This window comes from Microtus oregoni, unplaced genomic scaffold (genome assembly GCF_018167655.1).
Source record: "Microtus oregoni isolate MIOR12 unplaced genomic scaffold, Mior012 000168F_ref0000490, whole genome shotgun sequence".
Lineage (NCBI taxonomy): Eukaryota > Metazoa > Chordata > Mammalia > Rodentia > Cricetidae > Microtus > Microtus oregoni.
Window position 1 is genome coordinate 10,896 of NW_024544824.1, and position 105,733 is coordinate 116,628.

Genomic DNA, 105,733 nt, shown 5'->3' on the forward strand with positions numbered 1-105,733 from the left:
AAGAAATACATAGCAGAATGTGGCACCACCATGCACGGAATATTGCTCAGCTACAAAAGGCATGAAGTACCAATAAATGTTCAAGATGAAGGACTCCCAGGCTGGCAAGATGACTCACCTGGTAAAGGTGCTTGCCACAAAGTTGGGTCCCGAGGACCCACATGATAGAAGGAGAGGGCAGACTCCTGGGAGCTGTCCTTTGATCCCTCTGCATTCAAATGTGCTCTCTCTCTCTCTCTCTCTCTCTCTCTCTCTCTCTCTCTTCCTCTCTCAATAAATAACTTAAAAAGTAATGATTAAATATTGAAAATACAGAGCCGAGTAAAAGAAGCCAGACATAAAATGCAGTGTATGACATAACCCCATTCATCTGAAACACTCAGAATAAATAAGTCCATAAAGACAGGCAGCCAACTGGTGGTTGCCAGGGGCCGCAGAGAGAAATGGGCAGTGGCCACTGAGTTGGTGTGAGGGGTGAAAAGGCCTTGGAACCATGTGGAAATGCTAGACCTAAAGTGACCACTTAGGAACAAAACGAACAAGAAGATCTTAGACAAAAGCTGACTGTGGTTATTGCCAAGCTCACAACCGCACGGTGGCGGTCGTGGTGGGGAGCCCCTCAAGTGAAAGACTGGGATACAAACCAGAAACTAATAATATAATAAGAGAAGCTCAAAGCACAACTACTGTTTAATTGCTCTAAAGACAATTATCTTAAGCAAACCTTGGAGCCTTTTACGTCTTCTGGCCATAAAAGCCTTCTCACAGCTACTTCGCCACGGTGGCCTCTTGGCCCATGCATGGCACAGATGATGCGTAAACCATTGAGAGTAACTGACAACTGTTTTCAAAACCAAAAAACGGGAAGCAGTCTCCATTTGGTCCAAAGGCCACTGCATGCCAATGTCTGTTAGTGCAAAACCAGCAATCACAGTGCTGGGCTTTTCTGCCCAGGCAAAGGGAAATGAATGACAGCAGCGTCCCAAAGGGTGGAGGGGGCACACTGCAGAGTGGTCTTCGGGGCTGGGTTTAATTCAACATAATATTATTCAGGTAGACATTCTGAACTAAAGTCATACGCTTGTCTTAACCCTAAGACAAACACTGAAAACTGCCAATGTTGTAGCCAATGTTGAGGCGAAACTAAAACACAGTCAATACAAACGGAGACAAAAGACATCTAGAGAGGGCCAGAGAGATCTGAGAAGGTGGCAGATTTAAATCCATTGTATTAATTACTACTACAAGTGTAAGTAGTCTGAATAGATTCATCGAAAGGCACAGGTACTCTTTGGGTAAGAAAATAAAAATCAAACCATTTTTTTGGTCTACAAGAAATTCACTTTAGAGCCCCCCCCCCGCCCCCCTGGGTGTTGCCAAGGCTTCTGTAAACAACCCTAATCACACTCACCAGTTCAAACCAAAGACAATAGCTCCTGTCCACTCGTCTACTCCTGATCTTTAAAATCTCTCATAAGATAGACATGCTGGCTCACACCTGTAATCCCAGCACTTGAGAGCTGAGGCAGGAGGATTATAAGATTTAAAGGCCAGCTACACACTGCTCCCCCCCCCCGCACACACTCTATCTGAAAAAGAAAATCAAACCAAATGGTGACAGAATGAATACTTTACTCCTAAAATAAGAAACAAGATGTCTATTCTCTTTTTAAATACTAGACACCTCAGACACTGCAGTGAGGCCAAATAAATAAATAAATAAATAAATGGCACACACATTTGAAAAGAAGAAATAAAATATCTCTATACGAAAATAAAATGTCCTTACAAAAAAAATTTAAACCTACTAAAACTAATAAGGAAGGTTAATAAAATTAAGGGTACAGAAGCAAAACGAATGCACAAACATCAATTGCATTAAACCCCCCGGTATAGCAAGAACTAGGCCAACAGGGGTTGTAGAGACAGAGAAAAATAAAAACCCTAATACTTATTTTTTAGAAAAATACTGTTTTACTTATGTATGAATATATTCATTTATTTTTTTTTTAGAAACAAGCTTGCTGAGTGTACACTGCAAGGGACAGAAGCTTGAGGAAAGTAACAGGGGCACCTACTTCCAGCCAAAGCTGCCATTTCTAACAGAGACATAGTCAAACTTAACTATGTAGAAGTCTGCAGATCAAATACAAAACACTGAAGAAGACGTAACCACACACTGAGATGCATAACATGTCCGTGGATTGCAAGTTTAGTTTTGCTAAGCATGTCAGTTCTATCCCACTTGAAGCCTTAAAATGTATATAGACACAAAGGAGGGCTGGGGACATGGCCTAGCAGGTGCAGGGCTAGCTGTGCAGGTGTGAGCAGCAGTGTTCAGGTTTCTAGCGCTCACATAGATGCTGAGTGGGCATGGTGGCTCATCTGTTAATTCAGCATAGGTAAGGTGGAGACAAGCTATCCCTGCTAGATTCGTTAAGTCAGCAATCCCCGTGTCATTGTGAAGAGACCATTCCTCCATATATAAGGTACAGAGTGATCTAGTAAAGCCCTGATGTCAACTTAATTTCACACACACACACACACACACACACACACTCACACTCACACTACACACAGAGACATGTAAAAAGAGAGAAAGAAAGTGGTGGCACATGCTTTTAATCCCATTACTCAGGAAGCAACGGTGGGTAGGCAGATCTTTGTGAGTTCAAGGCCAACCTGGTCTACAGGGCTAGTTCCAGGACAGCCAAGGCTACACAAAGAAACCCTGTCTTGAAAACGAAAATCAAATAAAAAAAAAAAAGGAAGAAAGGAAGGGAGAGAAGGGAAAGGAAGGGGAGGGAAGACAGGGAAAGACAAGAGAAGACAAAAAAAGAAAAATGAAGGAGCAAGGAAGAAACTCCTGTCTTGGGCAGCAAGAAGTAAGCCAGGTCCGTGTGGGGGATGGGAGGAGGATGACTCTTTTTGTTCTCCCTGCCCTCCTCACTTTTCCCTAATTTCTCTCCTGCCTCAATATCACTCTGTTTCTAGACTCCCAGAAAGCTGCCCTGTGGCACTTTCAAAGGAACAGACAGAAACGTGTAGGAACTCATCATAATAGAACCCAGAATCAAACACACACACAACAATCAACAACACATCTTAGAAATCTTTCCATGCCATTATGTGGAAAATGTGGAGGAAAATGTCCTGTCTTTTCTATCAAAGGGCTTCATTTAAAAAGGGATCGTAAAATGATGCTAGGCAGAAGCTCCAATTCCTCCAAGGTCAGTGTCTTAGGCTCCTTTTGCTGCGACGAAACACCATGACCAAAGGCAACTTGGGGAGGAAGGGGCTTTTATTTTGCTTACACTGCCAGTCAGGGAAGGAACTCAAGGCAGGAACCTGGAGGTGCAAAGATTATGGAGGAACACTGATTACTGACTTGTTCCCCATGGCTTGTCCAACCTACTTTCTTACAGCACCCAGGACTACCACCCCAGGGTGACACCACCCACGTGAGCTGATTATTAATTATTAATGGATTATTAATCAAGAAAAGGCACCACAGGCCAGTCTGGCAGGGATATACTCTCCACTGAGGTTCCCTCTTCAGAAATGACTCTAGCTTGTGTCAAGTTTAGTAACGTCAACTAGCCAGCAGTCGGGAGGTCTTGAAATCAAACGCATGTTCAAGATTACACTCAGTGCTCAGAATGCATTCTGCCTGTCACTTGTTGCATATTTAATCACCGAATCATGTAATAATTGGAGGCTGATCTCTGATCACTCACAGGGCACAGGACCCCTTTGTGTTAGGAATAAAAACTCATCAGGACCCTCTTGCCTTCTTGATTTGGCACAGCTAGACAACCTTCTACAGAAGTCAAGCTTTTGCATTGCCAAAGTACTCTGGATGTGATGGTCATTTTCTTGAGACACGGGACCCATTTCTTAAGAGTACAGAGATTTACCTTGCTGTTCTTATTGCTTCAGTTTGGGTTTTATTCCTTGAGAAAGTTTTCTGCTAGATAGCCAGGCTGGTTAAACCCGTGATCATTCTGCCTCTGTCTCTGGCATTCTGGAATTATGGGAACACACCACCGCACACTCAGGGTACTAGTTTCTTTACATTGCTGCATTTGAGATCTCTCTAACCAATGGGCACTTTCATTCCTTCTGGTTTTTCTCTATTGTAAACAATACCACAGTGAACACATGAACCTCTGGGCACAAATGCAATTATTTGAGCTGGATCCAGTTCTAGAAAAGTGATGTCTGGTCAGCATAGATACTTGAGATGTGGAAATACTGTCCTCTGAAAGAGGCAGTACGCTTGTATACTTCCACAGCCATGTGGGAAACCAGCATCACTGTGTTCTTGCTGACACTGAACATTACTGGTCTTTACATTTTTTTCCCAGGCCTGGGGGTGCTGATAATTGTTAGAGAATCTGCCTAGTATGTGTGAGATCCTAGGTTCCATCCCCAGCACTACACACACACACACACACACACACACACACACACACACACACCAATCTCCTAGAAACAAGCATTAATTTACTAGTGTTTTAATATTGTTTTTCTGGATTTGTGATGAAATAAACACTTGATTCCATGTGCTCACCATCCATCCTTCTACAGAGATCTTTTGTCTACTTTTCTATTTTCCCCTTTTGTCTTTTATTGATTTGCTGGGACTGTTTGTAAGCCAGACTATTAACCCTGTGGCCGCAGATGTTGAAAACGTTTTCTCGCAGTCTGCCACATCTTTCGTGTTCTTTGGACAGTGTCACGCACGCAGGACTTTCTACGCTGTAGTCAAACCTCCCCATCTTTTCATCTGTGCTGAGCTTGCGTTGTTTATGAGACACTTTCATTTCCATTTTTCCATGCAGGCTGGGGTCACAGGGGATCGCTGTCCTGCTTTTTATCCGCTGTATAGATAAGAGAGGGAATGATGGGAGGGCAGGCATCTTATCCGGGGTTCCACAACTGCTTTGGGAAGACTTGGGTGTAGAATTGAGTCTCAGACCCAGGTAAGGGGTTGTTGTCCCTGCTACCCAGGTGAGATAGCTGGTACATTTCTCCTACACAACTTCTACTGCTGGAAAGCTGTGGGCCTGCACGTCCTTAGTGAGGGCACACTACCTCCCCAGGGCACCCACCCGTCCTGCTGCTGTCCTGTGGATCCCCAGAAATACTGTTTCCTGTTCTGAGACAGCTCTGCAGTGTTGGAAAGACAGACCCTGCGGCTGTCCTGGCTGTGTCCTTAGACCCTTTGGAACAGGCTCTCCAGCACATCCGGTCTCCGCACCCCTCATCACATCTCCAGTAATATGCGTCCGTGCCACGCTCCCTTCTTAGTCTGACAAGCTTGGAGGCCAGCAAGTGTGGCTGTGACAGAGACAGGAGATTCTGTGGAGGTTTCCAGAGCAGCGGTGCCCGAGCTGACCTTAAGGAGGAAAGGGGTCCTCTGTTCCAGAGGACTGTCTCAGAGAAGGGATCGTGTTGGGACAGAGGCTAGTCAGAGTAGGAGTAATAAGAGGAAGAGGAGGGTGAGGCCCGTGTGCAAAGACTTCTGACCCAGCTAGGAGATCAGGCCTAATCACATAAGTGATGGCATCTCAATGGCCCAGAGGTTTCCAAGAGCAATGTGGGAACACGAATTCAAAAGTCGCAGGCACATACAGCAGACACTGGGACCAGCCAGCTCTGCTACCTTAGAAGTGAATGGGGAGGATGATAACATGCACAGCCAAATCTCTAGGTGTTCTTATTGCTGAGGCCACTGCCCACCCACATCTATGGGCACTTGGCACACTCACTAGTTCAAAGACCCCAGGTCACTGTGTTTTCTGGTGTTTATCAGCACAGGCTGGCTGCCTGGTTTCAGTTAACTCTGCCATCCCCAGGAATTTGGGTAAGGAACCACACCTCTCTGGGTCTGGATTTCATTATTCACAAAATGCTGATTGTGAAAAGAATGAGCCTTGTGGGCTGAGACCACTGTGTGAGATAATTACACAGAGGGCCTTGCACGGGGCCTGGCACAAAGTCTCAGTGGGTGGCCCCGGGTGAGGAGGTCTCAATGATGCTGTCGGGAGGACGACAGACAAGGACCGAACGGTTCTTCCTGAGGTAGAGTTGAATCTGAGTCCAAGGATTAGGAAAACCTGCTGAGAGTAAAGGGACACACAGTGCTTCTGCACCTGTGGAGAGACCAGCCTTCATCTCTCCGTTTGGTTCCTGGAATCTCTAGATGCCATGCGCCCCATACTCTGGAACCCTCTGGGCTAGAAACCAGACAACCAACATCAGGGTGGCTTGGCAGCTGGTTTGTATCAGCTCCAGGCCAGAGAGGGCTAACCACACCTGGCTCTGGGGGTGAGTGTTAAGTGGGTTCCACCTGACAATCTGGAAGGGGTCTCACAAGCACCTTTATGCCCTACCCCCTGCTGAATGGCCTCTTCCTCTCCGTCCCCCCTACGCACAGTCCTGAGTAGTGTTTTGCAGCTTCTTCCTGTGCCACTGTGCCTTCCTCCTGTCTCTGTCTTGACTGTGGATACCCCTCTTTCTTTCTATCTTCTAGCTCTGTGTCCATCTTTGACATCCTCAAGGCTTTTCAGCTCTCATCCAGCGTGAACACAGTTGTGAGGGTGGTCATTGATATCCTGCGAAGGTGACACACACCTGCCAAGCAGGAGCTCCCTGGTTGGAGCTGCAACAGCTTTTGTTTTTGGTCATGCCTGGCAAAGGAGAACTCAGTCCCCGCCAGATTGCATGAGTAAATGCATCAAGGGTGAACAAGCCAAGTAGAACAAGGCTTCCTCATTTCCAATAACCAATTCACTTAATGAATACCTCATATGTTAGGCTTTGCTTGGGGCTTGGGGAGCCCAGGGTTCAGCACTGGTCCCTGCATATAGAGCCTTTACCGGCCTGGGAGATGGAAGAGCAAGTGGCTAGGGTGGGGGCAGTTACGATAATAAGCTGGTACCAATAAGCATCTAGAAATAGACTCCCTGCCATGAAGTCTGAAGGTTCCAAGAACCAAAGGGAGTAAATATGGCTGGGCTCCCTACGTGTGTTAACACATCTAGCGACAGATGCATCTTACCTAAATGAAGATCTCGGAGACCGAAAGGGTGACGCGAACGTTGCGCCGATGCAGGAAGAAAGAGTTCTGAGACTATGCAACGGTGCCAGTCTCTCGACTAAGCTCATTCATGGTCTCTGTCTTCTGGAACTCACAGCCATGGAACTGGAATGGAGGCATGGGTGTGGTGCAGGAGGTCCTGAGGGCACCAGAAACTGTGCTGGGGAAGGGCTAATCAAAGCTAAGCAGGCGGTGAGAGTGAGCAGGAGCGTGGAATGTTCTAGCAAAGAGAAAAAGCGTGACAGAGGCTTGGTAGTAAGAGTGCTGAGGACATCAGAGGTCAAAGTCACTGAAAACCAAAACAAAAACCAAAACAAACCACCACCAACAACAAAAACAGCCCTCAGAAGGTCCACACTCAGCACAAAGACAGGAAAGTTTGTGGAAGAGGCAGCCTCTGCTGCCTTAGGACTTAAGCAAGATGACCCTTTACCACAGAGGCTAGGAATGCCAGGTGGTAGGTGACATGCAGAGGTCAGCAAGTGTGTGTCTCACATAGCAAGAATAGGCTTTGAAAGGACAGAGGTGGGAGAGGGAACAGCAGGGGGTGGGCTCATGGCCAGGATGGATACCACATGCCTACTGGGTCAGGCTGTGAGGAGCCACTGAAGGTGTCTGAAGAAGAAGAGTAGGTGTTACTTGTGAGTCACAGGTAGACAACAAGGAAGCGGAGAAACACAGCCCTAGGAGCTCCCTCTGGCCTCTGAGGAGGGGAGGGGACGCTGACAAGCTGAAGATCTTCCACAAGCTGTGTTACTCCCCTGTGTGTGACTTTTCGGATGTGTTGCAGTGACAGCCCACAAAACCCAACCCTGGAATCTGTGGAGCTGCAACGATAGAACCAGGGAAGTTAACAAGGGGCAGCCTGCTCTACGCCTGCCAGGAAAACAGCAGGCTCTCAAGTGGACACCGAGGAGGAACTGGAGGGTACGGACCTGCATGTTGTCGGACACAGAGAGAAAAATGACACTGGAAGACTGTATGGCTTCCAACTCCCCTACCCCTAAATCCCTGACCAGAGCAGGGACCCCGATCAGGCTCTGAAGCACCCAGAAAATTATACTCTCAGTTGTTAACACACCCTCATAGCCCAGAGTGGGCCGAGAACTCTGTCTCATAGAGGAACCCCCCTCCCAGCTTCATCCCAGTCGGCACTATAACCCTAGGCTCCACCCACTGTCTTTAAGGAGTTTTGGCCTGAGCCAGGAAGGCAATGACAAAGAAAGACATGGGCAACCTACCCAGGCCCTAAGGTTCCAGGTCATTTGAGCGTCTTTCTTCAGTTTCTTTCCTCAGCTCATGATGAGGACTGAGTATCCCCAGAACTTTAAAGTCTGAGATGGGGTACCCCCTGAAACCTGGGAGGGAGGCCCAGCCTGGGGAGCATCAGATGCAGCATGGGGCCATCTGCCTGGTCAGTGGCCCTGGGGCTTTGGTCTGTGAGATCTTGATCTGTGTTCCCTGCTTGCTTCTGGCTGTTTACAGTAAAGCTGACAGATTCCAGACTTCCAGTAAGGCCAGGACACCTTGCTAGATCCAGTATTGTTCTTGTTCTCATGTTGAATTTTATTTTATTTTATTTGGTTTTTTGAGGCAGGGTTTCTCTGTGTAACAGCCCTGGGTGTTCTGGAACTCACTCTGTAGACCAGGCTGGCCTCAAACTCACAGAAATCTACCTGCCTCTGCCTCTCAAGAATTGGGATTAAAGGTGTGCACCACCATGTCTAGTGGACTTTTTTCCTTATGCTTCCTAGAGGCCCTATGACTTTGCACATTTTAATTCTTTTTTTAAAAAATATGCTTATTTATTTTCCACTTTACATGTACGCATGTCTTGTTGCATGTGTACCATGTGCATTGCGATGCTCTGTGGGTGCCAAAAGAGAATGTTGGATCCCCTGGACCTGGAGTTACACATGGCTGTGAGCCCTCATGTGGGTGCTGGAAGCCAAAACGGGGTCCTCTCTCTGTAAGAGCAAAAAGAATTCTTAACTTCAGAGCCGCTCCTGGAGCTCTAACTTTGTGTGTTTTAAAGGGAACTGATGTGGAGTGTGGTGTTTCGTGCAGCAGAAGAATCAGAAGTTCAAGGTCATTCTCAGCTACATTGAAAGTTGTAGGCCAGCCTGAGCTACTTTGGGACCCTAACTCAAAAGCCCAGGTGCTAGGAAGGCAGACTTTGGGTTCCAGTAACTCTTTGATGTTGTTGTTTACTGGAAGACGGAGTCTTTCTATGAAGCTCAGCCTAGTCTAGAATTTGCTATCCTGTTCTCACTTCCTGCATGCTGGAATTACAGGTGTGCGCTACCATACCCAATGCCAGGAGAGAGAGACAGAGAGACAGAGAGATGAGGAGAGAGAGAGACAGAGAGAAAGAGACAGAGGCAGACAGACAAAGACATGGGCTTACTATGATGGTCCTCCTGCCTCCACTTCCTGAGTTCTGGGATTATTGGTGTGTGCCTCCTCTCCTATATTTTTAAATAGGTTATCCTCTACTCAGTAATTCTGGCTGGAGATATATCCTACAGAAACACAGATGTGTAAACGCAGCGTGTTTCAAGTCAGGGTTGTTGCAGTGTAATTTATAGGTGGAAAATCGGAAATGACGTAAGTGTTCATCAGTAGCTACTTGAGGGCCCAGGGATACTTTAAACCGCATGCAGCTCTAAGGATGGATGAATTTATGTCTGTATGTTTCCCTGAGTTAAAATACTGTAAAGAAAAAACTAAAAAGGTGCAAAATGCTAGTAATAGCTTTAAAAATGATTATAACTTAATTATTTACAAAGCAAAAATGTTAACATAAATACAAAGAAGGAAAAATCCTAGATAAATGTAACTAAATTTTGCAACGAGAAAAAAAGAATTCTCGTAAGCTAATTTCCTATCCCCTGGGTAAGCAGAGAGAGTAAGCATTTACAGTGTTATCAGAATTTCAACCATGAGAACACATAAGAAGTTTCGAGGGTGGTGGTGTAAATTATATAATAATTATAAACTTGAAACACATCCACAAAATGAATGAATTGATGCAAACCTAAATAACATACTCAGATAAACAAGGCCTTATGGGGAAAGGGCCTTAACCTGGAGAAGGGGTGCTGATAGGGGCTGGAAACACTTAATCGGGGCACACAGGGCCCCACAGCCACAGCGTGTTTCAGTATTTCCATCTTTTTTCCAGGAAAAAAGGACTCCTGGCTGAGAGTGGAATCTGGAAGAATTGAATAGCCCAGGTGGCTCATTTGTCTGGAAGGAAAATTCCAGCTCATTTATTTTCCCTGTGTGACGAGGCTAAGAAGCAGGAACCCAAACAGGCCTCGGAGATTCAAGCCGGTCTCCAAACATTTTTCATTAATTTCACGCAACCTCAGTGGCACTGGATAGAAACACGGAAAAAGGCAAAGCGTACACAAGGAAGAGTCGCGCCCACCCCCACTTTGACCTTTTGTGGCCTGAGTCAGGAGTTTCTACATACAGACTAGAAACTTCCCTACACAGAAACCATATGCAGAACTGTACTCTCTTCCTAAGAATACCACAAACAAGGCTATAAACACAGCTGACAGAACATGCTTGGGATAAAAACACAGGTCTTCATCTATTGGTGGAATCTGTGTAAAGCAAAACTCCTTTATTTTTTTAAATTTTGATCTACGTGGCTGGAGAAAGTGGTTAAGAGCACTAGCTGCTCTTGCAGAGGACCTGAGTTCAGTTCCCAGCACCCACATGGTAACTCACAACCGTCTGTCACTTCAGGTCCAGGGGAACCTCATGCCCTCTTCTGGCCTCTGCAGGCACTGCACGCACAGGCAAGCCAAACACCCATACTCATAAAATGAAAAAGTAAATCGTGGGGAGCAGAGGAAGCCCTGAGTATATGAAGGTCTGAGTGAATGTGTGTTGTTGACATGGACATAGCCATGTCAAAGGCCCTATAGCTTCAGACCTGGCAAAGCCTTCTTTAGTTCCTGTGTGAATGTTGACCATGTATGCAGAAAAGGACCACCGTTCTTCCATGGATGTTTACCACCTGCAGACAGTTCCATCCAGAGACTGCTCCTACTGAAATTAGCTTAGACCACCTGATCCCAGGTATTTCTGCACGTCTGTCTGTCTTTTCTTCATTCCCTTGCCTCTCCAGTCAGGTCACTCCTGGGAGCCTTGCAAGGATGAGGCAGTGTGTGTGTGTGTGTGTGTGTGTGTGTGTGTGTGTGTGTGTGTGTGTGTACATATATATATGAGAGAGAGAGACAGAGAGACAGAGAGAGAATTTCTACTTTTTCCCAGCATCCACAGAACAGCTCAAGATGGTCCATTATTCCAGTTATTGAAGGGGGAAGGGGATTTCTGATGCCATCTTCTGGTCTCTATAGGTATTGCATGCAAATAATAGCCATACTCTGTACCCTGTCTACATAAATCTTTTTTTTTAAGTTAAAAAAAAAAAGTAGGCGTTGTGGTACCTGCCTTTGATCCCAGTAGAGGCAGAAGTAGGTGAATTTAAGTCTTTGTCTTAGCTGAAGTTCTTCCTGGAGTGGATGCCTGACGAAGTGACTGCATGAGCCACCCTGCGATTCCATTCGTTAATATAAAGACGTTTCCAGTAAAGATGTGACGAGGACAGCACACTTTTCTTCCCCCTCGCCTCAATTATGGGCTACCTGCCTTAAACAGTGTAACTCTAAGAGCTCGGATCCCTTCCATAGCTGCTGCTGGAGCCTTTATGTGTGTTCTTCTGACGCTCACACGGCTCTTCAAGGGTCTGCCCTTCTGCCTAGCCAGGGCACTCTGATTTTGTTGCATTTTGACTTGTCCTGAAACCCCATTGCTCTCTGGAAGTCAAGAATCCATTCTGTGTAGAGGCCCCTGGGGCTCTGATGGGCACTCCCAAGCTGTGTTTAGTTGGGTTCCCCTTGGATGCTGGTGGCACTAAAGGTCATTCACCTCCCCCCTTTTCTACCCAGCACTTTTAACTCATTCTTTTAGGGGACACACAGATCCAGAAAGACCTGGAGTCAGGAGACAAGGATTGGGTCCCCAGCTGTCAGATATCTGCTTCCTTTCCCATCTAAGTTGAGGTGGAAGACAATCAGATCACAGTTTCTTGTCAGCCTGGCACAGCAACCACACCGGAAAAGTCGCTTGGGATTCTCGTCTCACTTGGACTAAGTTCGGTGTCCATGGGACTGAGATAGGGGCGAGAAGATAACGCACATGCTACAGCCAGCCAGCGTTGGCATACCTGCTGTTGGGTGAATGGCAGCCAAGGCTCTAGCGTACTTCACTCTCAGTGACCTTGACAGTTCCATACACCATGGAGAAACTAAGGTCTGAGGGGTGTCTTGCACCTCCGGTCTGTAAGAATCAGTCTGAGACGGGCGGCTGGGGCTCCTGACTTCCAAGACCAGGGTAAGGGCATCCCAGACACAGAAAGTCTTGTCTGAAATGTGAGTTTTGCTTTTTGCAAGGCAGATTGGGATATTGCTTTATTCCATGCCTACCACAGCCAGGGCAGAAGGGTGTCACCGCCTTGGGGTGCCCTCTAAAGCTAGGGGTCCCGAGAGAGGTAGCAGTGTTTAAGCTAGGTTCTCTTGTCAGGTGGTTTCCCCTGCTGTGTCTCAGCTGCCTCTGAGCCAGCAGCTGTCTGTGAGTCAGGGCTATCGCATGGCATAACTCCACTCTTACTCACCCTGGGAGCCATGGCCTGAAGCTCCTGAATCCAGAGATGCCCTCCCCTCAGTTCACATAGAGTAAGGGGAGGCCGGACAGACAACAAGGAATGACAGGCCTCAGGCAAAACTTGCTCCCATCTCAAGTGGCCCCGCCAAACAGCTGAGGTGGGAGGGTCTGGGAATCCCAGCCTGAGTTGGAACCCTTTCCCCATTGCCTGTCCTGAAAGCTCTAATGTCCCTGGTTCTGAGCTGCTGTCAGTGTCCCACAGGCCAGTGTACTGTAGGCTGCGATCAGAATAACCTAAAGCCAGGACCCAGCGAGAACCAGATTGCTTATCTGATGCAATAGATATGCTGACCCCATAATCTCTGGGATGCTGAAACCACCTGGGTCTGCACCCCTCTGTCCTCAGCCAGCGTGGTTTTCCCCCTCCTGCGGCCCTACTCCACCACACTGCCCCTCAGCACTTCATCTCTCCCCCACCCCTAATCCTTCCTTTCTCTCTCTTGCTCTCTGGCCCTCCTGAGTATTCGGTCTGAGCTGCTCCTACCTGGGTTCCAGGGACGACTCTCAAGGACCTAGGATTCGGACTCTGGTAGGCACCTCTCCTTAAGCTACCCCAGCTCAAATCTGGCTGTGGGCAGCAAGAAGTGGGACAGGGAGGGTGACTCAGCTTAGTGGCCAAAGCCAGAGCACATGGTGAGGTGGGCAGGGTGGAGAAGGCTTTGGCATCTCTGTAAGCCCACGCTCTCCTTCCAGATACCACGATCAGAAAAGTCTCGCTTCACACCTGGAAACCCAAGCACAAGGCCTAGGTGGTCACCCAACCACTTCCCAGGATGGGAGGAAATGAAACTCGCTTTTTAAAAAAGGTAACTGTGAGTCGGAGCCAAAGGGACGGACCTGTCTGGAACAAACTGTCTCCTCAATCCTGGACACATAGACCGAAACCCAAGAGAACAGTCTCTCAGTGAGAAGCACCAAGTTTAATATTACATTTTTTTTCCTTAAAAAAAAAAGTACAGATAGAAAAACTTAACAGCATATAAAATAGCACTTCCGGTGTCTAAATGTGGGTTATTGTGAGTCCTACAAGTACTTGTAAACCTAGGTGATTACATCTTTGGTACCGTTGTGAGCAGTGCTCTCCATCCTCCAGCAACCTCTGCTGCTCCGGGCAGGGAGCTGCCAGCCAGCAACCCAGCATGGGAGGGCCCCCAGAAGGGCTGACTTCTGCTACACTGTCCCATCCCACCCCTCACTCCCCAGGGCCCTACAGTGTCCATTGGTTCAGGGTTAGTGAGAAGCCAGTGACGGAAACATTCCCATGTGGTGCTGCCTGAGGCCTGGGACAGCTGCCAGTCAAGATGGCAGCCCCCATAGCGTCTACTTCTCATGCCCACCTCAAGCCTCCCTCTGTCCTCACTCACTCTCCATCACATCTGTCCACACTCCTGGTGACAGTGGCCTGAGGTGACCTGGTTTGCCTTCTCTGCCACTCTTGCTGACTCCAGAGTTTACCATGGCATAAGTAGGGTCTCGTGGTCCTTCTGTGTCCTCAGGATAGCTGTAAGGGGTTTTCCTAGGACGCTGACTGTTAGGCCAAGTCAAGGCCTGGGCAGTTACACTTGGGGACCTGAAGAAGAGGCTCAGTTCCTGAATCCCCAGATGTGGTGTTTCTTGAGTCTTTCCAGAGTTCAGCTGACTCCCAGAGAGGTGGCTTAGGGACTTGACCCCACTTTGCCCGGATAACGGCAAATCCCTGGGGCACTCTGGAATTATAGTATTGACAGGGCACTCAGAGTCAATGAGTACAACTTGTTCATTTTTCAAAGGGGAAAGAAAACTGGTACCCAGAGAGAACAAGGCACCCTCCAAGGTCTCACTGCAAGTCTAGTGCAGTCAGGGCTCCCAGTGAGGCACACTTCAGGGAGATACAGCTCACTTCAGTGAGGCATATCCTAGGCGTGGATTAGAGGGCCTGCAGACTCTGGTGGGCAGGTCAGCTGAGAGTGAGGAGGGACACGCTCCAGCATTGAGGAGGACGAAGGGCATGGGTACTTCTTGTGGCCAGCTGTGCCCTGAGGGATGCAGGCCAGAGCATCCTGTACTCAGCTCTGCCTTCACCCCTAACCATGTTCATTAAGCATGGCTGGCCCCAGACCAGCTTGGGCCTAGGATACCTAAGATTGGCACCAGGGCAGGACCTTGACCGAGGCTGGCCTCTGTTTGACCAGGAGCCAGGCACCAGGTTCTTGCCCCGTTCTTGTGAAGATCGAAGTGGAGTGATCCAGCTGGCTACACAGGAGGAAATCATGAACACACCGCCTTACACCCAGCACTCTCTCCAGGAATCCAGGCTCCATACCTGTCTGAGAGCCAAGCCCAACGCTTCCTCTTATATCTGGGGAAACTGAATCCCTTGGAGGAGCTCTGGCTCAGAGTCTCATGGCCTTCCAGAGGCAGAGACTCGATCCCCACAGTTCTCTTGCCTCCTAAGCTAAATTGGTCCCGGACCTTGGGTCCGCACACCAGGGTCCTTCTTCAAGCAGCTGGTGGCAGTGCAACAGCTTGGTGGCCAGGCCAGGCCAGGAGGGTTGGGTGCTGGGAGGCATACGGGAGTTTTGGACAGGGTGGGGTGGGTCCAGTCCCTACAGGAAGCTGTCCTCTGCTTCAGCCAGGGGTTCCTGGCAGCCCGAACCCTGTGGTTGCTCTGGGTCTGCCTCAGGCTCTGCCTGTGGCTCTTCTTGAAGCTCCAGGGGACTGTCACAGGAGATGGTCGAGGAAGTGTTGACTTCGTTCAAGGTGGAGCTGGAGGAAGGAAACAAGTCAGAAAGGAGCTGGGGAGAGCCCGGGAAGAACTAACAGTATTGTCTAAGAGCTTTCTGTGTATTGACTTTCCACACTGAGAGGCTGCACCACTGGGAAGCACAGCTTTGAGAGTTTATATCATCGTTCCCCAATACACAGTGATGGAGTACAGAAGCCGGAACTTGAGGGCAGGACCACTAAGCTCTCAAGATCCTTTCTCATCCTCACCTGCCTTCAAGGCCTGCTAAGGCCTACACGTACTGCGAGTTCCTATGGAGAAACGGAGGCTCACAGAGGCAAGGCCTGTCCACCTTTCCTAACGACAGGCTAGATATGAAAACCAGCATGTCTCCTTCCACTCCTCCATGGGCTGAATTTTGATTTGGGGAGTCCCCACTCCAGCTTGACATCAGTCTAGGAAGCATTAAGGCTGCCCTAGAGCCCACCCCACAATGGACTTGCCACAACCCAAGGCAGACCGTGGGTCTTTTCCCCTGTCTGAATTCTAAGCTGAATTTGCAACACCTCCATCTCCTACAACCAAGTTCTCTAGAGCCCTCTGGACATGGTGTGAAGAGAAGCCATGACCCACACTAGCAGCTAGGAAGTGTTAAATGTTTCCTCTCTGTGCTCAGGACTAACATAGTACCTGAGAAGAGTCCGCTGGGTGCACCTTTAAAAGGAAGAGCTATCTGGCAAATGGGTTCTTGAACATCTTATTTCATTCTAGAATGCCCTTCCCACCTGTGGCTTCAAGGCCTGAATAAACTCCAGCTTCTGCTGGCCACTGGGCAGGAGTTAGTCCTTTCTCTAGCTAGCTGTCAGTTTTTCTGTGGTGAGTGTAGTAAGCGTGTGCACATGCTCGTGCACACACACACGCATGCTCGTGCACACACATACGCATGCTCGTGCACACACACACACGCATGCTCGTGCACACACGCATGCTCGTGCACATGCGCACACACAGACAGAGAAACACAAGCACTATTCGCATGATGTCTGGGAACAAAGGGTTAGGGTGGCTACCTGGCAAGGCTGGGGGAACCTTCCAGGAGGCCCTCATCAGCAGCATCAGGCTTGGGGTCAGGCAAGGGGATGATGTAGTCATTGTCACCCTCGTTGGGCTGCACGGCCGTGTAGAGGACAGAGCTGGTGTCCAGGGGAGATCGGAGGCTGTGGAACCCTGGCAAGCGGGCTTGAGACCTCAGGATGGCTGGGTGGTCACTTCTCAGAAACTCCTCATCCACCTGCTGGTATTTCTGCTCCACAGGACAGGGAGAGAAGGAAAAAACTGGGTGAGAGACAGGCAACATCCTAGAGACCCTCTCCCCCAGTACACATGAAAAGGGGTTCTGCTCAAAGCCACACCGATGAGCTGCCTTCCTGCTTGGTATCCCAAGACCAAGCACAAGCTCAGAGTCCCCTAGGGAGGGGAGGGCAGGTAGTCAGGCAGCACCATGACCCTTGCTCCTACCCCACTTCAGAGTAACTAATATGGAATCTTTTTTTTTTATTGAAAAAAAAATTTCCGCCTCCTCCCAGCCTCCCATTTCCCTCCCCTTCCTCCCCCTCCTCTCCCCCTCCCCCCACTCCTCTCCCCCTCCCCCCACTCCTCTCCCCCTCCCTCTCCAGTCTGAAGAGCAGTCAGGGTTCCCTGCCCTGTGGAAAGTCCAAAGTCCTCCCCCCTCCATCCTGCTGATATGGAATCTTATCCTGTTGTGGTCTCCCATAGCCGTCTGTTGGGGTTGGGGGTCAGCGTCCCTTGCTATGAGATAGTGGTGAGTCTGTTCTGCTTTGATCTCCCCAGATGGGAAGAAGTAAGAAGCCAAGGTCAGGGCAGACTCGCTCCACTGGCCTCGTATAAACCTGGGACAAGGTTTAAGTGGTTGGTGTGAGGACTCAGGAGAGCCTAGGGTTGCTCACACTTCTGAAGGAGCACCCTGGGTTGTCATGGTGCGCAGGTTTGACAGGATTATCAACTGTCTGCACCTCTCTGGGTCAAATTCATCGGCTTCCACATCTTGGTTCTACTAAAATAAACTCCTGGTTCTGACATGACTCTTTCTAGAACCAGCAAGGAAACTGAGGCCAAGTGTGTGCGAAGACTATTTCCTCCCAAACACCAGCGCATCACTCCAGGCCCAGCGTACAGGGTTGAGACCAGAACTCTGTCTCCCACCCACCTTGTCTCCATACCTTTTTATAACCCTCGCCCAGCAGCCTCTCCAGGAGCAGCACCAGCTGGGAGAAGGGGGGTCGAGTCTCAAACTTCTCTTCCCAGCACTTCTGCATGATCTCATAGCTGGGGGAGGCAGAGAGAGGGTCAGAGTCTCTGCCTTAGAGGCAGGACCATGCAGTAGGGTTCAGAGCAAGGTGGAGGCAGAAGATGCTGGGAAGGAGCCGCATCAATATTGTTAACACCATCACTGCTTCTCACCAATCCCTTGGGAAGTCTTCCCAGCTTCCCTCACCCATGTGATTCTGTGTGGTCCAAGATGCCATGGTGAGCACGTGACCTGAATTTGTCTAATAGGGATTTTCATCTTCCCAGCACAGGCCTGGATCTGATGGCATGTGACCAAACTGAGCTCTTAAAGTTCACCTCTGGGTCGGGTTGGAGATATGGCTCAATGGTTAAGAGCACTCGTTGCTCTTACAGAGTAGTTGGGTTCGATTCCAAGCACCCACATGTTGCTCACAGTCTCAGAGGATCTGACACTGTCTTCTGATCTCCAAGGGCATCAGACATGGATGCCATGCCCACACAGGCATGCAGGCAAAACACTCATACACTTAAAAAAAAAAAAGGGTCAGCTTTGAGTCTTTTCCTGGAGCAGTGCAAGCAGTAAGATGTTAGGGCAGTACTAACGGCAGTCACATGAACAGGACAGGCTTGAATTTGAAACCAGCCTTGAGAAAGTGGAGACCTGGGCTGGGATAGAACTTTCTGATGGCTCCATTTCGAACAGCTTGATCCAGTTCTAACAGGATGTGTCTAGCCTCTGAGTTGGAGATGCACACCCTCTGAACCCTCAGATCCTTCCCAAGTGCGCAAGGTTCCACTCACATCTCGTCAGAGGCATGAGCGGGCTGGGCCATGCGGTAGCCCCTCTTGATGGCATTGTAGAACTGGTCGTTCATAGGCAGCTCTGGATAAGGGGTGCCACCTGTCATGGAACAGAGACAGGGACATTAGTGTCTCAGCATGTGGGAAGTGGCAGGGCACACTGTCCTGATGTATACGAGAACACAATTCCCTTGGCATTGGAGACAGAGATGGAACTAGAGAAGCAATGATACCCAAGCAGGATCTGTGTCTGTGCTTTTGGAGTCTCAGTGTAGCCCAAGCTGGCCTGAAACTTTCCATCTTCTTGACTTCCAAATATTGGGATTACAGATGTACACCATTATAGCTGGCTTCAAGCATGCCTTTTGATATGTCTAACTCCTTTGATGCTTAGATGGGAAGATAGAAACCCAGAATAGGCCAAGAACTTGCCAAACCCATGCAATGGAAAGAGAGGCACAGCCTGGACTTGCTCCTGAGTCCCGCTCATGTTCCAGTGTCTGCCCCACAGTCCCCTGCTTCCAGCCTGAGGAGCAGTCAGGAGGGAGGTAGGAGCAAGAGGGTAGCTGCTCTGGGGTATAACTTGGGGCTGGGAGAAGAAGCGGCTCACCCAGCGTGAAGATTTCCCACAGTAGGATCCCGAAAGACCACACGTCACTCAGCGTGGTGTAGAGGCTGTTGAAGATGCTCTCTGGGGCCATCCACTTTAGAGGCAGAAAGGTCTGCAAGGGCAAGGCAGGTACTGAGTGCATGGAGGGTCCTCGTGGCCAGTCTCTCAACCCCACCTCACCTGGGAAGGAGGAGGCCCAGCATCTCCCACACCAATTTCATCTCACTCCACTCCACGGCTCTCAGCACATTCCTGGCTAGGGTGCTGCGAAGTTGTTTCCTAACTCACTAGCTAAAGACATGGCAGCCTGTGTTCCTGGGGGAAGCCTCTAGGGTGTGCTTCGCATAAACGTGAGCAGCCATGGTCATGGCCAGGAGTTCTCTTTGGTCTCTGAAGTCTGTAGCCCTTCTACCCCTGGGCTTCAAGACAACCTATCTTACCACATCTTCTGGGCTCCTTTCTATGCTCCTCGACCTTACATCTCCTAAAACAGGGGTGTCTATACTCCCTTCCTATTTACCCCAAGCCCACTGTAGCTGGTTCCTTGGCCCCTGCTGTGACAGTCCTGACCCTCTCCCAGTCTCTCTCCACTGTTCACAAAGCTAGGCTCCTTGTCCTGTCCCTGCTCATAGGTAGGGAGCATTGACATCTCTGCTGGTAGGGTAAGCTACCAGTGGCCCCCTACCAAGCTGAGGCCACATGAATCAGGAGAAAACCATGTCTAGGGAGAGAGGCACCTGGGACAACCCCATGGATGATGAAGGCACTCACACTGCCTTTGGAGATGTAGTTTGAGTCACGCATGATGTCTCGAGCCAGGCCAAAGTCACAGATCTTGACCAGCTTGCCCTCACAGATAAGCACGTTCCTGGCCGCCAGGTCTCGATGGACACACTGGGTCAGGGAAAAGGGGGGCTGAGGCTAAAGGGCAACTGTGGAGAAGATCCTCTGGGACAGAGATTTAGGAAAAATCAGTGCCTGCCCGGGTGTGGGGTTTCTCAATGTCCTGCCCACCAGAGGGCTGGGAGCTATCTCACCCATAGATGTGGGAGAGTCTAGTTGGCTAGATGACCCCTCTCCCCATAATTCTGCCTTCCCCATCAGGACCACACTTACGTTTTTAGATGCCAAGAACTCCATGCCATTGGCCACCTGGTAGCTGAAGCCCACGAGGTCTGTGTAACTAAGCACTGGAGACTCATTGATCAAGGTGGCCCGATAGGTCCTTTCAGGGGCTAGAGAGCGCAGAGAATTATGGGTTACTTTGTGTACACCACAGGCCTAGAAGACTCCTGTCTTTAGGCTTGTAGGTGACTGAGAGTTCAATACAAATGGCTACTGATTTTCTAAGTGTTCCCTTAGGAGAATGAATTTTGTTTTTGTTTGTTTGGTTGGTTGATTGGTTGGCTTTGTCTTGAGAGGCAGGGTTTCATTATAGCTTTGAGGCCTATCCTGGAACTCACTCTTGTAGACCAGGCTAGCCTTGAACTCACAGAGATCGGCCTGCTTCTGCCTCCCGAGTGCCGGGATTAAAGGCGTGCACCACCACCACCTGGCAAGAACGAGTTTTTAAGTGTCTAACCTAAACCTCTTCTGCTTTCACTGTCCTTACTGGCAAGAAAAGCCCTAGTCCCGAAACCACCAGCTAAGGCTTGCCTGCCTGTTTCTCAGGACATTAGATGATCACATGGCCAACCCAGAGCACATGTGTCTTCCTCCAGGCCCTAGAAGGCCACCTCTACCCGCTCTTCCCCTCTTACCAGAGTGTGCATGCTTCTAGAGCCAGTTACAGGACTCTGGTCAGGGCTCCACTGCACAGAAGCACTGGGCAGGCAGCTGGCCTCAGTTTCCACATGCATGAAATGAGCTCTCTGCCTTCCAGGGTTGTCACAAGACTGAGCACATGAGGGACTTTGAAAGGAAAGCGTCACTGTGCACACGGGGTGAGCCTGCACACGTGTGCCAGCACCACATTCACTTACCAGATGGGACATAGTTGTCATAAGGAGCCATGTAGTTGGAGGGCTCGATGTCCGCATATTTGATGTCTCCTTTCATGTCCAGCATAGGCACGTAGTCTACAGATTCATCCTTGCTCATGTCCATGTAGCCACCATCGCTCTCCCCAGTCAGGGACAAATGGCTGTAGGTGAGAGGATGGAGTCAGGAGAAGCCATGGATTTCTCTTCCCTCCTGCTCCTGACCCTTGCTCAGCCTGAGACCATATGGCCTGGTCATCTGTAGATCTCCTCAGCCACTGTACCCACTGTCCTATGGTCTGCCGCCACAATACACTTGACTGAATCAACCCTTCCAACTAATCTGTGTGGCCCTGAGCTGGACCCTGGGGCTGCAGGGATGATATGAGACCCAGCGCGTGTTCCAGAGGTCCTGAGTTCAATTCCCAGCAAGCACATGGTGGCGCCCAACCATCTTTAATGATATCTGGTGCCCTCTTGAGGAAGAGACCTGGTCAGTCATCATCATCAACTTAGACCAATATGGACAAATTCAACAGAACTGCCATATACGGGCTGCCCATGCATGCTTCAGCATTGCCAGGGCACAAATGTCAAACTTCAATTTCACGTGTTCTCAGCGTTCACACCCAGGAGTAATTACAGCAGCCAGGGAAAGGGTCATACATGGGTCTGCAGAGCAGTTCCTTTCTGGGCCTTTCCAGTACCTATCTACGCCTACAGAGCGGCGAGGTGCATGGTCTAGGGTGGCAACGAGGCCTCACCTGGACCCATTGGGTCCAGCCTCAGTTCCCCAGGGAATAGTGGAACCAAACACACATGTGCGGGAACACGTCACAGTGTTAGGACCAGGTGCATTTTCATATCCCTGAGTACACTTTTGCAAAGTTATTATCTTTGTTTTTTTAAATTAACAAACAACAACAACAACAACAAAACAAAGTAAGCGGGGCTGAAAATATGGCTCAGTGGTTAAGAGCACTGACTGCTCTTCCAGAGGACCCAGGTTCAATTCCCAGCACCCACATGGTGGCTCACAGCTATCTGTAATTCCAGAATCCAACACCCTCACACAGACATACATACAGGCAGAACACCAATAAAATGAAAATAAATAAATTAAAAAACAAAAAACTAAACAAACAAATGAAAAACAAAACAAGAAATGTTCTTTATGAAATAATCAGAAGACAGAGCTGTGTTGCCTGTAGAGAACTGGGGAGGCTGGCTTGTGGAGGGTAGGGAGCTAAGGCCCAGAGCCTAGTATGTAGCATCTTAGAGTCTGGCTCTCAGTTTATCACTGCCTCTGCCCCTAGGTCCCTAAGGCAAGAAAAAAGGACACCCATGACACGAGAATGGCATGTGGGTTCAAAGAATCACATCTTCAGAAAGGTTAGGAAGGAGCCTGCCTCACTGAGATGACATGGAGTAACAATTGATCCCTCTCTCCTTCCCACCATCATCGTCTGCCTGGTTCCGACCCTGTCTCTGGGAAGTGACTCTGCCCCAATGCTCACACCCTCATCTTTGGGCTTCTGAACACGAGTGCCCATATGCTTGGCAGGTCCTCACTCGGGGCTCCCTCCCTCATACCTGGGTGGGGAGAGCCCCACTGGCAGGGCATTGCTGTAGAGCTCAGCACTGGGTGGGCATGGCTTGTTGGAATGGCGCTGCAAGAAGGTGTGCTTGTTGCGGTGCAGGTAGTCCACCAGGTCCCCGTAGCGGCAGTATTCGGTGATGAGGTAGATGGGCCCTGCAGAAGGACAGGCTCAGGGATGGATTCTGGGAGAGGCCTCATTCTTCCCAGCATGGCCACAAGGCCAATCAAGAGTCTTGGGTGTGGAGACACCGATGGCAAGATGGCAAAGAGAGCTGGCACCTTGCAAACCTGGATCCTCTCTCTGCCTTCTGTGACTGTAAGCTGTTACTCTCTAAGGGCCTTCTTTTGCCCTTCTAGCCAGGGGCTAACAGCACCCACCCTTGGGGTTGACATGAAGACCCCTGAGATGATGTCTTTGAGGGCTCGGCACGGGGCAAGCCTATGACATCAGTTGCTGCTGCTCTTCTCAGACTCTTGGATTCTGATCTACATGAAGTAGGTAAACGTCTCTGTCAGCACCATTTACCAGTTACACTTAAGTTCAACGCACTTAAAGCCACCCAAAAGATGAAGACACTTTTGAAATATGCCCAGTACAGGCACAGACAACGCTCTGTGTGCAATGTACTTCTGTATTTAGACAGATTACACAATACCGAGGAAAATCCCAGATCTCACAACAGGCAGCTGCGAATGGCAACAACTTCACTATTATTACTGTGTCCACAGCCCAAGGGTAACCAAACCCTCAAGTAAACACGATGGCCAAAGTGACTTTCAACACCCATGTGAACAAAAGCCAGCTCCCGGTTTGCCCGCTGATGGGCTCTGCTGTCTCCAAGCCGTAGAGGCTGTTACTTTCCCACGGTTTCCAAAATGTATTGTGAAAATACAAAAATGGAGGTTGAAGAGATGGTCAGTAGTTAGGAGCCTTGTTAAGAGCTCTCACAGAGGACCCTGGTTCCATATCCCACACCTACGTGATGGCTCACAACCATCTGTAACTCCAGTTCCAGAGGGTCTGATGCCCTCTTCTGGCTGCCTCAGGCACCTGGCACACACATAGTGCACAGACATACAGGCAAGCATGTACTCACATAAAACTTCAGAATCTGAAGAAAATAATGTCTGGAGAGACTTGGGTTTGGAAGCTGCTGGAACTAGTGACCCCAAGAATCTCTCTGCCCTGAAGGTATCATGATTCTGAGTTTCTAAAACCAAACCCAGTGGCTGGAGAGATGGATCAGTGGTTAAGAGCACTGGCTGCTTTTCCAGAGGTCCTGGGTTCAATTTCCAGCAACCACATGGTGGCTCACAGTCACCTATAATGAGATCTAGTGCCCTCTTTTGGCCTGTAAGCATACAGGACAGCAGAACACTGTATGCATAATAAATAAATAAATAAATTTCTAAAAACAAAAACTAAACTCATCTTGTATTGGGACTAATGAGTCCTGGCCTTCAGCTGCTCTTCCCTGCTAGAGCCTTCTAATTGAAGTTACTAGAAGCTATGCCTAGCCTAGAGGATCAGAGGATGGGATTTTCACCTGTTGGCCATTAACCGCAGGGTATTTAAGCCTACATGGTGCTAATAAAGAGGTGCTTTGCTATCAGTGTTTAAAGGTCTGCATGTCGGTCTGTCTCTGCGTGTGTGTTCTCAACCTCCAGTTCCTTCCTTTTCCGAAGCTCGCGAACTGGGGTCTAGCGCATAGAGCGCAGACCAGGGTCGTGGTGCGCGGCAATCTGGGATAGTGAAGTAAAACAACACCACTATCATCACTGTCAGCAGCCCAGCGGGTCACCAGCTGGTGTGCTGGGCAGCAGGTGTGTGGACACTCCCACGAGAGTGTCCTGTTGGTGGCGGACTGAGAACAGGAAAGAGAGGAGCCTCAGAGTCCTTTGGGGCATGGCTTGAGTACCTCCTTTGGTACAGGCTCCCAGCAGGTTGACCACATTCAGGTGGGGTCCGAGGTGACTCATGATCTTCAGCTCTGACATGAGGGCTTGCTTCTCACTGCTTCGGGCTGTAGCTGAGGAGAGAAAGGGGCTCAGTCTGGGTGGGCCCCACCAGGGCCTACTCTGTCCCACTCTGATGTAGGACTAGTGTCCCAGGGGGGTGAGGACTTCACTGGAGCAGGAAGAAGGTGGAAGAAGGGGAGAGAAAAAAGAGGAATCCAAAGAGGAAACGGTGAGGAGCCTTTCTGTCTCACAAATCCAGGACCAGGGCCCTTCAGAAGAAACCAAATGTACAGGGAAGGGTAAGGCAGAGTGGGACCCTAGGTGTGAGGAAGGGGGCTGGCTCATGTTTCAAGACTCACATTTCAGCATCTTGACAGCCACTTTCATGGTGGCGTGTGAATGGCTCAGACCATGAGCTGTGGCCTCCACCACTTGTCCGAAGGCCCCAGAGCCTAGCGTGCGTCCTGGGATGGAAAGAAACTCTCAGCTCTTGGGAACTAGGATCCTTACCTCATCTTCCCACTCAGAACAGGGGACTATTCTCTTAGGTCATCCTTCCAACCACCTCATTGTGCTCCCTCTCACGAAGCTTCCCATCCTTTGGGTCTCCTCTAGATCCTGTTTGCCTCCCCTAGAGTCCCTAGAAGACCTCCTGCCTCCTCAGGAAATCACAGCTCCCCTGCAACTGCCTCAGACTCCCCAGCCTATCTCTGGTACTTCCTCTCTGGCCTGGAGGGGCCCCATATCAATCTCAGGTTCCTAGGACTTCCGTGCTATCAGGGATCATCTTGTCTTCACCAAATAGAGAGGATACTGAGAGCCAGAGAAGACAAGATATCAGCTCTGGGCCTCAGCTAGTCGTAACCATGCTGGGAGCAGATCTCAGGGTCTCCTTTGCCACCAAAGACTTCTTAGGACTGACCAAGCACGAGCTGGTCCCGTGGCAGCTCCCAGGTGGAGTCATAAGGCAACTGTACAGGGTCCACGTAGATGTATTCGTGGCCATCAGAGCTCACAGACTCAATCACCTTCCATCGGATCTCATAGCGTGGTTTCTGCAGGACAAGACCAACAGATGAGCTGGTTGGTCAGAGGGTATCTTTGGCCTTGAGCCTATCAGGTCCAGCTCTTAGATGGCAGATGGGACAGGAGACTCTGAGACCAAGAGAGGGCGGGAATTTATTTAAAGGGATACAGCGAGTGACCAGCAAAACCAAGGTCTCCATGAGTTCAGAGGCAACTGGCACTAAGGTGCCCCAGAAGGTGGAAAGTGTGGCTGAGATACCCTGAGGACGCTGCCTCTGGAGAGCAGCTGACAGGGTGGCCCTCATTCACTAGAACGGCTTTATCAGCTTCTCCCAGAGGCCCAGTTACTCCTCAGATGTCAAATGTGGGGGGCCCTCCCCATGTCGGGTCTGTCTCTGTGGGATCTCAAAAGGATGCAGCCTTTGAATGTGGAAATCTTAGATGCTGGAGTCACAGGATTGGAATCTTATAATGACAGGATGAAGGGCACTAAAGTCCCAATTCAGGAATTGTAAGCGTTTGGAGCTACAGAACGGGAAAATGTCAGAACAGAGCATTGCAACTTTAGATTCGTGGGGTCAGATTGCATTCTAGTGACTCATGGGTAAGAGCTGGAAGAATCATGGGGCCAGGGTAGTCCACCCACAAAGTGCCATTTGTCCCGCGACTGGATTGAACAGGAAAGACCTAGGCAGAGGAAAGAGCAGGGGTCTGGAGTCAGTCCTGGACCACTTGCAGCAGGCCTGGGGTCAGCACAGCTCGCTGGGGATGGAGGGAGATGGGGACCCAGTGCTGCTCTGAGTCAGCTGAGCTCCATGCTAGGTCCTTCATATGTGACAGACTGTGTGACATTCAGGGCAGACCTCGAGGAAATAGGGGTACCACTGTGCACCTACAGGCTAGAGGCGCTTACCTTCTGCCACAGCATGATGAGAATGATGAGCGAGATGACGGTGAGGACCACCAAGGCCAGGATGGCTGAGATCACCACCACTTTGAAAGGCAGGGCTAAAGACAGAGACCAGAGTAGCCGTAAGCAAACAGCGGCTGGTAGTTGCTCTCCCCACCACGCTGTGGGCATCACAGATCCACTGGACTTGCTCTGCCTAGCACAGAAGACCTTACTCTCTAGATAGCTGGCCTCAGGACCCTCGCTCTGGCCTTACCTGCAAACCCCAGTGCCCCTCAATAATCCCCCTTCTCGGATCATGGCCGGGCTCAGACTGGCCTTTGCATCATCCTGCTAGGCTACTGAAAACCCTCTTCCGGTTCCTGGTCATTCTCTGTGCCTCTCACAGCATTAGGCACCCTGAGGACCAGGCCATGCCCTCCTTTCTTCCAGGCTGATGCCCTGGTGGGTTGTCATGCCTGGGTCATAGATTTAGGTGCCATTTCTAACCAAATGGTTGAGGCATTCACTAAGTGACTGCTCGAAAGAGCCAACCCTGAACTTTAGCAGCCTGAAGAATCCACACCCTGAAGAGTCTGTTCCTCCCAGCCCCTCCTTGGGGAACAGCTGGTGTGTGTGACAGAGCGGTCAGAGAGTGCACTATCTAGGGCACTGAGGTGAACACACAGCTCTGCCTGGGTCCCCTGAGCCCTGAGTCTTCTCTAGCCCAAGGTTTCAGCTTTGCTGCTACCCGGTCACCCTGGTTGAACCTCTGTCCTTCCCCACTTAGCAATAGCTGTTGTCTTCTGGGAACGTGCTTCTTCCTCCTTATGTCCCCTTCCTGCCCTCCTCTGTTCCCCAAGGAGCCTTCCTCTGGCTCATCCACACCCTTTCCTTCTGAGGGTCACTGGCTGACATCTTTGTCCTCTCTTCCCGACAGCCCCAAGTCCTAGTCTTGCAAAGGGAGCCTGCACCCTCCAGGGATCCATCAGAGTCATCCTCCGTGTGATAGTACACGGTGTCCTGTCCAGGCGTCACACAATGACTTTCCTCCTGTCTTTACTCAGGCCTAGAGTGGGTCTATATGTCAGGCTGTGCACACTCTGCTCTGCCCACTTGCTCAAGGATCCACGTGCACCTACAAGAGTGTGGAGAAAATAATTGTGTTTTATTTTTATGTACGTGTATATGTGTGCATTTGTGTGCCTGAATGCCACGTGTGTGGATGCTGATGGAAGAAAGCATTAAATCCATGGGCGCTGGAGCCACAGGTGGTCGTGAGCCCCCTGGTATGGCACCGGGAATGCAACTGAGGTCCTTTAGAAGAGCAGCCAGTACACTTAAGCCCTGAACATCTCTCCAACTCAATAGGATATTTACAAAGCTCACTCATCTTCTAGGGCAGGTGACAGGGATGTACATAGACAAACTTGCACAAGGCTGTGGAGCAGCCTGTGTGTGTGCATGTGTGTGTGTGTGTGTGCGCGCGCACGCGTGCATGCGTGTGTATGTGCGTGTGTGTGTGTGAAGCTCTGATTTTTCTGACTTCTGTATCCTGTATCCCCACTCCTTACCACTTCCTTCCCTATTACTTCCCCTGCCTCAGATCCACATACAGCTTGCCTTCCAGACGGTCTTGTTTCCTTGAACTTCTCAGAAACTAATCTACCGCTAGGCTTTTCCACAGGCCTCCCTGACTGCAACACCACCCCTCCCAGGCTAACCATCGTTCAGCATTTGATGTAAAGCTTCTTTTTCCTGGGGTACTTCCCCAACCCAACGGTTAGCATAGAGCTTCTTCTCTCTTGGGGCTGCTTCCTGGAGCCTGGTTTACTCCTTTGTCGGCCTCCTGTGTACTATGAGTTTGGGTCCCCATAACTTACTGAGCAGGAAATAGGTGAGTGATGAAGCATGCACACACGTGTGTGGGCAGGGATGAGTGGACACACACATCTGGACTCTGGCAAACACCGTTTATATATGCAATAACCATACACATATGTGAACCTGCTGTACACATTTTCTGGAGGTGTGTATCTACAGACTTGTGCTCAATGCTTTTTTATGTTTTATATGTTGCAACTATGTGAGTGCAGATATGTACCATGCCAATTTTCACACATGCACAAGGTTTGTACATGCATGGTTTATACACATGTATGGGGATTGTACTCCCACATGTACCTGTGTGTAGATATTCATTTCATGGATTACATACAAGTCTTAGATTTGGGCAGGCTTATATACACAGCTTACAAAAGTATACCCTGCAGTTTTATATACACGGACAGTATTGTGCTTGCAGGAGCACATGCTAACATATGTGTTCTCTAGGGATTAAGCATCCTCAGCACAGATTGCATGTGCACATGAAGGGTGTATGCCCAAGTCCCAAGATCAGCTCACTCATGTTTACATCATGCTTACATCATGCTTACATCATGTATCATGCATACCAGTTCATTTCCTACGCATGAATCAATGCTTTTCATGTCTGTGCTGTATAGACTTGTGTTTGTGCACTTGTGCCCACATAATATGTTGTGATGTGTGTAGGAACATACTCTGGTGGCTTTTGTTATGTTCCTATGGGCTTTGTGAGCATGCTGACTTGACCCACTTTGGGCATGCAGGCTCGGCATAGCAGGATCAAGGAAAGGGTGAAAGGTCATCAGAGCAACCCAAAGCTGGGACACTCACAATGTGGTACCACGGTGACCTCCTGCGAATCTCTGCCCATCGAGTTCTGCAGCATGCAGCGTACTGACAGTGGCTGATCCACGTGACGCAGGCGCAGCGTGCTCACCACCTCATATACCCGTTCCTCCTCCCAGAAAGTCACGTTAGTCTCTAGCTGGTTCTCCTCCTTGGAACCGTTCCCCAAGGGTATGGGTGACAGCTTTCGTGGACACCTGCTAGGAGACACAGGGGCAATAGCTTGCATCCTCTCTTAGTTCCCCTCTGCAGATAGGGGAACCGAGGCTCAAAGCAGGCTGTACACTGAGTGGTGTATAGAGAAGGATGTTTCATTTCTATGACTGCTTGGTCCTTAAGCAGGTTCCTACTGTGTTGTCTAGATGGACCAGCAGGGGGTGCTAGTACTCCAGAACTGAGACTCCTAAATGGCAAAATTCACTCATTTGACCCTCAAGGTTAACCAGTGTATCAGGGTTAGAGGCAAATCCTGAACTCATCCTATGTCTCTGTACTAGACTCAGCTCTGGTCAGGGGTATAGAACAACTACTGGATGAATTAGACACCTTTAGGGGCCAGACCCTGCACCTTCCAGGGCTGAGGATGGCTCAGGGTCAAGATAAGAAAAGGAGCTACTGAGGTTATGCACAGTATCTCCAGGAAAGCAGAGGACTGGTCTAAGATGTGGCCTGGACCTCTCAGGAGAAGAATCTGGTCTGGATTACCGTGCACTGGGTCATTCTAGGCAGATGAGGGTGTTCGGGAAGGCTGAGGCTCAGGTACGCTCACCTTTTGAGGTCTCTGCAGGTAGACCAGGTGATGTTTGGCTGAGGCATGCCCCGGCCACGACAGCGGATTGTCTGCTCCCCGTTGGCAGGGTGGCTCTCACTCAGCTCCAGCACACGGACAGGAACTGAACAGCCAGAGAGTAAAGGGTCAGGGAGTGGGGTGATCAGAACAGACCTCAGGGGACTTGCTCCAGAATTTCCCCAAGGCAGGAGACTACAGGGGGAATGTTATATACCAGGAGCCACAGTGTGAAAAATGACAGCTTCCTCTCTGGGACTTCAAAGGGCAAGGCTCAGAATCTGTCTCTAACATCAGTCTGAGACTTGTTCTTCCCTTAACAAAGAGAGAACAGGTCCAGAGACCAGGGCCCTGGGCAGCTAGGCTCATGAAGCTAGACTTTGACAGCATTGCTTTGTTTTGTTTTGTTTTCCTGATTTTACTTCAGTGGTTGTTTTATATTTATGTCCTATGGCACTGAGTTTACATCTACAACCAAGATGCTAAATTTTGTCTTTCAAAATAGATTTAGTTTTAGAAAGCTAATTGACAAATCGTTAAGTCTTTATCCTGTCATTTCTGTGCACAAATCCTTCATTTCAGTTGCAATGGAAGCCAAAGCTGTACCAAGCCCACAAGCACTCACCCAAGTACCCCCCGCCATCCTTCCTTCATTTCTACCCTGACCTCATGCCCTCCATATATGCCAGAGCCCTCTGTTCAGGCCACACCCACCTTCCTACTATTTCTCTGGCAACGTGACGCATGATCTGGAGTGCTCTTCCCTAAATATCCACTTGTCTAATGCTCTCCATCCTCAAGTCTTCTCACAAAGGCCGACTCCAGAATGAGGTCAACCCTGATCGCCACACTGGAAACTACAACCCTCACCACCAGGCTCCTCTCTGTCTGTCTGTCTGTCTCTCTCTGTGTATGTGTGTGTGTGTGTGTGTGTTATGTCTCTCTCCTTCCTTCCCTGCCCCCTACAGTTACTTCTCTTCTAACCCTAACCTTCCTCCTTCCCCCACTAGGACGCAAGCTATAAAATGTAGAACTCTGAACAGACCACCATATTGAAATTACTCATCCAAGTACGAATTGTATAAGCGAAGTAAAATTGTGGTGTTGACTGATAAATGACTCAGATTTGGGGGAACACCAAAACAATCTGGTGGTCATCTTTTGCCGCTGGGGAAACAGAGGCCCAGAAAGGGGACACACCGGGTCAGCTGTCTAGAATGCAGCCTCCTTGGTTCCAGGCCCTTTCTCCAGCCACTCCCATGGGCGGATGGGCAAAGAAGGAAGGGAACGGTTTGAATGGGGAGGGAGGGAAGGAGGAAGGAGGAGAGAGCGAAAGGGAGGTGATGTTTACCGTTGACCTGCAGCTTGAACGAGAGCTGGGCCTCTGCGTCCTCGTGGAAGGCCCGCATAGTGTAGTAACCAGCTTCTGCCACCTTCACACGCACCAAGGTCAGTTCGGATATGTACCTGTGGAGCAGGCCAGGCCAGGGGACTTCAGTCAGAACTTCAGAAACCCCTACAGCATCCTCGCCTTCCTATAGTCTGTCAGGGAAGGGATGTGCTTGCCAAGACCACGTGGGTGATGGCAGCAGAGTAAGCATTCACACAAGTCTCCTGAATCCCTACCCGCAGGCAGTTCCGCTAAGCTAAGAGGAACACTTGGGGAGGATCTCCGTATTCCTCTTTCCACAACCCACCCCCTTCAGAAGGGCACAGTCTGATCAGTCTGCCTCAAGGACACCCGCTTTCCATCCAGACATTTTGCTTTTGGCTGTCACCTGCTGTCGCCTCTCATCGCAAAGGTAACTAAACCTCTAAGCGGCCGAGCCACCAGTGTGTTTCCCCCTCCAGGCGGGGCAGAGTGGCTTACTCTGGTCCTGAGCATCCCTGGCAGCTGGCATGTGCCTAGCACACAGCAGATTCTCAGGCAAAAAGGTTTATGGTATCTGAAGGCAGCTTTGAAACTTGCAAAGCAAGTGGACTAGCCGGTGCTCACCGGGTCTCGGACACGTTGCGGGTGGACAGAACCATCTCGCCAGCGCTGGAGTCACCCAAGGTACGGTTGTCCTTCAGCCACAGGACAGTGGGTGGCGGATAAGCCTCAAACACCACCTGCAATGTCCGGCTCCGGTGCAGCTCAGCAATTTGTACATCACCCAGTGTTCCCAGCAGCCTCACGTAGCCGTTCTCTGTGAAGGTATACAACAGTCGAGGGAGGGTCCTGTGGGCGGGGCTATGCCCAGACACCAGTGAGGGTATGGATCCAGCTAGTGGGGTGTTCCTGGTGGCCTGTGTCAACTAGAGGTCAGAGAAGTACCTTCTAGGGGCAGGGCTTCTTGAGGTAACAGACCAGGAGTTCAAGCTTGGTCTGGAATTGGAGCAGGAGTGGAATTTGGTGCTCTTAGTGTTGGGGTCAGTGCTGAGCCTGGGACTGGGGTTGAAGTTTTCTGTTCTGGCTCTATATTACATAAAGGATACATCGGAACTTCAAACTAGTACAAGGTTGACTTTGGCAATGGGACTGCCAAGGCCGGCATCAAGGGGTTGATGATGAACTGGCTAGGTGAGAAGTCTAGGTTGGGCTTAGAGCTAAGTCTGGGGCTGACGCTACATTTTATTTGAATCTGATACTGAAATAGACCCCAAGCCTGTGCCAGAGTCTGGTCAGCTCAGGGTGGGGTAGAGGGCTGAGTCCCAGGTACTCACCGATCACAGTGATGTTGATGGCCTTTTCATCTCCATGGTCATTCACGCTCACGGAGACATTGCAAGTATAGGTTCCCGAATCACTCAGCTCAGCGGCCGGGATGTGCAGGATGGAGCCAATTCGGGAGGGCACCCCAAAGAGGTAGTCTGTCACTGGCTCCACCAGTCGCCCACTCTGCAAGGACAAGTTTCCAAATCAGAAGCTGGTATGAGCCGGGACGTCTGTCCTGCCTTCCAACCCTGGCTCAGTGGTACCTTCATGCGGGGGTATGTCCACTGGAAGTTGACCACATCATTGCCCATCACGATGCACTTGATGGTGATGCTCTCACCCTGGCGGACCAGCGTCTGTGCTGCGTTCACAGAGACATTGATGGATGACACTGGAGTGGGGCGAGGAGATTAGATTAGGGCCATGGAGATCATCAACAGTCACCAGCACTGAGCTTGGGAATGGGAGTGGGTAGCTGTTGTGAACGATTCATTCATGGGTCCTATCAATAGTAATTAAACACTACTATATACAAGTACTATGCTACACTAGGGACAGAGGAGTATACACCACGGACAGAATCTCTTTCTTCATGGCACTGACAATGGGATAACCATCTCAGAAGCCATAATCCTCTAGGAACCCAGGGACATTTACCAAGCACCTATCACCTTAACCTCTTTTATTTTACCTTTCCCCAAATCTGTGAGGAAGGCAGTCATTGCCACCTTCGTCTTATTGGAGGAGAGGGAATCAGGCTCATGGGGACCACGAGTCTTGTGCAAAGTGGTCCAAATGGGAAGTGACCAAGTTGGGATCCAAACCCAGCTGTCTGCAAGCCTGTGCCTTTGTCCCCACCTTACGAAGCCCAGACTGGCCTTTAGTGAACTACGACTGTGGACGAACTCCATCCTTTCTCTGAGCCTCGGTTTCCATAGACATAAGAGGGATAAAATGCTAACTAGCTCCCTCCCAAAACTACAGGAAAATCCAACGAGATATGAGGCTGTGCACTTAGTAAACCGAGGGGCTGTTGCCCCAGAAAGGGAGCTCACCCTGCAGGCTGTAGACATAGAAGGTATCGGAGTCCACTTCCCTGTCCCCAATGGTGGTTTTGCAGATGTAAGTCTTGTCCTCAAATGTACCAATGAAACCTCGCTGGTGGTCGTAGGGTATGTGTAGGGGGATATCCACTTTCTTCTCATGCAGTGTCACCTCCAGCTGGGGGTCTGTCACTCGGCATGGAATTGTCGTCTCAGTGACATCCGTGACAAAAATGAATAGGTCCTCGGAGTCCATAGGGAGGAAGCCCATGGTGGGATCTGTCAGGAGTAGAGCCAAGGAATGAAAGTCCTGAGTAGTTTTTTTTTTTCTTCCAACTTTGACATAAGCTAGAGTCATCTGGGAAGAAGGAAGCTCAACTGAAAGAATGCTCCCATCAGTTTGTCTGTGGGGCATTTTCTTGATTAATGATTGATGTGGGAAGGCCCAGCCCACTGTGGGTGGTACCCCTCCTGGGCAAGTAATATAAGAAAGGTAATATAATACCTTTGGGTAATATAAGAAAGCAGGCTGAGCAAGCCATGAGGAGCAGGGGAGTAAGCAGTGTTCCTCCGTGGTCTCTGGTTCAGTCCCTGCCTGACTTCCTGGCCTGACTTCTCTTCCCGATGGACTACGAGCTGTAAGATGAAATAAACCTTTCCCTTCCTGAATTGCTTTTGGTCATGGTGTTTAATCGCAGCCAGGATAGTGAGTTTCTAGCTGTCTGGTGAATTGCTGTTTGACTTTGAGCAGTCTCTTCTCTCTCTGGCCTCAGTCCCTTCGATACAGAATAAGGATGCTGCTATAGTTCTGATGTTGGTCCCCTCCAAACTGCACTGAAATATAGTTGTCATTGTAACAGTTCTTACAGGTAGGATTTTTAAAATGATAATTGTCAGCTGGGTAGTGAAGACATATCATCATCATCATCATCATTATTCCCAGCCTCTTGTGAAGCTCATGCAAGATGTCAGAGGACTGATTTGAGACATGCTGAAGCTACAGAGTGAATTCAGGGCCAGCCATGGCAACCTAGGGAGATTACGTCTCAAAACAAAAAAGTTAAATAGCAATAGTAAGGAACTGGAGAAATGGCTCAGGGGTTGAGAGCACTCGCTGCTATTCCAGAGAATTTGAATTTATTTCTTAGGTAGTTCACAATTGCCTGTAACTCTAGCTCAACACCCTCTTCTGGCTGTTATGTGGCTGGCACACACACACACACACACACACACACACACACACATGACACACAGTGCATTCACAAACACATAAATAAAAATAGCTAATTAATTTTTAAAAAAATCACAGTAGAGAGGTCTGGGCATGTAGTTCAGTGGTAAATTCCTTGCTTAGTATGCACAAGACCTTGGGTTCAATCCCCAGCACCAAAAAGACAAAGGTGTGGGGGGGGGCAGTGATTAGCCATGAGGGCTTCGTGGATTGATGCTGTTACAGAAGCGTAAGTTCAAGCCCCTCTTGCTCTTCTTGTGTTCTCTTGCCTTTCTGCTTTTTCCATGGTATAACATTGCAAGAAGGCTTTCGCTGGGCTAGGGGTGTGGCTCAATGGGCAGACTGCTTGCCTAGCATGCATTAAGGGGTGCTCTAGTACATGCATGTGACTCTAGCACTCAGGTGGTAGAGGAAGGAGAATCAGAGGTTCAAGGTCGTCTTTGGCCATATAACAAATAGACATTGCCTCAAAAATAAAGGAGAAGAAGCCGAGTGTGAAGGCGCACACCTTCAATCCCAGCTCTCAGGAGGCAGAGCAAGATGGATTTCTGTAAGTTTGAGGCCAACTTGGATCACAGAGGGAGTTAGTTCCATGCCAGCCAGGGCTACATGGGCGACTCACCCCTAGGGTGGGTGGGGGGAGGAGAAGAAGGGGGAAAAAGAAAGTGTTCTTGCCAGATGTTGGCCCCTGCCTCCAGAACTGTCTTCTGTTATAGTAGCACAACGGTATTTAGGAAGATGTTCTCAGAGGCCGTTTCCTGCTCTGTGTTTGATGTTGATAGTACTGGCGTTGGAGGGAGGGGGTAAAAAGTCATAAACTAAAGAGTAGCTGCACCTGGATCTCAGAGAAGAGGGCACCGGGATACGGGGCCAAAAGGAACAGGTTGGGACCAGCTGAGAACGCGGAACTCTTGGGAGGCAAGAGTGAGAGACAGGCAGGCGAGAGCAGACAATGAGTGGACCAATTGTGCCCCTGGACTGACCCAGGCTGGATGTGCTCTTTGCCTGTGTCACATGGCTGCCTCTCACTCTGTCCTCGAGACACTTCCTTTTGTACTATGCACCGTGGAGATGAGGGTGCGGGAGTAGGCACCCAGGTAAGGTCCTTACCTGGCACAAAGATATAGATGCGCTTCCGTTCACCGAGCTCTGGCCCCAGGGAGTTGTTGTAGGCACAAAAGTATTCTCCAGTGTCGCCCCCGGTGACGTTAGTGAGTGTCAGCACACTGGAGAAGGTGCCGTCCTGATTCACAGCCGTCTCTTGCCAGGACACCTGGGACATCTGTTCCCATATCACCGGTGCTGAGCCCAAGCAGGTCAGAACAAAGGTGCTGGAGACGTTGAGGATGAACTCTGGCCCAGGGGGTGTGATGACTAGGCTTTGGCAGGTCGGTGGTCCCAGGAGCAATAGCAGAGACAGCAACAACTGGCCTTTGTGGCAGGAAGGGTCAAATGTCAGGGGAAAAAGATCTTAGCCACTCCCCCAGAGTTGTCCTGGAGGCCTGTCTGCACATCTTCCCATTCAACACAGGCCACTTGACCACTGTCAGGCCCTCAGGGGTTCCTGTCCTGGGTCTCTGCCTCTTTTGACTCTGGCCTCTAAGCCGTTCAGCTATGCTATGTGTAGGCGGTAAGCAAGAGAACGGGGCAGGAAATCCTGTGGAAGCAATCCCTAGGCCTCCAGTTCCTGCATTGCTGTTCAGGTCACTCCCTAGACCTCTCTGCAGCTCCTCAGTGAGCCGCTGAGGCCCCTGGGGCTTGAAGGATGGGGCAGGGTAGGGGGATAAGATACGTATGTTAGATGATTGGTGACATCCCCTGGCGGAGGACCAGGAGAAGTAGCTGCCTTTACCATTGTACATCATTGTTCACAGTGAGGGTTTTAAAGGCCACACCCTCGTGTTCCCTGGTAATGAAAATCAGGACAGGTGCAGCCAGACAGCAGGGCCATCAAACCACGGTCAGTAGATCAGGCCACTGGCTCATCCCTGGTTGCCTGGGCATTTGCCCAGATCTTGGAGAGCTTACGGCAGGTATCCAGCTGGACCGAAACGGGATGGGGGACTGTCTCAGAGGCGCTGTGGGTGCAGAGGGATAAGTGGGGAACTTGGGCTGGTGGTTCTGGACGAGGAGTGACCTACTGAGGGGATCTAACAGACCACCTCCAAATACAGGGAAACTGAGGCTCGAGCATACTACAGAGCTTCCAGATTCTTGAGTCTTAGTGCTCCTGAGCATCACCACCGCCGGCTCCCTAGGATCCTCATCTTTGCCCCCCCCCCAGCCTCCTTACCTTTGAGGACTGAAGCTGGCATCACACCAGGAAACCCCATGGTGCCCTGTAAAATTAAACGGAGATCAGGGCCCAGGGTGGGCAAAGGCAGTGCCAGGCCCACCTTAGACCTGGTTCCTGCAGAGTCAGCCCTGCTTGGGTTTCTAACCTCATGTCTCAAGGCTGCAAAGACATCCGGGGCTCCAATCCCTCTCCCTTCTGTTTCCAACCCTCATGTAGCCTTGTCTGTGTCCTTCGCCCATGGGTCTTAGATTCCCTATGTATTACCTAGGAGGTGGGGAAATTGGGCTAGCCAGGGGACTGCCAGCTCTGACAGCCTGTCCTCCGGGTGACAGTTCCAATACCAGGCACTTATCTGCCAGGACAAATATTTGGGAAAGTGTGATGAAAGGCCTGGGGGAGTAGGAGGGGGAGAGCCAGAGCCTGGAGAACTCCCGCAGCGCCCTCTGCAAGCACAACAGGAAATGGGACGGCTGTGGGAAGGGAAGTGGGGAGGGGGTGAGGGTCAGGACTGAGGAATGTGGGAGTGGGCTAAAACCCACCCACCCCCCCCCCACACACACACACAGCACAGCACTGCCCAGGAGGCCTGGGAGAGAGAGGAACCAGGTTCTCAGTCCCAACTAATTTATCAGGTTTTGAGGTCCTTGGAGACCACTGAAGCCAAACTTTCAACATCTATATGAGGAAACTGAGGCTCTGAGAAGCAAAGCCATTTCCACAAGGTTCCTAGCAGGGCCTGTCTGAGAGGGAATCAGAGAGTTCGATGGTGGGAACTGAGGAAGACAGAGAGAAGATCTGGAGGGTGCTGGAGCAGGGACACAGATGGGTGAATCTTTGATTGGTCCTTCCTTCACTAGCAATCAATCACCAATACTCAGGTATGGTCAGAGTCATGGATGGAAAAACCCAGGAGGCAATCACATGACAGACAACGAGGAGCATCCTGAGATTGTGGGCCCAGTTTGTCTCCGCTCCGCCATGTTGCCTTTTCTAGGTTCCTCCCCAGGGCTGAGGAGTCAGGTCTCATGAACTCCACTGCCATCTCTTGTGCCAAGGCTGTGCCTGTGGACAGAGCCGTTAGCCAGCAAGGAGCTGATGAGTGTGCCACCAGTGAAGGCTATGGTCACACATGGTGCGTGAGACACAGGCAAAGCTCCCCAAAGTTTTGTTTAACACAAACTCACTCTGTAGACCGCTTCTCCTCCCTCCTCCTTTACCCTCTCTCCAGACAGCCTGCCTCGGGCTCCGGGTCACCCCTCTCAGAATTATTACTGGTCCAAACCTTCCTGATGCCCCCTCTACAGTCATTCCCCTCGCATCCCTCCAGGGCTGGCTCCTGCAGCTGGACACCAGGCCCTCTTCGGCAGCACAGACAGCATCGGGTACCCAGGCAGGGCCAACAGGCCCTTCAGAAGCCCATCTTCCTCTTGGTGGGTGCCCCTCTGGCTCCCCACTTCCTGCCAGAGATGCAGGCCAAAGAAAATCATTAGCAGCCCAGGCTGGGGGAGGGTTCACCCTAGCCTTCTTCCCCTCCTCTCCCAGCCTCCCCGGCTGGCCACACTGTTTATTATTCTAAAGGAGGAATTTGGCCTGCTGGCCAGGAGATGAGAGGTCACTGTAAGGAGGATGGCCTGGCTCTGGCAGGCTGTGCTCACCATGTAGGTTAGAAACTCATGGCATGCAGACCCCAGCCCTACTACTTGATAGCACTCCCTCGTCTCTTCTCAGGCTCTCTCCTGCAGGGAAGAAGGCTGGGGGAGCTGAAAGAAAGACTCTAAGCTGGGGAGGAGTCTTCCCAAGTGGGAAGTAGAGACCCAGAGAAGCCCCGAATCATGACCAGGTCACATAGACACAAAGTGGGTCCCCTCACCAGATCCTTGAACCAGCTGTGACAATGACTGGGTCTCCTGCCTGCTCTGGGACTCATTTGCATATCCACTCACAGAGAGGTTGTGATGGTCATCTGTTTTGTTTGTTTGTTTTGGTTTTTTGAGACAGGGTCTCTCTGTATAGCCCTGGTTGTCCTGGAACTCGCTCTGTAGACCAGGCTGGCCTTGAACTCATAGGGTCCACCTGCCTCTGTCTCTACCTTTTTTGACTACTCAAAGAGAAGGTTCCAACCACCATTAATCTCAATGGGGTAACCTGAGGAAGTAATGATTGGTCAGGATTGCAGATGACATGTTTGAGGCCACAGTACCTGGGAGTCCATGACCCACATCCCACTGACTTAGTGTGTAGATTCAGACACATTGTCTAAATGGCCTCAGTTTCTTCCTCAGTACAACCGGGAGTTGGATGGTTTTTCAGGTGACTTCCCATCAGTTGAACCTGGGGTACCTCCAGGGTGGCGTGGACAACAAACTACACGTCGAGGACTCATCAGAATGGAGCCCAGGCACCCAGCATAACCTCCTGGCCATCTCAATGTCTCTGTGCAATCTTAGCTTTCCATGTGGTGCTTTATGGAACATTTTGTGCTTCTGGAAGCCGCTGTGTTCTGAGCAACCCCAGGAAGGACCAGGCAGCTAGCTGACTTGCCCTGATGGAATGCCTCTGTCAACTTCCTTTCTTCAAGAGAGGGAGTTGTGCTTCAGAAAAAAGTTACCTAGGTCGCCATGGGCACCACATCAAGAGGCAGGCATCCCCTACCTGCCATGCTATCCCACCCAGTGAGTCCCCTATAGTGGAGAAAATTCCTAAATCCCACTCCTTGCAGTCAGAAAACCCTCAGCATTGCCCCTGTTCAGGCAAGGTCTAAAGAGGGGGTCAACTCAGCTTCTCCCAACAGATCTGAAGCACTCCTTAGGGAATCAGAGTGAGGCCCAAGGGAGCAAGCATGCTTGGGAGTCATCCCCGGAGCTTCAGCCTTCCCGCTCACAGGCACATACAACTCCCCACTCCTTTCCCACCAACTTAATCTAAATAAATCCAGCCCATCTTGGCCACATCCGCCAGCATCAGCTTTCCTCCCTCGGGGTCCCAAGGCTCCCACGACACAAGTAGTCTGGGAAGGAGGGGGGGACACTGCACTGTTGCCAGAGGGAGGCCTGCACACGGTGAACACATGCACACAGCCCAGATGCTGCCTACGCTCTCTCTCACACGCTCTTCTCAAGCATACACATGTGTAGCTATTCGGATGGGTGCCCAACCCTCAGGCAGGCACAAACCATGTGCGTGCCCACAAAGGACACACATGCACACAGCTCCCCCAGTGCTCAGCACATGTGCCCACTGCACAGACCAATGCCTGGGTGCTTTACCACATGTCCATCAGAGACACAGTCAGCTGTGACAGTCACACGTATACCCCCCATGGGACAAATACAGAACACGTGTGCACAGGACCACAGTCACCTGTATCTGTGCACAGCACTGCATAAGGAGCTAAAAGCCTCATTTGTTGTGATAGTTGGCATGCACTGTCTCACTTCATCCTCTGACAGCTCGGGGCAGGGAATAATTATGCCCATTTTATAGCTAAGAAAACCAAGGTGGAGACTGCTTGGCAAATTGCCAAGAAATGCAGACCAGACAAGAGGAAAGTAGAGACCAAAATAAAGCAGTGTGTCTCTCCACTGCCTGCCACCCCCTGCAAGCTGGGCAGAGGGCAGTGGGTGGGGCCTGACGAAACAGATGGCTTTGAGATTAATGTAGCTGAGAGTCCATGGGACTTGGTAACTGCATGTCAGAGGGGCCCAAGGGGCAAATTTCAGAGATGAACTATGGAGGGCAGGAGGGCAGATGACAGGAAGAGAAAGCCGCGTTCTAAGAATGAGACCGCACAGGCTTAAGAGATGCTGCTGAGCTGGTTTCAAATGTGCAAGGTTCTGTTGGCACAGACTGGAGGCAGAGAGCAGGCCAGGCAGAAATGTAACCTCATGGGAGGGGGGAAAGCCAGCTGTGGCTCAAAGGGGCACTTGGTGCATTTGGTGTCACCAGCTTCAGTTCCATCAAGTTCTGAATAAACAAGATACCCAAGCAGGAGGCCCAGTCCTGGGGTCGCAAGGTCGGAATCTTGGAATGTCAATGCCCTGCAGCCAGGAAACATCTAACTGATCCCTTCCTGAGGCTCACTGTACAGGTGGGGAAAAGGAGGCGTGGGGCAGGGAAATGAGAAGTCCCACTGGGTCTCAGCAGGATGGGTTCTGTGCCCACCTGCCTGGAGTCCCACTCCCAGCACCTGCTCACCGTCTAGAGTCTAGCTCCGCAGGGCTCCGCCCCTCCACAGAATGGTCACTTTCCTTAACCTGTCCCAGACACGGGGAGCCCCGTGACAGACTCAGGGGTGTGAGCCGCTCAATTGCTGGCAAAAGGGGAACACAAACTTGCTTTGTGGTCTTGTCTGTCTTACAAATCAGGGGCCCTTCACAGCCCCTGGGTGGGAGGAACCAAACCTGGTTATTATTTTCTCTCTACAAGAAAGTGGAAGAACTTTCCAGGCTGGTGGTGTGACTCTCGGGACCCTTGCCCTGTGGATTTGGATTGCCGGGTTAAGGGTGGGGGTGGAGGGAGTCTCCCCAACCCCGACCGACGGGGATGCCATGACTCAGCTCAGAAGAGGCAGCCAGCTCTAAGCTGGGAGTGTATGGGGGCAAGAAGAATCTGCAGCCAGGGACAGAATCCTTGGCGAGCGGCTGGACAGTGAGCAAGTGACAACAGCCTACCCTGGACCTGACAGACTTTGGCACTTCTAGCCTTCCCGTAGCCAGCTGATGTGGGTGTAGCTTTATAGTACCAGTCAGGAAGCCCAATCCTGGGAGCCAGAGACCTGCCTGAGGCTCTGTGGCACTCAGGTAAAGGCGGCTTCTGAGCCATGGCTGTAGGAACGTAGGAACCATCTCTCGCACTCAGGCCACTGCTCCTCACTGTTGAGGGAGGAAGGTCACCGTCCCCTCAGTGGACAGTGTCCCCAGGGTCCCACACTCATCCTGTCTTCCTCTCCCCCAGGAGGCCTCCCCAGGGACACAATGGAAAAGAAATGGCCTATTTTCTGGAAGTCCAAAATAAAACGAAACATCTGTCTGGAAGGGAGCCAGGCAGATAAAGAAGGAACTGATCCCCCCTGCAACAGCAACCCCCACCCACACAGTGTGTGTGCTGGGGTTGGGTGGTGGGTGGAACAGCCTGTGGGAAAGTGTTCAGTGTGTGCTAGGGGCCCCAGGGAGGGAGCAGCCTGGGAAGGAGGTCCGAGAGGAGGATGGGAGGCCCAGTCATGCCCCTGCCCACAACCCAGCCCCCTGCAGAGCAAGCCCTTCCTGACTCCTGCCTCAGGCACCTTGCTGGCCTCAGGCTCAGCCCCCATTGCTTCATCCCAGGCCAGATAGCCTGGCTCTGCAGATGCCCTGGGAGCCCAGGGCCTCACTCCAGCTCTCCCTCGTTAGTTCAGAAGAAACGGGGACATAGAGGGCCTTGGACAGTGCAGGATGGCAGCAGCTCTACCTTAGGCCATCCCCACTGGGCCCACCACCCTTGGCACTGTCACAGGGGTCCTGTTTAAGGCCTTGCCTGCCACCAGGGCCAGGCTACTCCTGAGAATGATCTTGTCAGGTTCTCAGCCCAGTCCCCTAGGTCCTGCTACGTGCCTGTCTCACAGATGAAGAAACTGAGGTATAGAAAGGGCTCACATTATTTGCTCAGCTGTGGCTAGCGTGCAAGCCCTTGGCAGACTGACCCTACCCCTGTCAACACACAGACCGATTCCCACCTACCCACTCACCCACTCACCTTTCTTGCAGGACTAACAGCTACAGGCCTACAGAAAGGACAGTGGGAGCCCGGGCAGCACCAGGCACATGCTAGTCTCGAGTCTGCAGCCTGCTTATTCCCATATCTGGACTTCTCAACACTGCCCTTTGAGCTAGGCCAAACCGAAGTCAACAGTCATCAGGGCTACAATCTTAGGACCAGCAGGGGTCACACATGCCCTGTTCCCCAACTCCCGTGCAACTGCATACAGCCTGTGAGAGGAATCTTATCACTTCCCCCAGGGCCCTTTATACCCAGCGGCCAGGATCCTCAGAGGCCAGGCTAGCACCGTGGTCTTATACTAAGCACAGCCCATTTCACTATGTCCCCTTCCTCTTAGTTGGTCCTGCTTCTGTCCACCAGTTTCCCATAACCACTGAACAATACTTTTCTTCTCACTCACTGTTTCAACCTGAAAAACCAAGAAAAGTCCCAACTAATTTGGAGCCAGACATTCTGCTCGGCGAAGTGATCCAGAAATTCTGTTATGTCAACACAGCAGTAGTTGGGAAATGTGCTCATTATACCCATTTCACAGAGGGGAACACTGAATCTCATGGAGGTTTGGTGACTTGTCCAAGGTCAAGTGGCCAATAATCAGAAGAGCTAGAACAGCATGCAAACCCAGGCTGGGTTGGGTCCAAAGCCTGTTTTCTGAGCCAGACAGTTGATCTCCGAACTAAGAGCAACTCTATCCACGGACAGGAGGATCCTCCAAGGTCAGGGCCCTGCCCCTCTCCTCACTGAGGGCAGTGTGCAGGGAACTGGCACCCGCATGTTCATCCAACAATTTGAGAGACAAAGTAGAGACAGAAATCAAAGCCCTTTGGAGACATCACAGTAGCACTCAGGAGAGGGGCGACTGGCACAAACCTTTAATCCCAGCACTCGGGAGGCAGAGGAAGGAGGATCTCTATGACACTGCAAGTTCTAGGCTGGCCAAGACTGTGTAGTAAGACTGTCTAAAACTCAGAGAGACGTCCTTGCAGAGAAAACCCGTTTGGCCTTGTCACTAAGGTCTCTGAGACAGATAATCTCGGCAGTCTGGCTCAGTGTGCTGCCAGGGCCTGCGGATCTGCCTCTACCGGCCTAGCACCCCTAGCATAGACACAGAACACTAGAGCCTGAATCCAGAGTTCCAGCCTTCACCTCCCCAGGCTGCTCTCCCTTCCCCCCACTCTCTAGAGCCTCATCTCGGGCTGGTGCCATGGCAACTGAGAACACCAGGCCTTGGCAGCTGAAGGAGCCCCTGAGAGGGGTCCCAGGCTGGGGCTGGGAGGGTGCAGCAGGCACAGACAAGCAAACCTTCTGTTTCCCTGGCCGCTGCCATCGGGACCAGCCGTAGGCTGGGGGGCCTCGGGGAGAATGCATTCTCAGAGCCAAGTGGGCAGGGGGCAGGCCTCGAATCCCAGTCCTACTGACCCACCAGCGCATGGCCTTCCCGCACCAGCCCATAAACCTGCAGACCAGGCAGGAACCACTGTGCCAACTATAGAGCATTGAGATTCCCCTCAGAGCCCTCCTGGGCGGTGAACCGGGAGGGAAAGCGTCCACGTTTCCATCACCCCGGCATTTTCTCAGCATCTTCCCTATCCCTTCCTGTAGGCTCTGCCCTCTGGCTCTCCCTTGGACTGTCTCGTGGCTTGTCCTCTAGGCTAGAATCCAGGCCTGTGCGCTGAGTCACAGGGCCTGTGGATGAAGTTCACACAAGCCAATGCTTGGCAGAGGGCCTGGTACCCCATAGAAGTCAGAGACCACCTTTTCCCTCCCTCTCCACCCACGGGGGCGGAGTCACTTGGCCAGTCTGGAATGCTGACACCTGGTAGACGAGATTGGTCAGGGAGAGGATGCAGGTGATAGACCAGATGGCACAGGAGGCTCCAGGGACGCTCTCCCGTGTGTTACGTTGAGGCTCAGTTAGGAGTTTGTTCAGCTATTATTCCTAAATCTGATGATGTCTCCCAGTCTACGGCTGTCAACTAAGTCTTCTCTGTCCCTCGAATCTGACTCCCCACAGTTCAGGGACCATACCTAATGATTATGTGGGACCTCTCCAAATTCCCATTATGGGACTGAGCCTATAGTAGGTACTCCATTGATGCTTACGCAGCATGGGATAGAACGGCTATATGGAGTGAACTGCTCCATGCCGCAGGCCTTGTCCTCAACTGTCCCCTCGCGACACTGCTCTCTAGGCTGGGGACTGGGTTGGGCAGACAGGGGTGACTCTTTCCTCTTGGCAGCTGGTGGGAGCAGGACAGACAGACCTACAGTGTCCCAAAGCCAGTGAGCGAGCTCTCCCTGATGGCACCCAGGACAGGGAAACAGCATGGGAGCTCAGGCAGGTTGGGAGAGCTTCTCCATCTCCAGACCATTTAATCCACACCCACATCCCAGTCCTCGCAGCTGGCAGTTGTGTGACCACTCTGCGTGGAGCTTGCCTGAGCGTGTTTTCTGAGGAGTGGCATGACAGCCTTCTGCTATTGCTATGACTGCTCAAAATGATGCCGGTGGCATCAACTGTGATTCCGTGGGCTCTAGGACAGATGATGTCAGAGCAGGCTACTCCAGAGAGCTCTTGTGTAAGCCACATTGAGGAACTGGGAAGGTGTCTGGGGGAAAGGGCAGTGATGAATCTGTTAGGCTAGAGCTGGGGTTCGTCTGCAAAGTGATAGGTGACCAGCAGGAAAAGAGGGCAAGCCTTTGGGAAAGGTTCAGGGTACTGTGTGACAATTTGGGCTTTGCCCTGGGTTTATCGATATACTGACTTTTAGGGGTTCAGCAGAGATGGTGAATGACTAGCCACTGATAAAGTCATAATGGTAAGCGTGTATGGGGGTGGGGCCTGTAGGAGAGACATGAGCAGGTATATGGGGTGGGTTGTGAGCTGGCATAAGAACGGTGGAGCCAGAGACTCCATTTTCCAGAATGAGGCCATGCTAAACCCAGACAGAGTCCCCAGCAGGAGCAGCTATGTAGTTTGTGGGGCAGGTGTAAAGTAAGGGGGCGAGGTAATTTTTGAAAGTTATTTGTAGCTTCAAAATGCTGCTTTGAGGGCATTATGCTAAGTGTGGGCCCTTCTCAGCACAGGGTCCTCATGAGGGCCAGAGCTGATGAAGTCACCTTTGGTCCTGGAATAAAGGGGAGGTCATCTGTCCATCATCCATCTATCCATCCATCCCTCTTGACGGCCATTAATTTTCTATTCGCCATAGCACTATAGTTCAGTAGACAGACCCAGGTTGGGCATTGATAAAGGCACAGGTAATACAATCTTAATGTAATCTTAATACAGGTAAGACTAGAATGGCCCATATCGTTGAGCCTGAATGTTTACCTTCAAGCCCAATGCTAAGGATTAAGAGGAGTCAGGGCATCTGTGGCCAGTTTAGAAAGCTGGTTCTTGTCCCTCTGGAGTGGTCTGGGTATCCCTGCTATCTCTGTTCTTTTTATGCTCAGGAGAAGAAGAGCTGGTGGTACCACAGTTCTTGGGGACCCACTTTCCAGGAAATGAAAGTAACAAGGTCACCAACGAAATGTGGCAAACAGTCATAATAAGCCTGGCAGAAGGGCCGGGGTGTATGTCAGTTGGTGGGGCGCTTGCCTAACATGTAAAAAACTCTGGGTTTGATCCCCAGCACCACGTAAATTGGGCATGGTGGTGCACGTCTGAACCTCCACCACACAGGAGGTGGAGGCAGGAAGGTCAGACATTCATGGTTAACTTCAAGTACATATCAAGTGCATACCAAGCAAGTGTGGGCTACAGAAGACATTGTATACAGGAGGAGGAAGAGACTGCAGCCATGACACATGGGAGGGGCACTGAGTGCTGAAAGCAGAGCTGGGAGGGCCTCTGCAGCAACCCCTTTCCCTCCTCTTTCCCTCTTCATAGAAGAGAAAACTATGGTCAGAATGGAGAAGTGATGGGCCTGGAAGCCTTCTGACCCAGAAAACCACACCCAGGGGTGCGCATCCTCCAGGCTCTTTGGGTTGTGCCTGAGTGAGCAGAGCACTTGCCCTGCAAGAAATCTTGGTCCCCAGCACTGCATAAAACTGGGCACAGCGGGGCATGCTTATAATCCTAGCACTCAGGGAGTGGAGGCAGGAGGATCAGAAGTTCATGGGCAGCCATGGCTACAAATCCAGTTTGAGGCCAGCCTCAGATACCTGAGACCCTGAGAGAAGGGAGGGGTGGGGGTGAGCTTTGTTCCTCTTCTGTACGTATCTGTCCTGTAGCCTTACCCCCGAGGGTTGAGGAGCCTGGTCCACAGACAGCAGCTGGTGCTTGTATGCCTCTGTTTTTTTTTTTTTTTTTTTTTGGTTTTTCGAGACAGGGTTTCTCTGTGGTTTTGGAGCCTGTCCTGGAACTAGCTCTTGTAGACCAGGCTGGTCTCGAACTCACAGAGATCCGCCTGCCTCTGCCTCCCGAGTGCTGGGATTAAAGGCGTGCGCCACCACCGCCCGGCTATGCCTCTGTTTTTTAGGTGATGATATGGACACGGGCATGCTCCATCACCTGTGGTCTGCATAGCTTGAGATAGATCCTTTTTTTTTTTTCTGACTTTGGGTCTACCCCCATACCGTAGTGAAATCAAACCAAATGAGTCCCGAAACCCTTTTCATCTCTGACATTCAGGCAATTCTTGAGCCTCTGACCCTCCCCAGGGACAGCGCTGTCCATCACAGAGCGGAGAAGCTGGACCTCTAGGAGATGAAAGTGCCAAACATCAAGACATCAAACAGGCGTACGCGGAGGCCGGAGTGAGGGTATTAATGTGATTAAAGCTGTACACAGACATACTTTGATTTTCCACCCACCTGCATCAGGCTGAGCATTATCTGAGGCCCCCAAGAAAGTGCTTGGGGGTAGAAGAGCCTTGGAGCCAAGTCTGGGGATTCAGAAAGCTGTTTTCTGAGTCTTTGGATTTAAGACTTGGTGGTAGAGGGGTTACCAGGTGGGCTTCTGTGCAGAAAGTAGCAAGTGTATGAATTCTATATCTGATCCCACAGAAGTGGGTCCCTGGGCATCCATTCCCACCACTTCTGCTAATGCCCCTCTTTCTTTGGGGCCCAAGCCTACTTCCTCTTCAAACCAAAGCTCAGCCCCGAAAAGGACATACAGGATCTTTCTTGTACAGCTCTCACACCCTACTTCCCAGACCTCCTTGCTCTCAGGAAAACAGGCCGCAGGAATATGTCCTGGGACGGGAAACTGAGCACATTAAAGGGCCCCTCTCCTGTTTAGAAAGTTCTCCTCCTTATTATAGGTTGAGGTTTTCCATTAGCAGTCATTGATCCAGACCTCTTTCTGCAATGTGTAGAGACAGGGTAAGAAAAAACTCTTTCATTGTAAAGTTAAATATGCATGATCCCTGAGTACACAGCAGGGCCTGTGCGGCTGCCAATCTGCTCTGGCAGGGCTTGGAATCCTGGGATTGTTCTGTGGTGGCAGGGAGCTTAGTGATCATCGAGGTCAACCTCTTTGTTCAACTGAGGGAGGACTGAGGCCCATGGTCACATGATATTCTGGGACTTGAGGCCCCGCTCTGGAATGCTGAGGACAGATGAGGCCAGTCCTCGGAGTTTATGCTGGGTCCCAGGCCCCACCCAGCCTCTTCTCACAAGGCTCTGAAATCAGAAAACCCAAATGTTGATCCCAGATCCTCTTACCTCCTATCTGTGGGACTCTGGGCCACTGATTTAGCTTCTTTGGGCACTTCCCCATCTATAAAATGGGAAGAATTTGTATCTACTCCTCGAGATGGCAAGATTTTGTTAACCTAGCAGATATGTAGGAACTTCCTGAATGCCAAGCACTGAGGACCAAAGAGAGAACTTCAAGGTTTCTTCAAGGCAGGAACACGGTTAAAACACTCATAATAACTAACTGTTCAGGACTTGGTTCTGCTCATGTTAGCTGAGGTGCCACAGAGGGACCTGGGGAGGTGCCACGCCCTTCTCCCATCTCCCTGCTTCCACAGTGAGTTGTCTATGGAAAAAGTCCCATTCCAGGGACCTACTGTTCGGGATCCAGAGCCATCTGGAAGAAATAGAAGGGCCTTTCCGGAATGTCTAGTGATTCTCTCTCTCTCTCTCTCTCTCTCTCTCTCTCTCTCTCTCTCTCTCTCTCTGTGTGTGTGTGTGTGTGTGTGTGTGTGTGTGTCTGTCTGTCTGTCTGTCTGTCTGTCTCTTCTCTCTTCTCTCCATACCACAAGGCCTATCCAGAACAAAAGCCAGATTCCCTCCTACAGCCCCAGGGCATCTAGTCTCAGAGTCAGCCTGTGTACTGGCTCTGGAGAAAGAGGTATTAGATACCAGTCCCTTCCATAGTCAAAGGTCTTTAGGGCTGTACATCATTTTTCTAGCCGGATGCTCACGCACAGAAAGTGGAGGGCACATGTTCTGCTCTCAGCTGTGGTCACAGGTCCCACCCGACAGGTTACAGAGATCAGGCACACACCTTGTATCTTGGTAAACCCGGTTCACAGAGAAGACAGAGGCTAAGTAAGAGAAGCAAAGTGCTGGCCGGGGCCACACACCGAGACAACAGCAGAATCAAAAGTCAGCACCTGGCTATGCTTGGTAATGCACACTTTTGATCCCAGAACTCTGGGAGGCGGAGGCAGGGGATTTCTGTAAGTTCAAGGCCAACCTGGTCTACAGAGTGAGCTCCAGGACAGCCAGGCCCTGCCTCAAAACAAACACCTGGTGTTGACCATAGGGCTCACAATCCCTAGGTATGGAGCAGCCCAGGGACGCCCACAGGGTGCTCATGCAAGAATAGGCTCGGATTTGGATCCCCTGGGCTTCCTGCTGCCTCCCTACATCTGCTAGCAATTACACGTCCATCTCCCCCCCCCCCCCCCCCCACAGAGGAAAGAGAGCTGCTGATAACACTGCCATGCTGTGGTCTGAACTGCTTCCCAGACAGCCTCCCTCCTCGCTCAGGACCAGAGATGGGAGATCTTGGGGCATCTAGGCCTGATGCTACAGCTTCTGTTGGGGATGATGGAGGCCGGGAGGAAGCACTGCAGGAGGAGTGAGACTGCCCAGATGATGCAAGGCCAGGATGTATGGGGCACACAGTTTGGTTTGCTTCCCCCTCAGCCTAAACACTAGCGCTGATGTGTGAGCCTGGAGTCACTTAGCTTTGGCTTCCTCGTCTGCAAACAGGGATAACAACACTGACTCTGAAGCCTTGTTACAAGGCATACAAAGTGTACACCCAGCTCGCCTGTGACAGTGCCTCTGTGACAGTGTGACCCCTATGCTGGGGCTCCAGGGGCACCTGCCTGGAGACAGGGGAGGACTGATCACTTTAGAAAGGCCTGTCAGAGGCGTTAGGGAATCCTGGCCACCACATTCTCACTTCCAACCCAGGGTCAGGCACTGAGGCTGCAAAGCAGCCAGAGCTGGTTCCGAACAGGCTGTGGTGGGCAAACTGTGAGAAGAAGAGAGGCCGGGTGTCAGGGTGCTAGTAGAAAAGGCACAGCAAGCACCTGAAGACTGGAGGAAGCAGAGAGGGCTCCCTGGAAGAGGTATGGTTAGAGGGACCAGGAGAAGGAAGTGATGAGGAAGAGCATTCCAAGCAAGAGGGATGGAGGGGCAGGCAAATGCCCACAGGCAGGGTGGTGCAAATTCCTTTCACAGATCCTGGAATCTAACCATCTGGAACCAAGAAACCAGGCTGGAACCATGGGTCCCAGTCTGGGGCAGTGGGGTAGAGGAAGTTTAGAGTCATTTCAGCCCATAGGCTGAGCAATGGTTGGTTCAGTGGTCATCACATCAAGGTAGAGAAAGAAACCATCCCTGCATCCCAGAGGACATTCAGAGTGCTGGGACATTCCTTCTGCAAGAGGAAGCTGCAGAGAGATCTGGGCAAAAGGGAATTGTGATGAGACTCTGTTCAGATTTTAGGATAGAGTAGAGGGGAAGGAGCAGAGTCCTGAGGGAGAGAGCGAACTGGGAAACAGACCTGGAACAGCAGGAAATGGGCCAGCCACCACCCCCTTCACGGAGCAGCCCCCCAACCTGATAGCCCAGAACTAGATCCCACCCCAGCAACAGCACCACTAGGCCAGTTGGTAAACTTCCCTCCATCCAAAACTTTGAGACCCAGAATTTTCTCAGTGGCTAGGGTTTTGGAAGGACATCTTAGGAATCTGGAAAATTTGCAAATCTATTTAAGATCTCTAAAGTAGGCCTGGCAATTGACTGGCCTAAAGCCAGACTAAGCCTTAGGCACAAGACTTGGTCCAAGGGACAGGGGCTAGGATCCTGAGGTCCCCACTTCTGCAAAAACTATTAGCCACCTCTGGATCACCCTCCCCTGGCCCTGCTATCTCTCCCATCCTCCACAGCCTTTGCTGTGCCTTGGAGGTCCTGCTCAATTGGCACCCAGAAAGCTCTGGGGGTGTCCGAAGAGGTCTGGCAGGCAGCAGCATTGAGGGAGCAGCAGGTAACCATAAGAGGGGGGGAGAAGGACAGCCCTGCTATCAAGGGGGAGTTCCTGCTCTCCTCCCATCTGATTTTGTTACAATGTTTCCCTTTCCCCCCCCCCTGAACAAAGAGGCACAGGCTGGGGCAGAGAGGCGACAAGAAGACATGGGATGGGTTTTCTGCTCCCTGAACTTACCAGGCTACAGATGGCTGCTGGTGTGGGCTATCACCCCCTCCAGGAAGTCCTCCTCACTGTCCTCTGTTATTTTGCTGGACCCAAAATGGACAACAGTAGAAGGGCTGGCCTGATTGCGGCAAGCCCTGGGAGAGTTGAGGGAACGGAGAGGGTGCTCAGGGGCGAGTTGCAGCCCGGCCCCTCCTCACTCCAAATGCATCCTTTGGGAGGAGCGGAACAGCCTGGAGGGGCCGCCCTGGGTCTCGCTGGCAGGCAGAAGGCTGAAGACTGGTCTGGGCCCCGTCAGGCTCTGGCCTCCTCTCTGTTCTCCTCTTTCTCAAAGTTACTCCCAGAGCAAGCTTTAGTCTCAGATAGGGCAGCCGGGACTGTGACCACAGTCAGCCCCAGCGCTCACACCACTGTGGGCTTTACGTGCCTCCCCCCAACACCACACACTTTGGGGGAAAGGCTGCAGGGCCGATTCTGATTGGCCAAGCTGGGGGAAGGGGGGGAGGTGGAGCAGGGAGGGTAGACGGCGTGTGTCTGTTTTCAATTTCAGGTTTTTTTTTCTCCCTCTCTCTTTCTTTTCCCCCAAGTTTCTTGTTTTTCTTCCTCCTTTCTCTCTGCTCCCTCCCTCCTCCACCGGCTTGCTCAGGATGTGAGGGGATGTTTAGAAATTCCGCTGCCCACGCCAGCCACTGAGTCACTGTATTAGAGTGGCCTGTTCTACTTGCCTGCTGCCTGTCAAAAGGAGTCTCCCTTCAGCACAGCACCTGGGGTGGGAGGGGGTGTGGTGTGCCTCTATGCCTTAGTTTCTCCATCTGTAAAGGAAGGACTGATAAGCTGTGTAGCGAATTCAGCTCTGACTCGGTGAACAAGCCCACTGAACATTCGCCCTGTGTGAGGAACTGTACTATAGTACGAGACCACCTGAGTCAGAGAGACATTCCCAGACAAGCAGGGACCCCCTAGAGGAGTGGCCGACCGACAACCCCACAGAGGATACCTGAAGGAGGCTGGAGGCGATCAGATAGCACTTGGTCATAGGGCCTTCAAGGCTGCTACCACGGAGTCCTGACTTTTCACCTGGGGCTGGAGCTGTCTCCAGGCTGTCTTACACTTTGGGTCTGATTTCTGTCCATCTCTGCATACAGATGAGTCAATCATCAGAGGAGTGTCTGACTAAACACTCAATGCAAGATTAGAACCACTAAGCCACTGAGAGTGGTGGAGCAGTGCCTGTGACCCCAGACAGGCACACCAGAAGACCAGTCTTAACTACACAGGGAGACACTGTCAGAGAAAAACAGCATACTCTTAGATTCCAAAAACAGACAGTCTTACAGGCAGACCACCCCAAGCGTGATGGGATTCTCGCAAGCTGCGGCAACCTCCCAGGAGCCAGTGGGACCCTACAGGACCAGCCCCGCGAGCACTAGGAGCCGAAGCACCGGATGGTGGGAGACAGCCTGGTTTGTGCATCCCCTCCTCCTGGTCCCTGCTGTAGATTATCCCCCTCTATCTCTTGTTAGTTCCACAGACAGGGCTTAGGAGGACAGTGCCTATCTCCCTGGAGATACAAGGGCTTTCCTTGCTTCACTGCCACGTTTATGACTGGACTCTCCAGGCGGCCCTGGCAGAGCCTGGTGTGTTAAGCTCTGGTGTCAAGTCTCTGGCCTGGGGCCCCTGAAACTCTCCCAAGAAGGATAACATCAGCCTTGTTTCCTCCAGAAGAAACAAAGGCCCAGAGGTGAACTGGCACAGGAGGGAATAAGACTTGCCCAGGTTCACCCAGCACATTGCTTCACGTGTTCATGCCTACCCCCTTTTAACACCTTAAAGTCCCTGAGAAAACAGGAAAGGTATTATTTGCCCTGTTTTAGGGCAAGGAAACCGAGGACAAGTTCAATGAGCTTCTTGAGCTCCCACAGCAACAGCAAGGGTGGAACTAGGTTGTCTGAAACCACACTCACAGAGACAGGCACCCTGACCTGCCTTTCTCCTAGCATAAGGTACCACCTATGGGGTTCCTGTCCATCTCACTGCCCTTCTTCCCGAAGCCCCTGGCTGTTTCTCTTCCACCCACCTCTCTAATTCCTGGTCTTTTGTTGTTGTTGTTTTGTTTTTTTGTTTTTCAAGACAGGGATTCTATGTAGCTTTGGAGCCTATCCTGGAACTAGCTTTTGTAGACCAAACTGGCTTCAAACTCACAGAGATCTGCCTGCCTCTGTCTCCCGAGTGCTGGGACTAAAGGTGTGCACCACCACTGCCCGGCTGATTCCCTGGTCTTAAACCCCTAGTCCTCAAAGATCCACTGGGTATTGTTTCAAAAGCACTTGGAGCCTTGAATAGAGCCACCTCTCCCCAGCCCTGGGGAAACTGAGTTCCAAGATGTGGAGAAGGGGTGTCCCAGGTCATGCACAACTAAGTTCTGTCCTCTTTTTTACCTTGTCTTCTGTGTCCCTATATCCCAACTTCCCCATCTCTTCTCCAGTCCCACCAAGGTCTAAAATCAGGGGCATCTGAGATTCCATTCTTGAACTTGCCACCACCCTATCTCAATAGCAATTGCTCAACAGAGTACTGGGCGGGACTGTGTGGAAGAGGGGACTCTGACTGGCCCAGACCATGTAGGGCAATGAGTCTCTAGAAGGTGAGCCTGGCCCAGGGCTTGGTGTCCACACAGGGTCATGGGGGAGCATGGATGATGCCGAAGGTCACAGGGTCAAGCCTACACAGGAATTTCCTGTGCCAAAGACTCCACCAGAAATTGCCAACTCCCTGGGTTTGAGCCCCAAGTCACAAAACAGAGAGAAAGAGAGAGGTGAAGAGAAGGGGGAAACTGTACCCTAGAATTTCACTTGGTTGTGTTCATCTGGACTCTCAGACCAATCGCAGGGACCAGAATAGCTTACAGGAAGCAAGGAGTGTCCACTCCTTAGTCCTGAAGGAAGTGAGGACACCTGGCCCTGGACTTTCAGTCACTGGATGGGTCCCTATCTTATCTGAGCCTCAGTTTCTCAGTTGGGGGTCACTGCTGCACAGGACTTTGGGATGTTCGTCTGCAGGCCCCCTTCATGGCTGGATATTGACTAGGGAGGGGATGATGGCAGATGCTGGAACAGGGACAGCTGGGGGCCAAAGATGCAGCACAGAGGGGAGGAGAGGTGGCGGTGGCTCCCCAGGGGAAGCTGGGGGCTGCCATTTCCGGCCAGCCCAGCCTGTCCGCTGGCCCATCTGGAATCACTTAGCTCTACCACCATTAACCCTTGGTGGGCACAGGAGCTGTTTCTCCTACCACTGATGGTGGTGGGGGCAGGAGATCCAGAACTACACAGAGTGCCACAGGGTCCTTCCAAAGGATCATGAGGCTAAACTGTCACAGCTGAAGGTAGATTTGGCACCCAGAGACTAAAGTTGGGTCAGATTCCAGTCTCTCCGTTCCAGGCTGGAGGACCTGAATGAGCCTCAGTTTCCTGCTTTAGAACACAGGTAAGTCAGGGGCCGCCAAGATCGTCACTGTCCTCCAGAGCAGCATGGTGCCTGGAAAAGCGACAGGGCAAAGGTGGCTTCTCTCTTTCAGAGTACCCCATCACTAAGTGCTTCTGTACTTGCTGCTTCTTCACAATTCTGTAGGGATGACGTAGCACCATCACGCTGGGGCGGCAAACATGGCCCTAGCCCCACTGTGGACAGAGCAAACCATGCACATCCACTCCCTGCCCATACCCTAGGAGCTAGTTTGGCTACAAACAGTGAGGGTGATGGGGAGAGCTCAGAGGGGGCTTGAGGTTTTGGGGCACCACACTTCTCACCCCCACAGTCTGACGGCATACTCAGGGGGTAAGGGCTGAGCTTACCAGCCCAGTTGCTTCTTAGCTGTATGACCCGCAGAATGCCCCAGCCTCGGGACTTTAAAATAGGGATACAAGTGCGTAGCTCACATGCTAGGAGAGGCATACAGGACCCACAGAGTTTGTTGCAAGCCCGAGGCAGAACAGTTAAGAGTGCTACAAAGAATAAGGGATCCTCAGGTATTCCCAGGAGCTGCTGTCACAGGAGTCCATGACCAGAGCTGGAGGGAGGCCTCTCCACACACTCATTTTACAGCGAAGTTAGGGGCCGTGACAGAAGCGGCTCATGCCAGGCCACGCGATCCTGCAGTGTGGGTCCAGATGTGACTGCAGCGAAGGCTGGCTCTCAACATTTACACTCACGTTCTGCCTTGGAGAGGGCGTCCAGACTATGTGCAAACCCTCAACATCTCCCTCACCATCAGAGCAGGAAGCAGCACTCCGTGGGGTGAGCCGAGGGGCCGGAAGGGGAGCCCCCGTGGGAGAAGTCCCAGCATTCACAAGGCAGGGCCAGCAGCTACCACAGCTGGCTCTCCCACGCTCCTGGAGCTGCCCTGAAAGCTCCCAGGGCAGGCATGGGGTGTGAGGAAGCAGCGCACGTCCCAGACCTTAGCTAGACCATCTCAAGTGTCATAAGGGCGTGTTCAGCACAAGTCATGGACGGGTCTGGAGGATGGAGAGTTTCATGGGGATATGCCTGAGTTTCAGGACCCCCAGCATCCTTCCCTACTACATGCAGTGAGCAGATAGTAGATCCTCTACCCATAGCAGGAAAGCCAGAGACTTAGAGCAGAAATCACAGCATGGAGACTTTTTGAGCAGGTGAGAGGAGCAGTGGGGACACAAGTCACCTTCCACAGAGACTCTTGGGACTTTTCTGACTGTCCTGGTCCAGGCTGTAGCGAGTGAATCAGGCCAGGATGGCAGGAGATCTGGAGTTCAGGACATGTCCATTCACACTTACCCCAGACCCCTGATTCATACTCCCCCGTGCCATCGCGGTGTCCCAGGACCACAGGGCACCATGGTGCATCCTCCTATCACATACAGAAGTCTTAAAGACAAGTTGGTCAGTGGTGGCGCATGCCTTTAATCCCAGCACTAGGGAGGCAGAGGCAGGCAGATCTCTGGGAGTTCGAGACCAGCCTGGTCTACAAGAGCTAGTTCCAGGACAGGCTCCAAAGCTACAGAGAAACCCTGTCTTGAAAAACCACAAAAAAGAAGAAGAAGAAGAAGAAGAAGAAGAAGAAGAAGAAGAAGAAGTCTTAAAGACATACAGCAGGGCCCTTGAAGACTATATTGTTTCTCCCTCATGGGAACACTGGCTCTTAAGGTTCAGAGGGGGACAGAACCTGCTAGAAGGCACCTAACAGGTCTTCTGTGGGGCCTCTCATGACTGCGCTTAGGCTGTCCTGTTTCTCCCATCATGCATTTGCATGAAGAAAGTTCACTGGGCACCTACCTACTATGTGACCAGCCCCTACATCCCTCAGAGCTCACCAGCAAACATCAAGGAAACAACACTGATACTAATATGTGGTTGGTACAATAAAAGAGATTCAGAGAATACTGGGTTGGGCAGATGAGAGTTCTTATTAGGGTCTCAGAAGTTCCTTTGGGGAAGACATATTTCAGGTCCTACCTGAGGTTGAAAGCTCACACATGAATGGGAACAGTGTTTGAAGCAAAGGGAACAGCCTTTGCAAAATCTCTGAGGCTAGAAAGACCTTGAAGTGGGATATCAGAGGGAGAAAAGGTGAGGCTGAGATCTTTTTTTTTTTTTTTTTTGGTTTTTCGAGACAGGGTTTCTCTGTGGCTTTGGAGCCTGTCCTGGAACTAGCTCTTGTAGACCAGGCTGGTCTCGAACTCACAGAGATCCGCCTGCCTCTGCCTCCCAAGTGCTGGGATCAAAGGCGTGCGCCACCACCGCCTGGCAAGGCTGAGATCTTATTAAGGATGGGGAGGTAGCTGAGGGCCAGCCTGAAGGCCTTGACGGCTTATGGCAGCCTGGCTTTTACCCTGAAACCGGTAAGTCTCTGCAGCTTAAAAATGGATACGACCAGGTACAGAGCGGAGTTTGAGGCTAGGCTGGCCTGCTGGGGAGCTTTCGGGCAACTGGGAGCCGGAGTTGAAACTTCTGGGTCCTGTCTGAGCTTTGACCATTGAGTCTCTGCCAATTTTTGTTTCTGGCACATCATTGACGCAGGACCCCTTCTGATGAAGACAGTCTGTGCTTGCCCTGGGCCCTGGCTCTTGTGTCTCCTTTGGTCTCTGGGGTGTCTGGAGAAGGATGCTGCCTCTGTTTCCCAGCATAATAGTGGTTTCTGTCACCAGAGACTAGGCAGTAAGGGATAACTCCTCTTGTAATGCTCCAGAGTGACAGCAGGTGGCGACCGCACCTCTAGAGGGGCAGAAGGAGCACTGGCCAGGGTAGACAGGATCGTCTGAATGGCAAACATAATTCCAGGGAATCCGTCCACACATCGAGGTTCACCTCTACCTCTGAGACATGGACAGCCACCCCCATTTCCAAGGTGAAGAAAGGATCCAGAGAAGGGAATTGACGTGCCCAAGGACACAGAGCAAGGCTGAAGCTTGGTTGGCCCTTGGTCTGCTGTCTAGAGAGGAACTCAGGAGGCTAGGGGTGGGAGCCCGGTGGGTCTAACACTGACCCTGGTGCCTGCCAGTTTCTCTTAAGCAAAATATTTTCAGCAGAAACCTAGACCCAAACCTTTCTCTTTCAGAGCCATAAACCAAGTTATCAGTGAGATCTTTATGAGGCCTTCATCAGGGCACCCCACCCCAGGAGGCCCTGGTGTGAGAGCGGCCTGGTGTGAGAGCTTCCAGAGGGAAGAGGGAAGAAGGAGGGGCCCAATAAACAGCCACACCCAGAGATAAGGGGGCTTCCCAAAGGAAGAGGCTGGTTTAGGATAGGCGGGGACCATGCACAGTGGTCTTGCCATCTGCTACTACCAGTCCCGGTGGGCACATGGGAGGCGGGGGTTCAGGGTCTCGAGGTCAGATGGCAGGTCAGAGGTCAGAGGTGGAGGTATGGGCGCTACAGTTTCCAATCGGGGCTTTTAAATAAGGTTATGATATCTTTCGTTATGGAACTGGGGGGAGCCACATCCATGATGCTAAAACCTCTGATTGACGAGGGGGTCCACCAGGGGTGAAGGTGAGGAAAGCCTAGAAGCTCTTTTGCATGAAGAAGCCTGAGGAGGAAGAGGAACCAGCAATTTGTTTAAGCAAAATCCAGCTATCAGGTCGTGGGGTGGGTGGGGATGTAGACACACATTCGGGGTCACTCTCTGTGCTTACCAGTCAACCATCTCTACAGAGGAGGGAAAAACTGCCAAATAGGTCATTGACTTGCTGTGTGACCCAGGGAAGGTGACTTTACCTCTCTGAATCCATGTTAATCTGAAAGAGAAAGCAAGGGTAACAGTCACCTCCATTTCCCTGGAAGGTGGTGAGGATGGGTGGAAGTGATGTGCGGTTTGAGACCTCACTCTTAGCACCTGCTCAGTGCGTAGAAATGTCACTGTCACAAACCAGCCTGCCGCTTCAGAGAGAGGCAGCGAATACTCAGAATACTCAGAAAAGAAGGTGCACCCCAGGAGTGCCTGCAGAGTGAGGACATCTACCCCGGATTCCCTGACTGACTGCTCTTCCCTGCCATCGTCCCCTGCTACACTGACCTATATACCCTAAGCCACTACCAAATCCTGGCTATGCCTCAGCCACTCAGGATCCCTCTCCAGGTACGAGGGGTCGGGTGGGGCTCTCAGACAGTCCCCTTCTCCCCACTCAAGACTGGGTTATCAGTACTAGGGGAATATTCCTGGAACCCTCAGGGCCTCTGTACTTGGAGGACATTACCCTCCCCCACTCACCAGGCCCTCCCCCACATATCCTTCTTCAAGAGTTCTCTAGCCTTCTGTTCCTACCCAGAAATAAGATGTAGCATCCCCTTCCCTGTGAACATTTAGCATGCCTGGCCCCCAGCACTGAAGGCCCTCTGAGCACGGTGTCAGCACAGGTATGTAGGTCAGTCTGTACCTGTCAAATGAATGAATATAGAAACCAATGAATTTCTAATTTCAAATGCAAAGCCTCTCCATTAGGTGTGAACTAGAATACTCGGGATTAGAGGCCCTCACCAGAATGAGATCCCTCGCTGGAGGTATCCAGCAATCCCTGGCACACTTCCCCTTGGTGGCAAACTCACTCTCTGCAACCCCTCCTTCATGCTAACCTATGGTGAGCACTTCCTTCTGGACAGGTAGGTCAGGCTCCACACCTGCAGTTTTCCCGCCTTCAGGTCCCCGCCCTCCCTGCCAGGCCTTCACTTCCCACAACAGAAGCAGCCCTAGTTGTCCCAGCTGAGAGCAAAAGTCCTCCCTCCCAGGCTTCATCTTCCACCCCTGTGTATCTCTTGGTTGGGCTCTCAGCGGAGCCCAGAATGTCAGATGTCTTCCAACGTGGGGAAGTGGTAGCCTCTCCCGCTGAGATGGCTGTGAGCTCCACTGTGTCATACACTCAGTCGTCATTATGAAGCATGAACAGAGTTTTCCCTCTCCTCCCTGGGCCTCCCTGCTTCCATCCGTTCAATGGGCAGTTTCCCCGGAGCTGGAAGAGAACGGCTAGGCTTACTGCTATGTGTAAGTGTGATTCTCATCAGGGACGCCTGCTCCGGCCAGTCGTCTGTACAGTCACACAGGGTTCAGTTTCAAAGGACCGCATGCTTGGCTGAATCCCACCACCATGAAATGCCAAGTTCATTTTGCACTGGGTCCTCCAGCAAGTTGCAGTGTGACCTTGACTCACCTGCCTGCCCTGAAGGGATGCTGCCTGGTCCTGGGAAGAGAAAGAAAGCATTAACAGCTAAGACCTGGTTCTGCCTTCTTTTGAGGGCTCACGCATCCTGGAATCCTGCGCATCTCGTGGCGCTAGGACAGGAGAGAAGATCAACTCTCAGAGGACTCTTTTGCACTGTTCCCTCCCTGGCCCCAAGCGCCATGCGGAGGGGTCCTCATCTACACTAGCCTTCCTGACCCAGAGACATCTTTTCTGAATCCTTCCCAATTCCTCAGCCATGCCCCCCCCCCCCACTACCAGTCTCAACGATCCCCTTTCCCATTCAAGCAGCTGTGGGTTGTCTGCCTGTTTTCAATGGAGTAGGAGAGAACACACACAGACATTTAAAATGCCAGCGGGGCCCCACCCGTAGTCAATGAGGATCCATCAGGTCAACTGTAAAAACACACTTTTCCCAATCAGTTGGAGTACGTTGGCTATAAGCTGCATTAGACGATAAACACTCAGGAATTTGTCCATGTATTTTAGAGAATCGGGCTGACACGCGTAGGGGTAAAATGACATGAAGCCTGAAATTTGATTTAAAATGCTTTAGGAAAAAGGCAGTCGACGGGGGAAAAAGTGACAGAAACCTTATAATTACAGAAGCTGCATGGCGGGTTCATGATAAAACTCTGTTTTCATGTATAGTTGAAGCATCTCAACCAAAACGATAGTAAGGAAAGATAAGGAGCCGGGGAGAGCTTGTGAAGTTTCCCAAGGTGTCCCCAGAAATAGCCCACACCTTTGAGAAAACTCTCCGTGGAGCCACCAAGGGAAGCAGACAGGCTATCTGCATATGCACATTCTCCGCAGCTTTCATCTGGGACCCGAGAGGTCGTGACCCCTGCCCCCCCCCCCCCCAGACGCCCTCTACCTTACAGACGGAACCCCGTTTGAAGTCAGTCTTGCTCTTCCCCCCTCATCTCAAATTGGTGGTCACTGCTGACAGCGCCACAGGCTCCTTGTGCTGTGTGAGGTTGGCCTAAGGTCCTCCCCCACGCCCCTCGGAGTCAGTTTCTCCACCTGTAACCCAGGGTCGGTGATGGGGAGGTCCCCGCGACCACCGAAGGAGGAGTCGGAACCTGAAGCAAAGCCTGGAACCTCACCCAGGCCGCGCCCTCTGGGTCCCCAGCCCCCAGGCCCATCCACCTCCTGCTTAGGGCGGCAATTTGTCTCCTTTTGAACCCCTTCGCCCGACGGGCTTCCCCCTTTGATTCGCGGCCCCGAGGCTTCCCCCCGCTTTGAAATGCAAAGCCGCCCGGCTGGGGCCGCGGACGGCCCGCGGCTATAAAAGGCCGGGGTGGGGCGGGCGCGGCGGCGGCCGCGGGTCCAGGTGAGCAGTCGCTGGTCGTCGGGGCGGCCGACCGGCGCGGCGGCTCCAGGGCCCAGCATGCGCGGGGGACCCTGCGGTCACCATGTACGTGGGCTATGTGCTGGACAAGGACTCCCCCGTGTATCCAGGCCCTGCCAGGCCATCCAGCCTCGGTCTGGGCCCTCCGGGCTACGCGCCACCCGGCCCGGCGCCCGCACCCCCGCAGTACCCCGACTTCGCGGGTTACACGCACGTGGAGCCCGCGCCTGCGCCCCCTCCGACCTGGGCCGCGCCCTTCCCTGCGCCCAAGGACGACTGGGCAGCTGCCTATGGCCCGGGCCCCGGGGTCCCCGCCGCCAGCCCGGCCCCGCTGGCCTTTGGGCCCCCTCCGGACTTTAGCCCGGTGCCAGCGCCTCCCGGGCCTGGTCCTGGCCTCCTGGCGCAGTCCCTCGGCGGCCCGGGCGCACCGTCCTCGCCAGGAGCGCAGAGACGGACGCCCTACGAATGGATGCGGCGCAGCGTGGCGACCGCAGGCGGCGGTGGCAGCGGTAAGGACCCTTCTCCCGCCCTGGACCTTCTGACGGGCTCCTGGCCCTGGCAGGTGCCCAGGCTGCCCTCTCTTTGACCTCTGCCCTGGCCTTGACTGACTTCTCAAAAGAGTGTGGCCCACCACCACCTCTGCCCTGGGGAGTCATTTTGTTTCGCCCTTTCTTATCTAGGGGCTTTGCGAGCTTTGAGCAACACAACTGAATCCTTCTGTATAGATGGGGAGACTGCTACCCCGTGAAGAGAGGACACGGGTGTGTGTAAGTGGCAAGGCCGGAATTAGAAGGCCAGACGCCAAATCGCAGCAGCAGCATTGGCAATGGTGATCTTTCTTTCGTAGGTAGCTTCTTCCACTCCTAAACCCGCCACACGCACACCCAAGCACCTATCGGCTGTGGGAACGTGCATGGGTCACCTCTGCAGGACCAACTGGCTCCCTACCATACAGTGAAGAGATAGGAGCCTATCCTTTGGTTGACAAAGCCCCCATTGGTTGCATTGGTACAGGGGTCCCTACCTAGCCTCCCCAGGACTCTCCCTGAACTCTTGACCCCGGGGGAGGGGCAGTAGGAGCAGTTGGGAAGGTGGCTGCTGTTTGGCTCCTTAGCCTGTGAAGCTCCTGCCCCCAGGCAGGCCTCTCTGATCCACCCTCTTCAAAGGCAGGGGACGGGGCTGGACAAAGGTTCAGCTTACTGACGGACAGCCTGACCTTTCTAGGTGCCCCCCTTTGTCATGTAACCGGCTTTGCTTTAGCTCAGTAGTGACTCCTGTTGGCAGGAAGGTATACAGGATACCTCATTGTCCAGATTGTGTTTGGCCTGTCCTGACAAAGGCCACCTGGCCTTGAGGGCGGGAAGCTGGCCTGCCTCCTCTTTGATGTTCAGCCCCTCCTTCCCTTCCCCCAGCTGGGAGCCGGCCCGGAACTTCCTCCACCTCCTCCCCATTCCCTCCATTTTTCCCACACACCCATCAACTCCTCTGGGCAGCTGCGGGGAGGGTTTGATCCGTAGCAGCTCCTTAGCAGTCCAAGGGTCACAGAAGCTCCTGTCTGACTTCAGGGATGTTTGAGGGGCAAGGCTGGACCACTCACTTCTGGCCTTGAGTAATAGCAGTGGACATCTTGGAAGTCTTCCATGAGATACTGCTATGGGTGCTGTCCCTTCCTATTTGGAAGATGAAGACACTATGGTACAATGATGGTCAAAACTGGTCCAAGGCCCCAGCTGGGGACCAAACACCCTACCTGTGCCCTAATCCTCTGTCCAACCAATTCCCTGGATGGCTCACCTTTTCTTGGTCTCGTTTTATGGCCATTAACAAGGGACAGGGGAAAGTTACATGGCGACTTCTACCCTGCTTCAAGCTGCAAAAAAGAGTCTTGAAAAAGCTGATGGAGAAGATGATGGTTTCTCCTTTGGTAGATAATGTGGGCTCTCTCTCTCTCTCTCTCTCTCTCTCTCTCTCTCTCTCTGTGTGTGTGTGTGTGTGTGTGTGTGTGTGTGTGTGTGTGTGTAGGCCCTCTGAAGTCTTGTCCGTGAAAAGCATGGGGAAGAACTTCTCACTGAGTGACTGGGGAGGACGAATAGAGGCCTTGCCCCCCAGCACCCTGTGGTCCGCTATGGAAGTCTAGGAAGGCAGGGCACCATTTCTAATCTCCCACTAGCACTTCCTGTGGGTCAGGTGGCTCTGGAGAAGGATGGGGAGATTCCCCTCGGGTAGAGCCTTGGAGAAAGGCCATCGTCGTGCAGCAGTGTGAGCAGGAAGGAGTGGGCAAGTAGGGTAGGAAAGGAGTGTAGTCTTCCAACTTGGGTGAGATCTGAGGTCCCACCAACCTCATTTACCGTTGGGCATGAACTCCAAGCCCAGTTCTACTCCCAGGCACCCGTCACTTATAGATTGTTCCCTGCATGCAGATAGGGCTGTGACTATCCAGAAGCAAAAGTGTTTTTCTCTTAGTACTGAGAGTAGAGGGCAGGACTTCGGGCTTGGATCCCAGGAGGCTTGAGGAAGACTTCTGAGGAACCAGACATTTGGCTGAGGATGCAAGAGGCTGGCCTTCTAGTCTGCTCAAGCCATGGGCTTCTCTCTCATGCTCCAGAAGGACTGAGAGAAAGCTGGGGGAGGGGGTCTGAGCTCTTCCCCCGCCCCGGGAAAATCTCTTCTCCTCCCCCTCTTCTGCTCAGTTTTTCCTCCGCAGCACTGAAGGCACAGGTTTCCAGAGGGGACTCTTGTACAGTGCTGTTGTCTAGGACAGCTCAGGGAAGTTCACTGCATGCCCCCCCCCCCTGCAGTGCCCAGTGACACTGGTCACACAGTCTTCAGCTTTCCTCCCTTCTCTCTGAGCTCCTGACATTCTAGAATGTCTGCTTTGGACAAGAGCAGATACACTGACGAGGAAAGTGAGGTCCCGAGGCTATAAGGAATGTTCCAGATGCAGATGAGTCCATTTAAATTTTTTTGTGTGGTTTCTCATCCTGTTTAGGATGAACAGCGCTCTCCTCCAGGAGACTCTATAACTCCCTGTTCTGGACCTCACCCCGGGCCACTCCCCTTGGCCACTAAGCTCCAGGACCCAGCCCACTTTGAACTTCGTGCCCGCCAAGTCTTCTTCAGGTCTTATGTCCAGGTTCTTTTCTCTTCCTTCTGACTATTTGCCCACCTGGCTCCTTCTCACCTTCAGTCCATAGCTGAATGAGAGGCCCTTTGTGATTCCCAAATTAGACTCCCCGCCTCCACTCCTTTGATGAATTCTCCTGGGTGTCTTTTAGAACAGCAACAAATTCCAACTTGTTCTCCTACACGCTGTCTGTTCCCAAAAGCTCCAGGGCCACGTCTGTCTGACCCAAACTGCCTGGGGGCACCAGCTCTGTGCCTGGCATCAATATGTGCTCAATACATTCCATTAGATGGATACACCAGGAAAATGAAGGGGCGGAGATGCCTCTGGAGACCAGAAGAGAAGAAAGAGCTCAACCTCCACAAGTTTCTAGGATCCCTCCCTAGGGGTTGGACCTATGAAGGTCCAGGCAGCACTTCAGGCTAGTGGTTTGAAGCTTGGCTGTCTTCCCCACACTGGGTCAGAGCTCCTGACTCTAAGCAATAGGAGTCGCCAAGGCTAGACTGTGATTTGATTTGGTTTTATTCTAAGAAAGGGTGCCAGACAGAGGAGGTGGGGGGGGGGCTGGGGCGGGCTTCAGTTAGGCTATACTACACGAACAATTGTTAGCTGTCACTTCTGAGGCCAGGGTGCAGATAATTGCAAGGGGTTCCGTTGTCTGTCTGGCCACATGTGTTTAAAATATGAGTCTTGGCCCAACGATGGTAGCACATGCCTTTAATCCCAGCACTCGGGTGGCAGAGACAGGCGGATCTCTGTGAGTTCGAGGCCAGTCTGGTCTACAAGAGCTAGTTCCAGGACAGGTACCAAAACAACACAGAGAATTCCTGTCTTGAAAAACAAAAGACAAAACAAAACAAAAACTTATGAGCCTTTCTGTCAGGAGGTTATAATTGTCCTTCGCCAGAGGCCCTGTTTAATCCCTCGTGGCTGAACACTGATTCACAGGCCTGGAAGATGTCTGCCCAGATGATGGGGTTATTGTAATGGGTTTGCATCCTGTCTAACCCCTCAGCTCCAGATGTGGAAAATGAGGCACACGAAAGGATGAACACAACCCCCGCCCCCATCCCTTACCCCATAACCACAGCCACTAACCTGGACTCTCCCTCTTACCTTTCATGACCTCTGCCCATCTTCTAAAGCACTGCCAGACCTCCCTTATTAGGGCAGGCACATGACTGCCCCTGGACCCCCATTTCTGGGTGCCCTGATTCTGAGGCATCTAGAGTCCTGTGGAAAACTGATCCCACTCAGTGTTGACACTCTCCTGGAAGTTTGCTTGGAGCCCAGGGACTTATTAGAACGTGCAGCTTGGGAGACTTACCTCTGGGGTTGCGTTGTATGTAGCTAGAGGCTCATTAGCTTGGATCGTTTCTTTTTTCTTCCTTCCTTCCTTTCTTTTGAATTTTATTTATTAGCATGGGGAGTTGCATGCTCACACCCCGTGTGGATTCCGGAAGACAGCTGTGTAGTCAGCCCTCTCCTTACCCCTTCCTGTAGGATCTAGGACTCAAACTCGAGTTGTCAACTTGAGTAGCAGGTGCTTTTTACCTCTGAGCCACTCCACCGGCCCCTATCTTGGATAATTTCTGGAAGCCCAGTGTTTGTAAAGCACAGCTCAGCATCAGGCGGGTCACTGGTGCTCAGTGTCACTTCTTGGCAGATTGTACAGCAGGCCTAAACCTCACACTTCCTGCCTCTACATCCTGGGCCCTTTTCCTGCCCTGCCCTCTCTACTGCATCTTTACCAGTTCAAATGCTGTGCCTTCTCCAAGGCCACCTCCTCCAGGAAACCTTGATTCTCCCGACTTCAGTGCAGCACTTGGAGTGACATACAGTTATAGCCTACTCACAGCCTCTTGTTTTAGCCATCTCTGTCACTATCTACCTCTGTCAGGTTGCTTATGCCTGCCAATTGCCACCTGTAATGCCATCAAGGACTAGTACTAATCAACCCTCTCCTGGCCAGGCTGGCACATGGTAGGAGTTCATCATGTAGTCACTATGCAAAGAGCTCCTCTTGGGTCAGTTCACTTAGATCTTATAACTACCCCAAGAGATGAAAGGGTCTATTATTGGACACGTTTTACAGATAAAATTGAAGAGGCTTAGAGAGGTCATGTGGCCTACCCAAGCTCACACAGCTAGGGTATGGCGGCATATGGTTCTAGCCAGGATCCACAGCCTGCCGAGGGTCTGTCAAGTAAAGCAACAATCTCCAGCTCACGATCTCTCCTCTGCTGCATGCTTCCCAGCCAGTGCCCACCCAGGTGAGGAGAAAGAGGCCAGCCGGGAGGAACTGGGTGAGGTAGGTGGGAAGGAGAGGGAGAGAGAAAGAAGGAAGACTACGTCTTTAAAGCTGGCTTTCCCTGCAGCAGAAGCCGCACCTGACACCTCGGCTCTCAGATGTGGCTGGGAATGACCTAGTTAGAAAGTGGCAGGAGATTTTTGTGTTGTGATTTGTGTCCCCTTCCCCCAGCAGATCTTGTATTTAGAGCCTCCGGAGTTGTTTTGACATCCAGACAGCTTTATTAGCAGCAGGGACCAGGTTTTGTGAAGGAAGTCCTCTTCCTGGACAGGCCTCTCAGGACAAGCCACCATAACGTCTGGAGTCAGGGTCATTGCTATGTCTTGCTCTTTCCCCTCTGTCTTCCTCAGCATTCTCCTTTGCGTGAGCCAAAAGGAAAAGTCTGAGGTTGCCACTTCGTGCTTGATATCCTCAGCTTTGCCTGGGCTCTGGAAATCAGACGCAGACCTCTCAACCAGAGGTTCTGTTAGTCCTCCAGCTGCAGCTTCTGCCTTCTCCCCTTCATCTTCCTCCCTTTATCCATCCTCCCCAAAGGCAGGCAATAGTATTCTCTTCTATGCTGAAGATTCTGTTGGCTGGTGGGGGACCATGACTGAACAAAGGTGATGTACTACTTGATCCCCCACTGGTCCTCATCAGAGGGTCTTTCATCAACAGTTTTTTCTCTCTCTGGAATACTGTTCCTCATTTTGTGACATGGAAGCTTCCTTTTCAACTTGCAGGTCTTGGCTTATATGCTATCCCTCTAAGAGACTTCCCCAAGGCTAAGTAAAGGGGGTCCACCCTCCAACCAACTTAGCCCAGCCCTCATCTCCTTATTCCTGGTCCTTCACACTCCTCTTTATACTTGGTAATCACTTAATTGGTGTGCTTGCTTTCTGCATGCCTGCCACAGGAGCAGGGACCAGAACAGTGCTGAGCACCTAACACAGGGCGAAATGGGCTGGCATCTCCCATGCATTCAGCGTGTGTGCTCAGCCCCTCTTCAAATGCAGCATTACTGACCCTAGAATGGTGGGCTTCTTGAATGGCATTGAGGCTGAGCGAAGATGAGAACACCGTAGCCCCAGGCAGGTAGGGCTGCTTTGGAGGCTGAGCCATCAGCTGAAGGGATGGAGTTACACTCTGGACCGAGGGTCCTTGTAGAATAACTTTGGAAGGATGAGAATGGGTGACAGGAGCTGCAGCTAGTGTAGACTCCGTGTAGTTAGGTAAGTTAGGCAGCTTGGCTCCTGGTCCCTGGTTGGCAGAGAACCAGCAGTGGTGAGTGTCTCACAGAGCTTCCTGTCATTGTGGAAATGCACAGATCTGGACTCTCCAGCTCCAGCCAACAGTGCAGACAGCAGTGAGCACTTGGAATCTGGTTATTGCAACAAAGAAACCAAAAATAAAAGGGCTCTAGTGGTTTGCCTGGGGACACATCACCAGCCCATGGCCAATAGGTGCCGACTTTCAGGGCCGTCTAGCTCTAAACTTCTAAATTATTCTATTATGTATATGAATGTTTTGCCTGTGTTTATGTCTATACCGATGTTTGTGTCTACTGTGCCTGTGGAGATCAGGAGAGGGCATCACATTCTCTGGAACTAGAATTACAAATGGTTGTGAGTCACCATGTAGGTGCTGGGAATTGAACCCAGCCCTCTGGAAGAGTAGCCAATGCTCTGAGCCATCTCTTTAGCCCAAGACTCTAAAGTTCCTTTTTGCTGCCACCCAAAACAGGCCTGGTTGTGGGCTTTGAGGAAGATAATGGTGGTCAACAACACACAGGTGGCTCCAGAGCAACAGGGCGTAGCTGTGATCAATGACTCTGACTAGGAAGAGGGGTGGTTCAGGGGAGCCTTCACCTAGGTTATTGATTTCCTCATGAGACTTCCTCAGACTTGGCTGCGTTCAACCCAACCCTGCCAACCTCATCCTTCCTCCAGGCCTTGAGTGACGAGCCTTAATATTTTAGTCTATAGTTGCCCCTGAACCTCAAGGATGAACAGTGGGCTCAGCAGGAGGCCCCATGACTCCAGAATGGCCTCCATCATCCTGAGGATGGGCGGGGCTACTGCTTCTGCAGCAGAGACCCCGCCACAGGTGACATAGATCGGGAAACAGGCCCAAATTGAGACAGCATGGCAACTATCAGTTGCCTAATCAGCTTTCCAAACTCCAGGGTATTCTTTGACATGTGACTTCCCATCAGGCAACATTCCTCCTGCTCCCAAAGGAGCTCTCCAGCATCCGCTTCTGCAAATAGCTCAGTTCTGCTTTTTGGTTTGGTAAAAAGTCCTTTGCCCTTACAAACTGTTTTCACATCTATTTTGTGTACTAGGCAGGGAGGGGACCCAGGAAATCTCTGGTTGTTCCACTAACGATCTAGACTGAGCCACCTCCCAGCTCTCTGCCTTGGTGCTAGGCTTAGACCCTTAAGAGTGCATACCACAGGGATGCTCACACCCTGTCACTCCTTAGCATCCTTCTTATGTTACTCTGTTCCTATGTGAGAGTTATTTGTATGCTCAGCATACTTGGAATTCTCTCTTCTCACACATCTAGACAAAAGATGCTCACCCTGTTTTTACCTCTTTTTACAGGACATAACACTGTCCAGCTCTTTCTCACTAGATGGGGATGTGGAGGCACAGAGTGAAGAAGGGGGTCCTACCAAGACTCAGGGGCAGTGCTGGCACAAATCGCCTATGCCAAAACCTGTTCTTTGGTGCCTGAGAAAGGTGTTGGCCAATGGTGCCCAGATACCAGTGTTGGCAGGAAAGCTGGTCTTCCAAATACCTTTGAACCCATTCTTTCTTTGCTTCTTTTTATTCTTTGCCTCTACAACTTCCTCATCACATGACCTGATGACCTTTCTGGGCCTGTTCTGTCATCTCCATCTTGAAGTGGGATCCAATGTCTTCCTCTCCCACCTTCCCTGTATCCCCCAGCAGGCACCATTGACATAGATGGGCAGGCCATTGCCCCCTGCTCTACTAGGCTGGAGGGTGTGTGGGTGTGCTCTCCCTATGCATGTGCCGCGGAGTGGGTGAGCAGTGAGTCCCTGCTAGTGAGTTGTCCAGAACTTGAGCATAGAAAACCTGTAGTCTGGGGTTGTAGTTGAGTGGAAGAGTACATACCTAACATACCTAGCCTACATGAATTTCTGTGTTCCACACCTTGGTGCTGACACCCATCCTTCATTAGGAGAGATGGAGACCCACAGATGAGGGGCTTGTTTAAGAACACTCCAGCTAGCCAGGAGGTGGTGGCACACGCCTTTAATCCCAGCACTCGGGAGGCAGAGGCAGGCGGATCTCTGTGAGTTCGAGACCAGCCTGGTCTACAAGAGCTAGTTCCAGGACAGGCTCCAAAGCTTCAGAGAAACCCTGTCTCTAAAAACAAACAAACAAACAAAAAAACCCCAAAAAACAAAAAAACAAAAACCACTCCAGCTGGATCTCGTTAAAGGCGAGAGGGATGTGGTATAGCTCAGAGGCAGAGCTGGTTTGGTCCTCAGTATTGCTATCAGCTCCCCCCCCCCCAAAAAAATGGTAGGGAGGTGGAGACCTAGACCTGAGTAGAGCCCAGCAATAGCTATTTTAAACAAACTCCCGTACACACGTGTGTTTGCCTCTGTGTGTGTGTGTGTATGTGTACATGCTGAGTGTGGGTGACATCTTAATGTACAGCCAGTCGAGGTGTCCCCACCCCCAGTGAGAGCTCACAGAGGGCCTGGGACCGGATTTGAGGTCCATGTCTTGAAAGTCAACCCTAGGAGCCACAAACACAGAAGCAAATCTGACCTAGGGACCGCGTGATTCTTCTGAGAGTCACTCTGTCTTGGAGCAGAGTCAAGGCTCCTCTTGTCTGTCCTGGGCTGGATGAGGGCCCCGATACAGGCCACCACAACCCTATCCCTGTCTTCCAGCTGGGCAGGCCTGGTGTCTAGAGTCTGAAACTGGGAAATCAGCCTTAGAGTTCTTTCAGCAATAATAACAAACACAGTCTAAGAATCAACAAACATTAGAGCCTCCAGCTTCCAAGTTGGAAGGTACCTGACAGATCCAGCATACCGCTAGACACCACCCCATTTCCTGACATTCCTACAGGGGGGCTACCCCACCAGTATCGGGAAAGAGTAGTCTCCCTCCCTCCCTCTGTGTACCTGCTACATGTCAGGTATTACACAAAGAGACCTCCTCATCACACGTGAAACCCTGTATGTCTCAAACCTGGAAAGGATTGCGAAAAACCATGCCCTATGTGGTGGGTTCTAGTGTTTCTTTTTGTTTTGTTTTTGTCTGTTTTGAGACAGGGTTTGTCTGTGTAGCCCTGGCTGGCCTAGAACATACTCCGTAGACAATGCTGACCTTAAACCCAGAGATTCACCTGCCTCTGCCTGCCAATTGCTGAGCTTAAAGGCAGGCATCACCATGCCTGGCTCTAGTGTGTAAATGGAGCCTGTGCCTTTGTTTCCCTGGTTGCCCAGACAAATTTCTAAGTACAAATATCTTTGTGTAGTTTTGGAGTCTGTCCTGGAATTTGCTCTATAGACCATGCTGGCCTCGAACTCACAGAGATTCTCCTACCTCTGCCTCCCAAGTACTGGAATTAAAGGCGTGTGCCACCACCACTCCCTGGCTAGATCTGGCTTTGAAAACAGGTGCAATTACATTTGTTTATTTGGGACCTATGGGTCCCAGGGATGGAATTCAGGCCATCAAGCTTGGCAGTAAACACCTTACCTGAACCATCTCCCCAGACCTGGACAGTCTTGAGCCCCATTGTTTGGTATATAAGCCTCACTGAGCCCATTTCTTTTACGTAAAAATGGATACATAGCCAGGCATGGTGGTGCACGCCTTTAAGCCCAGCACTCAGGAGGCACAGGCAGGCAGATCTCTGAGTTCGAGGCCAGCCTGCTCTACAAAGCAAGTTCCAAGACAGCCAGGACTGCACAAAGAAACATTGTTTCAGAAAACAAACAAACAAACTACATTACACCATCTCACTGGTTGTTGAGGCACAAATACAAAGTGTTTGGCCCATGGCCATGGTGGCTGTTCTTAATGGTTATCTCCATATTATAGATACTGGGCTTAGAGAGGTAAGGAGATGGTCCTTAGCCACCCTGGCATGTAGGTGACCTGCACATCCCTAGAGGTCCTGCTTGTTCAAACAATCACATACCACGGACACCTGGAGAGCTAGCCAAGTACCAAACCCCAGGAACCAGTGTCAGCCCCACCTACTGCAAATTTGGGGACCAGGATTTTCTGGACAGCTCACCAGGAATGCTGAGGTTAAGGGCCAGTCACTGGGAACCATCTGCCTGAGGCTTCCCTGGACCTTAAACTGCGCATGCTTTAGAGATGTGGAAGTCCATTCATGCCTCTCATGGCAGCCTGTTCTATGGGAATGAGCCATTCTGCGAATGACAGAACCAGAGCAGAGGGTGAACTCTCACCGCTTAGGTGAGTGAACCAAGGCTCTTCCACCATGCTCAGCCCTGAAAACCTGCACCCTCTCCCCTTTCCCATTCTCGCTGGCATTTTGCCCAGAAATTACTCGTTCAGAGTCTGGGCGTGTCTGGCCCCTCATCAGACACCTGTTGCCGGAACCTGGACTTCCCCTTAGGCCCAGTGTCCCAGGGGCCTGTAAATCATTCACCTTGCCACCCCCTTGCTCTGTTCCTCTCATGAACCACCTTGCCCTTCCTCTTTGGGTTCCAGGGGGCACAGGTGCTCACAAAAAAGTTACCGGTTTGAGTTCTGTCCAGAGCTGCAGCTGGAACCCAGGACTCCTGACTGTCACTGAAAATACAGTTTCCCAGGATGGGGGAGGGGCTCTCAAGGCCCCACCCCTGGCCAAGGATGGCTACAGGGGAAAGGAGAGTCATTTTTCTTTGGCGTGGCCACTGGTAGGTGTCTCATGCTCCAGCAGATGGCCTCACCCTCAGGCGCATACAAACAGCACTAAGTGGATTCTGGGTTAGAGGGGAAGGAAGATGAAGAGGAGGACGGGGAGGGGGTAGCAGATGAAGTTGGGAAGGAGAAGGTGGCTCCTGGGGGAGCTGGAGGAGGGCATAGTGGTGGTCATGATCAAAATCCATTATATATATATATGTATGAAATTCTCGAAGAATAAAGCCGGGCGGTGGTGGCGCACGCCTTTAATCCCTGCACTCGGACGTAGAGGCAGGTGGATCTCTGCGAGTTCAAGGCCAGCCTGGTCTACCAGAGCTAGTTCTAGGACAGGCTCCAAAGCCACAGAGAAACAATAAATAAATAAATAAATAAATAATAGAGTTGAGGGGCTGGTAATGTAGCTCCCTGTAGTGCTTGCTGTCTTAGCGTGCACAAGACCCTGGGTTCCTTCTCAGTGCATATAAACCAGGGGCTGTGCTACACCTGTAATCCAGGTACTTGGAGATGGGGACAGGAGGACCAGGCGTCTAAAGTTATCCTCAGCTGCACAGTGGTCCAAGGCTAGCTTGAGACCCTATCTTTAAAGTAAATACATAAAATAAAAATAAAACCAGGTCTGGTGAAGGAGGCCCGTATCCCCACTCACAAGAGGCCGAGGTAAGGAAGTTTATAACTTCAAAAATTGCCTGGGCTACAAAGTGAATTCAGGGTTCACCTAGGAAACTCTATCTCAAAGTTTAAAAAGCACAAAAAGAGCTGGGGGGAATATATATATTCATGGTCAAATGCTTGTCTACTACAGATGAAGTCAACCTCCACTGACATGCACACACACACACACACACACACACACACACACACACACACAGAGATAATGCAATGGATCTGAACATAGTGAAACTGGAAGCCTCTAAAATCACTCTCGTCCCTATGTCTCTCCACCTCCAGCTGCCTTCCTGGAGGAGGTAGCTTCTGTTGTTGGCTTCTTGTACATATTTTTAGGGAAAAAAATAACATAAAACTATAAAATGATATGCTACTTAAAGTTCACAAATGTCTAATTCTTATGTATTTTTGCGTGTGCCTATGTGTGTGTGTGTTCATAAACATGTGTTCACCTGTACCTTTGGGTATCTCTCTCTAGCGCCCTCCACCTTAGTTTTCGAGGCAGGGTTTCTCACTGAAGCCATAGCTGACCGTTTCAGCTAGACTGACTGGCCAGGGAGCCCCAGGGCTTCACCTGTCTCCACCCTACACCCCCAGAAGTGGGATTACAGGCGAGGGAGCCCCCATAACTGGCTTTCCATGGGTTCTGGGGATCTGAACTCGGGTCCCATACCTGTGTAGCCATCACGTTCCCTACTGAGCCATCTCCCCAGGCTGGTAGCAGGCTGTTCTTCTAGTAGCCCGTGTCTTGCGCCCTCATACATGTCTAGTTGCTCAGTGCTCCTCTCCATGGGGGCTCACCAGCTCCCTGGTCTTAGGTATGGGCATTGTGTTTAGTCTTGTGCTATTAGCAACAATCACTGCTGTGGGCAGTTCTCTGCGAGGTTGTTTCCTGGGAGTCGAGCTTATGGCCAAGGTTTTGTGCGTGAAAAATCAGGATACATGATGCTTAGTTGGCTCCTAGGAGGGTGCTCCAGCTAGTGCTCACCCTGGACGGTAGATAGAAGTCCCTGGTTTCTGGACCATACAAGGGATTGAACATTTTGCTCATTGCTGAATGTTTCTTAGCAATCAACCTGTGCACTTTAAGCAGCTGGGCTAGATAGAAGTTGGCCAGTAGGTTCCTAATTCTATCAACTTCCCTCCAGGGCTATGGACTAGAGCTCCACTGACCCCGGTGGGGACAGAGGTGCTGCAGTGCAGCCAACACCCTAATCTGGAGATCTTGGTTCCTGTTATTACCAGGCTGATGGCCTCAGAGAGAGTAGCTTTCTGTGCCCTAGCTCCCAGCTATAAATGACTATTGTGGGTCCCTGCTGTTCAGCATAAGGGGACAGAGGCAGGGAGCTGAGAGAGACAGAGAGGGCGAGCAAGCTAAGTACTAAAAGAACAGCTGCCTTCATGACTGGGCTCTTGGAATCAAAGCCCCCTCTGCTGCTCAGCTTATCCTTTTGGACACCACTAGGAGTCTTCCTGGCATTTGAAATTCCCAGCCCGAGGTCATCAATCCCAGCCGGCCCAGACTTTCTGGTCTACTTTTGCCATGATCTGACCTTTTATTCCAGGGAATGGACATAGAGGCGTGGTATGCTCTGTAGCTTCTATTGCCTACACAGGATATTGGGCAGCTCGGTGGTACCTAATAATGGTGAGATGGGGAGCTATGCGTTGGAGGCAACTCTAGGCTAGAGGGCATGGCATTGGCACATGTGTGCCCACTTGTCCTCTTGTGACCCTGACTCTGCAGAGAGGTTGGACTAGATCTAGCAGGAGTAGCCAACAGTTTGACATTATTCTATTCAGTAGTAATCTAAGGATGTGTAGGGCAGCGCCCATCGCTGTCGTGGGACACTTGGGCCCCACAGCTGCAATTGGACACTCCTGGAAGAGCTCACCGGCCTCTTATTTAGACCTCCAGCAGCCGCACGACTTCCTTAAACCATGGTCTCTTCATCTGAAGCTGGCAGGGGACCAAAATCCCAGGACTCCTGACTCTAGCTAGTGACCCCAGTAGTGGGCTGTGGGTTCAGAGCCCAGCTAAGCTGTGGTGGTAGCAGCCTCAGGCAGAGCTGTTTCTGAGCCAAGAGTGACTTTTCTAGGTCAAGGAGGAGCCTCATCTGGAGCCTTGGCCTTAGCAGCCTCTCCCTCAGCCCCTCCTCTCACCATGCCTGGCACAGGACTGAAGGCCATCCTGGGCTATGTCTCTGCTGTCAGGTGGTACTGTGAGCTTGGTGCATGTGGAAGTAGCCAGTATGGCTCTGCCATTCTGGCAGATAACCCAGGGAGAAGCCGCCTAGGAACAGCTGTTGTCTCCCATTCCCCCCACAGAACCACTTGGCTGGAGAAGAGCCTGAGTCTGTCCTGCCAAGTCCGTGTGGGATGGATGGGTGGAGGTGGGCCAGATGTAGGTCTTTAGTGCAGGAGCATGGGGGGACAGGCATAGCCAAGGCACAGAGTGGGGAGGCAAAGGCCAGGCTTTTTGTGGGTGCGTGGGTGGCAGGGAGATCCAGGGTTATCCCAGGATCGGTCGTGCCCTGGTGTGTGCATGCCTGCTGTCAGCGTGCACCTTCTAGTTCAGCCATGGGTTCAGGTTCTTACAGAGAAAGCTGGTGTTCATCCAGGCCCCGTACAGTAATATTCTCCACAGACAACCCTCCATGCTCAGCTCCAAAGGCAACCCTGATATTAATAACCTCAGACAACCCTTAAGTCCAGCTCCTGGCCCAGGCTGCACTATCTGGAAACCAAGCCACCACCCTCTTTTCCTGAGACATGTCAGTCCTTCCTGCACCTCCTTCTTATTCCTGCCCCTAATCTACTCTCCACACAGCAGCCAGAAAAACATGAAAGCCTGCAGCAGACGGCATGTCCTCTCTGCTTAGAACTTTGCAGTGACTCCTATTCCAGGCAGAGGAAAACCTAAGCCCTTCCCCTTGACCTCTGCCCCATCCCCTCTGCTCCTCGCACCCTGTCCCACCAGCTTCCTCACTCATGCTCAGACATGCCCCCACCTCAAGGCCTCTGCATTCTCTGTTCGCTCCACCAGATTCTGTTTCTCTAGGTAGCCTGCATGCTCTTTCTCTCGGTTCAGCTTCAAGAGCCATGGTGTTGAATGTTTGACTTTTTCTTTTTTCTTTTTGAAACAGAGGTCCCACTATGTTACCCAGTCTGGTCTTGAATCACTGGATTCAAGTGACCCAACCGAGTAGCTGGGACTATAGGTGGCACTGCCACCTTCCTCAGCCAGCCCCACTCTGTCTGAAATTCCCACAGCTTCCCACCGCCAAATTCTTAGGCGCCCTGTCTTCTTTCTTTCCCTCAAAATAATTGCCAGTGAACAATGCCAATGTTTTCCATTTTTATTTTCTTTTTGTCTGCCTCCTTCCCCTAGCATTCAAGTAGGGACTTCTCATTTTTTTCCCTGCCCACCGCAGAGTGTGGCTTGAGGCAGGGACTTGGTTTGTCTAGTGGAAGGAGCTGAGTCATTGCTCTGTGCTTGGACATGGGAGGGAGTGTGGACGGCTCGGGTAGATCAGCCCCTGGCCCCTGGTGCAACCTAGAGCCAGGCCTGGTGTCCTGAATGTCTTGGGTACCCAGCAGACCCTGGGGTTCACCAACAGCCCCCGGCCTTTCAGTCTTTGGGTTAGCACTCAGTAGATCTGGGGAGCCCCCCAAGCTAGGGTACTTCTGAGTCCTGTGCCTCCTCCACCGTTGTGACTTCTCTGCACAGGGTGGGCAGGGGGAGCGTCTGGCAACTCCCTTAGCCCCAGTCTACCCTCACCAGTCAGGTGTCCCCTTCATAACACTGGTGTTCAGACGCACACCCTGGGGACCCTTGAGTCACAACCATCTGGGGAGTTCGTTCCCACAGCACTGAGCCCTTCTGAGTGAACAGATCTGACACAGCTAGCAGTGTCTTAGCTGCCAGCTGCCTGCCTGGGGCCTCCTGGCCTTTAGGGGTGCTCCACTGCACTCACCCTCCCTCACTGCCCCTTCTGCTCCTCAGGTAAGACTCGGACCAAGGACAAATACCGAGTGGTCTACACAGACCACCAGCGCCTGGAGCTGGAAAAGGAGTTCCACTACAGCCGGTATATCACCATCCGACGCAAGTCCGAGTTGGCTGCTAACTTGGGGCTCACAGAGCGGCAGGTATGTAGGTCCTCCGCCTCAGTTCAAGTAACAGGGCCCAGAGTTGGGCTTTCAGGATGTCATGAAAATACAGGGCTCACAAAAAGAGAACAGAGAGGTTGTCTCCCCGACTACTGGCACATACTACACAATGCACGCTGCCATACTGTTACCTAAGCTCAGTATTGCTGTGCATGTGTGCACATACATATACACACATATACACACACAGGCTACAGTGGGCATTAGTGCCATTCAGTGCTCTTCAGACCTAGACAAAGAGTGGTCACAGGACACAGGGACTCTGGAGTAATCGGGCCTTGGAAGGGGAAGAAGGGCACAGGAGAATGTGTATCAGTGCCTGAGGTCTGGTGGCTACAGCAGGAAGTGGACCATGAAGACCACCTACCCTGACCCAGCTCCCTCTAACCCCTGCTCCATAAAAAGTCTGTGCAATCCCACAGGTAAAAATCTGGTTCCAGAACCGTCGAGCCAAGGAGCGCAAAGTGAACAAGAAGAAACAGCAACAGCAGCAGCCACTACCTCCCTCGCAGCTGCCCCTGCCGCTGGATGACAACCCCACACCATCAGGGCCACCCCTGGGTAGTCTATGCCCCACCAGTGCTGGCCTTCTGGGTACCCCCTCCCCAGTGCCTGTCAAGGAGGAATTTCTACCCTAGACCCTTCCAGCCTGGGGCCCAGGGATCTAGGGACTCTAATGCTGGGCACCTGACTTTGCTGGAGCCAAAGAAGCCTGTTTTGAGTTCCAGCCCTGTTGCTGACCCTTGAGGTTACTGTGGACAAATTTCCTATCTAGGACAAGTCACTTGCCAACTCCCTGCCTCCCTTGGCTGGGCTATGTGATGGATGAGCCTTTTGGACAAGAACCTCTTCCAGCTCCTGTGTCCTAGGCCATGGGGTGATGGGGGGGGCACACTGAGAGGTCTCAGTCACCTGGAGCTATCTCAAGATCCAGAGGGCTCAACAAGCTGTCCAGACAAGACTGAGGCTCCACCTCCTCCTCCTCCTGGGAGGCTGCTGCGTGCAGCAGACTGGCCCTGGAGAGGAGTCAGTGTTGAGAGAAGAGGCACACAAGGGTCTAGACTCACATGTGAAGTGTAAGGTTGATGCCAGTCCCACCTGTCTCCACCTGAAACCTCACCTCCACCTGCCCTCACACCCCATGCTCTATCCCTCCCCAGCCTGGAGGTGCTCTCAAAGCTACCAGGACTGGGCCCGAGGTAAAGGCTGGGCAATTGTCCCTGCTCTTGAGACAGAGCTTGTCCCCTCCCTAGCACCCCAGGAAGGTCTATGGATGAAAGGGAAGCCTCTCAGGGTAGACTTAGACAGAGTCTACCGCCTGCCCATGCCACCTCCCCATAGACTGACTGTCCATCACACCCAGGGAGCCCCCAGGCCATGGGGAACTCATAACTGGACAGGGGTTAGGGAGAATGGAATCTCTTGAATGCAGGTTCAGAAATAAGTTTTCCCCCCTTAAACAATTTATAAAAATCATACATAGGATTAAAGGAATTTTATAAAAAATTTCATCACCATCATCCTTTCCTCATGACTGTGTCTCCTTCCCATTCTGTAGTTCCCCCAACAAAGTCACCTTTAAAACACGACCAGTCGCTGGGCGGTGGTGGTGCACGCGTTTAATCCCAGCACTCAGGAGGCAGAGGCAGGTGAATCTCTGTGAGTTCAAGGCCAGCCTGGTCTACAAGAGCTAGTTCCAGGACAAGCTCCAATGCTACAGAGAATCCGTGTCTCAAAAAACAAAACAAAAAACCATGACCCATCAAACGGGGCCCTGCCAAGGCAGGTCTGAGGCTGAAGGAACGCCAGTCTTGGGTGAGCGTTTCAGAATCCTTCTGATCCTGGCGCTTTCAGTTTAGCTTTTCCTGCAACACTGTTGAAAAACACTGTGAAAAAATTCACACTGCACTCTGCGCACCAGGCCTTGCGGGAAGCACGTAGTCCTTTCCCCAAGAGGTACCTGGCCCAGTGGGAAGAGTGCCACAAGCATAGTGGTGCTAATATAAAAAGATAAGGGCCAGTCAGAACTTTGCTCTGGACACAGCAGGAACCAGTGCGGTGTGTGCGGATGGAATGCAGATGGGCTCCCTGTGCATCCAGAGGCCTAGGAGGCTTCCTGGGGAAGGCAGTGCTGAGCTAAGACCCTGTGTGATGGTCAAGTCCAGAAGGGAAGGAGGAACAGCGCAATGGGAACGTAGAGTGTTCCATAAGCTTCTGGGAGGGGACTTCTCACCTTCTTCCCAGAGAGGTGGGCAGAAGTCACTTACCTAGGACCTTCTCTGCCCAGAGGGTTCTGGTGCCAGCTGCTTGCCCCTCTGTTTACTGTTCTGGGAGGTGGCTAGGTCATAAAAAGTGTGCTCAGCCTGCCTGCCTTCGCCCTTTGCTCCTGGGCCTGGGATAAGAGTGCACAGGTGTTCCAGTCCCAACACACCAGCCTCTTCTCTCTCCTGCCATCCTCTGGGGGAGACAACAGAGCCTCCTGTAGCAGTTTGACATCTGAGCCGCAGAAATCAGGTGGCACCAGAAGAATGGAGTGGGGAGAGGCTGGTAGCGGCTGAGTTTAGCTTTCTGATCCACGTGACCATAGGGTAACTACTTCCCCTCTCTGGGCCCCCATTTCCTGCTCCGGTCCAGTTGTTTTGGATGTAAACGGAATTTTGCAGCAAATGCTTTTACCTGTTGAGCCCTTTTACTGCCCAGGCTGACCTCAAACTCACCATATAGTCTAGCGTGGCCTTGAACAAAAATTGATCCTCCTACCTCGGCCTCCAGAATGCTGGGATTACAATGTTCCTCATGCTTCAAACCCAGGAAACTGATAATAGCACCTATGACCACCCCCTACTCCCCCCCCCACACACACATACAAGGGAGTTCTGGAAGCTTCGTGGCTGAAGGCCCATGACATCATGACTGAGTGGATCAACAGGTTTTGGAGTTCAGTGTGACAGTTGAGTGTAACACACTGGGTTCCAGTGTGACAGCCTCTAGGTTATGAGACTTGGAAGCTAAGATGTGCTTAGCCTCTCTGGGTCTCCTCATCTGACAGAGGGAGCCAAAGCAGCTATTCCTGGGACTGAAGTGTACAGGCTCGGCATATGCTTTGCACCCCACTTGAGATGCTTGCATGTCTGGCTGCAGTCCCAGCCACTATAGCCCTGAGGTCAGTTGATGTCATGAGGAGATGAGGTCCTGGCTCTAGAAGACCCTGCCCAGCAGACAGTGGTTACTCACATGGGAGCTTGGAAGGTTGAATGTTGATTACCTGCCCCTTGGTATTTGAACTCCATGAGGAAGGGACGTGGCCTGTATATGTTTATAAGCATGCTATGGTCTTCCTGTCACCTAAAAGCATTCCATTGGAGGGCTGGGGATATAGCTTAGGTGGTAGAGGTGCATGAAGCCCTGGGTTCAACCTCCAGGACTGTGGGTCTGGTGGCACATGCCTGTAATCCCAGCACCTGAATGGTGGAGGCAGGAAGATAAAGAATTCAAGGTCATCCTTGGCTACATAGTAAGTTCAAGATCAGCCTGGAGAACCTGACACCCTGGCCAGAAGAAACATAAGTTCCAGGAGAGGTTGAGGGGTGTAGCAGTGACTAAGGAAAGAAACCTCCTCAGGTTGCATCAGACCCTGCAACCACCCCAGAGATAGAGGTGTCCCAGCTATCCTCTGGGGACAGCAGGTGCTATTTTGTACAGGGGAGCTATACATGCCTTTCTGCTAAGTGACAGGCCTGAGCTGCTGCTGGGGATATAGAATCCAATAGAAGAGCTGGCTTAGGCTGGTCCTCTAAGGCACTAGCAAATGAGACAGTTTTGAGCTGCCATATGGATACTGGGAATTGAACCCGGGTCCTCTGGAAGAGCAGCCAGTGCTCTTAACTGCTAAACCATCTCTCTAGCCTGAGCTCTAGCAAATGAAAACAGAGCACAGCAGCACTGTTTTGCATATAGTTTCCTTGGATCCATAGAACCCTAGCTCCACACTGAGAACCCTAGTCCTGTAGAAGCACTAAGTCACTATCAATTGCCACAAGTATGGCAGGGGCTATGAGGCCCCAGGAATGCTCTAGAGACTCCAGGTTGGAAGCTTTGGAAGAGGCGGGCTCCAACACCTGAGGGGTTATGCGTGCATGGCAGCAGAAACTTGGAAAAGGTCTTCTATCTGAGAAAAACTCCCTGGCCTGCGATGGGGAAACAGACGGGCAGCCCACCAGAGCGACCCTAGAGGGCAATCCCATCCAGCTGGTCAGCCGGGCTGTTCTAGAAGGGCATCCTCCTCTCTGCACCAGATGGACTGGCAGTCTGGAGCCTCGGTTTTCACAGTCCCCACTCCTCTCGTAGCAAAACACATGCTCTACGGTGACAAAATTCGAACGTTTAAGCAAATTAAAAATGTTTATTTATATGCACTTAAAAATATCTCCCTATATAATAAAGGAAGTACATTTCCATCTAACACTTTCCTTAAATCAGCACGCATCTCCATTTCACTTCTGGCTTGTGGTGAGACCAGGAGATGTGCCTGGAGAAGGAAAGGGAGGGGCAAGGATAAGAGGGCAGGGGAAGAGCATTTAAGGGGTGTTAGCATCCTAGTCCCTCAGGATGGGTGACAGGGAATAGTCAAGTATGTCTGGTCACTGAACCCTTGCTTATTGCATAATTGCAAAGTTGGAACTTCACGGGGTAGAATGACTGATGTGGGCAGCATCTGCCAGAAAACCTTAGTATTTTGCTTTTTTTCCCCACCCAAGGCTGGTGACAGGGAGACGGTGGCAGAGAGGTGATCAGGAAGTGTTGCCTGCGTGGGCTCACATTTGATATTCCAGGTGTGGCTCTGCAGCCCCCCCCCCAAGTGATTTTTGCCAGTACTGTCCTCTATGAGTTTCAGTTTCCCCACCTGGAGAGTATGGGCGCAGCCCCCTGCACCCCATGCCCTCAGTGACTATCGCCAAAGCTCAGTGGTCATCATACTTGCTCAAGGAAGGCTAAGTTTCAGTCTGGCCTCCGACTTCCAACCACATGCTCCTATGCAGGGGCCAGAAAGAGGCCAGTATTCTGGGATCCAAAGTCAATGGCCTCACCCCAGCCCTGTCCCGAAGTCCTCTGGACCTTCCAAAGGCCTGGCAGTTTCCAGTGGCAAAGGGAGAATAGTAGGAGGGAGAACCTGCAAGAGCCTCCTTCCTGAGCCCCAGGCCTCTGGTCCTCCCCAGACAGGACCATAGGCACTCCAGGCTTATTCCAAAGCCCAGAGATTCTCTGAGGTCTTGGGCATATGACATCATTCCTCTGAGCAAGTTTCCTCATGTATAAAATTTGTTCTACACATACCTGCTTTCTGGGGCTGTTGGGTAGAATTAATAATTGAATACTAGACATGAGCGCCCATCATAATACAGCAGGGCTCAGGAAATGCCCTCTGCCCATCTTGGCCTCCTGAGGTTCCTAGGGGCAGAAGCAGCTAGGGGAAGCTCCTTCCTCCTAAGTCAGGGAAGCCTTGACTGGTTAGACTCTGGTAGGAATAGCTCAGATGTTGGGAAAGCGAGGTGGGCCCTCTACCCAGCTCAGGATCTCTGGAGCTTTCTCCTCTTCTCAAACCCCAGAGGTCAGAGCAGACCTATCCTGTCATCTCCTGCTGGAACTGGCAAACATGTTAATGGCAAATGTCTGAAGGGGGCACCTTTAGCGGCCAGGGATTTGCCATGTCTGGTTTCTCCTAGTGCTCTGATCTCTCAGATACCCCAGCTCTTATTTCCCCATCCTAGCAGAAGGCTCACAAGATGCCCAGGCGCTCAGAGAGCTCAGCCAGATACCTGCTGGCTGATGGCCCTAGTCACAGATAAAACACGTGGCTCTGGGGCCATAGTGCTGGTAGACAGGAACTTGGTTTATCATTACATCACAAGCCACCACAGCACAGTGAGACCTACCTGTCCTTTTCCTCCCCCTGAGCCTCCCATGGGATGCGCTTTCATCCCATGAAGAGGAGTAGTGCTGGGGCACTATTTCTACGGGAAGTCTATGAAGCCTGACTCTGTTGTTGATGTCACACACTAACTGTGTGGCCTTACCTGTTCTTTAATTTCCTCACCTGTGAAATCGAAGGACTAACACGGGCCTCTCTAGGTTGAGAAAACGAGATGAGGCCAGGATCATTTTAAGGTACTGGAGAAGTACTGATAGACTACTGGAAACAACAGTCAGTTAGTAACAAGCAGCTTTACTTGAGTGCCTACTGTGTGGCAGCTCCATGCTGGTTGTTTTGTTTGGCCTCCCTGAGTTCCTTACGGCCCAGTAAAGTGTAAGGTAAGAAACTTAAGGTCTTCAGCAATGAAGATGTAGTGTGCTAGAACTCCATACATGAATATTAGTGTTCAGGAGCACTCTGCCTGCCTCTCTGCCCGCCCATCTAATGAAAGGGAAACCCAGAGAAGGCAGTCACTTGCCCAAGGTCACGCAGGAGACCATAGCTGCTGCCGATGGTTTCTGTCACGCACCCCCCCTCCCCACCCGCTCTGGCCGCTCCAATCCGCATCTCTGCGTGCGGGGGCGCGCGCATCCCCCCGCCGCCGTATGTCCGTCATCAGATCTGTCTGGGTGTCTTCCCGGCGTAGGGCGCTGAGCAGAGACAGAGAGACAGAGAGTCAGGGCGTTCGCAGCGCCCCACGCCCGCAGCGGCCTCACGGCAGCGCCTGCGCCCTCCTCAGCCGGTGCTCGGGAGCCGCGGGGGGCAAAGGCGCAGCGATAGGACCAGCGCTCCGCCCGCCTCGCTGGCTCTCTGCTCTCCAGCAAGCACCAGCGCCAGTTCTCCAGGATGAAGAAGCTCCAGGGAGCTCACCTCCGCAAGGTAGGGCACGAGGGCGGAGCGCACCTGCCTGAGGCTGGGAGGATCGACGGGCCAAAGAGATGTCCCCCCCACCCCACCCCGCAAGACTAGAGAACCTCCTCCCAAGATGGATTACGGGGAGGGGCGGGGTCACGATCTCCACTGGTGGGTCGCGGTGTAGAGCTAGGGTCCAGATTCACTGTGCTCCATCTGCAAACAGGTGTCTGCAGCCCCAGGGGGCTCGGATGGATGACTGGGGTCAGATACCGCCCCCTCTTCCAGTTCACCATCTGTTCTACCAGGGTCTGACAAGGTGGGGGCGTTAAGCGCTACAGAGCTCTTCTGAGGTAGTATCACGCCCTGACCTCTCCTGGATACGCTGTATAGACCCAAGGGTCTCTGTCCGCCTCCAGCACACTCACTTCAGTCCTAAGGACTTGGGCCGGGTCCCTCTGCTGTATCCCTTGTCCGTTTTCACTGCAGCCTTCCCTTTCCTGCTGAGCCGACTTCTCCCCTGAGGAGACCCCAGGCAGTCCGTGATCGGGACTGAAGGGAGGCAAGGGTGGGATCTGGGTACCTAAAAATAGGAGGTAGGGTACCGGTAGAGATATCAGGCAGACCTCCATCTCTCTACCTTCCATGCTGGACCTCCCGGTTGTTTGTGGGGGAGAGGGACTACTGAGGTAAGTTTTCCGGCGACTAGCTTTAAAGAGTCAGCCCTAGACCGGGTAAGAGAACTGAGTACTGCTTCGGAAGCTGCCACTAGGTGGTAACTGGTCAGGTTCATTCTCCAGCCAGTCATCTCCCGTGTGGAGAAAACAACCCCTCACCCACTGGGTTGTGTGAGATGTGGAGATGCTATAAACAGGAAGGGGCCACTACAATGGAAAAGACTTCACCGGGGCTGGCTGCTGTTATCACAACACACACACACACACACACACACACACACACACACACGCCTTCATTCACGATTTCTGTCCTTATGCTCCCAGGCCTGGAAACGCTGGGATAGTTGGGTCTTTTCTATTGGCTGACAGGAGTCACTTCTTAAAGCCGTTTATGGTCTCTTGGATCATATTGGGTCTTGTCCCCATTCCCCCGAGGGTTTTCTTTCTCTTCTTTGCTCTTCCTTCCCACTAGAACCTCTTCCCCTCTCTGTCACAGCCACACGTGATAGCACGCGGTAGAAAGCTCTTGCTGGGTGCTCCACAGGAGCTTCTCCAGCCTCTTCTCCTTGAGCCACGCACTAGACTCCACTAGCCCATTTTATAGATGGGGCAGCTGAGGCATAGAAGGAAGTGCTTCACGACTTACCTGGAAGTAGAAGCTACCTAGAACAAGCAGAACAGAGCTGACGCCCCCGCCCCCCATGACTCAGAGAGAAGAGGGCATTTGTGAGCAATGCCAAGGGTCAGCAGAGTAGCAGCTGGCTGGGCTGGGGTGGGGATCTGGTCTTAGGAGAGCTCTGCCCTTGACTTGCCATTTGACCTTGGGCCCCTCCCTTTCCTTTCTGAAGCTCTGTTTTCTGCAGTGAAGTGGGGGATTCCCCAATGCTTTTTGTCTCTACAAGATGGTAGAGGATCCCCCCCGCAGGCTTGGCAGTACTCCCTCTCCTAGCCCCCTTCTCCTGATGTCTGGGAGTGGGGACCCATATCTGTTGGTTCCTAAAAGGGGAGGGGGGTGCAGGTGCATGCTCAGAAGTGTTTTCCTGAATGATTCAGAGTGGGAAGCGGGAGCTCCCAACCAGGTGGAAAAGAAAAGCCAGCCAGGTAGGTTCTGGCCCTGCCCCATTTACTTGGCTGCTGTCTGCAGCTCCTGGACCATCCCCAAAGCCTCCTGGAATTCACCTGATGGTGAGGCTAGGGTGTCATGTAGGTTCCTGATTGGCTCAGCTTTGGGGGACCCCCTATCCCCTGGCCCTAGAATAGGAGAAAGCTTCCTTCTGATTGGAGGAGGTGGGGGACCAGTTGGCAGCCTTCTGCTCTTAGAACTCTCGTCGCCATGGAAACGGATCGGACTGCTCTGTGAGTGTGGAAAGGGCAGCATCTCTGAGGGGATCAGAAGAGCCTCGTTACTGGGACCTCCTGCCAGCCCGCCTGAAAGGGGCAGGGTGTCTGTGGGTGACAGGCCTACCTTGGACCCTAGTGACAAGGGTAGCTGGCTGACACCGCCTCGCTCTTAGGCTGCCTGTACAAGCCTGAGGGTCCCCAAAGGCTGATTCTCACACCTAGAGAGGCAGCCGGAGAGCAGGGGAGGGTGGGGAGGGAGGAGCTCAGCTAAGCCTGGGAGTTGCTGTCACCCTCACCACAGCCTGTCCTAGGCCACAGCGGAAAACTGCCACTCCAGCATCTACGGATCTTAGTTTTAAAGCACCTTTTTCATTTTGTCTGTCACCGCCACCCACAATTATGCCAGGCTGTCCCTGACACTGTTGCCTAACCACAAACACACTTGCTGCCATGGTCACACCGCTGTCACTGAGTCACCTCAAGCCTGCAATTTCAGTGCGGCCGCAGGATCCACTGTCCAGCCTGACACTAGAGCAGACATCTCCAGCTGTGTGATACTTCGTTCACCTCTATTCTCCTTCCAGGGATGGAAGCCAGGCCTGGTATATGAGGACAGATGATCATCACTGAGCCACACCCCGGCTCCCCTTTCATCAGTAATGCTCATGTGGCCAGTGCCGGGTGACGCCTCCTGTGTCACTATCTATTTTGGGTGGAAAGTCTTTAGGAAGAAAACTCCTCTAGTCTGTGGTTTGGCTGAGTCCCTGGGGAGGCTTTTACCTGGCCCCCAGTCATTGTGAGCCTCTAGTGAAGACCTTGGCTCCCTGACACTGCCTAGACTCACAGGTACCAGCACTTGAGACCCTTTTCTTAAACAGAAATTAGGAACATTGCATTCTAGTCCCTATTTGGAATGGCCTGGCTCACTAAATAAGCTGTCCGGTCCTGCAAGTGAAGATAAACATTTTAAATTGTATTAACCCAGCTTTTGACTGGAGAATTCTTCCACAGAATGCCTATGAGCACCTCAAAGGATATGTTTCTGGAAACAATGATCTCCCCAATCTCTACATTGTCTAGATGGGGAAACTGAGGCTCAGAAGACTACGGTCACACAGTGTATTAGCATAGGCCAGGGGCCAGAATCAGTGTCCTGGTTCCCAGGATTTTCCAGGATAGGAAGCTGAGGGCATGTGCTTTTCTCCTGTGGTACACACCATGGCTGGATATTTACCGATTGGTCTGCTTTGTATTTCCATTCTCCTGGGCACTAGGGAGTTTCAAAAGCAAAGAGGCAATGTGGGCTGCCCTCTTCTGACCCCCTCCCACGTTCCTTCCTGGGAGTTGCTCTCTGTATTTCAGATGGTCCTTCTGGTACCTCGGAGCCTCCTTCAGGTACTAAAGCCAGAATAACTCACAAACAGGCCAACTTGCATTCTTTGGGGCCAAGATGCCCAGACCAGAATAACTCACAAACAGGCCAGCTTGCGTTCTTTGGGGCCCAGATCCCAAGCGTCTGGAGCTGACCTCGGCCTCTTAGCCCCAGCCACAGGGAGAGTACCTAGGGGGCCGTGCCAACCACAGCAGATCCTGGAAGGAACCAGTCAGGACACTTGACCTCATTCTTGTCTGCATGTTCTTCTCCATTAATGACAGTTGGACTCTGACTCTCTGAGACAGAGCATAAGAGGTTTCTTTCTGAGTGCAGGCGAAACCCACAGTCCCTGCTAGGCTCTCTGAGCCAAAAGACAGAATTTGGATGCCTTCCTCAGGGAAGCCCACATCAGTCAAGTTCTTTGCCTCCCCTACCAAGGGTACCCTGATTTCTTCTCTCTGTCACCCCTGGAGCCTCTTTTCCTGAACACCTTGCAGTCTGTCCACCTGTCCTTGGGTGTCCTAGTATCCTGATGGAGATAACCTCCAAGTGGGTAAACACCAGGCCATTAGCCTCATGAGTGCTGGGTGCCAGACGTGGCTCTCCTAACAGCCAAGCAGGCAAAAGCCTCAGGTAGGTCATGACCCCTCCCGGAGCCTCGCCTTTCCTCGTGCTCGGAATGCAGTGTGGGTGAGTAGTTGGCTCAGGTGACATGAGTAGAAAGTTTAGTGCTATGATCACTAACACACAGTGACCGTCACAAAGGTCATCGTTGGCCATGGTATTAAAATAGGATCATTCTTGGCCTGTTTCTGCTGGCCAAGATGAAGCCAGACAGTTTCCTAAGGCCTGAGCTACCCTGCTGGTCCCTCAAGATCTCCAAACTAGAGCCTCTTGCAACCAGGTGAAACCGCTTGACTATCTGAACTGATAGAGCATCTCCCACTCAGCCCTGTCCAGTTCCACGGTCTTGGCTTGGGTTCCCAGCTCCACTCTGGCCTCATCTACCTCCCTCTTTGTTTTGTTCCCCTTTCCTGGCAGCCTGTCACCCCAGACCTGCTGATGACCCCCAGTGACCAGGGTGATGTGGACTTGGATGTGGACTTTGCAGCAGACAGGGGCAACTGGACGGGCAAGCTGGACTTCTTGCTGTCTTGTATCGGCTACTGCGTGGGCTTGGGAAATGTCTGGCGGTTTCCCTACCGAGCCTACACCAATGGAGGCGGTATGAGTCTGGGGACCTCTTGGGAGTAGCTGGGGTGACAGATCAAGACTTCTTGTGTTGGGGGAGCTATACGGTGACCTTTGAAGTAAACTTAGGAGGAAGGATGCTCTTTTCATCACCATCCCAGACTCTTCAGTGGGCAGGAGGAGCTGCCCACTAGCTCACAGTGTAAAGTGTAGTACCCACAGTCACTACTCATACACTTTGCCTTGTCTCCTGTCCCCTCCCACACCTCCTCCAAGGCCCTGCCCCACCCACCATTCCTGCTCTAGAATCTTTAGTGTCCCCTCTCCTAATTCTTTCCATTCAGATTGCAGACACAAGATCTATGCTATTTTACAAGCAATTCCCTTTGTCCTTGATTCTCCATCAGGTTAACATTCTAAGCCTCATCAACAATGGCTAGGGCTAGATCCTGGGCTTGGTGCCTGTCTCATGCCCTGAGAACAACCCTTCTAGGTAGGCACCTTGGAAATGCTGAGGTGATCGGGGTCTGGAGAGGCCAAATTATTTGTTCAAGGTCACATGATGCAGATTCAACCTTCCAACTGTCTTCCCCAGGGCTACGTGCTCTTACTATAGCTCCAAATCCCTCTCCCAAACTTGTTAAGAAGTGTGTGTTGGTAAAGAGAAACCCAGGTAACACTAGAGCAAGCAAAATCGTGAGCCCACCACAGGCCTCCAAAACCCCAGGACTCTCCCCTCCCCCACTCCCTGCTTCCCTATCCTTTCTGTATGTTGATCTCACTTTTTCCTTAGACAAGCAGCCCTCATCCATGAAGTTGGGGTGGGGAGCCCAGACATAGGCACTTCCGGAATGACTCTGCTCTGGAGGGTTTAGCCATCCAGAACCTCTTGGAAGATCACCAGAATTGGTGCACGCCTTTAATCCCAGCACTCAGGAGGTAGAGGCAGGCCAGCCTGGTCTACAGAACGAGTTCCAGGACAGGCTCCAAAGCTACAGAGAAACCCTGTCTCAAAAACAAAAGCAACAAAAAACGATCACCTGAATGAATCCATATACAGGATTGCAAGGGAAGTGAGCGGTGTGACTTGGATATTTACCCACATCTCTTCAGGAGGGAGGGCAGAGGGCTAGCTGTGCAACTCCAGCCCTTCCAGAGCCAGCTGGTAGTAGGCAGCTGTCTGAAGGAGGTGGCTGTCTATGTGCGAAGAGAAGGGGAAGGATGCCAGGCCCAGGAAACTGCAAGGCCCATGAAATCTCAGGTGTCAGCCAGCTCGTCTGAGGCAGCATTCATGAGGAAGGGACCACTGGAACCGATTCTGGAGGTGCAGAGCTGGCGCTCTTGGCAAGATAACTCATTTATCCACTCTTCACGAATTCACTCACTCAGCAGGTGCTTCTGGAGTGTCTGTTCTGTGCCCAGCCACTCCTGGGCTCTCTTGCTACAGGAATGTGCAAATACCCACTAGCTCCCCCGGCCTCAGTGACTCTTGGGAGACGTGTTCCATCCCCCACAGGTGGATGGTAGGTGGCTGCTGTCAAGGGACAGCGGTGGGGCCTTGGGGGGTGTTCACCTGACTCCCACCCCCATCTGCTTCCTCTCTGCAGGAGCCTTCCTTGTTCCCTACTTCCTCATGTTGGCCATCTGCGGCATCCCCCTCTTCTTTCTTGAGCTTTCCCTGGGCCAGTTCTCCAGCCTGGGACCCCTGGCTGTCTGGAAAATCAGCCCCCTCTTCAAAGGTAAGGCCGCAGTGATTCCTGGCTTTGTCGAGCCAGCGGGAACCTTGGGGAGAAGTTGCCCTCCTCTCAGGCTCTAGCAGGGAGGTGACGCTGTCCCTTCCCTGCTCCAGGTGCAGGTGCGGCCATGTTGCTCATCGTAGGCCTGGTGGCCATCTACTACAACATGATCATCGCCTATGTCCTCTTCTACCTCTTCGCCTCCCTCACCAGCAACCTGCCCTGGGAGCACTGTGGCAACTGGTGGAACACAGAGCGCTGCCTGGAGCACAGAGGCCCCAGGGATGGCAATGGGGTGCTGCCCCTTAACCTCAGCAGTACTGTCAGCCCCAGCGAGGAGTACTGGAGGTTGGTGGGACTGGGGTAGCCCCTGAGGGTGGGCAGGAGGAGGGGGTGCTGTGCCGGCCCGTGGAGGCTCCTCTCCTGGCCAGCTACTTTTAGAACAGGACAACTGCCCTGACTAATTCAGAAGGTGACTGTGCAGGGAAGAGTGCATGAGAACTGTGGTCTAGCTCCAGGGTGAGGGGTTAGTAGGTGCCCGTTTATTAATGAGAGTGACGTTTATTATCAAAAGTGACATGTTAGAGTCTCAGTTTCTTCCACTGTCGCAGTGGGGGTGGTAACCACACCGGCTTCATAGGACCTTTGTCCATTTAAGTCACTCTCTCATGTATCCGTTCTTTGAATGAGCATTTATTGAATTCACTACTATGTCATTTGGTAAAACACTTACCATAGAGCCTGGTCCCTATGGAGTTAGAACCATCTCAGATTAGTGTAAGAGCAGAGGTGAGATGAAGGTTGCCTGGGAGGTTTAAACAGGCAACATGGATAAAGCTCTCATGAGCCCCGGAATGTTGGCTTCGGGAAGACATTGGGGCTAATTAGCCTATCGCAGCTGAAAAACAAGGGCCAGGAGCTTGCTCAGAGGCGGCAATGGTGATACTAAGGATTCCCGACTCTCAGGTCTTGTTCCAGGATGTTCTAGAAGAGCCCAGACCCTGGGTGACTAGTCCTTCCTTCCCCTTGCTCATGATCACTCTCAAGGGTTTCCCTGTGTGTATACATTTGCAAATACCAGGTTCATCAAGCCTACACCTGCTGTTTGTGCCCCAAAGGAGGTGGGGAGAGCTAGAGGCAAGCTGGGCTCAGCCAGTCTGAGAAAAATGGGAGGGATTTCCAAAGCATCACATGGGGGGGAAGCTACTGGACATGACTCCCCCCACATACCTATGGAGTGTGGCAGGGTGACCAGAGGATTCTCGGATTGTTGTCTCCCACAGTCGCTATGTCCTGCACATTCAGGGCAGCCAGGGCATCGGGCAACCGGGGGAGATTCGCTGGAACCTCTGCCTCTGCCTGCTGCTGGCCTGGGTCATCGTGTTCCTCTGTATCCTCAAAGGGGTGAAGTCCTCGGGCAAGGTGAGGCTTGGGAGGCAGGGGGCCAAAATTCAGGGGCTGGAGAGGAGGTAGGGTGATGGCCAAGGTTGAGAAGGTGATAGAATTCACCTGGTGAGGGCTCTGCTCAGAGGGCATGGAGGTTACTAGGGACCCTGGGCCTCCCTGCTTCTCAAGGCTGGGTACCTGCTTTGGGCAATACCCATAGATTATTCAAGTTGGTGTCCTTTCTCAGAGCTTGACAATTTGCAGATTCAGTGAGGGTGTGTGGAATGCTTATGGGATGGGTATATAGATCAGACCTCTTGGAGCAGCAGGTGATCTGTACATAGATGTTACACTAACTGGAAAGCCCCCCCCCCCCAAGGTGGGAGACAACTTTGGCATGGGCTGGTCTGGGGTTCCATGGCTGTTACCACACTATGCTCCTCTGATCTTTCTCTCACTGAAGCCTTCCTCCACATTGGCTTCCTCCACCTGCTTCTCCAGTCTGCAAATCTTGTAGAACTTACCTTATTGGGTAAGGCAGGCTTACCACAACTTACCCACCCACCCTATACCTGATCTTTGTGGCAGGAAAGGATTATCTGTTTGGCTTGGCCTGTTCATGAGCCCACCCTGCTGCTGGACATGAAGTGAATCCCTTGTAGGGAAAGTTGGACTACTGTTAGCAGGTGAAGACAAACTAGATATAATCAGTAGGCACTGCAGGTGGTGGGCAGAGAGAAGGGCAATAGGATGTTTGTCAAAGGCCATAAATGACCTTGGCTAAGCAAGAGGACATCACTATACAATATAGGGTAGAAAGTATTAGCCAGGAGGGGCCACCACGGTCACCATCAAGGCAGAAGATGAGATAGAGAGTGGCCGACTAGATGTTCAAGAAGTTGGGAGTGTCTGGTAGCTTACAGGGGTACCAGCTAGGCACAGGAGGAGGAGACTCACCACCAGTGGTGCTAGCCTGTATCAGGGGAAGTAGTAGAAACGGGACTGGGGGGTCCTTGGAAGGAGGGTAGCAACACTGGGCTGCTGATGGATGGAGCAGGACCAGAATGATGGCTGTTCCTGGTTCAGAACCACCAAAAGTTGAAAAGGTGGGTGTCTGGGATGAAGTCTGGGTCAGGCAGAGCTGTACGGAATCCTCTGCCACTCCCACCTGCCCTCTTCCAGGTGGTGTATTTCACGGCCACCTTTCCCTACCTCATCCTGCTCATGCTGTTAGTGCGAGGAGTGACCCTTCCCGGGGCCTGGAAGGGCATCCAGTTCTATCTCACACCCCAGTTCCACCACCTATTGTCTTCAAAGGTGAGTGGGGAGCATGAAAGGAAAGGGGGGCAGGGGTGAAAACCCTCCAAGGGGAGCCTCCAGCAGTAGCAATTTACCAGCCCTTCTTGTGTATCAACGTTTATTCTTTAAAATCCCATGAAGCAGTCACACACACACACACACACACACACACACACACACAGAGAGAGAGAGAGAGAGAGAGAGAGAGAGAGAGAGAGAGAGAGAGAGAGAGAGACGCTTATAAGAATTAGTGATGGGGGCTGGAGAGATGGCTCAGCGGTTAAGAGCACTGACTGCTCTTCCAGAGGACCTGGGTTCGATTCCCAGCACCCACATGGCAGCTCACAACTGTCTGAAAATGCAGTTCCATGAGATCTGACACCTTCACACCAACAAACATAATAAAGTTAAATAAATAAGTAAAAAAAAAAAAAGTTTAAAAAAAAAAAAAAAAAAAAAAAAAAAAAAAAAAGAATTAGTGATGGGCATAAGGTCTCATAGCTGGGGCTCCATTTAGATCTGTCTGGCTCCAAAGCCCAGGTGGGGACTTCGTACCAGTGATGACCACAGCATATTAGACAGCTGACACTATTGACCGTTGACTATACCTGAGACTGCTCTACTTTCATAGTGGTTTAACCCTCACTGTGCCTCCCCACAAGGCAGGCACTATTCTAGGTCCTTCACCACAGATGAGGGAGCGCAGAGAGGTAACAGGGCTTGTCCAGGATGTACAGTTAAAAACTGGTAAAGATGGGTCCCAGTTCAGATACCTCTGACTCCAGGTAGGGAGTAAAGTGGTTACATGGGCCTGTGTTCAGCTCCAGTCTGTTGCCAACTCTACATTAGTCACACCTTCCCTCAAGACTGGGCCAGGCTTAGAGACCGTTTGCTAGACCCTGGGTGGTAAACTGAGTCTCAGAAAAGGGGAAGGACTTGCCCACGTCCCGCATCATAAGTGCTGGGGCTGAATCTGCTCCTGGCCCTCATTTGTGACCCCAGATATTCCTCATTCCTGAACCTATCTCTCTCATCCTCACCCTCCTCCTCTTCTCCTGGGCCCTCCTTGCCTTCCCCGTCCCTCTTTCCTTGGCACAGGTGTGGATTGAAGCTGCTCTTCAGATCTTTTACTCCCTGGGAGTGGGTTTTGGGGGTCTCCTCACCTTTGCCTCCTACAACACATTCCACCAGAACATCTACAGGTCAGTGCCTGCAAGCTTCCCAGTGCCAGGGGCCAAACTCAGGAGGACAATTGCCCAGGAGGCTCTCTTGGGTTGAGGTTGTGGCCGGCTCACCCTGGCTTGGGTTTGGACTCTCCCGGCAGAGACACGTTCATTGTTACTCTGGGCAATGCCATCACCAGTATCCTGGCTGGCTTCGCTATCTTCTCGGTGCTGGGCTACATGTCTCAGGAGCTGGGTGTGCCGGTGGACCAAGTGGCCAAAGCAGGTAGGTGGGGGTAGCATTTGAGGGTTTGGTTGGGTGACTGGTGACTGGGCCACAGGGCATGCTATCAACACAGACTGGCGAAATAGGGAATAGCTGTGTTCACGCACACGCACGCACGTGTGTGGGAGCATCCGTGTGTAGATGCATGGGTGTGCAAGAGTATGAAACAATCTGCTAGAGACGAGAGAGTTTCTGTATGAGGCTGTCTTATCTTTTGGGTCTTGTTTGTCCACTCAAGTCACGTCCCGGGTTGAGTGCATGTGTGGAAGTGAACCTAAGGTGCCAGTGGTCTGTGAATACGCGTGTCTTGTGTCAGTGGATGAGTGTAAGTGGGATTCTCTGTACAAAGGAGTGTGTGCAGACCTGTGTTCTAATTAGGGGCTACATTTGGTTTCTGCGTGTGTTTGTGCATGGCTGCTAATTTGTATTCAAGGGTCCCATGCGCTGGGCACCTGTCGTGTGCCAGCCTGACTCCTGGAAACGAGGTGTGAATGTTAGTGTTCAGTTAGTGTTTTTCTCTGGACTTGGGTGTGGTAAATGAGAACAGTTCCACACAGACACAAGCCACCTGTGTATTTGAATGCATAGTGGGGCATACTGTGTCCTTCAGGCTGCTGACCCTGCACGTCCTGGGCCCAGGCCCTGGCCTGGCCTTTGTTGTCTACCCACAGGCCATGACTATGCTGCCCCTGTCACCTTTCTGGTCCTTCCTCTTCTTCTTCATGCTTCTGACTCTTGGCCTGGATAGCCAGGTGAGCCTCACCCATGGGAGTGGACGCCGATATGTGTGTGGGTAGAACGCTAACCTCAATACCCTTTGCAGTTTGCCTTTCTAGAGACCATAGTGACTGCAGTGACTGATGAATTCCCATACTACCTGCGGCCCAAGAAGGCGGTGTTCTCAGGCCTCATCTGCGTAGCCATGTACCTGATGGGGCTGATCCTCACCACCGATGTGAGTGACTTGCAGGGGCGCACAAGCTCGGGGAGCTGGGCAGGGCAGTGCTTGCTGCAGTAGTTACTCCAGAGTTCTGACCTGCTTTAAACCTCAACCGTGCACGTGCTGAGTGACTCCAGACAAGGGAATTTCCCTCTCTGAACCCATTTTTCCTCATCCATAAATGGGTTCTGTTAGGAGATCCGGTGCTCTAGCTGCTTCCCACTGCCTCCTACTGGAAGAAGATAGGCTGCAGCAGAGAAGGAGACCGAGGCTGGAAGCCCAGTCCTGTGCTTTGTGTTCTAGGGGGGCATGTACTGGCTGGTCCTTCTGGATGACTACAGCGCCAGCTTCGGACTCATGGTGGTGGTGATCACCACGTGCCTCGCCGTCACCCGGGTATATGGTGAGAAGGGCCGGGGGAGGCAGGCTGACACGCCTCAGAGAGAACAGGGTGTGGGCCCTGTGCTAGTGGTCAGTCAGGGAAACAGGCGTGGAGGAGGGGGTCCCAGGTACTGGAGGGACCCTCATGAGGACACTCCTTCTCCTCCCCTGTGCAGGCATCCAGAGGTTCTGCCGAGACATTCACATGATGCTGGGGTTCAAGCCAGGCCTCTACTTCAGGGCTTGCTGGCTGTTTCTGTCCCCAGCCACACTCCTGGTAACCAGGGGTGGGAGGGAAGGTGGTTGGCTGGGGCCCCAAGGTCAAGGGCAGGTCCCTTTGCACTTAGTCCAGCTGGCTTGCCCCTGCTCTGAGGAGCCTCTACCAGTAAGCATAAGGATCTAGTTTTCTGAGCTGAGCTATTCTGGCAAGTGGATGGGACTTTGCTAATTCCTAGGACCTTGGGAGGGGGTCTCCGTCGTAGGATGGGAGCAACTGGGAGAGAGCCTGTCTCAGGATTTAGGATATGTCTTACCTGGGCTGTCACAAACTTTCATATTGAGTCAGCTTTGAAGCTGGCCAATAGCCCAGGTCTGGCAAAGGGCCCAGAGATGGACTGTCTTCGGTTCTGGTACAGCTTAGAACTATGGGTAAGTCCCAGTTAGGCTCTCTCAGGCCTTAAGGTGTCCAGACCCAGACCCAGGCCATGCCATACTCTGAGTCCCATTGAGGACCAGTGATGCCGGAGTCTCCACTCTGCAGGCCTTGCTGGTGTACAGCATCGTCAAGTACCAGCCCTCGGAGTACGGCAGCTATCGCTTCCCTGCCTGGGCTGAACTGCTAGGCATCCTGATGGGCCTGCTCTCCTGCCTCATGATCCCAGCTGGCATGCTGGTGGCTGTGCTTCGAGAGGAGGGCTCACTTTGGGAGGTGAGTCTGCCTTTCCTGCCTACCTACAGTCTTCCGGCCCTGCAGCTGAGCCCTCGGTGTTATAAAACCACCTGTGCCGACATCTTCTCCAGAGCCTGGCAGGATTCTTGTAGCCTACAGAGGCCCGTGTGGTCTAGATTCACTTGGGACTGGGATCATGATCTGAACCTCATATCCCATGGGGCCGTGGTGCTGGGATTAAAGAGAAGAATGAATCCAAAGACCACTGATGATAGTGTAAGGGTCAGGATGTGAACTTGGAGACCAGAGCCAGTGAACAACATTGAAAGACCCCAGAAGGTAGGCTGTCTCCCTTGTTCTGTGTCCGGGATCCCGGCTGGGTTTATAGGTACTAGGACAGAATGGTTATTTTAAAGAGAGTAATTGGCACAGGAGCCAACAGGGCTCCAAAGAGACAGATAGCAACCCACAGTGAACCAGCAAATATGCTGTATGACCACAAGGGGATCCTGCCTGTCTCTGAGCCCCAGGCACCCTGGCCATTATGAGTCTGGAGTCCTCCCATGACCAGAGTCCCAACAGCGCTAATGGCCCTACTCCAGATTCCTCTAGTCTGTCCTTCTCTATAAAGACAGGGATGACTGCCAATAAGGCTGCTGTGAGGAGAAAAGGAGCCAGTCAGACTAAGGAACAGAGAAGCAGAGCATTAGAAAAGTTCAGGATGGTGCCTATGCAGGTTCAAATCCCAGTGCCATCACTTCCCACCTTTGTGACTTTGGGCAACTTAAGTGACTTCTCTGAGCTTTAACTTTCTGATGATATGTGTGGGAGCAGAGAGGGTGGAGTGTGACTGACCCTTTTATTGGGTGCTTCCAACCAAACAGGTACCACAAAGAGTAAAAGGGCCAACACCTAGCACAGAGCTTGGGCGTTCTACATGCTCAATTCCAGACCAGGAGTTTCTATAGAGGGTGGTTTTTCCTTGATCAGTTTCCAGGAGTATTGTTGGTGGTTGTGGAGGGTACCTGAAAGGACTATAGGCTGCGATTGTGGTTAGCACCCTCCCATGTACAGGACAGCCCCACAGCTGATGCTAAGGAACCACGGCTTGGACTTCTTTTTGTGTGTGCAGACACATCTAAATCCTTGCTCTCGGGGACCTTGTATTAAGGACTTGGTAGTGCTGGCTGAGCGCTACCCCTCAAAAGAACAAACTGAAAAGCAGAATACAGAAATAGAGTGATAAAAGATGCTATTTTAGCTAGGGCAGTCAGAGTCAGAGAGATGGACAAGGTGATGTGGAAGAGAACACTCCCGCAGCAGGCAATAGAGACAAAAGCCATGATAGAAGGACAGCTGGCATGTTTGAGGCCAGCAAAGAGGCCCATGTGACTGGAGCAGATAATGGAAGGAGAGCGACAGGTCCAACCAAGGTTGTAGAGTAGCTTACTTTGTTTTCTATTGTTGTCCTTAAAACACCACAACTCGGGGCTGGAGAGATGGCTCAGTGGTTAAGAGCACTCACTTGCTCTTGCAGAGGACACGAGTTCAATTCCTATATCAGGTAACTCACAACTGTCTGTAGCTCCAGCTCCAAAAGGTCTGCTACTTTCTTCTGGTCTCCCCAGACACCTGCACTGACATGTACACACCTACACACAGATACATGCACATATATGTATTTAAAAGTAAACTTAAATACACACACACACAACATGCATACCACAGCATGACCAAAAGCAAGCTGAGGTGGAAAGGATTTATTTGGTTTGTGTCAAGTTGGCAAAAACCAATTCAGTACAGGAAGGTAGGCAGGGCAGGGCACAGAGATCATGGCAAGCATCCAGATTTCATTCCAAGAAAGAGAAGACACCATTGGCGAGTTTGCGAGGAGCTGGCTCTAATAGCCCAATGAGTGCCACCACAGTCTGAGTGCCAGTGACCTTGGCACTAGACCAAGAGCTTTCAGACTGTACCCTTGGAATCTGCACCCCATGAGCTTCATCAGTTGTCAGTGGCCCCCTTCTTTTTCTCAAGGTACAGGGCTCTTCCTCCAGGAGGACGGGAAGAGGATGAAGGGGATCAGGAATTGTAGGCTTCATCAGTTCCCCCCTTCTTGGACACTGGACTCTGAGAAGTGTCCAAGGAGGTCACCTCAGCTCTGCCTCTGTTCTGGCTTCCACTTCTTCCATAAAAGCCCCCAGAAAGTCTGGATTTGGCTTTCAGCAGAAGGGAGCTGAAGTGGGCTCTGAGTCTACCCTTAGATGCTTGTCAGGGCATGTGTGCGTCTTGTCTCATAGCCTCAGAAGCCATGTTATTCCCAGCATCGATTGGTTATATCCTGACAATGTCCCAGTGTGGAGTTTTACAGACGGTTCCTTGATGCCACCAGTCCAGAAGTGGCAGAGCAGATTCCCACTGGGTACAGGCAGGTCTTTGTTGGGTACCTGGTCATGGGAAACACTCAACGCCTGTTGTCATTGCTCTGCCACAGCGGCTTCAGCAGGCCAGTCGGCCTGCTATAGACTGGGGCCCATCCCTGGAAGAGAACCGGACAGGAATGTATGTGGCCACACTGGCTGGGAGCCAATCACCAAAGCCACTGATGGTGCACATGCGCAAATATGGAGGCATCACCAGCTTCGAGAATACGGCCATTGAGGTGGACCGTGAGATCGCAGAGGAGGAGGAAGAGTCCATGATGTGACACTGGGGACCACCAAACAGGAGGGCTGGCCGGGGCCTCGCAGGGGACAACTATGCCTGCTGGGATTCTGAAAGACAGATGGAGGTTACTACATCCGTGCCAGTCCCCAGTATAAGTCCCTCTCTGTGGCCTCTGCCTCTCCTGGGACCTCTATCGAGATGGACACACACACACACCCCGTAGTCCATTCAAAGCTGCAATGGTCCAGCTCAGCCCTCACTTTACAGAGGGATGTGTTGAAGCCAGGGAGGGAAGAGCTGGTCCAAGGTCACATGGCCAAGAGGACTTGTTCCCAAGCCTCCAGCCAGCTAATTCCCTTTCTCCCAAGTTCAACGGGACATATTTGATATCTTTGTTCAGACATTTTGACAAGACACATTTCCATACAAGCCGACTTTAGACCTGGGGTTCCAGGTAGTGAGAAGCCTGGAGGGTTCCAAGGACCTGAATATAGAGTTAGGAAATGAATTGGGCAGTAAAATATCTCTGTGGGTTCCTGTGTTAAGGCCAAGTTTCCCAGAAGAGGTGGGAACCTAGGGGGCTGGCGGATGTGATGGATTGCAGAACAGACTGGAGGGAGGGCTTATGGGTCAGAGCTGTCCTGGAGCCGGGAGGGGGCCAACCTGCCAGAGCAGGGACCAAGAATGGCTGGAGATGGCGATTCTCACAGGTTACAAGAGGGAGTGAGGAATAGCAGGGAGGGGGAGCCAGAAAGGTGGGGTGGGAGGGGCTTGCATGGCGCTGCGTATCATTTTAGGTCTGTTTAGTGTGGATTAGGGACAGGTATAGAGACGGGAGGCTGGTGAAGGACAGGTGAGAGGTTTGGGTGGGAGTAGGTAGGCAGAGCCCACCCTTCACCCTGTGGACTTTATGCCATGGACTGGCAGGAGACCCGAGGAACACCAGCCATGGAAATAGGAATGCAGGCCACAGTCAGGACCCTGCTCCCCTGTCCCTGTGCTTTCCAATGACAGAGACACCCAAGACTCAGAGATGGTTCACATAGGACATATGTCCTGATGCTACAGGGCACCTGACATGAGGGAAGCCTCTGTCCTGGGTCCCCGAGAGATGGCATTCAGGCGTGGCCACCAGGCGTCCGTCCTGACATTGCATTTCCCAACAGAGCAGGGCACTTTTATACAGCATAGTGAGTGACCCCTGTGCCCACCATTCTCCTGGCATCTCCCCAGCCCATTTGTGTTCTGCTGGCTGATTGTCAATAAATACCAAATGAGGTCACCTTCCTTATCTGACTCTTTGCTACTGGGGGGCACAGTGGGCATCACAGAGTACGTGACAGCTCCCACTGGACGGAGGAGGAGCCCAAGGCTGGCCACCTGTGCCTTGCAACCCTGACTTCTGGTGTTCGCTTTGTCATGTTTCTGTGAATTAATGCTGAGCTCCTAAATGCCGTGCACCATGCCTCCCGTCTGCCCTCTGTGCACTAGAACCTAGTTCGCGAGCTTCGGGCAAGGGGCTGGAGGTTGAGGAAACACAAGCAGAGACAGACCAACACAGGGACCTCCAATCGCTGGTACAAAAGCCCCTCTTTAATAGCACCATGGAGGCTTAAATACCCGGCCGACCAACAGGTGAAAATCCCATCCTCTGATCCTCTAGGCTAGGCATAGCTTCTAGTAACTTCAATTAGAAGGCTCTAGACAGGGAAGAGCAGCTGAAGGCCAGGACTCAGTTCGTCCCAACACCTAAAAATGCTCAGTCTCCCCATTTTACATAAAGACAAATGGAGCCCCAGAGGGGAGAGACTTACCCAAAATGGAGAAGATAGCAGGTCATGACAGCATCCTCCACCACCCCTAAAGTCTGAGCTGGAGCTGATGGATTGGTCTTAGGGTTTGCTAAGCAGAAGAATCTCCTGGTGTTCTCAGCCCCTTCCCGCAGGGCCTCAACACATGAAAGAGCCCTGAGCCTTTCTAATGCAGACCCAGGTGTCTGCAAGGCTTTGATGGGGAAGAAAGGAAGGTGGCTGCCGTTGGGTATTAATACATTTCCCTTTACAAAGGGCCAGGCCCCCCTTTGCTGGTACTGCAAGTGGGAAAGGGTTGATGTGGCACCCCTTTTTCCCCAGGCAGGCTCCCCTTTCCACACCAGGTACAGCCTCCACTTTCTGTCGGCGGTGGGGGGGAGGGGTTAGGCTGGCCTGCAGCCTTCTTGCCACACCCACGGAGAGCTGACTCACTCTGCTCACTGGGGTTGAGGGCCTTGCCTTGGGCACCTAGTCAGGGCTGCAGCTGGTGACCAAGGCCTGAGACTGGAGGACTTGGAGCTGAGACCTCACTTTTCTCAAATTGCAGTGCGAGGTGGAAGGGTCGGAAGGTTATGTGGTACCCCAGTTTCGTGACTGCAACCTCAAAACTTCAGCTTTCCTTTGTACACCCGATTTCTTCACCTTCCTGGCCCTGCTCTCCAGCCCAGGCCCTGGACTCGCAAGTTCTTGTGTTAACTCCGCTCAGTTTCTAGCCCAGAATGCCTTTTCCATTCCCATGTTTTCTGACTGTGCTTCCTGTTGGGCCACAGTGTCCCTTTGCTTGTGCCGACTCCCAACTGCCCCGACCTAGCTCTTCACCGATTTCAGATCTCTCTGAGTCACAACAGACTTGGGTAGATGCCAGCCAGTTTGGGGAGCTAAATGGGAACCAGAGATCCCGTCTGGAGGGCTCCATTGCAGCCTAGGATGTAAACAAAGGAGACACTGGCTCTGTCCACAATAGGAAGGACCCCAGCCTGGAATCTAGAAGGTACTGGTTGCATAAAACCCCAACGGTCCATAGAACCAGGTTAGGGAGGCAAGGTGAGCAATAATTTTGAAATGGGTGGGAGGACAAGGAAGCGATCCTCTTTGGGTATTGGCAGGACAAGAGGGCGGATGGGTGTGGGAAGCAGAACAGGAACCATATCTATTGTGGTCTTGATCTTGAGACTTATGCCATGTCCCAGCAGGCAGCCTGGTTGCAGTGTGTCCTAGCTGCTCTCAGAAGGTAGATGTGTGTCCTCGCTTCCAAAGAGTACTTGGTGGTGTGGATTTTGGGTGCAGGTTCTAAGCTCAGCAGACTCAGGGCTGAGCAGCTCAGAGGACATTTTGGCACTTACCAAAATCTCCCAGGACCGTGCTGGAGCAAGGCCAGGCCTAGTCTCTGTTCCTACTGGGCCATCTGCTTCTAGCCTCAGCTGATCTCTGCATCCATACGTCTCTGAACTTTGTGCTCTTGGGGAGCACGGAGAGACAGCATGTCAGCCTGGCAGGGATGTGGTAGAGGATGCTCTGGGTCCATGCACTTCTGCCCTAGAGTTTGTTAGAGCGAGTGTCCTCCTGGGTACCGGAAAAGGCTGCTGACTATTCCCCGCAACCACGTCTAGTTTATTCTCTTTGGATAGCAACCTAGATGGGATGGGCCAAATGTCTCTTCTTCAGTCAGGTTAAAGATAGCCGTAGTCGAACCAAAAGCTACAGAGAAACCCTGTCTCGAAAAAAAAAAAAAAAAAAAAAAACAAAAAAAAAAAACAAGATAGCCATAGTCCCAAGACCAGCAGAGAGGAGGGGGAGGGTGGCACATTGGTTACCTTAGCAGGTCCTCAGTAGCCCCACCCACTCCTGCTGCCCTCCGCCAGCCCAGGAAATTCATCTCTGCCTGTGTCCACACCGACCCAGGCTGTCCTCTGCTTAGACCATGCCTCCACCCTGATCCTGTGCCATCAGACTCCTAGCCAACTACATGAGCTTTCTTCAACTCCCAGCCACATGTGACTCAGCCCCACATCTGGTGAGTTCAGACAGCCAAGCCTTTATGTCTGTGGCACTCATGTCGTTCCGAGACAGCATATTCTATTTCTATGCCATCGAGATTCTTATCTCATGCTCCTCGGACCTAGGATGCGGCAGGGGACTCTGGCTGTGCAGCCACAGGCTTGGCCTGTTCTCAGCCCTGCCTGCCTGAGCCATGTGATCAAAAGAAGTCGCTATGCCTCTCCAAGCTTCAGACTCTTTCCCTGTAAAGGGATAGCCACAGTTCTTCAGTAGGAACCTCAGTGGGGCTGAGGGTGTGTGTGTGTGGGGGGGGGGGTTCTGTGAGGCTCCAACACAAGCAGAGGCATACATCTGTCGGTTGAAGGCCTCCAGGACCAACCTTGGACACCACGGGTCTTTCTCAGACATGCACAGTGGAATGGCAAACTGAACTCAGTTCTCTGGTGGCTCTGGGGACAACCGTCTAGCGTTAAGAGAACTGTGGGCCCCTGGGAATACCATGGGTCCTGGGTTGTTCACCTTTCAGGATTGTGGTGCGCTGTTTTTAACACTCTTTTTTTTTTTTTTTGCTGGTGGCTCATGGAAAGTTTGGCTTCTTTAGTTTCAGGCCCCTCCTTCCAGGGCCTGAGTTCTCAGTGACACTGGCCCTGGCCTGGAAAGGCGTCCAGGGATGTCTGCCCACAGCATGTCCTTGGCCTGTATCCCCTGTCTCCGCCTGACTTCCTGTAACCCAGGACTTCTCTCCAAGGGACTGGGCAACAGTCCGCCCACTCAGTCCTGATCCACAGGGAGGTCTCCTCCCAGCACCCTCGTCCAGGCTTGGTTTTTTTTTTTTTTTTTTTGGTTAGGCAGAGAGAAAAACGTTTTTTCCATTAATGTCCACAGCGTCTGGGAGCTACAGCCCCTAGGGGATTGCTGTATGTAGGAGCCAAGGCAGTGCAACATGGTCAGAGTCAAATCCTGGCTCCACAGCCCTGAGAATCTGCTACTTGATGTTTCCAAACCCAAAGCCCCTTCTCTGTAAAATGGCGAGTTACTTTTCCTTTTGCAAGAGATTAAATGTGATACTGTTAGGTCCCTAGACCACACTTGGAAAAAAAATACCATCAAAGTGCCTAACACAAAACTGAATACTTAGAAACCTGTTAGGTAAGATCATGCAGGCAAGAAAGAGACTCAGCTTCCACCTCCAATAAGCCCAGGGAGGAGGAGGCCAGGGTCTCACAATACTGGAGCCTGGAACAAGCTGCCATCGGGCCCAGGACTTAGCAATACTGTGACGACAGCCCTCAGTGCTCCCATCCTAAATCAAGTAAGTTGAAGTGGGAAGCCTTGGGTAGATCGTCCCCTAACGGCATCTTGGGGCAGCCAGCAAAGCATTTGAGACTGGAGGGGGTGGTGAATGAGTGCAGAGCCCCTAACTCAGGGACTTTTAAAACCATTGCTGCCTGGGCCCCTGCCCAGTCTAACAGATCTTACTCCCAGAGAGTAGGGCCTGCTATACACGTGTATCTAGTGAACTCCATGAGTGAATCTGAAACAGCCAACCCCAGTCCCACATTTTAGAACCACAATTCAAGGTCATTCTTAAAATTTATTTATTTTTATTTTATGTGCCTTGGTATTCTGCCTGCCTGAGGGTTGTGAACCGCC

General features: G+C 51.8%; 3 protein-coding genes across 4 annotated transcripts; 2 read left to right on the forward strand and 1 right to left on the reverse strand.

The window, feature by feature from the left end:
- Positions 1-13,752: 13,752 nt before the first annotated feature.
- LOC121445248 (platelet-derived growth factor receptor beta) lies at positions 13,753-52,382 on the reverse strand. Of its 2 annotated transcripts, none has more exons than XM_041647291.1 (23): positions 51,885-52,382; positions 37,493-37,538; positions 36,310-36,630; positions 33,981-34,247; positions 33,189-33,316; positions 32,934-33,108; positions 32,224-32,416; positions 31,579-31,694; positions 30,210-30,333; positions 29,426-29,637; positions 26,750-26,844; positions 25,733-25,865; positions 25,170-25,274; positions 24,771-24,881; positions 22,845-23,004; positions 21,255-21,415; positions 20,389-20,507; positions 20,044-20,166; positions 19,273-19,384; positions 18,663-18,762; positions 17,792-17,897; positions 16,622-16,854; positions 13,753-15,592 (listed from the first exon to the last, which is right to left on the reverse strand). In XM_041647291.1, the coding sequence occupies exons 2-23, from the start codon at positions 37,530-37,532 to the stop codon at positions 15,433-15,435; spliced, it is 3,294 nt and encodes a 1,097-aa protein (XP_041503225.1). In that variant the 5' UTR covers positions 37,533-37,538; positions 51,885-52,382; the 3' UTR covers positions 13,753-15,432. The 2 variants fall into 2 exon arrangements, with proteins under 2 accessions (XP_041503225.1, XP_041503223.1); XM_041647289.1 differs by having other exon boundaries at positions 29,426-29,640.
- A 9,473-nt stretch (positions 52,383-61,855) lies between these two features.
- LOC121445226 (homeobox protein CDX-1) lies at positions 61,856-79,514 on the forward strand. Its single transcript, XM_041647253.1, has 3 exons — positions 61,856-62,440; positions 77,951-78,096; positions 78,540-79,514. Exons 1-3 carry the CDS (start codon positions 61,996-61,998, stop codon positions 78,753-78,755), a joined length of 807 nt encoding a protein of 268 aa, XP_041503187.1. The 5' UTR covers positions 61,856-61,995; the 3' UTR covers positions 78,756-79,514.
- Positions 79,515-84,719: 5,205 nt separating this feature from the next.
- LOC121445249 (sodium-dependent proline transporter) lies at positions 84,720-101,549 on the forward strand. Its single transcript, XM_041647292.1, has 14 exons — positions 84,720-84,967; positions 89,375-89,558; positions 91,132-91,263; positions 91,374-91,608; positions 92,544-92,682; positions 93,829-93,963; positions 95,044-95,147; positions 95,270-95,394; positions 96,034-96,146; positions 96,218-96,349; positions 96,638-96,737; positions 96,892-96,992; positions 97,476-97,643; positions 100,099-101,549. The coding sequence occupies exons 1-14, from the start codon at positions 84,935-84,937 to the stop codon at positions 100,309-100,311; spliced, it is 1,914 nt and encodes a 637-aa protein (XP_041503226.1). The 5' UTR covers positions 84,720-84,934; the 3' UTR covers positions 100,312-101,549.
- Positions 101,550-105,733: the final 4,184 nt, after the last annotated feature.

Bases quoted from the DNA above. Each gene is read 5' to 3' on its own strand.
- LOC121445249 (XM_041647292.1), top strand. From the start codon at position 84,935: ATGAAGAAGCTCCAGGGAGCTCACCTCCGCAAG. The intron at 84,968-89,374 runs GTAGGGCACGAG...CTTTCCTGGCAG, and splicing joins AGGGAGCTCACCTCCGCAAG to CCTGTCACCCCAGACCTGCT. The intron at 93,964-95,043 runs GTGAGTGGGGAG...TCCTTGGCACAG, and splicing joins ACCACCTATTGTCTTCAAAG to GTGTGGATTGAAGCTGCTCT.
- LOC121445248 (XM_041647289.1), bottom strand. From the start codon at position 37,532: ATGGGGTTTCCTGGTGTGATGCCAGCTTCAGTCCTCAAAG. The intron at 25,275-25,732 runs GTCAGTCCTAAG...TTTCCATCCCAG, and splicing joins ACGGGACCAGCTCGTGCTTG to GACGCACGCTAGGCTCTGGG. The intron at 24,882-25,169 runs GTGAGTCTTGAA...TTCTCTCCTCAG, and splicing joins GGCTGTCAAGATGCTGAAAT to CTACAGCCCGAAGCAGTGAG.
- LOC121445226 (XM_041647253.1), top strand. From the start codon at position 61,996: ATGTACGTGGGCTATGTGCTGGACAAGGACTCCCCCGTGTATCCAGGC. The intron at 62,441-77,950 runs GTAAGGACCCTT...TCTGCTCCTCAG, and splicing joins CGCAGGCGGCGGTGGCAGCG to GTAAGACTCGGACCAAGGAC. The intron at 78,097-78,539 runs GTATGTAGGTCC...GCAATCCCACAG, and splicing joins TGGGGCTCACAGAGCGGCAG to GTAAAAATCTGGTTCCAGAA.